At 37.7% G+C, this 124,126-nt stretch overlaps 3 protein-coding genes, 1 long non-coding RNA gene and 1 other non-coding gene across 8 annotated transcripts; 2 read left to right on the top strand and 3 right to left on the bottom strand.

Moving 5' to 3' along the window:
- Positions 1–3,861: 3,861 nt before the first annotated feature.
- Positions 3,862–8,006, bottom strand: LOC134201197 (uncharacterized). Its single transcript, XR_009976403.1, has 3 exons — positions 7,770–8,006; positions 6,634–6,820; positions 3,862–4,085 (listed from the first exon to the last, which is right to left on the bottom strand). It is a non-coding gene; the product is annotated as an uncharacterized LOC134201197 (long non-coding RNA).
- Positions 8,007–18,738: 10,732 nt separating this feature from the next.
- On the top strand, positions 18,739–30,735 carry LOC101746374 (thioredoxin-related transmembrane protein 1). Its single transcript, XM_012688337.3, has 7 exons — positions 18,739–18,944; positions 20,516–20,683; positions 21,163–21,337; positions 22,179–22,280; positions 25,649–25,774; positions 26,944–27,021; positions 28,076–30,735. The coding sequence occupies exons 1-7, from the start codon at positions 18,790–18,792 to the stop codon at positions 28,190–28,192; spliced, it is 921 nt and encodes a 306-aa protein (XP_012543791.1). The 5' UTR covers positions 18,739–18,789; the 3' UTR covers positions 28,193–30,735.
- Positions 30,736–32,088: 1,353 nt separating this feature from the next.
- LOC101746513 (serine/threonine-protein kinase Genghis Khan) lies at positions 32,089–112,585 on the bottom strand. 4 transcript variants are annotated; one of them, XM_062675644.1, is made up of 47 exons: positions 112,440–112,585; positions 110,143–110,349; positions 100,501–100,680; positions 99,099–99,220; positions 96,310–96,396; positions 95,380–95,484; positions 93,787–93,935; positions 93,288–93,381; positions 92,406–92,462; positions 91,848–91,902; positions 88,694–88,824; positions 86,744–86,830; positions 85,464–85,585; positions 84,756–84,909; positions 84,095–84,206; positions 83,537–83,646; positions 82,651–82,782; positions 82,150–82,263; positions 79,146–79,280; positions 78,084–78,194; positions 77,552–77,665; positions 74,537–74,650; positions 73,380–73,484; positions 72,918–73,020; positions 72,211–72,451; positions 71,516–71,634; positions 62,308–62,411; positions 60,896–60,946; positions 60,278–60,412; positions 59,225–59,329; positions 58,543–58,710; positions 56,366–56,460; positions 55,256–55,382; positions 53,576–53,716; positions 52,233–52,440; positions 51,954–52,117; positions 51,070–51,262; positions 49,162–49,353; positions 48,432–48,524; positions 47,139–47,258; positions 44,961–45,060; positions 44,680–44,812; positions 43,899–43,974; positions 43,323–43,395; positions 42,887–42,989; positions 41,904–41,986; positions 32,089–41,306 (listed from the first exon to the last, which is right to left on the bottom strand). In XM_062675644.1, the coding sequence occupies exons 2-46, from the start codon at positions 110,225–110,227 to the stop codon at positions 41,906–41,908; spliced, it is 5,400 nt and encodes a 1,799-aa protein (XP_062531628.1). In that variant the 5' UTR covers positions 110,228–110,349; positions 112,440–112,585; the 3' UTR covers positions 32,089–41,306; positions 41,904–41,905. The 4 variants fall into 4 exon arrangements, with proteins under 4 accessions (XP_062531628.1, XP_062531629.1, XP_037876080.1 ...); XM_062675645.1 differs by lacking the exon at positions 112,440–112,585 and adding an exon at positions 112,229–112,367 and having other exon boundaries at positions 43,899–43,971; XM_038020152.2 differs by lacking the exon at positions 112,440–112,585 and adding an exon at positions 112,229–112,367.
- LOC119630516 (U1 spliceosomal RNA) lies at positions 81,569–81,730 on the bottom strand. Its single transcript, XR_005246266.1, has one exon. It is a non-coding gene; the product is annotated as a U1 spliceosomal RNA (small nuclear RNA).
- Positions 112,586–113,546: 961 nt separating the features above from the next.
- Positions 113,547–120,455, top strand: LOC101741796 (protein lines). The gene is made up of 2 exons (XM_004923700.5): positions 113,547–113,753; positions 113,987–120,455. Exon 2 carries the CDS (start codon positions 114,066–114,068, stop codon positions 116,487–116,489), a length of 2,424 nt encoding a protein of 807 aa, XP_004923757.1. The 5' UTR covers positions 113,547–113,753; positions 113,987–114,065; the 3' UTR covers positions 116,490–120,455.
- The last annotated feature ends 3,671 nt before the right edge of the window (positions 120,456–124,126 follow it).

The raw sequence follows: 124,126 nt of genomic DNA on the forward strand, positions 1-124,126 counted from the left end.
ATTCGAATAAGCGACAGGACGAAATCTATATATATATATATATAAAAATAAATTGCTGTTCGTTAGTCTCGCTAAAACTCGAGAACGGCTGGACCGATTTCGCTAATTTTGGTCTTGAATTATTTTTCGAAGTCCAGAGAAGGTAGATAAATATGAAAATTCTCCGAATTAAATAAAGTTTAGGTCCATTATTTATCGATAGAGGCACTACGAAGTCTGCCGGGTCAGCTAGTTCATAAAATAACAAAAAGTAGTATTATTATATATTATATTACTACGTGAAGCAAAAACTTTGTACCCATAATTACGAAAATTGCGCGGACGGATTAGTATGAAATTTTCCACACATATCTATACTAAATTATTAGAAAGCTGAAGGGTTTATTTGTTTGTTTGTTTGGACGTGCTAATCTCAGGAACTACTGGTCCGATTTGAAATATTCTTACAGTGTTAGATAGCCCATTTATTGAGGAAGGCTTATAGACTATATAACATCACGCTAAAACCAATACAAGCGGAGCACCAATAAAGAATGTTTCAAAATCGGGGTTGTTTTCCCTTTTGAGAGCTTCCGCTGCGTGCGGAATTTCTTGTTTTATGATAAACGCTAAAAATATAATTGAATAAATGTAATTTTTTAGTTTCGATTTTAATACCTTATCGCCTTAAAGCGCTTATCTTAAAGTTTAAAGTATGCGCTTGATTTAAAACGGAAAGTATATACTTTGGCCTTTTATAGACTAATTTTTTTATTATTTAAAAATGTTTAATTTTATAAACTTATAGAATACAATGCATTCCAAGTATAAAACTCATTTTCTTAAAACATTTAGTTAAGCCATTCAATTCCAAAGGTGTGATGAGTTGTAATGTACAAAAAAAAAACTATAAATATAATATCATAATTAAGAATATATTTCGTTTTTATTTCATTCAAAGACGTTCGACCTTTAAAGTTTAAAATTTCATTTCACGAACGATAATAAAACTATAGTTTATTGTTATGTATTTTTACTTGGTAACTCGAGGTATCTTCAATTTTAGTAAATGTCAGCCATGTTTTAAAATAGATTAGCACAGCTTTTTTTTTTTTTTGGTGGCTTCTAAGATAAAGGTACTTATTTTATTATATAAAGAATTAACTTTTTTTATGAATTCAACCTTGCCACTGCTATATTTAGAATGATCTTTTTAAGTTTTATCATTTGCTTGATGTTTCAAAGGATACAAACAGCGGATTTATTGTAGGTATATTAAAAGACTTACATTCATATATCGAGGCGTGATTTAAGTGAAATTTCGGTAAATTTTTCGGACATTTATCTTTGTAACTAAAGGTCCTTTTAATTTGGTACTAGCATCAACAATTCGCTATTTTTAATAATAATAATAAATTTTATTTCAGAATTAAATTCCATATGAAGTGTTAGTAATACAAAATCTTAAAAAAGCAGTACATTTTATTTATTTTATATTGACCATGGCTGGTCTTGAGCCAACATGGACTTCATTCCAGTGCCTCAGTATAGGGCAGCAATAGCAACTCCCTGTCGCGGCCAGGAGGCTGTTCGGGCTGAGCCGGCGCCACGCGGAGGCCACGCGCTTACGAATGATCGCGTGAAAGCCATCTATGTGAGCCTCCGTGAACATCGTCGACGCGCTACAGTACCGAGACAGCCCCATCAGTGCCCTGAAGCCGTTGTTGTATTGGACGCGCAGGGCTCCAAACGCCTTTTGAGTGTACTCAGTCCACAGACTGCAGGTGTAAAAGAACTGACAATATGCCCTAAATAGTGTGTGCTTTTGTGTGTTTTTAAATGAACCTCAATTATGTTTACCACATTCAAATAGCTGAAGCTATTTTTTTTCGGTCTTAATACTTTTTTCCAAATGTTCAACATCAAATGGCTCTCTTGTAAAGTTGCAAAAATGGCGCTTAAACCAAATAGCATAACACCCCTTGATATATAAAAATCGACGTATGTATGTTCCCTGTAGTCTAGTATTTACCTACAGTCGACATTAATGCACCATTTCGACAAAGCGGCACGACACGAGAACCCTCTCATCGTGGCCGCCGGTAACTACATTCCCGATCCTGCGGACAGAATGGAAAGCAGTCGACGTCGCCCTAAACACGTAATTTCGGATCCTCCCGATCCACTAACGGTGCTTTTAAGTACCTCAAGCACCGGTCACAGTCCTCGTCGAACCCGTCGCTTCCGAAGAAGGGCTCGACGAGTAAATTAACCCACAGACACAGCCCACTGAGTTTCTCGCCGGATCTTCTCAGTGGGTCGCATTTCCGATCCGGTGGTAAATTCTGCGAAGGACTGCTCTTGCTAGGGTTCGTGTTAGCAATGTCATCAGGTTTGAGCCCCGTGAGCTCACCTACTAAGGTTACGCTGAAATAGCCTCTCAAAGCTATCAGCAAAGGTAAAAAAAAAAACTCTGTAGTCTCCCAAATGGCTTGACTGATTCCCATGAAACCGGATTAGATTAGTACTAAAACATTATAGATTATAAAAAGAAAAAAGAACTGGGTGTATTAATAGATAGTATACAATAGACATCGTATCATTTTTTTTTTAGTTTTTGTATCCTAGTAACGAGACCTTTAAGCCGAATCTTATATTTTTTTCTTATATTCTGTTTTAATTTGAAAAATTATACGAATTTAATTGTGATTAAGCTGATTAATTTGAAAATTTAATCAATTGTAATGAAACCAAAACGAAACGAGATGAGATGGTACAAAATAAAGTCTCAGCAAAAATATTATGTCGAAAATATTGTATTGTGGTTATTTATTATCTGAGAGATTTTTTTCGGTGTATGTTTTTTTTATTTTATTTTTTATTGGCTTTGTAGGCAGACAAGCATACGGCCCACCTGATGGTGAGTGGTTACCGTCGCCCATGGACTTCAGCAATGCCAGGGGCAGAGCCAAGCCGCTGCCTACCGCTTAATACTCTCCACAAGCCTCTTTTGAAGAAGGATATGTCATAGCGCTCGGGAAACTCCGTGAAGTGGAGCTCATTCCATAACCGGATGGTACGTGGCAAAAAAGACCTCTGGAAACGCACTGTGGATGAACGCAGTGGTTCCAGGTAATATGGATGAACTCTGCTCCGATGGCGGGAGGTGCTATGATAAAAAGGAGATGAGGGGATCATCTCAAGCAATTGTATTAATTTTTTCACACGTTTGTACAGTTTGACCGGCGCTAAGCGGTTAAAACGATTAAGGCACTGTTATTACAAATTTAAAATCGAGAAAACGCTAAATGAACAAAGTAAAATAATTCACGCGATTTCGCTCCTCGCGTTCCCGCCAAAAGTCCTCTTATCACATATACATTTATAAATAAACTAGCCGTAGGTACTCGCACCCTTCGCTGCGCATTTAAAATTAACATTATTATTTATTGGCAATTATTATTAGGGAGTCCAACACTCATATAAATATTAGTCTATCCATTAAGTAGGTACATGTATTTTCTACATGGATACCAAGTTTCAAGTCAATCGGATGCATGGTTCAGTAGTTATAACGGAACATCCGTAAAAACCACTGTAGATTTATATATTAGTATAGATTTAACAATGTTTGTGTGTTTTGAAGTGAAACTTCTTTAGGCGCATGAGGGTAAAATTTTTACAGAACGTCACGCAGGTATGCAACGGAAGTGACATCAAACTACTATTGAAATTAAGTACTTGTCAAATGTCAGTAGTAGTAGTTGTTGTATTTTTCCAACTGGAAAGGCAAATGTATATGTATGTATACCTAATACAGCCTAATATTTTATAATTTTTTTGTGAAAAATGTTAATAGGAATTGAAATGAAATGAAAAGACTTTTGGAACATTAATCAAATACCATGAAATTAAATTAGTCAATTCAATTGGCAAAATATTAGTCATTTACAATTTAGAAATCTAAACATAATGTGACTGTCAACACTGAGGTTTGAGATTGACATTTGACAGACTTTTGGCGGGAACATATCTTCCTTTTTCCCTTCCTCGAAGTCTCGGAAATCTAAAGTTTTAGATTTGTATAAATATAAGAATCCGTTTGACTGGAACACAAAAATGAAAGCTATAGTTGAACTAAACACATTAATGTAACTTTACAAAATAATAAATCTCATCATCTCTATATATAAAAATGAATTGCTGTTCGTCTCTATATTTAAAAATGAATTGCTGTTCGTTAGTCTCGCTAAAACTCGAGAACGGCTGGACCGATTTGGCTAATTTTGGTCTTGAATTATTTGTGGAAGTCCAGAGAAGGCTTAAAAGATAGATAAATATGAAAATGCTCGGAATTAAATAAAAATAACAATTTTCCGGACGGATTCCTTTTGTTTGTTTTAAGTTTATTTTATACAAAAGCTTAGGTATTTTATTTATGGATTGAGGTACTACGAAGTCTGCCGGGTCAGCTAGTATTAAATAAAATTGAAATAAGATTTAAATAACAACGCGCACAGAGTACCAATAAAAAAATATAAAAAAATCTTTAGAACACCCGAGCTTCGCGCATATCCCACGCGATTGGACAAAGCATGAAATAATTTTTGTAATAAAACAAAAAAAAACAACCAAACAGTAATAAAAATTGACGAAAAAAACCTAATCTTTACTCCCTTGAGGATTACGCGACAAATGCATTTCGGGGTTCTGGCCACACCGAACGCATCGAATTTTAAATTTAGAAGACGAAAGAAAAAAAAACAGAGTAAAAAAACGAAATGCCTTCAAAATATTTAATATAATCGAACATCTATGGCTTCGGGTTCCATCTTTATAATCGAACCGCAATATGAAGTATCAGAAAACAGCCATCGAAATGATATGAATGTATTTAAAACTGTCCCACCCTTCAAACCGAAACGCAATACCGCTTCACGGCAGAAATAGGCGGGGTGGTGGTATCTTCCCATGCGGACTCAATAGACGAATTTAATCTTAAACAACCTCACATAAATGCGGTTTTTGTGTACTCGCGATTTGCCAAAAACAATTAATATCTATATGAATGAATTACGTTTTCTTAATTAGGACTAAAAGTAGATGTCAATCGTGTAGGTAGGTACATTAATGTATAAATAAATACATTACCTACTAAAGTAGGCATCGATGCAATAATTTTGTCATAAAAAAAATTAAGATAATCATTAAAAATCAATTCATTTCAAATGACATATTTCACACAAAAACTCATAACAATAACTGATATTAAAAAAAAAAAATTATACGCGCGCTTGACAAAAACCCGTGATTGGACAGATACGAGCTGTCAAAGTGACAGCGCTAGTGCTGCCACCTGTCGCGAGCGAAACGATTCGAATCGATCTATTTTATCGAACATCAATGATTTAGCAAGAATCTTTTTCGACAATGATATTGTGGGACGCACACTTGTTAGGAGACATTGTTAGATTTTTTCATTATATTAAATTTGATAGGCGGCTCAGGTGATTTAATTCGGTTACTGCGGACAACGGTAGAGGCAAATAAATACAAATAAACTACATACCTACGCCAGAATCTAAAATCAGTATTCCAAGACTTTACAATAACATATTATTTATCTAATAGTTATTTCATATTTTATGTAAACGGTATACCTGTACCTATTTTTTTATTGCCAAGATGGGTGGACGAGCTCACAGCCCACCTGGTGTTAAGTGGTTACTGGATAGAAGATAGATAAAGAATATTATTTGAGCGTTATGCGTCGTTAAAGCGAGTAATTGCAACGAATAAGACCAGATTTTTTTGAAAGAAAATTCTTTGATTTTGAACCAAGATAATGCGAGTTCGCACAAGGCCACCATTACGAACCTTATTCACCAGATATGGCTCCAGCCGATTTCTTTCTTTTACACCTAAATTCAAATTTCCACTTCGAGGTGGAAGCTTACATTTAGTAAAAGACGTAAATGAGAATGCGCGGCTAAAACTGAATTCAATTCCGGAAAAAGCCTTTAAAAATGTTTTACTCGTCGTGTTTTAAACGTCGGACATACATAATAGAAATACTAGGAACAAACACAAGCTTGTTGTGCCGATGAGTAGGTTACATAAGATACGAAATTCATTCGGGTGTTTGTCTGTGCGCCTGTACAACAAAATCCCACAAGATGTTCAGAACCTACATATACATAGGTTTAAGAAAACTATTATAGAACATCTGTGCAATAAAGCTTACTATAAAGTCAATGATTATCTAGAAGTTTGCACAAAGTGGGAATGAGTTGCTCGCTCCGGGCATTTCAATATTGTAATAATTGTTACGTTATAATACTCATTGTAAAAATGAATATTTAAAAAAAATCTAATTTTTTTTTTATCTAATATAAATAATAAAAGACATGCCCGCTGAGTTTCTTGCCAGTTCTTCTCAGGACGGAGGCTAGTTCTTGTGAATTGGCGGTAGTTCTTTTGACGTTCAACAAGTATGTACTTTCATTTATGTAGAAATAAAAAAAAATTATTTGATTTCATTTGATTTGATAATGATTGGAGTATTCATTGGTATAGGTGTGTCGTTTCTAAAAGTACCTACATACTTTGAACGTAATATTATAAATGAACATGAAATTTCGATGAATAACTAACATTTTGTGTATTAATAACGTTTTCCCGGTATTTTCTTGACAGAGTAACTACTAGGCTACCGCTTATCCTGAAAAATCATCTCATTCCCACGGGAAAATACAATGAGTATTTTTCCTTAACCACGCGGACGATGCCGCGAGTAACAACTAGTAACAAATTAATAAACTGTATAATCCTTGATGTTTCCCTGAAAAGGTAGGATGTAATTTATCAATTGTTTAAAAAACATACGTAAGTACTTGCCTATAAAACTTAATTTCTAGACGGAGGTAAAGTCGGCCATTTTAGAATATTTTCGGTTTATGGATTGGCGCGCCACGTGTCGTTGAAATGATCAATCAAATAAATAAATAAAATCAATTGAAACTAATTCGTCAACCGGTTGTAATGTTTCAAGACATAAATCATAATAATCGATAATTTTCGTCGAAAACACACGTGATTACTTCCCTACAAAACTTAATTTCTAGACTTACAGTCGGCCTTTTTTTTTATTGCTTAGATTGTTGGACGAGCTCACAGCCCACCTGGTGTTAAGTGGTTACTGGAGCCCATAGACATCCACAACGTAAATGCGCCACCCACCTTGAGATATAAGTTCTAAGGTCTCACGTATAGTTACAACGCCTGCCCCACCCTTCAAACCGAAACGCATTACTGCTTCACTGCAGACATAGGCAGGGTGGTGGTACCCACCCGCGCGGATTCACAAGAGGTCCTACCACCAGTAATTACGCATATTATAATTTTGCGGGTTTCATTTTTATTACACGATGTTATTCCTTCACCGTGGAAATCAATCGTGAACATTTGTTGAGTACGTATTTCATTAGAAAAATTGGTACCCGCCTGAGATTCGAACACCGGTGCATCGCTTCAACACGAATGCACCGAACGTCTTATCTTTTAGGCCACGACGACTTCGAATATTTTTATCGGCCATTTTAGAATATTTTCATTTTATGGACGTCCGCGTCTCGTTGAAATGATCAATCAAATAAATTAATAAAATCAGTTGAAACTATTATAATTCGTTAACCGGTTGTAATGTTTCAAGACATAAAACATGATAATCGATAAATTTCGTTGAAAACCCACTTGACTGCCTCCCTATAAAACTTAATTTCTAGACTTACAGTCGGCCATTTTGGAATATTTTCGTTTTACGTAGGTACGTACTACTGGCACGCCGCGTGTGGTTGAAATGTTATAAAAATCAGTTGAAACTAATCCGCTGACCGGTTATAATGTTTCAAGACATAATAATAATGGGTAATTTTCGTTGAAAAACAACAAACATTTAATGCGTCGGAGTTCCGTGGCTGAGTTTCGAAATGTCAAACGTTCAACGAAATGTGACACGATTGTCAAATTGTTCAGTTTTTTTTGGTTTTTTTTTTTTGTTTCTTTTGACGGACGGATCGTAAGGTGTACAGGATTTATTGATTTATGTGAAAATTATTTTGCAGTTACGATAAAAAAAAAAATTTGTTTTTTTTTATGTTGGATATGTGGTCGCCGTCGTAGAAGTGAGATCGGGCCTGGTCGGTGCCGGCTGACTTAATTACAATGCCCGAGAGCAACGGAGTGAGATTACCTTCTGCGTATCCACCATCTTGCAGAAGAAAGCGGCGGAATGTGAGAGAGAGATCTCTTCTTCCCACCGAGCCCAGGTCAGTGCTAAAGATTTCCTTTGCCCACTTTCCGATAACGGGGGCTTAAGAAGATAACGCATTCGCGCATTTGTAATGTGAAAACCCGGGTACTTCGAATATTCCGTATATGTATATGGTGCCGAGGACTGCTGATCCGGATATCATCATTACTGTTATCAAACTTCACGGGATGATTCTCGACTTCTGAGAGTACATTATCTTGCAGAAGCAGGCGCAGGAAAGTAAGAGAATAAAAGTAATCACTGTCACTGTCACTGTCACATATTTTTGTCTGGGCGTAGGTATTTAGAAATATTGTACTAGATAGAACTATGAACTCACTGCCGACCAGGCGTTAAGTGCTTACTGGAATCCATAAACACAACAAAACGATAAAGCTCTCATCCAATTTCAGACTTGAGGTGGAAGCCTCAACCACACATGCAATCGTGTCATTAAATACATACCTACTTTCAAAATTTTATTAATTTATTATTTTTGTTACTTGTTATTTAATCTCTTTCGTTGTTTCTGTGACCAGTTAACATTACGTGGGACGCGAGCCAGTTTCTTTGCTCGATTACAGAAAAAAAAGTCTATCGAAAACTACAAATTATGGTTACAGTCTTCAAGCGACTCAAAAAACATTTTCGTCCAGTCCCCAATTGTCAAATTAGACAGTGTTCGATATTTAACACTTTGACACTGGCAGCTAATCCATAAACAATTATTTTATTTTAAATTTCTTTTTTTTTTCGTTACGATGTTCTCCGGTGTCATGGCCGCTCAAATATTTAATCCCTTTAAAAACGTTCGCTTATTTAATAACTCGAATCGTATTTCGATGGCCAAGTTTTTAGTTTCTTAAATGCCAATGTGACTATTGTGAGTTGGAAAGTTTATAAGAAGAAAAAAAATATATTAAAAGGATTTCGAAGCGTGTGCTTGTCTGGGTTGATTTCACGGTATATATCTGTCGCAAAGCAATTTCTCCGATTAAAATAGTAATTGGGTCGGCTAGACATAATTCTGAACACATTTAGGTATATTCTTGTATCCTCGAACTATAAAACTTCTTGGCTTTTATAATTAAAAAAAAACACGTATCCACTTTAGGGCTTTAGACGTTACTGCCTATGGGTTCGTTAACTGAATTAGTCTTAATAAAATTAAAGAAAGAAATTAAGAAGAGACACAACAATAGAGAAGCCTTTTTATCTTAAAAACGGTAGCCTACATACAGCACAAGATATTCCACACGTCATTTCGGATCTTCCCGATCCACTTTTTTTTTGCCTTTGTAGTCAGACGACCATACGGCCCACCTGATGGTCTGTGGTTACTGTCGCACTTGGAGTTCAGCAATCCAGGGGCAGATCATTAAGTACTCTCCGCAAGCCTCGTTTGAAGAAGGACATGTCTATGAGAGCACTCAGGAAACTTTTAAAAATTTGTGAGAGCTATGCTGAGTCCCACGGGCTGAGGTACAATGCCAAGAAGAGTGAACTGCTAGTGTTCAAAGCGCAGAACAAAACTTACGAGAACGTACCTCCAATCTGGCTAGCGGGCGCAACGCTTACACAAGTCAAGCGCTTCAAGTACCTCGGTCACTGGGTAACAGAGGATGGTACGGATGACTGTGATATAGATAGGGAGCGTAGGGCGTTGATAGTAAGATGCAATATGCTGGCCCGCAGATTTACTGGTTGCGATAGCTATGTCAAACTTACAATTTTTAAAGCTTATTGCCAGAATTTTTACGCCAGTAGTCTGTGGACCACATACACGCGGAGAGCTTACAATGCCCTACGTGTTCAATATAATAATGCGTTTAGGATGATATTGTCACTGCCGCGCTTTTGTAGTGCATCCACAATGTTTGCGACATCTCACGCCGATGACTTCTTTGCAATAATGCGGAAGAGAAGTGCATCGTTATTGCGTCGAGTTCGTGACAGTGGCAACAGTCTTTTGAAAATCATATCGAGCAAGATCGAGGGACTGCTGATCAATAGCCTTTGCAGTAGGCACTTTTGAAAGGAGAAAAAAAAATAAAAATAAAATGTTATTGTATAAAATGTGTATAATGATAGTTATCTGTTAGATTTTTTTTTAAGTTACTAACATAGATTATAAGTAATTATTAAAAACAAAATGTTATGGTTTTAAAAAAAAACTGAAATAAAGTATTAATAATAATAATAATAATAGCGCTCGGGAAACACCGTGGAGAGGAGGTCATTCCAAAGCCGGATGGTACGTGGCAAAAAAGATATCTGGAAACGCACTGTGGATGAACGCAGTGGCTTCAAGTAGGATGAACTCTACTCCGGTGGCGGGCGGTGCGATGGTAAAAACGGGATGATGGAATCATCTTAAACATCACCTCAGAGCAGTCCCCATGGAATATACGGTGCACTATGCACTAGCGGTGCTTCTAGGTATTGCAAGCATCAGGCACCATTCTCGTACAGCCTGTCAAATGCGACGAAGTGTTTGTCGTGAAAATTAACTCACAGCTTAGACACAGCCCAGTGATTTTCTCGCCGGATCTTCTCAGTGGGTCGCGTTTCCGAGTCGGTGGTAGATTCAGCACAGCACTGCTCTTCCTAGAATTAGGGCTAGTTCGCCTACACGTCCGGGGAAGCTAAGACAGCCCCTTGGGGTTATTAGCATAGGTAAGCAAATAAAAAGCTCATCTTATTTCGCTCAATATCATATAATAATCGACTACAAATGACAAAATATTTATCCAATAATGACATATGTAAAAAAAATAATCGAAACTGGCAACTATGCCAGCTTATGTCGCCAATTGCCATACTTAAAAAAAAAGACAAGATGACTTTCAATATGAGAGAAATATTATTTGAATTCTGAACATCAAAGTTCAATACATATGGAATATTCTAGTATGTTTTGATCGTCCTCAAATAACGCTTAGTACGTTTATTTTATTAGTAGATCTCATCTTCATCCTTGTATTAATCGGCAATCCTCAAATATTATATTAAGCGAAATTTAAATGTTTAATCCAGCCGTAAAAAAACATGGCGTCGCAAACGCATTTTCCAAGTTATAACAAAACGTTTCTCCTTTTTTTTAATACGCTTTTATTAGTTTCAGACGTATGTACCTATGTTAGTATGTATGTAACTGAATCTTTGAACATGATTTTGACCCCTTCAAAACGTCGGATTAACTCGAAATTTGGTATACTTATTAAGGACCGATGACAGTTCAAAATTTAAAAAAAATATGAAAATATTGAACTTGAACTATAAAATGAAAAATAAACGATAGTTTAAAAAAAAACTAAACAAAAATACGCTTTTATAGAAAATCCAACTAAAAAATAGAAAAGAAATTTTAATAAATTTCAATTAAAAATAGTGTAAGAAAAAATGATTTTATTGTAAAAAAAAAAGCGTTGGGGTGCTTGGTACATATCAGTAGTTATAAATATTTTACGAACAAATATGATTAGAAGGATTATTTTGATAATAACCTGAAAAGCATCAAAGCGTTTTTTTTTTTCATTTTTTTAAACTATTATTTATTTTAATTAAAACTAATTTTACGAGTTTAATCTCGCATTTTTTTATGTCAACGTTTTATTGCCGACGCAATTTATACTTTTCGTATGCATATATCTTGCTTCCGCTGCTTTTAGCAATTCTTCGTTGTTCATTGCGTCGATTTTTAATAGTGGGGTGTAGTTTTAACTGTTTAACGGAGCCCATAGACATCTACAACGTAAATGCGCCACCCACCTTGAGATATAAGTTCTAAGGTCTCAGTATAGTTACAACGGCTGCCTCACCCTTCAAACCGAAACGCATACTGCTTCACGGCAGAAATAGGCAGGGTGGTGGTACCTACCCGCGCGGACTCACAAGAGGTCCTACCACTAGTAATTACGCAAATTATAACTTTGCGGGTTTGATTTTTATTACACGATGCTATTCCTTCACCGCGTAAGTCAATCGTGAAGATTTCTTAAGGACGTATTTAATTAGAAAAATTGATACTCGCCTGCGGGATTCGAACACCGGTGCATCGCTCAACACGAATGCACCAGACGTCTTATCCTTTAGGCCACGACGACTTCAAGCAACTATTGTACGTATTCTAACTAAGAAGCTTGAAGTTTCTTCGACTACGCTTTGATTTCTCGATCCAAGTTTTAATGGAATTCGACATACTTGGTTTTAACAAATAAGTTTGAATGCACCTAATTTGAAAACTGTATAAAAAAAATGCATTCATTATTTTTACGGTCGTCTGGTGTAGTGGTAAGTGACATGGTCACTACACAAGGGGGTCGCGGGTTCGAATCCCGCCAAGGGAAGATATTTGTATCATAAATATAAATGTCTTTTCCAGGGTTATGGATGTATATGAAATATATGTATGTGTATAATAGAAATCTTACATTTATATCCGTTATCTGGTACCTGTGACACAAGTTCTTTACGAACTTATCACGGGACCAGTTAACGTGGCGTGATTGTTAATACATATTTATTTATTTATTATTTTTATCCTGTTTAACGGTCTAGAGCGAAGTTATAAAACTATTGTATCGTCATCGGTATTTGATGCGTGCGCGAATCATACAATGAATCGGACGTCTTAAAATCGATGCAAATGACGGTCAAAGATTCTATTATACACAAATTAAAATACTTAAGAAGTGATGAACTCTACTCCTGGAGTTGCGATTGTAAAGTTTGTTGTAAAATAATAAAAATAAATTTTTTCTCCTACCTACGCCGAAAGTTCGGTTTTCCTACCGCTGTACAGGGAAGAAAGTCTAACTTTTCCTCCCGCTGTACAGGGAAGAAAGTCTTAACTTTTCCTCCCGCTGTACAGGGAAGAAAGTCTTAACTTTTCCTCCCGCTGTACAGGGAAGAAAGTCTAACTTTTCCTCCCGCTGTACAGGGAAGAAAGTCTTAACTTTTCCTCCCGCTGTACAGGGAAGAAAGTCTAACTTTTCCTCCCGCTGTACAGGGAAGAAAGTCTAACTTTTCCTCCCGCTGTACAGGGAAGAAAGTCTTAACTTTTCCTCCCGTTGTACAGGGAAGAAAGTCTAACTTTTCCTCCCGCTGTACAGGGAAGAAAGTCTTAACTTTTCCTCCCGCTGTACAGGGAAGAAAGTCTTAACTTTTCCTCCCGCTGTACAGGGAAGAAAGTCTAACTTTTCCTCCCGCTGTACAGGGAAGAAAGTCTTAACTTTTCCTCCCGCTGTACTGGGAAGAAAGTCTAACTTTTCCTCCAGCTGTACAGGGAAGAAAGTGTAAATTTTTCTCCCGCTGTACAGGGAAGAAAGTCTTAACTTTTCCTCCCGCTGTACAGGGAAGAAAGTCTTAACTTTTCCTCCCGCTGTACAGGGAAGAAAGTCTTAACTTTTCCTCCCGCTGTACAGGGAAGAAAGTCTTAACTTTTCCTCCCGCTGTACAGGGAAGAAAGACTAACTTTTCCTCCCGCTGTACAGGGAAGAAAATGTAACTTTTTCTCCCTGGGTACAAGTGCGCGTTAGTGTCTACGTCTGCTCTCACGCACCTAAAATTCTCCGCCATTGTTGTGCTCGGGTAATTTGCAATATTGTGTTTAGTGTAAAAGTGAAATAAACAAAAGGCAATAACATTTAAGAGTGAAGTATTAAACAAAGATGAGTTCACCAGACAGTTCTTATTCAATTAGTAGTAGTTTATTTAAAAAAAAACCAGTTAAATTGTTTTTTATGAGTATGGGGGGGCTCCAACCCCTACCCCCCGCTAGGGCTTCGCCCCTGGTCCCCGGCTCGGTACTCCACGAACTTTCAGCCTGGTAGGAGAAAAAATAGTATGTGCACCGCGGGAAAAAAGTAGGACATCTCATCCCGCATTTTTACTCATTTACACGCGGTAGGAAATGTCCTACTTTTCTCCTTTGGTGCACAATGTACTATTATCATGTTAAAATTTAGACAATTTTAGAATTGCCGAATACCAACACTGCTGGTGGGAAAAATGGCAGTACTGGGGAACGTGATATAATAAAAAAGTATTGTAGATAAGTAGTAAGTAGTCAGATTGTACAAGTGGAGTTACAAATAAAGCAATATAGAATTAAGAGAACTATAAATTGCAATCTGTGTATTTATTTCCTGGCTTTGGAAGCTAAGTCTACACGATCGCAGAAAGAACATGAAGTCTCGGACAATTCCTCCCTCACATGTCCTGGTGAAATTGGAGAGGCCTCCGGGCCACCAGTAATGCCTCAATCATAAAAAAAAAAACAATTCCTCCATGACCCATTTGTAAGTAGCTTCCGTGGTTCGTGGACAGAACCAGCGAAGCCGCTCGCTACATCACAAGCTATTAAAACCTCGTTCCAAAAAAAATATCTAGCAGGATAGTTTATTAGATATATGATATATGAATATTATTAGGTAGGTATATAATTCGTATATACAACTTCGAATCGCATATCTCGTGATAAAAATGATGCCCTCAAACTCTATTAGAAACGCATTCTGCTCCGATGGCGGGAATTTTGATGATAAAAGAGACAATGCGATTAAATCTAACAATTCTCCAGTAATACTCCCCGAGGAATAGTCGATACACAATACACAGCTACACTTTTTCAATAGACTCGAAGGTTAATTTGCCTAAAGAAATCGACGAGATATTAAAAAAAAGTTTTTTCCCGCCACTGTAACAGGTTCTGCACTGCCAGGGTCCAGCAATATCCACAAAACTCACCAGATTGCTAATTTTAGAGTCCGATTGACCTAGCCCAGTCCATATTTCGGAAGGCGAATTTTAAATTCTAAATTTTACGATAGCAAATAATCCCTTTGCCGTTTTGATAGCTACTGTATAAAAAAATATAAAAATTCTTCTGACACACTCACAAAAAGATAACTTGGATGTTATTTTTGCATCATTTCTACTTAGTGTATTTAAAAAAAAACTTCAATCGCGATGTATATCTACATATTATTATAACTAAGGGATTGTATGGAAACCGCTAAGTCATGTACGAAAAAAAACCTCAATGACTGCTACATATAAAACATGCTCCCAAATTCCACAAACGATCGAGATACGAGAATCCCTGTCCACAAACAATGACATTATTTAAAAAAAAAAGTTGAATCTATGCTCCCTGCTCGATATTAGAGAAATTAAAAATAAAATGTTATGCTCCATAGACACGGTGGCGGCGTACCTACCTACTTCAAAACTGAATTTCGAATTTTCAATAGGGCTGTCTGATTTTAGTAATTATAATTCATTGCAGTTGTACATTAGGTTTTTTTAATACTGCATAAATGAGTGAACGAACTAACAATCCACTTACTTATAGGCAAACGAGCCTACGGTCCTGATGGTACCTGATGGTGAGTGGTTACTGACGCCCGTTAACTACTCTCCACAAGCCTCGTTTGAAGAAGGATATGTTATAGCGCTTGGGAAACACCATAGAGGGGAGCATATTCCAAAGCCGGATGGTACGTAGCAAAAAAGATCTCTGGAAACGCACTGTAGATGAACGCAGTAGCTCCAGGTAGTATGGTTGAACTCTACTCCGGTGGCGGTCGGTGCGCTGGTAAGAACGAGATGATGGAATGATCTCAAATAATTCCTCACGTCCGGTGAATCTTGCACAACCCCTCAAGGTTACTAGCATTAGGTACAAAAAAAATCTAGAAGTCGCATCACTAACGCCCCACCTCAAGACTTCAGCTGAAAATCTCAATTATATTCCATAACAATGTCCCTCTTTCTTAATAATTATTACAATTATTAGTGTGGTACAATCAGTACCAGCCCTAATAATAGTCAAGATATTTGACGCATCACGAAAGCGCGCGTAAAATATTTTGATGTTTGACAAGTGTCGCAAAGGATCTGATTGATCTATATCTGAGTTGCATCGTTCATTTGAATCATTTATTGATAATAGGGTTCGACCAATGATCGAAATTCGAACATAATCACCGGGATTTCAAAATGTAGAATCACTGTATGTAAGCATTAGGTATATTATTATCTCCTCATATTATCTAATTATTTTTTTTAAATCTAAAAAGTTTTGTGCTGTGTTCTGCCCACAAAGTCTCTTTTGTAATCGCTTTTATGGAAGGCAATGTCTTAGCGATGACGCCGACGACTTCAAGTGCGAAGATGATCCCAAAATCGAGCTCCGCGTCAATTAGCAATGCAGAAGTAAAATGAGCTGAAGTTGTCATCTTCATCTTGTTAGAAAAGCAAGATTGCTTTTATTGATCATTTCATAGAGATCTAAGGAAGAGTACAATACGTAATTATTATTTTTTATTAATGTTTTTGGTTAATTTTTCTTTTCGTGTTAAAGTAGAACGGTGTTGTTAAATAGCGTGTATAGGAAGGTAGGTGACATGTATTGTTTGTAATAAAAATAAAGCGGAAATAATTTGCGTAATTACTGACAGTTGGACGGCTTGTAGGCCCGCCCGGATACGTATCTCCATTCCGCCTATTTCAACCGCGATGCAGTAATGCGGTTTGAAGGGTGGGGCAGTCAATCTCCCAAAGAACTGAGACTTAGAACTTTTTTTTATTATTGAAGGATTACTGGAAGCCCAGAGGCCTTTCCAGTTTCACCAGGACAGATGAGCGAGCAAAGGCTCAGCCAGGAGAGATGGGATTTGCTAACAGCTGCCCGAGCGCCTCCAAAGGAGACCTAACAACTCAAGAGCAACTGCTTCGCGAATGAATCTGCTACCGAATCGGAATCGTGACCCGCTGAGAAGATCCGGCGAGAAACTCAGCGGGCTGATGCATGAGTTAGGTTGCTCGTCGAACTCTTTGCCTAGTTAGTAGCTACCGGTGTCCATAAGCCTGTCCCTAGCGTTAGAGCTGAAGGCGTCAAAATCTCTGTCGGTCAGTATTTAAAAAAAATAAAAAAATTTAAACGTTATCTATATGTTCCTATTAATGACATTCGACATTGAGTCGGTGTAGTTTCGCAGCGCTGTCGTAAGGCTTCTAGACGCGAGCCGGCTTCGTCTGTCATCGATCCGGGTCAAGAGTTCGAGGCCCTTTGAACCAAGTTAGAGTAGGTGGCTGCCATAAAAATATCACAATATTAATTAAATGTTGAATGAATTTGTAAATAAACAAAAATCGGACTTAAAACATATTATTTTAATACCAATATATGGCCAATAAAGATCTAGGCAGAAAAGTGATACCGTATTTAAAACTTAATTGAAAATATTAGTGACATCTAGTGTCACTCAAACGAAACTATAAATGATTCAAGTGACATCTAGCGATATACTATAAAACGATTAACCAAATTGTAGGTTCAAGAAATCTGTTCACCACGCTATGGCTTGATTACTATTACAATAGATGGCACAAATGCAATCAAATTTTTTTTCCGAACTATCATCAAATACAAACTGTAAAATAAACCAGACGAAGAGGAAAACTGGTGGTAGGACATCTTGTGAGTTCGCACGGATAGGTCCTGGTATCACCACCCCGCCTATTTCAACCGGTTTCGGTTTGAAGGGTGGGGCGGCCGTTGTAACTATACTGAGATCTTAGAACTCGTATCTCAAGGTGGGTAGCGGCATTTACGTTGTAGATGTGTATGGGCTCCGGTAACCACTTAACACGAGATGGGCTGTGAGCTCGTCCACCCATCTATGCAATAAAAAATAAAAAAACATTTTTGAGCATCGTCTTAAGCCAGAATTAAAATAAAGTTTTATTAAAAAAGTAACACTGTTTAGACAAGATTAGAATTTCCTTTCAAGTAGGTCATTGTATTAAAATCCACATAGACACCTATTGATAGAACCTATTGAGTATCTCGCCGGATCTTCTTAGTGAGTCGTGATTCCGATCCGGCACTAGATTCTTCGAAAGACTGCTGTTACTGGGCCCATTGTTAGCAACTCTCTCAGGTTGAGCTCCGTACGTTCATCTACCAGCCAGTGGGTAACTGGAATAGCCCCTTAGGCTATCAGTGAATAGGTAGGGAACAAAAAATAAAATAAAAATGAAGGAAACTCACGAAATACTATCCACTGCAGACATATTTTTTCAAAATATATATTTTCCTTTTAAAGTTGTATTATTTGTATAATTTAAATAAATAAATAAATATAAGTTTTGAGATCCATCCATCCAACTTTCTTTTCAATATATTTATAAATTGAACTTCAGATCTAACGCCGATTGCAATTAGTATCCGATCCACTAACTTAATGTTTGTGTACTCTTTTTATACTGCATGCTTAAAATCGATACTTTTTCGATAAACTACGATGTTTAAATAATTTCAATGAATATCAAGCAATCCTGAATATGAATCAAAGCGATAAACTATAGTGATACAGTAAATGTAGACTAAAAGTAAAATAGCCACAGGTATATTTATGGTGTGGCTGGATAATAAATATTACCGAAAGCTGCCAGCTGGTCGAGCTGGCAACACAATAAACAAATCAAACATGGCGCGCGTTTACGACGCTTCTCGTAGAATTTTGATTTTTTCTTTTTCTTTCATAGTATTATTATGTTCGACAATAGATTTTGCTAGTGCAAACAAAGAACTAAATGAAAACAACTGGAAAGAAATCCTCGAAGGAGAATGGATGCTCGAATTGTAAGTAAAATTTCATACCGGCTTATAACAAAACGTGTCGCATTTTTTTTCCACATTTTTCCACGAAGTAATTACGAAAACAATAAATTACAAGAACGCATTATATTCAGGTGGGATTTAGAACATAATAACTTGATAATGTGATCGTGTAGCTTAATTATTAAAAAGGTTTGTTTTGTATTATTCTGATACATTCGTCCTACAGAAGTTCATTAACCACGTCAAGGCTGAAGGGGTCACGAAAGAACCGTTTCTTAGATCATGATGCATAAGTCTTTTAAAATAGATTTTTATTTAATCTACTAAGAACGACTTTAAGACAGATTAAACTTAAAATTCAATTAAACGGGCTAAAATAACTACAGTATTTTAATTTCTTGAGAACTCAATAAGGACCGTTTTCAAAACGTAGTAAAGTAAAAGAGTAATAAATCCTTCTGTATGGTAAGGATCATTGAAAAAACAGCATAGTATTTAAAAAGTTATTGGATACGACTATTTATTGAGTCTTATGTACTTATCGTGATGTTTTAAGTGCTCACATTTAGAAAATCCGACAGAAAAATCCATGCATCCATACAAATACTCAATAGCATTTAGTAATAGTAATTAATGATTCATTGCTAATAAAATCAAATATGACTCAGCAACTCCTATATTAGAATCTGATACAAAAAACATTGCATCATATCTGTTCTTGCTTTAGTAAAATGATAATGGCAACCCACGCTATTCATGTGCAAAGAAAATGCATTGCATATGTAAACGAGAAAGAATACAAAGATTATTGTAGGAAATAAAAATACCAAACCAATTGCTAACCTCTTTAGAAGTAATGTTGCATGTTAATTCTTAGTGATGTAGTTAGCTACATCACTAAGAATTATACTTACTGCGTGTAAGATAAGACTAGCCTTGAACGTGAATTAGTTTTGTGTGAGCTCATAGCTCAGCTCGTGTTAAGTATTCACTGGAGACTTGACCTCAGAGTGTACATGTTGCCACCGACGTTAATACCTCCATAAGTCTTGTCGGTATAATGGCTGTACTACCCTTCAAAACAGAAGGCATTACCGTTTTGCTGTGGAAATATGTATATATTTTCCCATGTATGCTTATAGGATAGAGTACCAGCAATTACAAAAATGCAAATTTTGTCAAGTCTACTTTTCAATACATAATGTTATGCTTTCATTGTGGAAGTCATCTGTAAACATGTTTTACGTCACACTACTTGATACTAATGCAGTGGATGTCTGATTCTTTACACTACATTAAATTTTGTTACAAGAATTGTTTGCCCACCAAATGCATATTTGTCAAGACTCAAAACTAATTTAATAATGAAATCAGATATTAATAGATATATAACGCATTCCAGTTCATTGTTTCCATAAAGCAATTCCAATTTAAAGTCAGGCTATAAAAGAAACCATGAGCTTCTTTTAAATGTAAACTATAAAATGAGAAATTGATAAAAACTTGCAATATAGAAATAAGTCCGTATAACTATAATCAGAAGCGCTTATATAGCTAATTTGTGTTATTTTAATAAATAATTATCTAAACAGCTACGCCCCATGGTGTCCTGCCTGCAATGCTCTAGCGCCAGCTTGGAAGGAGCTCTCTACACGAGCTGCCAAAAACTCTCTCCCTCTACGTACTGCTGCAGTTGACGTCACTAACTCGCCTGGTCTAAGTGGAAGATTTGTTGTTACCGCACTGCCTACTATTTTCCAGTGAGTAAAAATACAAAAAATCAACAAGGGAAACTACTCTGTGTAACAACAGTACAAATCACTACATAGTATAAAACAAAGTCGCTTTCTCTGTCCCTATATCCCTATATATACTTAAATCTTTAAAACTACGCAACGGATTTTGATGCGGCTTTTTTTAATAGATAAGAGTGATTGAAGAGGAATGTTTATGTGTATAATAACATCCATTAAATAGTGGAGAAATCAATAATAAATTACAGTTTCCGAAGCGAAGCGAGGGCGGGTCGCTAGTAAATATTATAATGAAAAAATGATTAAGTACCATTAATTTCATCGTTAATAAAGCAACATTTTTTTAGAACTTTGGTTAAATGGACATAACAGTAAACAATTAGTTCAAATCACACTTGAAATAAAGTTAAAATTTTCACAAGAATCCCTAATATTATACTTTCAGCCTTAAACTTGAATAATTTGAAATCAAATAAAAATTTCAGTGTGAAAGATGGCGAGTTTCGTCAGTACAAGGGTCCACGTGATGTAGAGTCCATGCTGACCTTTGTCGAGAACAAAAAGTGGAAGCAAACCGATCCCATCCCGGGATGGAAGGCACCTGACTCACTGCAAATGTCCTTGGTTGCTGAGTTCTTCAAGATGAGTCAAGCACTTCGGGTTGGTTATTGCAACTTTTTATTCAACTTTTATTTAATTTTATTTTATTGCTTAGATGGTTGGATGAACTCACAGCCCACCTGGTGTTAAGCGGTTACTGGAGCCCATAGACATCTACAACGTAAATGCGCCACCCACCTTGAGATATAAGTTCTAAGGTCTCAGTATAGTTACAATGGCTGCCCCACCCTTCAAACCGAGACGCTATACTGCTTCACGGCAGAAATAGGTAGGGCGGTGGTACTTATCTGTGCGGACTCACAAGAGGTCCTGCCAACAATAGATTCAAAAAACTTATTATGGCTTATTGATGTTTGTACATTTACGAGATTAACAGAGTATCAATCATAAATGGTTTGTAATTAAATAATCGACCTACTTAAGTGGCAACATAGATTCCATACCGTTTATTATACATTCTTAATTATCTCGAATTTTGTTTATTCAACAATTAATACGGTTTTCATTTGATCTGATAGTATAAGTATGTATTTCTAGTGAAAAATCTGGTTCATATAAGACATTGTCTGTATTTCAAGATAAATTTTGTATAATAATATGCCGTTGCATTTAACCCATATTTCCACTCAAAAGCAAATGCTAGGATAGGTATGTATGTACAGCCATTTTGGATAATAAATCATTGAAATATGCAATTGCATGCAGCAGCTTGATTCTACTCCTGACATTACTTATCTCTGAGCAAAACTCACCATCAGGTATCACGAATATTTGCACAAACTGGTCACATTTAAGCTGTTGTTCTTTCTTTCAATTTGTAATATTTATTACTGTATCAGTGTAGATGTATGTATTATTACATTATTTTATTTGAATTCAGGGAGTCCACAATATGCTTATGGAAGCATACGGCTTACCATCATGGGGTTCATACCTTATATTCGCCATTGCCACAATATTCGTTGGTGCTCTAGTCGGATTGGTAAGTTATAAAAGATGTGTTTAATTTATAAATTAAAACTAATAACCTCCAGGCACATTACACAGTAGTTGCCTTTCTAGATAAACCCTTTCAGCTTTTTTACTTATTATTTTACCGAGCTCACGGCCCACTTGGTGTTAAGTGGTTACCAGAGCCCATAGACATGTACAGCCCACCTTGAGATATGAGTTCTAAGGTGTCACTTTTAATAGTACAACGGCTGCCCCGCCCTTCAAACCGAAATGCATTACTGCTTCATGGCAAAAATAGGCAGGTATGGTACCTATCCTTGTGGTATTCTATTGAAATACACACACATCCAAGTTTCTCATAGTGAATGTCACATGTGCAATATGGTATTGGTGGTTGGTTATGTCTTGTGTCCCACATACCGGATACAGTGGAGCAGTTCTCAAAAAATGGAGACCCATTGTAGTGTTGGATATTCGTAACACAATAACACTAAAAGAATGATAATTCAAAAGCTGAACTTTATTACTATATTGTATACAATGTTAATTTTAAAACAATTGATATGTGAATGGCACATAGCTTCTTGATTATAACTAAACAGACAAACATTAGGCCTTTATTTAATACTAGCTGCCCGCTCCGGCGCCGCTCGAGTATTTAACAAAAATTTCAACGATATCTGAAGTTGTTTTATTTTTTTAAATAAAATAACTCTTATTGCGGCATAACTATAATAGTTAGACATATGCTGTCGCGATACTTTTTGTACAAAATAATGTGTTCTACAAAGTCGTAGTATATTGTTTTCACCACAGTCACCACAATTCTATCATCAATAGTTTTCGCAGGATACGCGATGTAAAGAATATTTTAGGTAATTTTTTTACACCTTGGATTATTGGAGTTTTAGTAAGGATCCCTATTTTTTTTCAAAAAATATTAAAACCTATGTCACTTGGGATTAGTGTCGTTTCCAAATAGTGAAAGAATTTTTCAAATCGATTCAGTAGTTTCAGAGCCTATTCAATACAAACAAACAAACAAATCTTACCTCTTTATAATATTAGTATAGATTACAATATTACTACTTTATGTTATCCCATATAGATCCTCATATATCTACAGTTTAATTCTAGGGTCAGCAGACTAAAGCACATAAGTCAAAAAACTCTACTTTACAGGAATTAAAAAAAACTATTTAGTATCTTATACATTAACAAACTTAATAATGTTTATTTGAATTATATAAGTCTATAACACTAACTTATTATTAAAATTAAATATTTTAAAGTAAATGTGATTATTTAATAATTAGATGACTTAAGTTATAAGGAACACAATAATAGTATGAGTTAAGTGAAAAAGATCAACAATTAAGATATATATTATAATAATATAAGTCATAAATATAAATAACAACTCAATGTTTAATTAAAATTCTTCTTCTTATTCTATTATTCTTCTTCTTCTAAATATCTGGATCAGTATTTCGTAAAGTTTCCAACGTGGGAAGACTTATGTAAAATTCATGGAAAATATCTAGTATTAAAGGGAGCAGCGAAATTAAATCATTTTTTTTCTCGATGAATATGGGTAATGGCTGTATATATATTATATCATCAGTTTGAGAACCCCCAATGGATGATCTCCTTTTCTTAGCAACTGTCTTTATAAAATTGTCACTTTCATCTAACGGTTTCATTAAACATCCTCGGCAGACAGGTTCACCTTTACCATGCACAGTAAAAAAGTATTTTGAAGACATGAAGACATATTCATTCTAAGCTTTTGCTTTTCAGGTTCAATATCTCGTATTCTTTGTTTAGATTTATCTTGAATTTCCATTAAAGACGCCAAGTATGCAGATCTTTTTGCATATGACCCCATTTGCCAATATTCTGTAAATATGGCACGCCTATCAGTTAATGGTATACGTTCTTTACATTTCATTCTGCAAACAGGTAACTCTTTCAAATTCAAAATCATTTATTTCAACTTAGATGTCAGTATAACACACTTATTGAATGTCAAAATATAAATAACAATGTTATCTCTACCACCGGTTCCAAAAAAAGCCACAGTCCTGAGAAGAACCGGCGAAACAAACTCAGCGGGCTTTTTTTTTTGTTTTTTCTCAAAAAAAATTTTTAATTCATAGTGCGATCTGATATGAGTCGTCTATTATCAAAGGCGGCAATCTGACTTTTGGACAATGATTGGTAAATCAGAAAAACGAATTATTGACTTTGTATTCCATTGGCAGTCACAAAACTCTTCGGAACGACATCTTAGATAAATAACAGGTTAACTATTAACCTTTATTTAATGCAGGTTTTGAACCGTATTCTTTGAAGGAGACGATTATATTCAAATAAATCTGTATTGACATATCAATAAAAAATTTTTGTCCAAATGTACAGATTGCCGCCTTTGATAATAGACGACTCATATACATTTTCCTTTTAAAGTTTTGTATGCCTGTCCTAAGTTACGTTTTATTCTTTTTTCTCTTTTTATAGTACGTATACTCCTCTTTTTTGGAGACACATTAGGATTCATTGAAATTTCATCACAAGTACTTGAACTTGATGTGATCGGAAGTCTCGGTAATTCATAACATGGATATCGTACAGAATCATCACTAGAGAAGTCAAGTACAGAATAGTATGTTAAGCTACTGACTTGACCTGATGATGTCGACGGTATAGGATCGTCTACTACTAGGTTCTACTAGAACTCTGTGTTCAAAATCGACTGTTGATTTACATTTTCTAAAAAAGGACAAGACAATTAATTATCTATTTATAATGATATAATATTGATATAATTACGTAATTTGCAAATCATAATTTTGAAGATATGTGAAAATATACCTTCATTGCTTTCCAGATGAGTGGATGACGCCATTTCAACTAATTTCTTGCCTCTTTGAATATTCATCTTAAATAATTAAAATACTTAAGCACTCACACAAAACTAACCAACAAACTGTGCACAATCGACAACATTAGTAAATTAAAACCACTTACCGAAGTATTGTTTACGTTATAAATATTTTTAAGTAACCACTTTCTCTAAAGAAATGTTACATTTTGATGTTCTTTATAACATAAGTCAGACTTCTTACGTTAATAACTTTGTACTTATGGTGTTCCTTAGAACATAAGTCCAGTTATGTTTTTTAGTTCGTTTGACTATATTAGGATTTGATAAGGTCGATACAGAACGCCGCTTGAATACGCCATGAAATACTTGAGTTTGATTTATGTGCTTTAGTCAGATTGTGCGTTGAGCAAAATGTAAACCGATGATGTAATAAAAAATAAATTGAAATTTTTGACTTATGTGCTTTAGTCTGCCGACCCTAGAATTACAATAAAATGAAATTATTACAGATTTTAGTCTGCGTGATTGACTTCCTCCATCCACCTCAGAAAGTCGACAAGAAGTTTATATCGAGATCTGAACTTGAGAAGCTAGCACGTGGCGACAATGATGGCAAGAAATCTGACGATGAGCAGGTGCCTATCTCATTGAACTTCAATATTAGAATTAAAAACTAAAAGGTTGCTGTGAAAAGCAGGAGTCATATCGAGGGATGCGACTGTGATAAGTCTCAAATCAAACTAACATTGTTTTTTTTCCCTACCTATGCTGATAGCCTTGAGAGGCTATATCAGCTTATCCTTGACGTGTAGGTGAGCTCACCGGGCTCAAACCGGGAGTGTTGCTAACATTGGCTCTAGCAAGAGCAATGCTTCACAGAATTACCACTGGATCGGAATCGCAACCCACAGAAGATCCGGCGAGAAACTGAGTGGGCTGAGTCTGTGGGTTAATTTACGGACGGAGATTGGTGCGTGGTGTACCTAAAAGCACCATTAGTGGATCGGGAGGATAGTGGATGGAAACATTGATCATGTGGATGCTTATTAATAGAAGATAATTATTATAAGATAGGCTGCGGTATTATAGTTACTATGAGCACAAGCAACTGATGCAGTTCTGTTGTTCTAAAAATTTTTTATTTTTTTTTATTGCTAGATGAGTGGACGAACTCACAGCCCACCTGGTGTTAAGTGGTTACTGGAGCCCATAGACATTTACGACGTAAATGCGCCACACACCTTGAGATATAAGTTCTAAGGCCTCAGTATAGTTACAACGGCTGCCCCACCCTTCAAACCGAAACGCATTACTGCTTCACGGCAGAAATAGGCAGGGTGGTGGTACATACCTGTGCAGACTCGCAAAAGGTCCTACCACCAAAAAAACCCTGTCTGTGTGTTAATTTACTCACGGAGCCCTTCGTCGCAAGCGATGGGTTCGGCGAAGACGGTGACTAGTGCTTGAGGTACCTAAAAGTACCGTTAATGGATCAGGAGGATCCGTAATGACGCGTTTTGGGCGACGTCGACTGTTTACCATTCGGTCCACAGGATCGGGTATGTAATTCCCTGGGGCCACGACAAGAGGGTTTTCATGTCGTGTCGCCTTTTCAAAGTGGCGCAATGATGCCGACTGTAGATACTTACTGATTGAGTCAAGCTCTAGGTCATCATGGAAATATAATTATTACAAGATTATCTGTGGTATTATTGTTGCAATACAGTTACTATGAGCACAGGCAAGTGTTGCACCCAGTTTTTTTGCCCTAAATCTAAATTAGAACTTATTTGTTTTATTGCAGGAGCTGATCAATGATGACATTCTGGATGACGCTGAAAACTCTCCCAACAGTGACGCTGAGAAGAACTCTCCCAGCGATGTAAGTGTGAGCTTTACAACATTATATATATCGACGCTTGAAAGGCAAACGTGTCTAAGCGACAATGCGTGACCTTTACAGTAGACTAATTTAAAGTTGAAATACCTGAAAAAAATCTGTTTTAACGAATCTAGCTGTAGGATTGAAATGATTTTAATAGACCTAGAAATGTATTTTTTTTGCGCATCGAATATGCCTATCATTTATCCTATTGCCTATCATTTATGTACAAAGCAGTTATCGTCGCTTAGTCTTTTAGTCACTTAGTAGTTTGCCTTTTAAGCGTCGATATATATACACTTTTTTTTCCTACCTATTCTAGTAACCTTGAGGCGTTATTCCGGATTCGCCAAATTAGTAAAATTATATCTTAAATTAATGGGTCATTATTTAAACTTACAAATTTTCAGGTTATAAATGAGACGCTATAAGAAATTCATTTGTTTTTGTAAAATTGCCTGAATTCAAATTCTACTGTGGACTTTACACTGGAATTAAGGAATTAAAAGGTTTTTTTTTGTTCTATAAACATTAGGCATCGTTCAGAGAAATATTATCACATAAAAAAGAATACGTATTTTGAAAAAAAAAAGATATAATGAATCTCAACTCATAACTTGGATGGATAATATTTAGTATTTCAAAACTTTAGAACTTATTATTATTTATTTAAGCAGTGTTGTGCTATGACACTTGTATACTAAAAGTGCCAGTAATATAACAATCTTAGAGAATGAGATAAAATTTATGTATTTAACGTTATCATATTTACCAAGTGTGCACTCGCACATGCTCTGAATACCATGGTTTGAGTGTTATGACATGTCCTTTGGGAAGGTAGGAGCTCGTCCACCAAACTAAGATATAAAAAGGTTGGAATAATTAAATGAATGAAACCAATGAATGAATCTCTTATCTGCTTTGATTCCGTGATTGTTTAAATTTTACACAAACATAAAAAAAAAGTGCCTTTCAATGATTTTCAAACTTGGCTTACTATCCCAATCATATTGTTTCGTTTCATTGATTCTAAAATAATCATAATGGCTTACAGACTTCTGAAGATGATAACGAGAAAACATCCGAAGCGGCCGGAGACAGTAAGCCAGTGGACAAGGACTCCAGCGACAAACCAGAGGCTCGGAAACGCAGACCAAGGAAGGCTGACTGAAGTAACGCCGCACCACCAGAGAGCGACTTACAAACACTTATTAACTAGCTGCTTGCGGTTCCATATCTAATATCTTACTTGCAATTTAATAGTTGCGAGGCTTATGAATAATATAATAATAGGCAGTTTATATCGACGCTTGAAAGGCAAACGTGACTAAAAAAAGAGAGTATTAAGCAGTAGGCAGCGGCTTGGCTCTGCTCCTGGCACTGCTGAAGTCCATGGGCGACGGTAACCACTTACCATCAGGTGGGCCGTACGCTCGTCTGCCTACAAAGGTAATAAAAAAAAAGCGACAATGCGTGAACTTTACAGTAGACTAATTTAAAGTTGAAATTAATTTATAATATACCTGAGAAATACCTGAAAAAAATTCTATTTTAACGAATCTAGCTGTAGGATTGAAATGATTTTAATAGACCTAAAAATATATTTTTTTTTGCGCATCGAATATGGTTATTGCCTATCATTTATGTATAAAGCAGTTATTGTCACTTAGTCACGTTTGCCTTTCAAGCGTCGATATATAACTGATTTTTCTTTGTAATAATATATAAATGTTTGAAAGTAAAAGAACTCTAAAAGATATGACAAATTTGTTAGACTAAATTATGTATACATGATGCGGCAAGAAAAATGAGTTTTCTGTTTGAAAAAAAAACACCAAAATACAAAAATTACAATTGCTTTAGTATTATTCATTAATCTCGTTCGAAATAGCCTTTTGTATTGAGGATGAATTACTCATTTAATAGATTTTAAATCGACAATTGTAATTTTTTAGCATCTCACGGAATATAATGAAATTAAAAAAATAATTGTAGGTTGGTTATCGTTAAAAAAATAATATTTAATGAGAATTTAATTTGACATACGCGTCTGTTGTGTTTTGGGGAAGAGCTAAATTTTTTAATTGGAAATAAATGAGTTGTGATTAATTAAACATTCTTTAAAAACAAACTTGTGTTTGTTCATTTTATACACAATAAAAGGGGTCAACCGACTATGACATTGCCGTTGGCATGTTTGTTTTGCCTTAACACTGCATTTAATTTTGTCTCGCGCACCGTGTGTTGTGTGTTATATTAGACTTGTATGTAAATGATATTGTTTTAAAATTGAGATTTTTAATTATTAAAAAAATATAAAATTTTCTTGTATCCTTTGTTTTATTTGAGTCGTCTATTATCAAAGGTGGCAATCTGTGTATTTGGACAAAAAAATGTTATTGATATGTCAATACAGATTGATTTGAATATAATCGTCTCCTTCAAAGAATACGGTTCAAAACCTGCATTAAATAAAGGTTAATACTTAACCTGTTATTTATCTAAGATGTCGTTCAGAAGAGTTTTGTGACTGCCAATGGAATACAAAGTCAATAATTCGTTTTTCTGATTTACCAATAATTGTCCAAAAGTCACATTGCCGACTTTGATAATAGTCTACTCATTTGTAATAAATAGTAATTGTATATTATTATGTTTATTATGATGAAATTTTAAATCACAGTTCGGTTTATACAGTAAGACTTTAATATTAATACAAGAAATCAAAATTTGTATCTTCTCATCTATTCTTACTAATACTCTCTAAAGATTAATGCTGTTGACTACTTAAAGAATAAATGATTTTCTCTGTTTAACCAAATCAAAACCTATATAATAATTCACTAGATCGCGTTATCTGATGTGTTCACAAATTGCATTCCTGTTACTATTGTATCGCCATGTTTTAGTTTATTCGCTGAGTGAACTTTAGGTGTTGTAACACTGAGACATGCGGACTATATAGAAATTAAATTATAGCAATAGTTGTATTCGTTATAATCTTGCATTTACTTACAATAATTTTTTATATAATTTCTTCACGATTTAATGCTTTTGTGGGTATTGTGTGATTGAGTAATTTCGATAAGTAAATAGAGGGATTGTATTTGTTTATAAAAAAAATATAGTTATCTTTGAAGACGGCTTACGGACGATAGTTTTACGTGACGTCATCAGCAGAACTATTCAATCTACTAGCTCTGACGTCACGCGAGAACAGAGATAAATGTGTCACAAGCCGACGCTTGGGCTGATCGTGCCTCTCGCTTGCACGCTCAGACTCAGGCGGAACGTGACACTTTTTCGTGCGTGCAGCCGATGTTCGATTTTTTTTCTCAATATTTGAAAATATAAGTATATATATATATATATATGTAACTGTTACGAATTTGGAAGTCTGAAGGAAGGCAACACGAAAAAACGGAATATTTCATTAATCATATTATTATGATCTTGTAACTCTGATTCATTTCAGATTCATTTCACATTATCTAAATGACAGTTTTATATCTTCGAATATTGTTCGATACTTCATGTACATATTTCTAAGTTCAGGCCATATTTTTCACGGATTTCGGACGATTTCTGAAATATTTTGTTTTTGGTGTTGTTATGGGAAGCGGCCGAGGGGTGGCGTGTTCGCAAAGACTTAAATATTAATATAGTGTTGCGTTTATATTCCTATTGTGACTCGCTGAATAAATAGTATTTGTATGATTGTGTTTTATTTAATACACCAAAGTGTGTTTGAGATGTTTGCATGTAAATGAAAAGATCAGGGTAGTAAATCTATACTAATATATAAATCTACAGTGGTTTTTACGGATGTTCCGTTACAACTACTGAACCGTGCATCCGATTGACTTGGAACTTGGTATCCATGTAGAAAATACATGTACTTAATGGATAGGCTAATGTTTACATGAGTCTTAGACTCCCTACATCAGTTGCGGGTGAGAAATAATAATGATAATTTTAAATGCCCAGCGAAGCGGATGGGTACAGCTAGTTCTTTATATAAATAGAGAATTAATTTCCTTTGAGACCTTGACTGAATACAACTGGACAATCTAGTGTTAAACTATTGTTTCTAAAGCAAAAACAGCTGATAAGAATATTGTTCATTCATAAATCCGCTACCCTACATGAAAGGTAAACGGTTGTCTCCTAGATCAGTGATGGGCAACCCATGGCCCAAGCGCTCCACGAGGATCTTTGACTCCTCGGCTGCGACTCTTCCGCAAAGTGTTCAGTTCAGGCACGGAATATTGCTTATTATCTAGCTTTGTGATAGAAGAGTTAACTTATTGAAGTGAAACTTCTTTAGAATCGTGATTTCAAACTCGATGAAACGAAAAAATAAGTCCATAGAGACACAAACACATAAGTGTATAGGATTCAGCCGGCGAGAGAATGAGATAGAACACATTAAACGTTCTCGGTCTCCTCTTTGTGCGACTCTTCGTAGCATCCCCACTATCGTCTACTAAACATTGTCCATATGTATGCTCCTGTGTACTGGGATAGTGAGTATATGTATATCTTATTTATAAGTTTCACCTCTACCGTGTGTGACTTGCACACACATACACACACTTTTTTATTTTAAACAAGGCTATAAAAATATATTTTAGAAAAAATTGCTCTGAATAAATTTCAATGATGTTTTTAAGTATGTTTGACTCTTTTCGTTGACAAGGTTGTCAACCATTGACCCCGCCCAATTTTAATGTTATATTGGGTGTATTAAAAAAAAAAAAAACTTTTATAATTATAAATAAATAAATAAATATTTACTAACAATCACGCCACGTTAACTGGTCCCGTGATAAGTTCGTAAAGAACTTGTGTTACAGGAACCAGATAACGGAAATAAATGTAAGATTTTTATTATACACATACATATATTTAATATACATCCATAACCCTGGAAAAGACATTTATATTTATCATACAAATATCTTCCCTTGGCGGGATTCGAACCCGCGACCCCCTTGTGTAGTGACTATGTCACTTACCACTACACCAGACGGCCGTTAATAATAATCATAAAAAAGAAAACAGACAGTCCTTCAAATGTTTCTTTATTTAGAGAATATATTTACATAATAATTAAGTATCGCGATATTTTCACATGATAATCTGATTAAAAGTATACAATAATTTAAGATTTACATTTCAAACAATACGATTATTATATCTTTATTATAAGGAAGATCATTGTTTATAGCGGTGTTATCGATAAATAGCTATGCATTATAATATATTTTCACTAACTTTAGTAGAAGCGGTATTCGTCATTTTAACTAAAACAGATTACCTCAAAACGCAATCAGCTTGCAATAATTGGAATCTGTAGTTCGATAATCTTAAAACAACATCAATTAACTTTAATATCAAACATGTTACTTTTCTTTATTATATAAAAACTTCAGAGGTGTCAAGGGACACCCGGATGGAACGAAGTTCCTTTCGATTAATTAATGAAGGAATTGTATTATTTTTTTTAAGTTATAATAATAAATTACGGCATCATGAAGAAGAAAAAAACAATACTATGAACTAAATTACTATTGTTGAAACGCTATCTCGAGAAACTGTACTCATTACGCGGACCAATCGGATACGAGCAATGTCACGCGATAAGCGCCTACACGTTGATTGGTCAGAATGACGGATCTAAAAAGTGTCGTGACAACTTTTCGTAAGAATTTTTTCCGTCTAGCCCCTTTTCACAACGCGCGATAAGGAACTTCGTTCCAATAATATGAAATCAAAATAAATTATTCGTATTGGTATATTTCTAAATAAAATAGTGCAAGTCATCAGATCCTATAGGATGTATCCGACATCATAGTTTATGAATGTTCCTTTATAAATATTATACAGGGTGTTCAATATCTATAGATACAGGGTGTATACTTTTATAAAGGATAAGGTCTCAAACACCACGGAACAGAATATAATGATAAAAAAAAATGAGTTAAAATTTTAAATAAGGCTTAGTAAATACATATATATATATTTTACTAATTGTTTTGACTTATTATTTATTTATTAAGAAAACGCATTGCCGTTTTTAAGCGATGCAAAGCAGTGATACAAATAAATAACAGAGTTACTAGCGACGTGAGCTTGGAAGCACATTTTCGATAAGACGGACAAAGGCTTTCGATATTCAACAAGTAATTATTACAGACAACACCTACTAAACCGTTTGTAAGAATAATTGACATCAGAGAAATAAAATCGTGTCTCAAATCAAATATCTCTATATATTACTAGCTGACCCGGCAAACATTGTTTTGCCATATATAAGATTTCTAGGAAATTTCTAGTGTAGAAAAAAAAACTAACTTATTGTAAGTGTGTAAGGATGTGGTAAATGAGTGAAAGAGGTATGTAGTGCTGTGAACGATGAGGGAATATATAATAAAAATAACAAAACCTCATTCAACCACATAATACCTCATTATAACAAAAAAAAATGTCCAAATAAAAAAAAATGTTAGGGGTGGACAACCCTAATCACTTAGGGGTATGAAAAATAGATAGTAGCCGATTCTCAGGCTTACTGAATATGCATAAAAAATTTCATGAGAATCGGTCAAGCGGTTTCGGAGGAGTATGGGAACGAACATTGTGACACGAGAATTTTATATATTAGATTAAGTGAAGCAAAAACTTTTTACACCTTTTTACGAAAATTGCGTAGACGCAATATCATATAATTTCCCACGCTTTTAGTGAATATAGAGAATGAGAAGGAGTACAGAATGATAATATTTTTGTTTATTACGCATCAAACATACATTAAATAAATAAATAAATAAAACATTACACAACCTACCATGTATTTGACACACACACACGCATATATACTCTTTATTTATTGTCATTTATTTATTTATGTTATTTAAAGTCTGTGGTCAAATTGAGCATAGATTAATATTGTTTGTCTTTAATATTATTTGTCTGTGGTGTAGTCTTGGTGAAATATGTGATTAAAAGAAATAATAATAGTGTTTGACAATAGAACCATAATAATATTCAAACTTATAATTTAAATGAATTATAGTCGAATTTAGATCACTGAAGGATTAGTATATATAATGATATGGGACAATTCAGAATGAATAAACAATAAAAGACTTCATTTCCTTTTCTGTGTTATAAATAAGAAATAAACATTTAAATATATATATATTTTTTTTAAATAATCTTTTATACAATATTATTATGCTATACAAAACTGAACTCTCTTTTTACTGAATGACACAGGTGAGTGATTAGGACTAAGAAAAATCTTTTTTTAAAACTAAAGTTTTTTAAAGGTTTTTCTTAAACTTTAAATGGCTCTGTTGTAAAGTCTCAAAAATGTCACTTAAACCAAAGAGCCTTTCACAACACGATATATTAATAAATGAGAACCGATTATATTTTGGAATGTTAGCATCATGAACATCCGACCTTGTTCCTCTGATGTCAAGTCACGGAAAAAATAATTATTTGTATAAATAATGGAATAAATAATTGATTCAATCGAAAATATAGCGCTTATGCCTTATACATTTTCTCATAACATTATGAGTATTGTCAAAAACCATTGGTTACAACGAAAGCGAATACATACTATATAAAATATAATATAAATATTATTATATACTTATTTCAATTATTTTTCTTACAAAACGCCAAATTTTATACAAATTTATAGCAAAATCTACATTTTCAATTAAATAAACGGGCCGTTTTAAAATTGACCGAAAGTAAAATTAAATGGGAAACGCAGTGTTATGTAAATTATTCGTTGGCGCCCGTGGACATCAACAATTTCATTACTTCGATATTTCATATAGCAGGTTTTGCTTTAAGCAGTCAATTTTAAAACTTCCCGTATGATCACAATTATTAATACAACACTAATCATCAATTATTATATATCCGTATTTTTCAAAGCCAAAATTCAAGATTCTTTGAATCGCGATTAAAAAACTTCTAGTCTTATAGATCGACCCTCGGCATTGCCATGTCGATCGGCGGTGACCACTCACCAGCATCTGAGCTAACACATCTTGTACATATTATACATATTCATCTATATGTATATATATATTAATTTAAATTCATGAATAATTTCTGATTATATATTGCGCAATCTTAACAAATTGATTCTTGTCTATAAATTGACAATATTTTGGATTTATAATTATGTACTGTAGGCGCGCGAGTTCATGTCCATCCTGAGGAATGCGGTAGTGCTGTGATCTAGTTAATTATGGTAATGTCGATAATAACTACCGATTTAGTCAACAGCTGTCAATTTGGTTTAACGTAACTAAGGTAATTTTGCAATTTATGAAATAAAATGAATGTGATAAGTAATTACTTGTTTATTTGTAATAGAGAAAAATATTTTTTTAATTCCAATTCAATCACTATCAAATGAAAAGACAACCGACAGATCAGAGTCGGAATCAGTATGTATCTTTTTTCAGTAGGTTTTTTTTTCTATCTGAACTTGTTGGAAGCGGAATAGTCATGGTTAAACATAATAGCGTTAGCGTAAATTTTCGATAACACTCGACGTCAGACGAATGCGGGGAGGCGGGCGGGGGCGGGGCGAGCTGTACCCCGCGCGTCGCCTCTGGCCCGATGGACATGAACTCGCGCGCATGCAGTACATATGTATGTACAAATTTAAAATAATATAGATATCAAGGGGTAAAATTTCGTTTATTAACGCGATATTTATCTTTGTAATTAAAGGTGCGTTTTATTTGTTATTAGTATCAACAGTTCGATCATTTTTAATTGAACTTAGTGAGTAGTCGCGGATAGAATAATGACTGCGATCGCTCAATATGGCGGCAGCTAACACGAGATATTTGACAGTTTTAGATGCCTGAATCGCGCTAACGACATTTACAAGACAAGCTTACATATATACGAGATCCGAATAACCCTCAGTTTAGACCACTGAGTTTCTCGCTGGATCTTCTCAGTGGGTCGCGTTTCCGACCCAGCGGTAGATTTTGCGAAGCACTGCTCTTGCTAGGACCAGTGTTAGCTAATTCTCTCAGGTTGAGCCCGTGAGCTCACCTACTCATCAAGGAGAAGCTGAAATAGCCTCTCAAGGCTATCAGTATAGGTAAGAAAAAAAAAAACATTCAGATCTTCGGTCTACCGAGCAATACCAGTCGCTTGATGGGAGATCTTCCATCTGTTGTTAAACTCCCAAATAAATATTAACCGTAAAAGTAATTTAGTTTTTAATTCAATTATTTTCTTCTGTAATAGTTCATTAGTGGTAGACCAGACAAGGTCGTGAGTCAAGTCCCGTTACTTTTGTTTCCATGAGCACCGGTGACCCCTTCTGATCTGCCGTTAGGGTTCAAATAAAAGAACAACATTGAATAACAATTCTTGAAATTGGTGGGTTCGTATGGGGAGCACGATTACCTTATTTACTTTAAGAGATATATTTATTTATACTGTGATATTAAATTATTTAATAAATACGAAAATCGTGGACATTTTTTATTCTTAATTAGATAGTGGATTTTAAATGTGATTATTCAAAGTAAAAGAACAATAATAACATAGAATGGGCGCTTTCAAACGTTACACACAGAAGTGATACTTCTTCGACGATACAAAGCCTTGTGTTCCTTGTCTTAAAACTTTCATCGCAGAGAAGATTAACTTCTGAAGAAAAAAAAATTATTACCATTCGCTCTCACACGCGCGCTCTTTCACTAATCTCATTACAGATCTTTGGATAGTAAATTTTCATTATTACAAACCGTAAATACGTATAATTATATACACATATATATATGTAATACGTACAAATTATAATCACGCAATAAAACATCTTAACTTGAACAACTATTTAGTTATTCAAGACTAACTTATATAATACTATATGTATTTATATATTATTTTTTGTTTGAATGAATGGAGTGTGCAGTTTTTTTTTTTAAATTACGCTATATATTTTCAGAGTTGATTGATGAGTAAATTATTGATCGGTATATGAGGTGGGACAAAACTCAAACGGGCCCCACCTATAATAAATTTGAGTTAACTTTTACGCTATCGAGAACGTTAAAAAAAACTCGCACTAAGCACACTGTTGTCGATTCGAACAATTTTAAAGGAAATCCAGTTTTTTGCGACAAACTGCAACGATCTTTTCATTCAAACAAAAAAATAAATAATCGGAAATTAATTTACAATTTCACTAAACACTTTCAAAATTAAATTGCTTAAAAACTAAAAATAGTAATAATATTATTATCATTATTATTAAAATAAGCGACAATCGCGATAATACGTTACGGCTATTGTATAAAAATAATAATAAACAAAAAAAGACTAGATTGTTAATATTAACAATTACAAAAAAAAAAAAAATTCGAACACATTCTTACATATAAGAATATCGATTTTCCCATTACGTATTGTTGTTTTATCGATTCTTCGATATTTCGATTGAACAGATTAAGATATATATAAAGCGATAGTTGTTGTCATAAGCAAAACATTGAATACTTAATTCATTAATGTGACGATTAATTTGGTAAAATGTTTGTCGGTCACGATTATTAAGGTTATAATTATCGATTTTTATTTATATACAAAAAAAAATTAAAATATATATTTTTGAATCGATTAAGTTAGCGATCACATCGTTGCCTGTAACAAAACGATTCAAAGCACGTTTTTAATTCATTTTTAAATCGACTAATTACAAAGTTGTTTTAGGAATGGCAGTGTCAATTTTCAGTTCGAATTGAGAGTCTAATGAATTGTCATGGACAAAAGTTAGTTATCGATAATTCACACGAATCGCACGGGACATTTTAGTTTGTAAATTTTTAAGCACAAGGTATTCACTATAAAGCGCCCTCTAGCGGAACTTTTGGACACACAAAGTTATTGACTAATAACACACCCGCCACGATGTTAGGTAGCAGCTCCTCTCTATTTTAAGCGGAAGAAGTGTTCTCGCTTAATCGACACAATAGTGAAGTGCCACGTACGTAAGTATCGATATACAATAATCCCCTCTATAACACGGCTGATTGGTACCGCGTTATACGAAACGCGTTGTAGGACTATCCTCATATAACAAGTTTGTATGACCCCTATATAACGCGTTATGTACAAATATAAAATATATACAAATACAAAACATTAAAACCAATGTTTACCAATGTGAACCTAATAATTTATTTTAATTTAATTTTATAATAACACAATGTGCAAAGGTACGCGAAATTAAATTGTGAACTGTACAAATCATTATAAATTTCAAAGTATGTACAGAAATATAACGTATGAAATCACCGCGTTATATGGCGGAATATCCGTGTTATACGAGAGAGTGAAATAGCGTAATATGAAAACGCGTTGTAAGAGTACCGTGTTATAAGGGGAATAGCTGTAATCGATAGTGAAGCTACGCCGTGCACTGAAGGAACAGTTCCAATTTCAAATAATCCAGGACTAAGGACCTGACTACATCACGGCGTCACCCGCAGTAACGATCTAAGTCTGACCTGGTGGAATAGCCCTTCCACAATTCATCTGAATAGAGATTAATGGATCCTGAAAAGTCCGCATGCGACTTGTCAATATCAATTTAGATAATTTAAGTAATGAGGATGTTTATTGATGACTCGTGCGACTCGAGTGAAATAAATAGCATACAATAAGGCAGGTCACACACCGGGCACGCCTTTGTATTGTGCCGAGATTTAAAAAAAAACAATATAATTTTTCTTCGTCGAACCATAATTCATCGCAAATCGATTATACGTTTTTTTGTCTCGTTAATTACACACATATGGGAGAATGACATCGGTGGCGCCGGTGTGCCATCAGCCTTACAGCGTCGCGGTGGAGATCTGGGCCAGCGACTGACTTACTGTTCAGTCTTTGTACATACATTACATATATATATATATATATATATATCGCAACGAAACACGTCGTCGTGCGACCGGACCTTAAACAACACGAACAGACCCTTAAATAAACGTTACATTAATTACGCATTACTTAACAAATATCATATTTACTTTGTTGTTGTTGTTGTTGTAATAAGTCTTTAATTACTATATTTTGTATTATAGCTTCGATATTATCATATTTTTATTATTCTTATTATTATCTACATTATAAAAAACACACACATGTGAAACATTGTTTGTTTTTGTTTGTTTTTTTTTTAAATACTAATTGACCTAAAAGCCACATCCGATTCATACTTGAAACTGAGTTTACATTCTTTGATTCACGGCCGATAGCTCCAAGACTTTTTAGCCTAATTTATAAGAAGAAACATATCAAAACACACATATATATTTATTACAAAAATGAATGTCTGCATATTGGAAATGTTCCATTGAGTATACTTAACTGAAAGATCTTCGTACATGTGAGCGTTCGTGAACACTTCAATCACACACGCTTGGTAGATAATGTAATATGTGAATACTGCATGAGACTAATATATATTTTTTATTGCTTAGATGGGTGAACGAGCTCACAGCCCACCTGGTGTTAAGTGGTTACTGGAGCCCATAGACATCTACAACGTAAATACGCCACCCACCTTGAGATATAAGTTCTAAGGTATAGTTACAACGGCTGCCCCACCCTTCAAACCGAAACGCATTACTGCTTCACGGCAGAAATAGGCGGGGCGGTGGTACCGACCCGTGCGGACTCAAAAGAGGTCCTACCACCAGTAAATATAGAGATATAATTTAATTTTTTGATCAAATTGAGATTCATTCTTCAAGATCCACCACACAAAGACGGGTACGGTCAGAAGAACAAGTCAGAATAAAAACTTTGGTGTAGTACAGAGGTCGACCGGGATCGCGCCTCCTTGTTATGTACATTCTGCCACTAAGCAACATCGACTAACACAAATCAGTAAAATAAAAAAAACTCCACGTATGTGTTCAAATAAAGTAAACTCAGTTTCCGAATTAAACATTATTTATACCTCCTAACCTACTATTGTTTTATTGGAAGGTTTTTTTGTACATTATAGATAATCTTTTTTTAAATAAATAAATTATACAGCAAACATGCTTGTTTTTTTTTAAATCATATATTATATGTAGGAACCAAACATTTGTAATGTATAAATTTTTTTCAAATGTATCTATCATACGTCACAAGTACGGTCTGCAGAATAATAAAGTTTTTAATATCAATCGATATACTTAGTAACGTTGACAAAACAAAATCAAAAACATTTTTCTACACGCCTTCTTATTGTATCATAATGTTATGGTGCTGATAAATATTTGCAAGAGATTGAACCCAGTATCAAGATCTATTCAATGGTAGAGTCAAACATACACTCGCTTTTTTATATATGTCGACGGATGTAAGACTATTTGGTTTAAGGGACATTTTTGCAATTTTACCAGAGAGCCATTTAAAGTTTGAAAATTTGGAAAAAATAATCATAACAAAAAAACTTCTTCAGCAATTTCTTAGTAAGCTTAATTGAAGCTCAATTAAAAACATCGAACTGTTGATGCTAATACCAAATAAAAAGCATCTTTAATTACAAAGATAAATGTCGCTTAAACCAAAATATCATTTCACCCTTCGATATATTATTGTATTGTTGATGAATTTATATTGTTAATCGAATTTTAATTGGAGCTTAATAAACATAAAAAGAATGAAAATCATCTAAGGTTCTTTAAGCGACTTTTGTTCGCAAAAATTAAATTTATTATATTGGGCTATACATATACAGAACCAACAAAAATAATAATTATAGTTCGACCAAAAATACAACCGACTTCGACAAACTCAAAAGAGAACATAGTCAATGTATTCAATTAAAAATGCATTATTAAGTATTATAACTCAGAAACCACTGATCAGATCTTGATACAATAAAAAAAACACATAAAAAGCATAATTTCAAAATCATTTCACATAGAAAAAAGTCTTAATGTGACAACATATTTAAAAAAAAAATCATTCGAATTGAGAATCTCCTTTTTTTTTTTGAAGTCGGTAAATCTATTATTAAAGTTTCTGGAGGCGGTTTTTAACTTTATGAGATTCGGTGATTTTTGAGAGACCCTTGTAGCGTCCTCCTCTGCTGAGTATCCAAACGTCTCAAGTCCATTCCCGCCTGTAGCCTCTCGCACGACAACATAAGAGCTATTTTAGCGCGACCTCAACAAAAGCAAGCGTAGAGACTGGACATGTCAATGTTCCAAGCGGTCAGTTGGCTTCTGGAATATACAAAAAAAAAACCTTTTTTTTATTGCCTGCCCACCACAGCCCACCTGGTGTAAGTGGTTACTGGAGCCCATGGACATCTACAACGTAAATGCGCCACCCACCTTGAGATATAAGTTCTAAGGTCTCAGTATAGTTAAAACAGGTTCAAACCGAAACGCATTACTGCTTCACGGCAGAAATAGGCAGGGTGGTGGTACCTACCCGCGCGGACTCACAATAGGTCCTACCAGGGTGGGGCAGCCGTTGTAATTATATTGAGACCTTAGAACTTATATCTCAAGGTGGGTGGCGCATTTACGTTGTAGATGTCTATGGGCTCCAGTAACCACTTAACCCCAGGTGGGCTGTGAGCTCGTCCACCCACCTAGGCAATAAAAATAAAATAAAATAAAAACACACGCAAGTACCCTGTCTTTAAAACTTAATTTCTAGACTTACAGTCGGCCATTTTAGAATATATTATTCGTTTTATGTAGGTACGTACTACTGGCGTACTGGCAGTAAGTGACAGTTACTTCAGAGCGCCGCGTAGGGCATCGGTGACCTACACTACAAAGAGTTAAGGTCTAATTTCGTTCGAGCCTCACCATCAGGGGTCCGCGGGGTGGGGGGGCGAGGCGCCGCAGCTGCTGTCCCCCGACGGGGCGCCCTCCCCCAGCTCCGCCCCCACCTGTAACACCCCCTCACAGCATTACACGGGAACACTCTCTAGATGCCACCCAGAGGTGACGCAGACTACTAGCCGGGTATGATAAATATCTCTATATATATATAAATACGTGAAGCAAAATTTTTGTACAGTATGAAATTTTCCACACTTATAGAGAATATAGAGAGGCAGGGCAGAATGTTAATATTTTTTTTAAATTATGGATAAAAAAAAATTTAAATCAATGAAAAAAAACATTACATACACTACCATGTATTTCACACAACACACACATATATACTCTTTGTTTATTGTCCATTGTCAAACTTTTGTTATGGGTTAAAGTCTGTTGTGGGTCAAATTGAGAATTAAGTTAATAATGTTTGTCTTTAATATTATTTGTCTATAGTGTAGTCTTGGCGAAATCTGTGATTAGAAGTGTAATAGTCTTTGACAATAGAACCATAATAATGTTCAAACTTATAATTTTAATTAATTATAGACGAATTTCGACTGAAGGACTACTAGTTATATTTAATCAAGTATATTATTATAATTTTATAACTACAATAAATAAAATTGTAAATGTGAAAGTTTGTCTATTATGGGAGTCCAAAAACAAATTTGTACATGGTTTCTGGAGGAAACTCCCAAGAGAATTTACGTGGGAGCGTGAACCGTCGATAGATCGACTCTCTATTAATGCGTATAAAGTGCGGAGCATCGGAATACCGACTATTGTGCAATTTGATTGTAGATATCGACCTGTACGGAGGTGTCTTTGGGCACCCAAACGTATAACGTTTTTAATCAGTTAAACAATAACCATTTAAAATTATTTTGGTGTGAATTTAGCCTTGATTTTTGTATTTTTTTTTAAGTATTAGTAGCTATGATCCTTATGTGATTCCCAAGTAGTACCTTGAGCACGTCGTGCAGGGAGCTCATGCTGCCCAGACTCAGCGGCGTTATGGACCTCTCCAGGAGGAGTGAGCCACTCCCCTGCGAACCTCCCCCTATGGACCTGAGAACATAATATTGTTGTTTAATTAAACATTATTACAGTTACTGGTGGTAGGACCTATTGTGAGTTCGGACAAGTAGGTACCACCGCCCCGCTTATTTCTGTCGTGAAGCAGTAATGCGTTTCGGTTTGAAGGGTGGGGTAGCCGTTAGAACTTATATCTCAAGGTGGGTGGCGCATTTACGTTGTAGATGTCTATGGGCTCCATTAACCACTTAACACCAGGTGGGCTGTGAGCTCGTCCACCCATCTAAGCAATAAAAAAAAATTAAAAAAGATGAAGTCAAAGTCTCAATATGGCTGCTTTGAGCTGTCCAATGTCAGTGTCCATACCTCTCCATGGGCCGGTGGTGCGACAGGACCGGCGAGGGGGGCGCGTCCTTCGTGCGAGCCGCCCGCCACGAACCTGTCGGTATTGTAACATTACACATGCGAAGCTACATCGTGACACGTCGATAAGCGAAAAGCGACACGAGGTTATCAGAGATACTGTCAATGGCAGTGACATGGACACTCGCGACATGTCATATGCGAGTAGTATACCAGATCATCAAAGAACTAAACCATCGAATATGATTTTTCAGGTTTAAATGTGTAATAATGGTGGTTTATTAACTGTTTAATATCTGTGAAGTGTACAAGTGTGGGAAACAAAGCCGCTGGACGTAACTTCACAGGGTCCCCAAAAACTCCACTGAAAAAATCTCAGTAAATGACCACCATTTTACTGAAATTGTATTTCATGCCATATCATCCTCATCTCATTCCATTTCACTTCATAAAAATAAAAATATAAATTATAAAATAAGATATGGTTAAAGGTCTTAGTTACCAGGTCATAAAATCCCTTAAATAATTATCTAATATTTATGTAAATACAGTCCAAATTTCAAGGACATTTAGGCTTACCGTTATAGGAGCCGGTGCCGTGCGATATCGTCAGCGGAGACGTCCGCTTACTGCTCTCCCTGCTGCTGTAGGCCTGCTGGAGTAAATACAAGAACATTATGTTTTGGTACACCCTTTAGCGTACTTATTGAAGGTAAAAAAATAATAATGAAGCGCGTACAACTTGCTGCACGTGTGAGAAGTTAAACTTCTTTTGCGGTGTGTAGTGTGTAGTGATTAGTGTTAGTAGTGATTTTCTTCATTTTCATTCTTAAATCAAATTTCTCTTGTATTATGGAATGTCTGTGTATAAGAGAAACGATCTCTTCACCTTTTATAAAATTTTAAATTGTATATAAAAAAAAAATTTTTGCTATAAATTTTTATTTTTTTTATTTTAATTTTTTATTTTATTTTGTATATTACATTTAAAAAAAAATGTAAAATTTAAATTTAAAATAAAGTTTTTTTTATTCCTTGGTTAATAACAAAATATAATATAGTTACGTACGTTACTGCTATCTACAGGTGCAATGAGAAACTAATAACAAGCCATCTAGTGGCCGACGCCCGTAAACAGAATGTGTATAAGAGAAACGACCTAGCTCGCTTTCCCTCTCCCCACGGTCGAGCGGTTCGCGAGACGCTCTATCTACTTCCCACTCTCGCTCTTCCTAAAACTTTTCTCTTTAGACGTAACGAATCTGTTGCGAGTTAACTCGAGTTACTCTCAACATGCTTACAGAAGTTTAACTTCGAAAACGTGGGACACGTGGGGTCGGTGTGCGGTGTGTATGTGTACCTGTTCGTCTGCAGTCTCCAATGTGGTGGGCAGGTCGAGCAGCCTCTGTGAGCGGATGCCGTCGCCGGGCCCCATGTGGGACACGTGGGAGAAGTTCGTTGGGGCTGAGATCAGGCGGGAACGTCGCTCCGCACTGCGAAATAATAATGTTATTGTGTTGATGATAGATAATCAGGTAACACTGGACAGGGTTAGCTTCATCGACCCACAAATATCAACATCAATTCACTCTATATTTCCACGAACAAAAAAGGGTGTTTAAAATAAAATAGCAGACTTACAGTCGAGTGTGCGCGTCTAGCGCGTGCTGCGACTGATCTCTCACAGCTAGTCGCCTGGTGCCGGTTCGCGACGATAACAAGTCCGCATTCAGGGGACCCTCTGCGGAATAAAAATCGATTATTCTATCGATGATAATGATGATATTAATTTATCCCTAATGGGAAAGGCAAAGGACTTTAGTCCATACAGCCAGGTCTTGTTGTTGGTAATAATTGGAGAATTTTGGTAGTTTTCAAGGCCGAAGCCATATCTTGTCTTATTATTGTTGTCATGTCCTATTATTCTCGGTCATAAGGCCTAAGCCACTTCTTCGATTTTTTGAATTGGTTGAAGTCAAATCCATAAGCATGGTTATACTATCGGCACGCTATGATGGCCGTATTGACATTTTTTATTTTATTTTTTTATTGCTTAGATGTGTGGACGAGCTCACAGCCCACCTGGTGTTAAGTGGTTACTGGAGCCCATAGACATCTACAACGTAAATGCGCCACTCACTTTGAGATATAAGTTCTAAGGTCTCAAGTATAGTTACAACGGCTGCCCCACCTTTCAAACCGAAACGCATTACTGCTTCACGGCAGAAATAGGCGGGGCGGTGGTGGACTCACAAGAGGTCCTACCACCAGTAATTACGCAAATTATAATTTTCCGGGTTTGATTTTTATTGCACGATGTTATTCCTTCACCGTGGAAGTCAATCGTGAACATTTGCTGAGTACGTATTTCATTAGAAAAATTGGTACCCGCCTGCGGGATTCGAACACCAGTGCATCGCTCGATACGAATGCACCGGACGTCTTATCCTTTAGGCCACGACGACTTATAACATATTACAATAGTAACGCGAAATGTCAATTTAATTCTCGAAAAAAATATATAATGAAATCTGTAAGTTTTTATTGCAAGTAGTACTTGATTAAAAAGGTTTAATAAAACAAAAATATAAACGCTATTTCAACGATCTGAATATTGGAAATGAAAATGAATCAATCAATCAACTTCAAGTCGAAACTGCTTGTGTTTTGCATAGAGCATTGTCGCGAGTTTGCCGGAGGCAGTAGTTGTGTGGCTAGCGATCCTATAATAATATGACGATCGATAATTTTTTTTTTTTTTTTTTTTCAATTACAAAATCAGACGCTGAGTTGTGTGGTAAATAAGTACACCAATTATAATTTTATAACCAAAAAATTTTTTACGTAGGACCCTAATTAATACATATAGTTTAGAAATCAAAGTAATAAATAAATTTTGTGTCATAAAATAATACATTCGATAAATTTTATGATCGACTGCACGTCACTATTGACAATAAAGAACAGCAATTTGCTCCTTCAAACATAATTACTATTAATACGATACTTCATGAGTGGACAAACGTCTAAACGACCATCGTAGCGTGGCGGTAGTGTAGTCATACATTGCGCGCTACGTTCAACATTTCTGTTCCATCATTAACAGTCTATTTTAGTCCACTGTTGGACATAGGCCGTTCTATTCCATCCTGGGCCTGGGTGTCCCAGGCTACTGTTACGCAAGTAAGAGTAACGCCATCTATCGCCAAATAGTCGAACGAATATCGAAGGATCTAGTAGCACCTAGAACGCTCGAGAAGTACAACGCCATCTATTGTCACAAAGCGGAACCACAATACTCGAAATGTATGGAACATTCTAGATAATTCTAGGGATGTGGTATCGGCTATAAAAGTGTTCCAGATATTGCACGCAGTCAGTTACTACTCGCAGCGAAACAGCGAACGGATCATCTGAAGCGAAGCGGAAGAAGTGAATTGAGAATTTTAAAGTGTTTGTGAGTGTTTTAAGTGCTCTAAGTGTTGAATACAGTGTTAACTTGTACTTCGGCAGAATTTTTATTTATCCAGAACACCAGCGCGTTTTTTTTAATTGTGGTTGCTGGAGCCCATAGACATCTACAGCGTAAATGCGCCACCCACTTTGAGATATAAGTTCTAAGGTCTCAGCATAGTTACAACGGCTGCCACAACCTTCAAACCGAAATGCATTACTGCTTCACGGCAGAGACTCACAAAAGGTACTACCACCAGAACACTACATTCACCGCGGCTTCCACTCTTCATCTGCCCGGACGGTTATCGGTTCTTCACCAGATACGACTGACCTGTTATTCACATTACATTACATTACACTCACGGCTCATGAGCGGCTTCAGGTAGACGATGTAGGGGGCGGCGTCCCCAGAGAAGGGGAAGCCGTTGTTGCCGCCGCCCACGCAGATCAGCCAGCCAGACGTGTCCAGGGGTCGGGCGTTGGCTGGAACACGAGACAAGAACTAGTGAGGACCAGTGAACACTGAGCCCTAGCGGACTGAGGACTAATATCGAATGATGCGAATGTATCAGTGCTCGGATCCCTAAGACATGTACCAATTTTTAAATAGCTCCACCCCGTGGACCACTACGGTCCCCCCCCGCTCCAAAATAAACACTTGGACTTCGTTCACAGATTCAAACAATAACAATAACTAGAGGTCCCGTAGTAGTCGAAATTCGACTATAATTAATTGGAATTGTAAGTTTGTACACTATTATTATTGTATTTTATACTTCTATAATCACAAATTTCGCCAAGACTACACTATAAAAAATATTAACAAAGACGAATAATATTTAATCTATTCTCAATTTGACAACAGACGCCAAGAACAAAAGTTTGACAATAAATAGTATGCATGCGTGTGTGCGTCAAATACATGGTATGTAGTATGTGTAATGTTTTCTTTATTGATTTAATGTATCTTTTATGCATTATTTTAAAAAAATATTAGCATTGTGCACTGCTTCTCTATATTCTCTATAAGTGTGGGAAATTTCATACTCCTCCGTCCGCGCAATTTTCGTAAAAAGGGATACAAAGTTTTTGCTTCACGTATTAATATATAGATAATTATCAGTTGAATACATTTTGAAATATTCCATTCAACTGATACTTACTTCGAACCGACCATTATTATTATTGTTATTATTTAGTCCGCAAGTGAGCCACGGTACAATCGTTTAAGTACCGACAGTCATAACGGTCTGTTAATGCCTTCAGGATGCTGTTAGGGCTGACCCGGACCCGGCCAATCAGGGATGTGCACCAGGTCGTATAGAAACAATCGACTCGTGCGTCGGCGAACGTTCCCGACGCGCTACAGAACCGAGGCAGCCCCGACAGCACCCTGAACGCATCGTTGTATTGGACGCGTAAGGCGATTATGGGAACAAACCCCCAACCCCCCCCCCCCCTTTATAAATAACACAGTTATGTTTTTTTTATTTATTAATTAAATAAATATTTACTAACAATCACGCCACGTTAACTGGTCCCGTGATAAGTTCGTAAAGAACTTGTGTTACAGGAACCAGATAACGGAAATAAATGTAAGATTTTTATTAAACACATACATACATATATTTAATAGACATAATGAACTCTACTTACGTATGTTGATCGTCTGCACCCATTCGCTCGTTTCGATGTCGTATATATCGATGTGTGTTTGCGTGAATATGAGGAGGTGCGACTCGTTTATAGCTGGAACACAAAATATTTACATGTCCGTTAATAAATTCCGCTTTAAAAATTAATGGAAGAGACGAGAGACCTGTGGTTTGCGTGAAATACGATATGTGTAAGAGGGGAGTGAGCGAAGATATGGTATATGATCGAGGAGTAAGGAAGGGAAAAGACTGGGAGAAGGGCAGGAGAATTGCTACTTGTACAGTCATCATGCATAACTGCATGGACGCAGTTTTAATTTATGATGTGTGTGTACGGCCCGACGGCCTACCTGGTGTTAAGTGGTAACCGGAGCCCACAGACATCTGCAACCTAAATGCGTCACCCACCTTGAGACATAAGTTCTAAGGTCTCTTCTTAGTATTAGTAAGTTACAACGGCTACCCAGGGATGCGCTACCCACCTTGAAATATAATTTCTAGTCTCTTCTAAGTATAGTTACAACGGCTACCCACGGCAGAAATGGGCGGGGTACCAGCAATTACGCAATTTAAATTTTTATGTTACATATGTATATATTTAAATGTATTTATGTATTTTTATCAGTCTCTGGTACCCATAACATAAGAAATACTAAATTGGGACCGTGCGTGATTTGTTCTCAGTTGCTAGTCGCGGTGAGGGGGCCGAGGGGGGTTGGGGGGTGCGGTACCGTGGTGCGTGGGGTGCGCCGTGTACATGAGCTCGGCGTCGCGCGCGCGGTGTCCGTGCCGGTCCACGTACAGCGCGAGCGTGTTGAACACGAGCAGCGTGTCCCCGGAGCCGCCCACCGCCGCGCAGCACAGCGGCCGCGCGCCAGAGTGTGACAGGAACAGATTCACCTGGTTGTCCGGATGCACCAGACCTGCAAGACGATAACCGACATCATTATTGAAACGAAGTTCCTTATCGCGCGTCGCGAAACGGGAGCTAGACGCAAAAAATTAAGACTGTAGTGCAACGTTCGGGGAATCGGGGTAAATTACCCCAAATGGGGTAAAATGAAATTTTGGGGGGTAAAAAAATGACACTTTTGTGAGTAAAAAGTATATATTGAAGTAAAACTTCTTTAAAATCGTTGTGATTTCAAACTCGATGAAACGAAATGAAAAGAAACAATAATATTTTTTTTTCAAAATTATCATGTGGTGAACGCGAGATGTCAAGTTGTGCGATTTGTTTTATTTTGTCTATTTAGTGTTTCTTCAGATTTAAATGTGTAATAACGGTGGTTTATTAACTGTTTAGTATCTGTGAAAGTGCACAAATGTGGGAAAATGAAACAAAAGCCGCTGGACGTAACATCTCGAGATCCTCCAAAAAGTTTACTGAAAAAATCTCAGTAAACGATCACCATTTTACTGAAATTATATTTCATCCCATATCATCTCATCTCATTTCATTTAATTTCATCCCAGTTGATTAATGTCTCAAATTAATCATCTTCATTTCATTTCACTTCATATTATCATCTTCCATAAAAATATCCCATATTGTATTATCTCATCTTATTGAATTTCATGCCATGTTTTATATTAATCAACTTCATTTCATTTCATAATATCAAATTTCATAAATTAAAAAAAAGATATAAAGGATTAGGCATAAAGATAGTATGATACCTTTGCCTTTCCATTTGGAAAAATAAAACTACTACTGTCTCTTTCTATATATCGATGTGCAATATTTATTGCCTGGTACTATACATAATTTTATATTTTTAATTAGAATTACGATTCTCTATAAACTTGGAAAGAGAACAGAATTAAACCTGATTGGATCTCGTCTCGAAGAATTGACAAATATATGCGTTTTTTTTCACTTATTTATATAGAATGTATTTTGTGCGTTGTTTTCGTAAACTATAATGCATCATTATTGGAACGAAGTGCCTTATCATGCATGGTTTCTTCTTCACCATCGTCATGAACAAGTGTGTTTGAGTTTTATAGTGGAGTGAACCGGTTTTTTAAAAATATAGAAAAAACCGGTTTTTATAAAAATCGATAAACACCGATTTTTATTCAGGAGACCGATTACGATCCCAAAATAAATTTTCGACCGTTTGATATATGTGCGTAACCAGTAAGTGTTGGTGTATAATTTAGGGATGATCGATATTCATCGATGATAAATAAACATCGATGTTTAGCAGAAAAACATCGATGTTTTGGTTTCGATAGCATCGATACATCGATATTATGAGAATAAAATATTGAATTATCGAAACGTCCATATATCTTTTAGGGCCATCTAACGGTGGATGTACTTTTTAGCTAGCGAGTCCAACTATTTTAAACTAAATGACACTGATTGACGTAATCGAAGTAAGACGTACTACATAAACACAATATGAAATTAAGAAAATGTTAATTGTGAAGTGTGATGTCGGAGTCAAGTTTAGTAATAAGTAAAACGTAAATTCTAATTAATATAAAAGTATAATAAATGAAATAGTTTTATTTCCCACCAAAAACATCGATTTTTTGCAATCGATGTTTACCGTACATCGATACATTTAAATCGAGGTTTTCCTAATATCGATCATCCCTAGTGTGAGTGAGGTAGGGTGTGCACTGACTGCGCGCGGGCTGGTCGGCGTCGCGGCGCGGGTGCGGCAGCGCGTGGCTGGCGAACCCGCCGCGGTACCCCAGCACGAGGCGCGCGGCCGACAGCTGCACGCAGTACACGGCGGACGGCGCCCGCAGCTCCGCGATGCGCACGCAGCGCGCCGCCGTGCGCGTTATCTCGTACACGTTCACGATGTACGCGTTCTGGAACACGTTTATTTATTTATTTCATTGCTTAGTTTCGGTTCGAAGGGCGGGGCAGCCGTTCTAACTATATTTTTTTTTTTTGTGATTGAAAGATTACTGGTGGCCCGGAGGCCTTTCCAGCTTCACCAGGACAGGTGGGCGAGCAAAGGCTCAGCCTAAAGCAAAGGCTCAGCCTCTGAGACCTTAGAACTTATATCTCAAGGTGGGTGATGCATTTACGTCGTAGATGTCTATGGGCTCCAATAACCACTTAACATCAGATGGGCTGTGAGTTCGTCCACCCATCTAAGCAATAAAAATAAAAAAGTGATCTCAACAGAACTATTGTTTTCATTATACTAATCGTGTTATAATTTGACAATCGGGAATATCGGTAATTAATTAAATAAGGCAACACCGAGCCAATTTTCTAGCTCGTCGTTTTAGCGCGAGCTCTATAGTGTTCCGCAAGTTTCTCACAATTACAATATCGAACTTTTAGCACAAATGATTTGTAACGATCACATCTTTGCACTTATCTTTGTATAATGACGTCACAGATAACATAAATAAACACATACAGATATGGTCCATCCGTTATGAGCCTAGCTATTGCTCACACGTTGATAATTTGCGAGTTATTACCGATTTTAATATAACGGTATTTCGTCACACAAAAATAAAATGGAGCGCGGAAATCGACAGATACCTGTTTCTTGCAAAGAACGGCGAACCCGCACGCGCCGGCTCTGGTCGCGCCGGCTGCCAGTGTCAGCGCGCCCTTGGTCTCGGGGAGTTTGACACTGTCCACGTCAGCCTCCAGCGCGCGAATGGGGACCAGCCGCACGTGACGACCGCGACCGGAAATTGTAACTGGAAACGAAAGATGTATTTTAGTATTCGTTGCACTAGGCCCTCTGTACTTGCCGATTCAATAAGTTTAGCACAGCGGGTTATTGCTCGAGCAGCACGTGTAGACGCGACCCACCCAGCAGCTGCTCGTTGGGCACGTAGACCACGGAGTGCACGTGCGCCGGCCCCCGCTTGGGCACGAGCTCGCCCCGCTCCAGGTCCAGCAGCACGAGCCCCGCCTCCCCGCCCACGCACAGCCGCGTGCGCTCCAGGATGCAGGCGCACAGCGCGCCCCGCAGCGCCGCGCCCGCGCCGCTGTCCGCCACCGTGCACGCGCTGTACACCTGCACCGATAACACTCTTAGAACTGTCATACTTTGGACATATCGCCAGAAAGAGAGCTGACAATCTGGAAAAACTGCTGGTAACAGGCAAGGTATGCGGGAGAAGGCACAGAAACAGAAATCCAATGCGCTGGTCGGACCAAATACGCTCCACTCTCAATACCTCAGCCCACGTTGCTATCCACACAGCCGAGGATAGGCAGGAATGGCGCAGGATAATGCAGGAGAAAGTTATTAGAGGAGGCCACGACCCTCAGCACTGAGGATTATCGACGCAAGGAGGAGGAGGACACGACGCGACTTTTTTTTTTCTACATAAGCTGAGAGCCTTGAGAGGCTATTTCAGCGTAACCTTAACTAGTAGGTGAGCTCACGGGGCTCTAACCTGACGACGTTGCTAACACTGGCCCTAGCAAGGGCCGTGCTTCGCAGAATCTACCACCAGATCGGAAACGCGACCCACTGAGAAGATCCTGCGAGAAACTCAGTGGTCTGTCTCTGTGGGTTAATTTACTCGTCGAGCCCTTCGTCGCAAGCGACGGGTTCGATAAGAACGATGACCGGTGCTTGAGGTACCTAAAAGCATCGTTAGTGGATCGGGAGGATCCGAAATGACGTGAAACTCAGCTGGGGACTTTAATGGTAGGTAGCACCTTGGCTCTGACCCTGACATTGCTGACCTCCTTGAGTGACGGTAACCGCCTACCTTCAGGTGGGCCGTGTGATCGTGTGTAAACAAAGGCAACAAAAAAAAACTTTGACAGTACAGAAAAGTCACTTAAAAAGCCGGTATTAAATACAGACATTCATTTGAAAATTTACTTTTAAATACATCAAGATTGACTATTCATGACAGACAATGAAACAACTCTGCCGGGGGGGCGGTCCCCGAACGCCACATATAGTCAACAACTCTGCCAGGGGGCTGTTCCCTCAGCGCCACATATACTCTACAGCTCTGCCGGGGAGGCCGCCCCCCAGCGCCACATATAAACAACAGCTCTACCAGGGGTCGGTCCCCCAGGCCCCACATATAGTCAACAGCTCTGACAGGGGGCGGTCCCCGCTACGCCACGTATAGTCTACAGTTCTGCCAGGGGGGCGGTCCCCCCTAACCCACATATAGTGAACTAACACATTTGTCGGGCAGGTTGTTCCGCTTCAGTATCCGGTGCAGCTCGCTGAGCGCGACCACCCACTTCGTCTTCTCGGAGTCGGACTCTGCCAGCATGAGCGTGTGCGAGCGCTTGCCCCCCTCGATCTGTGACGTCGATATCTGTAAATAGTGAACAATTTAAATTGAGCTCCCTGTCGGGCTGGTAGCCGTGACCTTCATTGCAGAACCGGGTCACGGTTCGAATACATTCGTTGCAGTATCCCTATGAAATATAATTGTTTTTAAATTTATTCGTACTTCGAACATCTATTAAAATGTACGTTTGTATTTATTTATTTATTATTTATTTGTATTTTTTTAATGGTGGTAGGACCTCTTGTGAGTCACGTTTTAGATGTCTATGGGCTCCAGTAACCACTTAACACTAGGTGAGCTGTCTGAACAACTTCCACCCACAAAAGCAATAAAAAAAAAAATAGGGGCCTCGAGTAACGGTTCATCTTAAGCTCTTTCTAGTGAAACGCGAACTTGATACGTACTCACGGAGGATCTCCACGACGAAGGCATGATAATATCGTGTAATAATAATCAAGACCACTAATGTGTATGCTTTCGCTGAGGGACCGGCGCCTCGAGCAGATATTTAGACTCGAACAGCGGGACAATGGTGTGGCAATGGATGGCCACTGCGCCCCTGCCATTGCGGTCCCTGAACAACGGTCACCACCTACCCTTCCTCGAACCGGAAGCTGCTTATGAAGGCAATTGTTTCAAATTCAATTTGAAAACCGAAATCAAAAGGATTTTTCTCGAACCTTCCACGATGAACCTATCAATAATTAATTACTTTTTTTTTTAATTACGAGTACCTGGTAACTTTCCCTTATAACTAAAGAACGTATGGGATGGGATTATTTTAAAACTCAAAACTCAATCTTTACTTAATTTAACAAGTTTTATTTTAGTACTTTCTACGATTGACGGGAGTCACATACGTAATTTGAAGGGAGTTTCTAGTTCGAATGAAAACAACTGTTTTGTCCCAGTGTTGCGTTTAATACTACCTTATCATTACAAATTACATGACTTCTATGTACTACACTACAATTAAAGTGACAAGAAAATAGACTGTAGAACAATAAACCAGAGAACAACTAGCAAAACTAGTTTAGAATGCGTTATTACCAGTGGTCGGAGGAGGTAGATTGATTTTATATACTTGCGTCAAGATATTATAATATGGACATGCCATTTATCCATAATGAGAATTTTTTTAATTTGACAAAACTTATTTTTAATCCTCATCTGATACAATTTCTATATTTATGAGATAAAGTAACAAAAAGCCCTGTCTAAGTTTTGTCTCATACTGACAAGCGTCATTTCTAATTCAACAGAAAGGGACAAAATACGGTGTAACTATTCCAAGGTGTTTTTGTATTAAATTAAATACTGATTTCTTTCACCATTAGCTAGCACTGGTAGCGTAGATTAATATTATTATAACGTTTTTCACCTTAAGCCGATATTCATGCTAATTTCAAAATTCTGGAACAAATATCATAATAAATATGAAGTTCCAGTATTTTGGAGGCATATCCATATTATCCAATACGTTTGACGTCAACGATCTTAAATCAATCTACCTACTCCGACCTCTAGTTATTACCCTTCGAAATCGCTAAAATAAACACTCACCCTAAATATACAGGGTATGTCCCGTTTGCTGGCGTGTATGACGTCAGAATCCTTGACTGACGTCACGCTGAATTCAGGGTCCCTCATGTCGAGGACCTGGCTCACGCAGACCGACGGGAGAGCGTTCCTGTACGGAGGCACACAACGACACTGAATACAATTGAACCGACGTAACTAACACAAGCCTGACATGCAATTTCCGACTTTACGGTATACGTATGAAAGTATATTTTTCTTTGTCTCCACCTTATCCCACTAGGTGGGGTTGGCACAGCGAATTTTTCTATTCCATTCTATCAGCCGTCACCTCAACACTCACTCCTCTCTCTCTCTCATATCGTCATTCACACACTCCATCCATGTCTTCTTCGGTCGACCTCTTCCCCCTCTACCTTGCACTACCATTTCCATACATCTCCTAGTCACATGCGTCTCCTCTCTACGCGTCACGTATTTGTCCTACCGCCAGTAATTACGCAAATTATAATTTTGCGGGTTTGATTTTTATTACACGATGTTATTCCTTCGCCGTGGAAGTCAATCGTGAACATTGGTTGAGTACGTATTTCATTATAAAAATTGGTACCCGCCTGCGGGATTCGAACACCGGTGCATCGCTCAACACGAATGCACCGGACGTCTTATCCTTTAGGCCGCGACGAATTCATTTTTACGACTACTTTAACCCTTCCTCTGATATACTCATTCCTTATCTTGTCCATTCTTGTCACTTCACACATCCATCTCAACATTCGCATCTCTGCCGCGTGCACTCCTCTTTCATGCTTTACTTTCGTCGCCCAACATTCAGATCCATACAGCACGACAGTTTTTTTTTTTTTTTTATTGCTTAGATGTGTGGACGAGCTCAAATTGATCTAATGATCTAATGATTGTTTTATAAATTTCCCCTTTTAGGAAATTTACTGTTAGGACCTCTTGTGAGTCCGCACGGGTAGGTACCACCACCCTGCCTATTTCTGCCGTGAAGCAGTAATGCGTTTCGGTTTGAAGGGTGGGGCAGCCGTTGTAACTATATCGAGACCTTAGAAGTTTTAAAATATTTTTTTTGAAAATACGTATCAAATTGCAATGGGTATAAAAACTCACCGATCTTGTGATATGTCGTACAGGAACAATTTGAAATCACATACAACTACGAATTGCCGCATCCAACCTTTCTTCACTCCCCCCGGCTTCGGAACCTGGTAATGAAAAAAAACATTTGAATTTAAAATACATAACTATTTTGTAAGATTTGTTCTAGGTCAGAGGAAATCGGTCTTAGTAATCTAAGTACAGCTTCACTAGCGATAGAAGGGTTTGCGAACCCGCCTGGGTAGGTACCGCCATCCGGCCTGCTTTAGCTGCGAAGCGTATTCGAAAATATACTTGTTTCATGAACACGGGTTTTTTTATAATTTATAGATCTGTAATTTTTAACAAACATGAAGTTTTAATATATATCAAATGCTAATTTAGAAATAATAAAAAAAAACTTTATTAATTTATTGATTCTCTTTTAGCGTTACCACTGAGTGCTTCTAGCACAGAGATTTATTTTACAAGTATAAGAATTGTATATTATTTAACACTCTCCTTGATCGATTTTGGCCGCGGCCACCACTACAACATAGACCTATATAGTAGGGACACGACATATTGTTCTATACGTACAATTGCTTATATAAATAGCACCCATTTCGAAGGCATATACGTAAACATATATCTATCTCGTTCTTACTCAGCACTTTAACTCGCAGGAAAACAATATAACAGTATTTCAGTGCGTACATAAAATGAAACATGAATATACGTAAATATCTCCGTCTCCGTCCAATGAGGCCGAAAATCCGCCATGTTTAGCGCGCCAAATGTCATTGTCACGTCAGTTCGGCCGTCTGTTTTGGGTTGTACATTATTTATTGACTTTGATATCGATTTAATATGATTGATTATATAAAATTTCATAATTTATCATGCTTAAAACATACAAAAATAATAATTAAAACGTATTTTATAGGATCTCAAGAAAGTCGATGCCCTAAAACTATTATCTATATGTATTTAAATTCATTAGGGAGCCCTCATCCGAAAAATCCATTTTTCGGTCGGAATCTATTGAACATGACACTAATCATAAATACCACTTTAAAATATGTCATCAAAACATATTTAGACATTCTGTTTAGATATTTCGGGAAAAAGGCTACCAACAAAATCTCTTCGGAACTATTTAAATAAAATAGTTTTATTCCGCAGTGAGTAAAACACTATTGTAAATTCGTTAAATATTTAATAATTAAGTGATTTTAGAGAGGAAGTCACAAGGAATGACGTTTTTAATAATGAATAAATGTTCTGTAGGTGTTTTTTTTTTCACGCGGTCCCTTGATAAGTTTAAAATTTGAATCACTCTCAAGCGAAAGTGATTCAAAAGGTGCGGCGCACCTTCCTTGGGGTGCGCTGCGGTAGTGTGTTACGGACTTTAGAGTCAGCAAAACAATTAAAATAGATTGTAATAGTCTAAGAAAAACACGTACTCAAAATACGATAACATTTAGCATGCTAGAAATGGGCAGATGGCACTGTACTACGCCATATCTTTATGTTTTGCGACAAACGACAATTTTATAAAATCAGTGTAGCAACTTTTAAAAATCATCATATCGTTTACTTGGCAAATTCGAAGGACGAACTTGTCTTAGATTTCACCCATCTAAATCATATCATATTTGCACATAACAATATACCTACTTACTTCCCATTAAAGTATAAATTCTACAAATAAATAATACTCAACAATATTTAAAATAAAATGAGCCAAGAACGTTTATCGATAAAACCTGATAACATTGAAATCTTTTGTACAGCACTAAAACCGCCATGTTTTGTGGCCAGATGACGTCACAGTGGCACGAACTTTTGGTTGACGTTTCATTTCCATAGGTTTCCTACTTCAGTGCACTACAATTGCATTTCTAACTGTCACGGTGTGCTCATGTGAGACTAATTTTTTTAAGGATTTTTATGACTTGGTAACTAAGACCTTTAAGTAAAGTCTTATATTGATTGTAATGAAAACTATTTTATATGAAAAATGATATTATGAAATGAAATGAAGTTGATTAATATGAAACATGGCATGAAATGAAATGAGACGAAATGAAATGAAATAACATGGGATGAAATATAATCTCCGTAAAATGGTGGTCATTTGCTGAGATTTTTTTGGAGGATCCTGAGAAGTTACGATAGCGAGTTCCAATGTGGCGGTGGTGGTGTACCTTGACGTATCCCTCGTAGGCGGTCCCCTGTCCCCGCGCGGGGTCGATGCCGAGCGGGCGGCGCGCGCGCGCGGGCGGCGGGCAGCGCGCACACAGCAGCGCGCAGCACGCCGCGTGCACGCCCACGCCGCAGCGCTCGCACACCACGCCCTGCCGCGTCAGCCCGATCTGTCCCCCGCCGGCAACCACACTCATGTCACGCACGGCAAGCAGACGCCGTCCTCCACATAATCATACAACTAGACCAGCCTTTCCCAAAGTGGGTGGTAACGCCCCCTTGTGGGCGCTGTAAGCCTGAAGCGGAGCGGTAAGAGATTCCGAAAAAAAATGGGGGCGTTGTGTAGAGGCTTGGGAGGCGATTTGTAATTTCATCTAGGAAGACTCTTGGACACCGAGTGAGCTCTTGCTATAGTGGTTTTTAAGTAGGTGAAAAGATGGGGACGCTAAAAAATAATTTATTCTCAAAGTGGGCAGTAAACAAAATAAGTTTGGGAACCCTTGAACTAGAAGAGCTTTGCTCGGTTTTTTTTAAAATGATAAATTGTGTTTTTTAGAAGTTATATTTAAATACGATTTGAGCCCAGTGAGCTTACGTTAGGGTGAAACTGATATAGCCTCTCAAGGCAATCAGCATAGGTAAAAAAATTAGTTCCGATAGTTGGTTCTTCGCATGAGAACTCACCATCAACGACGTGCAGTGATTACATTTGGTGGGGCTGCTGAACGTTCTCACGAGGAACTGGTGAACCTTCTCCTTGCCGGGGAGGGCTGGCCCGGCCGAAGGGTCCTGGGGACGAAACATTCGACATTTACAATACAGATGTCCGTCACTAGACCTATCCTTCCTCTATCAACATTGAAATAAGAAACGATTGAAGGATTCGCCAGTGAGATTAGATTTAGATTAGTAGTAGAGATTAGATTAGATTTAGATGAGATTTTTTAACTTTTCGATCGCGTAAAAGTTAACTAAAATGTGTATGCAGTTGGAACAGCGCCCCTAGTGGCAAACGTACGCAAACGATCCAACTCCATACAAATTTGAGTTAACTTTTACGCTATCGAGAACGTTCAAAAACTCGCACTAAGCACACACCGAGAATGAGCAGCAGCGTTTTTTTTTATTTCTTTGATGAGTGGACGAGCTCACAACCCACTTGGTCAACGGAGCCCATAGACATCTTTTTTTTTTTTTTTTGCTTAGATGAGTGGACGAGCTCACAGCCCACCTGATGTTAAGTGGTTACTGGAGTCCATAGACATTTACAACGTAAATGCGCCACCCACCTTGAGATATAAGTTCTGAGGTCTCAATTATAGTTACAACGGCTGCCCCACCCTTCAAACCGAAACGCATTACTGCTTCACGGCAGAAATAGGCAGGGCGGTGGTACCTACCCGTGCGGACTCACAAGAGGTCCTACCACCAGTAATCTAAGTATTTTATAAGCGCACTGTGATCGCTACCCGGCGCTGACTAGTGGAAGGGCGTGTTGTAAGTCCACACGGGCAAGTTCCTCCCTCCTGCCCATTTCTACCACAAAGCAGTTATGGGTTCCGGTTTGAAGAGTGGGGTCGGTCGTTGCGCTAATCAACGTAGAACTCGACCTCACGTGTCGAGGTGGGTGGTTCATTCACCGTCTCATGTCTATGGGCTCCGGTAGCCAGGTGCACGATGACCTCAATCACGTGACTACGAATTTAAAAAAATTGTCAAACAAAAATGTACACTAACACATTGACTAACGGTCGACATCTCGCTGGGCGAGCTCTTCGTGGACGCCGGCGAGGAGGCTCTCGGACCTTCCATTTCATCTTGAGACTCAACGGAGCCACTCAATACTCCCGACTGCTGAGATCCGTACATTAGCTGCAACAAAACTTTCATGTCAAGTCATGAAAAAAAAAACAACTAAAAAAGTTGTAAGACTCATGTATGTATGTATGTAATTATACCCAAATCTATATATATAAATGAATTGCTGTTAGTTAGTCTCGCTAAAAATCGAGAATGGCTGGACCGATTCGGCTAATTTTGGTGTTAAATTATTTGTGGAAGTTCAGAGAAGGTTTAAAAGATAGATATATATATGAAAATACTCAGAATTAAATAAAAATAGCAGTTTGGTTTTTCCTTTGATGTGTCCCCCGTCGGACGGATTCCTTTGGTTTGTTTTAAGTTTATTTTATACAAAATTTTAGGTCTTTTATTTATCGATTGAGGCACTAAAAAGTCTGCCGGGTCAACTAGTTACCAATTATTATATTTATATTTTCTTAAAAATAAGATTTACCATCAAAAACAGAGGAAGCAAAAAAAGAAACAAAAAATGCAAACATTAAATTAATATACCTTTGCGTTACAAAAATGTTGTGCATTCCTGTAACGGGCCTGCAACGACATCTGTGCGAGAAATGAGAAACGTGTAAAGCAAAATAAAAAAATTAATTAAATAAATAAAAAAGAAGCAATGTATTACTATGAACTCGGTTATTATGGTGATGAGACGGTAAGATTGTGAAATAAGACCAGATAAGACAATTAGATGGCGCTGGGTTGCTTAGTAAATCTACGCAGCATTGGCATCGGACGCGAGGCCGCAATGAATTGCAAACTTATGACGTAAATTACTAAACAAAACTAATGCTTGTCGTTTTAGAACATGTTTCTCGAGCCGGCAGTGTATCGTGAGAGTAGCCGAATATGCCCCTTTTTCTTTCTTCCTACCTATTCTAGTAACCTCTAGAGGTCATAGTAGATTCTCAGAACGAGTAGGCCAACTCACGAGACTCTATGCTGACGACGTTGCTAACAATAGCCCTAGCAAGAGCAGTGCTTCGCAGAATCTACCACCGGATCTGAAACGCGACCCACTGAGAAGATCCGGCGAAAAATCACTAGGCTATGACGGCCGCACGTCACATTTTTATCTACATATATTCCATTGAGTGCAGTGAAAAGAAAAAGTTAGAAAAAAATTTTTTTTTTTATCGTGATTTTTTAATTACTATATTTTTATTGTATTGCAAAGTTTGACAAGAGATTCAAGACTGTTAATGTCGGTTTTCATAAAGGCATTAATGAGTTTTTCAACAGGCTCATCTCACGATTTAAAACGTTCCTAACGTGTTATCTGGCCAAATTTCCACTAAATCCTTCAATCACCGATTAGTCACAAAAATAATAATTGACAAAATACATTGAATTTAATTTTACAAGAGGGTATTTTCCAATGTCGTCTAAACATACATTCCTTAACAAAGTTTCTATGACGCAATGTTATAACAGTATTAATTTTTTTTTAGTTCAAAATAATTTAGTATTGGTCTTCTGTATACGTCAGTTAAAGACATAAATAAAAAGACTACTGTTACGGTTTTAATTCACGTTAATTATAAATACAAAATGATTTTGAATTGAAAATATGTACTGACATTTTCCAGACAGATTTAGGTTTTAAATATTTTTCAATAAGAATCGTCCTCAGAAATCAGACGATACCCTTTAATTTGATGCTGTAATAATACCTTGCGATTGAAATTTTAAATAATTAAAAAATTATAACATAAATTATAAACTCAAGTTATTTTTCTGTTAGTTAGTTAGCAAAATGAAATGACAAAGATCTTACGCTATATTACATTACACAAAAAAAACTTTAAAAAATAAACCAAAATGTTTAAATAAAAATGTACAGTCGCGAACAAAACTCTTAACCAAATATTTACATTAATATGTTTACAATACATACAGTGATAGCGTACCTTTTGTTCGTTGATAGCCGCAACGTTGTCGTAGTGCCTCTCCGCGGGACCCTCCTTCAGGAACTGATCAAGATAGCTCATCTGTGACGATGGACGATCCAAGACTGGAAACGGTACACATCATTGAGCATTTTGCGCACACAGTATGTAAATTAATCACATTAACACGTTCACTGTCATGTAGGTCACCGATGCCCTACGCGGCGCTCTGAAGTGATTACGTCGATTTCTGTTACTAAGCTTTTTTTTATTGCTTAGATGGCTGGACGAGCTCACAGCCCACCTGGTGTTAAGTGGTTACTGGAGCCCATAGACATCTACAAAGTAAATGTTCTAAGATCTCAGTATAGTTACAACGGCTGCCCTATCCTTCAAACCGAAACGCATTACTGCTTCACGGCAGAAATAGGCAGGGTGGTGGTACCTACCCGTGCGGACTCACAAGAGATCTTACCACAAGTAAGCGTCTGGATTGTCTAACTTTGCCTTTTTTGTTTGTTAACGTTTTAGCCTTTTAGGTTTCTTAGAAATACGATTCATTCGCAGTATCTACGGATGCGTCTATGCCAGAGTCTATTAGATATTCCGGCGCCTTAATAAGAAGGACCATTAACAAGATCAATTCTAAGGGAGCTAAACATCCGAAAAAGGCTCTCTTCCATATATGATGGGAACGTGTTATGAGTTTCTTCGGACACATCATGCGGTCTCCCAGACATGAATTAGAGAAGCCCATAATTGCGGGCCGCATAGAGGACAAGCGCGCCGTGGGCAGAACACCAGCCAGATGGTCAGATCTAGTAAGAGAAGCACTTGGTGGTAGTCTGTACCATGGGGTCCATGCCACCCGTGGTCGAACACAGTAGAGGAACGTCACATGTGGTCGCGATCCTCAGCAATGAGGGAAGAGAGAAATCGATATAATTACTTCAGTGTGCCGCGTAGGACACCGGTGACCTACATGATAGTCAACGTGTTAATCACATCTTTCGAATTTAAGTGACGCACGAATTTCGTTCATTACGATCCTTTATAATTATTTTTACTCTAAAACCGTCGAATATAAATATTACATGTAACAAGTATTTACTTTTATAAATGCTTTTATCTCCTTAAGTAAACATAGAGTAATATGTAAACATATGATTGTGATTCTGATTATATTACAAACTATCGCAAGTTTCAGCGCCACTTGATTCTAAAAGATGCAATACGTTTTGAGGTTTTGTTATCCAATATATATATATACATATATAAATATGTGTATATATACATAGAAAAAAATATTTAAATAGAAGACAAAAAATAAACACATAAAACCAATCCCAACCGAAACCGACATCACAAGTTTTAATACTTATAAAAAAAATAAACACAAAATACATTTTTATTATTATTAATATGGTATTGTAATGTCGCGTGCAAAAATGTAAATTATTGACTAGTCGAGTTATTTATTTTGTATTGCAGTCTTAACTTACAAAAAAAAAAACAGAAAAAATAATAACTGTAAATGTTTTAAACGTATTTCTATTGAACCACTTTTGCACCCGACGACACTTATGACGTTTTAGTCAATTTAAAAAAAAAACCAGGACTATAGACATGCACAATGGACGGGACACTGTACAGATGAAGCCCTCTATGAGTCAACACAAACAACTTATCTCAAATTTGGTGAAGATTGTTAAATGATTCATAAATCATTTTAATCATTATCTATTTTTTTCCTACCTATGCTGATAGCCCTGAAAGACTATATCAGCTTTTCCTTGACGTGTAGGTGAGCTCACGGGGCTCAAGCCTGACGACGTTGCTAACACGAACCCTAGCAAGAGCAGTGCTTCGCAGAATCTACCACCGGATCGGAAACGCGACCCACTGAGAAGCCTTTTTTTGAGAACTAAGGTCATTCACCCTTTGAAATCTGAATGTAAATATCATTATTACAACTTCCAAAACGGTTGTCTGTGCCGACTCGATCTAAGGATGTACAAAAAAATAATTAAAGATAATTTACAAAAAAAAAAAAATTAAAACAAGATTAGTCAAAATACCTAGGGCATATACAAACAAGTGTTAAAGGAAAAAAAAAAACAATCGCTCAGCGCGTTATGTCGCATCGTGACCGAAAATGTGATTACGAATCGATCTTAATCGAAGGCATCATCGATTTTAAAATCGATTAACCCGTTTGTTTTGTTCACGATTACGCGACAAGCACAAGCAAAAGCGAAGCTGTTTTCGGCAATGAAAAAGAAAAATGCCTTTTAGATCCGAATTCAGAGAACTTCATCGCCGCTTGACTATTTAAAAACACAATCGATAATTTTCAACTTCACTTAAACACAAATCAATTAAGTGAAAACATTAAAATACTGAACATCTCAAGCTCATTTAAATCTATTTTTTTTGTTAACAGTACCCAAATAGCTTATTATGTACTGTTAACGAAACAGTAATTTCCAAATTGAAATATTTCAAACTTCAATTAAAAATAACAAGTCAAGTTCCGGTACGACGATGAGGCAATTTCAAATTTAAAAAAAAAAAACATCGACAATTTCCCTTTTACACTTGCTCGTATTTACAATGGAGTGATTGATTACACAAAGAAACTAATTTACTACGTAGCACATGGACAAAGAAAAACTTACACCTTAAGAAAATTAATCGAAACAAAATCTGTTGGCTCCATCAGAGTACACTCGAGAACAAAAAAATTGTACAGTCGCCGAAAAAACACTATTCCAATCAGTTCACGTACTAACTAACACGAAATAGGTACAACAATTTGTTGAGCGCACACGCTTACCGCCTCTCGATCCTTCATAGTACTGTGACAGAAAATTAACTTGAAATGTCAACAACAACATTACTATTAACCCTTCAGGGCGTAACTGGAATAGCCTCTTAGGTTGCCAGCGAATAAGTAGTGAAAAAAAAACATTACTTGAACTATACGTGAACGATTTCGAATCCGAATCTGTGTGCTTAGTGAGAGTTTTGTAACGTTCTCGATCGCGTAAAAGTTAACTCAAATCTGTATGGAGTTGGAACGTTTGCCTACGTTTGCCGCTAGGGGCGCTGTACCAACTCTATACAAACTTTAGTTAACTTTTAAGCTATCGAAAACGTTAAAAAACTCGCACTAAACACACTGAAGTCTAGACAAAGTTTACACGATTAAGTCTGACTGTGTGTTGTGACTTTCATTAAATGATCAAATTTGATCATCATGACTCAAACCAAGTATTTTATTAGTCACTTTTTTTTGCTCTTTTGGTATACCAACAGACAATGTTTCTATAGTAGAAGTGAATAATTAACCAAAAACACAATCACAATGACCACTACTGGGTAGAGGGCGCTAGTTTCGTTTAAAACTAAAAACATAACGAACCGTTCTCTTCTTTGGCGCTCCAGTACGATTTCGCCGATCCTTGTCTCGCTGCGTGCGCACAACTATTTACTTAATACGTATTACGTTTAGAGTTGAAATTTCAACGAACAGAATGGTAGGATAATATTTTCTGCCCTGTCCCTAGGTATTAAATTAAATCTTAATCCAAATAAGGGGCAAACAAATCTATACTAATATATAAAACTACAGTGGTTTTTACGGCGTGACTAGGCTCGATAAAATCCGTAACGAGTACGTGCGTGGAAGTCTAGGTGTACGGGACATCGCCGACAAGATGCAGGAGAGTAGGCTGAGACGGTATGGTCACGTGAAAAGGAAGCCACCTGACTACGTCGGAAATTTGGCGCTACTGCTCGACCTCCCCGGTCGGAGACCCAGAGGCAGACCCAAGACAAGGTGGAGGGACGTAGTGCTGAAGGACAAGAGAGAATGCAATGTTGCTGACGAGGATGTCGAAGACAGAGCGAAGTGGAGGAGTAAAGTCAGGAAAGCTGACCCCACCACCATGTGGGATAAATAGCTGGGAAGAGAGAGAGAGAGAGTGGTTTTTACGGATGTTCCGTTATAACTACTGAACCGTGCATCCGATTGACTTGAAACTTGGTATCCATGTAGAAAATACATGTACTTAATGGATAGGCTAATATTTATTAGAGTGTTGGACTCCCTACACCAGTTGCAGGGGCGTTAATGATGAGAATCTTTGTGGGGGGTGAGAAATAATAATGTTAATTTTAAATGCCCAGCGAAGCGGACGGGTACAGCTAGTAGCTAAATATAGTTAGACGAATGAGGTTGGATATCACGTAAACAGATTATTGAGAAACAAGATAGGCAGTATGATATTAATCAAAGTTTAAGTAAGCTTTTAGCTTTTGTCAACTATCTCACAACGTATTGCGACGTGTGTTCCAATGAATATATCGAGGAGCGAAATACTATTTGTTTTAAGCAACATTTATCTTTGTGATTAAAACTGCGTTTTATTTGGTACTAGCTGACTCGGCAGACTTTGTAGTGCCTCAATCGAAAGACCTAAACTTTTGTATAAAATAAACTTAATAAAAGGAAAAACAAAATTGTTATTTTTGTTTAATTCCGAGCATTTTCATATTTATCTACCTTTTAAACCTTCTCTGGACTTCCATAAATAATTCAAGTTGAAAAATTAGCCAACTCGGTCCAGTCGTTCTCGAGTTTTAGCGAAACTAACGAACAGCAATTCATTTATATATTTTATATTAGCATCAACAGTCCGATGTTTTTAATTGAACTTCATTCAATCAAATTTACTCCATTCAAATAATCAGTTATTTGTTGAAGAAGTTTTTTTTGTTATTATATATTTTTTTCTAATTTTAAACTTTAAATGGCTCTCCTGTACAAGCTGCTAAAATGTCGCTTAAACCAAATAGCCTTTCATCCCTCAATATCATCCTATACAAACATATCGTCTTTTCGCATTAAAAGTGTACAATTTTCAAAAATATTCAATTGAGTTAATATGCGAAAACATATGGTATCACAAGTATTTTTCTCATAGATACTGTTAAAAGAGCGTAGTTTAGACGATATATCAAAGAAATTACACCTAAGCGAACAGGGCAGAGAACTTAGAAAAAACAGTCTTCATACAAAAATGGATATTCACACTTGAAATTCATTAGAAATTAAAGTAAAATAAAATAATAAAAAAACAATTTAAAACTTCTTTTTTTAATAACTTATGTACGTACATAATAACATGTGTACAAAGTTCATTACTAGACGAAAAAATAATAATAATCAAAATCCGTATACAGGATGTATTCTGATGAAGCATGTAAGTATTATTGGATGTTTTTAATATCACCACCATGAAATTTTGGCGTGATATATCATATACATATGTTATATGATATAAAGAAAATTATACATAATATATTATAATATATATAAAAAAATTTAAAGCACTCATCAATCCACCCTGTATACAATAACTATGCATGTATGCAATGATTAAAAAACAATAATATTTAAATGCACTGTATATGAGGAACAAAAAAGTTTTTATAAAATAAATTTAAAACGCAAAATAAATGTATAACAAATCGAATAAAGCATAGTTTATGTTTTAGAAATTTTAAGGCCAATCAGTAAGTCGATTTTTGTATCGAATGTTGCATCGTTAATTTTAAAGGCTTAACGAAAGGGCATCGGTAGAGTAAGAGGTAGACCTAAGAACAAAATGGAATCAATGGATGGATTGCGTCAAAACGATATGTGTATGAGGGGAGTGAGCAAAGAAACGGTATATGACAGAGGAGTATAGAAGGAAAAAACATATTGCACCCACCCCAGGTGACTGGGAGAAGGGCAGGAGAATTAAGCGACATCGATAGTGGGATAAAAAATATCGATAACAAAAAACTTATGTCTAACAATAGACTTATATTCGTTTATAAAGAAATTGCGTTACACAAGGTATATTGCCACTGATCATATCCATCACATTGGCTAGATTACTGATTCTAGGGGGTCTTGGGAGCCCGCGTGGGTATTCAGTCACCCACCATCCTGCCTATTTCTACAGTGTAGCAATAACACGGTTCGGTTTGAATCGTGGTGCAGCCTTTGTACTACAAAAACAGACTTCTACTTAGAGATCTATAATCAATAGGCCACCCACAACATACCCATTTCAATCAAGCCTTCTCTATAATACTTCTTTTAGTAATGATAATTTCAAGTACCTACATTATCGTAAAAATAATGAGCTAAAATTTCTCAAGACTCTGGAACGTGTCAAACGTAATGGTTCATGTAACTTAATTGGCCTTGAAATGTAAAAAACAAAAGCACTGAGATTCTAACATATTCTATTAAATTAAAAGAGAAATAAAATGAATTCCTTACGAACTAAGCAAAATAAAAAAAAAAAACAGCGAACCTGCATTGTGATTTAATAATATCAATTTAATTTTATTTATAACACTTGTGTGCGTGATTGTACGGAGTACCGCCACAAATAAAATACATTCCGATATCAATCGAAATCAATAAAATTGTACAAAATCATTTCAAATTAGCTATTATTATGTTTCTTTTTTATATTTAGTAAAATATACAATAAACTTTGGTATTCATATAGGAAGCATACGAGAAATTTGAAATGATGGTAAAAACACCCAAAACTGAGTAGGCGTCAAAATTTGCATTGCAACATCGACTTCGATCACACAAACACACACACACACATTTTATCATCAAAACCATAAGATCAGATAATATCGCTTATCTCATAATATGAGTACTGCTTATGATTCTTTTTCGAACAGGAGAAGCAAATACCTACATACAATCTAAAGATTTTGTCAAATACATTATATGTGTATGATGAGTCCAAGAACAGCTTACGTGTCTATGGAAACACCTAAGATCCTAAAATGAAAATTTGACGTGCGCGAATTTCGAAAACATTTTCTACAAATAGCAGCTCACGGTTGAATTTCGTTCTACAATATTACATCGGACATATGACCTTATGCTTCTGATGTGTTACAACAGTGGTACAAGAGCAATTGATTCGTTCACTGGGGGACTAGTTCGAACTATTGAGGTCGTACAAATATAGCATACTTTGAGGCGAGTTCGGACTGTACATGGGGAGCTTAGCTCTGAAGGCAGCTGTGTCTGTCTTTATTTAGCAAGTAGTTATTTCAAGTTAGATTTATGTACGTCATAATTGAGGGCGTCAGCACAAAAGTGGCTTATGCTTAAGACAGTTAGGATGGAGATAGTGAAGTTTGAATTTACTTTGACACTGCTTCGTAGGCATAAACAATACGCGCAAAAATAATGTTACTGGAGCCCATAGACATCTACAACGTAAATGCGCCACCCACCTTGAGATATAAGTTCTAAGGTCTCAGTATAGTTACAACGGCTGCTTCACGGCAGAAAAGAGGCAGGGTGGTGGTACCTACCCGTGCGGACTCAGAAGAGGTCCTACCACCAGTAAAAGAACCACCAGTTTACAAAGCCTTCTGTTACCTATGGGTGAAACTAGGGATAGGCTGGTTTTGCATCGAAAAAATATTATGTTTAATAAATTGCAATAAATAAGCACCACAATGAAAAATTGTGGGTTAGGCCACTTTTTCGCTGACCGCCTCAAACATCTATCTCACGTTTTTGTTGAGCGGGCCGCGCGTGTGAGTAGCACAGCTATATATCGCACATACGTGGCACACGTGAGTATTGCTCTAATACAATTCTGTTCTCAAACTTTTTTATAGCGGAATTGACATTTCATTTGAAAACATTAATTACAAAATCTCTAGCAGATTTCTTCGTGATTTCACTTTTTTTTTCTTTCTTTTATAATAGTCGCAATAAATTACAATAATTGAAAAATATAATTAAAAAAAACGATTAGATCTTTCGATTGATTCAAATTAATATTTAATAAAACTTCAATAAAAAAAAAAAGCGTACAACATATAAAAATAGCTATTCGAATCTTTGGCGTTTTTTTTTCATTTCTTTTTCAGACTAGAAAACCGTTACATAGACTAGACAGCGTTCCGACGAAATTAAAGACAGTGAAAGACGGAGAAAGAAGATATAAAAGGTAAAGATTTGACATAAAGAATAAAATATCGAACGACACACACAAAAAAAAAAAAGAATATCGTCATAATACATATTCCCTAATACAAGGGATAACAACCAATTTTTATATACAACAGTACAATTGAGATTTTAAATTGATTTAAGAAAAAAAAAATACTAGATTATTATCATATCGTTAATAATATCGGTCGTATCAATCGTATATCTGATGGTAAACCAAAATGGCCACGCCCCATATACATGACGTCACTCCCAAAAACAATGGTATGTACGGCCTCAGCCAAGTCCGAACTGAATGGGAAACGAAAAAAAAAAGACACAATGCAGGAACGTCAATCGAACAAAATAGAACGTTTTTCAAAAATAAATGCCACAGATAATACATTCACGTTTACAAAAGAAGCGCGGGCGGCGGTCGGATCGTTTCTCAAAATGGCCGCCGCCGCGAATTTCACAATCACAGTAATTCATATATTTTTTTAAGCCAATTCCATATCATAGATATACAGATTTTTTAATCCGTAAACATATATTTTTTATCAACATAGCCAATATACAAATAAGTTTAGAACCACAGATAAAATTTTATTTTGAATTGTTTTTTTTTTTAGAGTCCATAAACAAACGCCATTACACATTTCAGTTTTCGCATTTCGAACGTCGTTATTTTCGTTTTTTTCGACGCGGACGACGTTGGACTTTGTGTCGGGAGCCCAAGAATCCATTTTGACGTGATTTTTGTTTGTTTGTTTTGTTTTTTTTTTGTTTTGTCGTCGTTAACGTGACGATATAACGCAACGGTAACGCGTGTTTGGATGGGATTGTGCGGTAACATGTAAGGAAAACAAAAAGAAATGGTGCACTAAATATACATTATCCACTTACAGATACGTGTCAAATAAGCAAACGGTGTATTTTTATAATATAATAAAAACTTTTGGTGGTGCAAACATGAGATCCCGTCTGTGAGGTATAAGCTATTATGAAGACTTACTTGCTATGCCATATTGGTAACCTCGAATTTTAATAAAAAAGAAAAACTTTATAATATAAGCTAATGAGCCAAGATGAGACACGGGGCTGGAGTCAGCGTCGGTTGACCGCAGCGGCCGAGGGGGCCCAGCGGGGGGCTCGACGGGGGGCGTAGGGGGGACACGTGCGAGTACTCACAGGAGTTGCCAGCGGCGTGCGGGGCGTCGAGTCTGGCCTGGAGGTCCCGCGTGTGCTGCTCCTTACGCTTCAAATCGTGCGCCAGCGAGTCTAGGCGCTGACGGGTCTCCAGTAACTCCCTGTTGTGACAAACTTATTGTTAACGTCTGTTCTATAGCTGGTGAAATCGCGAATCCCGCCTCATCTAGATCTAAGATAGGTTTTAGTCGTCGTGGCCTAAAGGATAAGACGTCCGGTGCATTCGTGTTGAAGCGATGCACCAGTGTTCGAATCCCGCAGGCGGGTACCAATTTTTCTAATGAAATACGTACTCAACAAATATTCACGATTGACTTCCACGGTGACGGAATAACATCGTGTAAAAAAAATCAAACCCACAAAATTATAATTGCGTAGGACATCTTGTGAGTCCGCACGGGTGGGTACCACCATCCTGCCTATTTGTGCCGTGAAGCAGTAATGCGTTTCCGTTTGAAGAGTGGGACAGCCGTTGTCCCGTCCGGCCGTCTGGTGAAGCGCACCACCACCCGAAGTGATGACCACGACCACTCTGCCAAGAGTGCATATGACTGAGACGAAGAATGGGCTCCAGTTACCACTTAATACCAGATGAGCTGTGAGCTCGTCCAGCCATCTAAGCAATAAATAAAAAAAGTCCCGCCTCATCTTGATCTAGAATAGGTTTACAGGTTTACCTCTGGCTGGCTAGTAACTCCGCCCGGGTTCGACTGAGCTCTTCACTGACGACCTGCTTGGCTTGTATCTCAGAGTGCAATGAGGACTGCAGCGTGAGTATCTCCATCTTGTCGAGTTTCTGCGAGCGGCGGTTCCTCCAGCCGCCCCCTGCTTGGGATCCCACGGGGCCCCCCCCCGGCACCCCCACGGGCCCCCCCACGGCGGGGGACGGGGGGCCGGGCGACGAACGGGATACACTCGCTGCGGTAACAAATCTCGTTAGGTTATCTAAACGCAACAACTGTTTCAACGCTGATCGAAATTCGCGTGACTTGAACGATTGGGTTACATTACAGCATCACAGTTCAAAACATTCCAATGACGTATTGAAATCTTCCTTGTAGATCTTTCGTCTTAACTTAAAACGAAGTCTCTAACTTAGAAATGATCCGGTCACTCGTCGAACCCAGCGCTTACGACCAAGGACTCGACGAGCGAATTAACCAACACAGACACAGCCCACTGAGTTTCTCGCCGGGTCTTCTCGGTGGGTCGCGTTTCCGATCCGGTGGTAGATTCTGCGAAGCACGGCTCTTGCCAGGGCCAGTGTTAGCAACACTCCGGTTTGAGCCTCGCGAGCTCACCTACACGTTAGGGCGAAGCTGAAATGGCCTCTCAGGGCTGTCAGCATAGGTAGAGAAAAATAAAATCATTTCTTTTAACTCACCGTGCTTGAGGAAGTCTAGTTCTTCGGTCATTTTAGTGGCGAGCGCCTGGAGGTACCCCCGGGCCTCCTTCTCGTCGGCCACCCACCGGATGATGTCCGCTATCTGGGGGACACAAGACCGGGACACATGAAACGACATCAACACATGTTTTTATAGCTGGTAGAACAGCCTTAGGATTGTCGATAAGAAAAAAAATTGAAAACAGTTTATCGATAAAAAAAAAAGACGAATTTTTAAGACGTGAAACGAATTTAAGCCTTGAGCGTTGTGAATATGGTTCAATTTCGAACAGCGGAGATTCTAATTACATAGTTGGACCAACAAGGGGTGTCACGAATGCTCCCAGACAGAATCGTACATTTGTCTCGAAGCAGTCTTGCGGCCCGACTTGAATGGAACATCGGCTACACAACACAATTGAATATCGGACCTCAATTAGCCCCCGTGAGCAGTGAGGGTACCTGTGTCTCCCAGTGCTGCATGGTGTCCCTCTTGGCCCGCAGCTCGTCCAGCTCCAGCTCCATCTGGCGACGCTCCGCCTGCCAGCGCCGACCGTTCTCCGCCATCTGAAATGGAGTTAAGAGATCTGAACTAGGAATTTATATTATTTACTAATAGTCGCCCGGTAATCGAAATTCGACTATAATTAATTGAAATTAAAAGTTTGTACACTATTACGATCCTATTTTCAAAGACTATTATACTTCTATAATCACAAATTTAGCCAATACTATACACTATAGAAAAATATTAATAATAAAGACAATAATATTTAATGTATTCTCAATTTGACCACAGACTTTAACCCATAACAAAAGTTTGACAATGGACAATAAACAAAGAGTATATATGTGTGTGTTGTGTCAAATACATGGTAGTGTGTGTAATGTTTTTTTTATTGATTTAATGTATTTTTAGGCGTAATTTAAAAAAATATTAACATTCTGCACTCCTTCTTTATATTTCTCTATAAGTGTGGGAAATTTTATACTCTTCCGTCCGCGCAATTTTCGTAAAAAGGGATACAACGTTTTTGCTTCACCTATTAATAGATAGTGAGTATGAGTTATTGGTGGTAGGACCTCTTGTGAGTCCGCGCGGGTAGGTACCACCACCCTGCTTATTTCTGCCGTGAAGCAGTAATGCGTTCCGGTTTGAAGGGTGGGGCAGCCGTTGTAACTATACTGAGACCTTAGAACTTATATCTGAAGGTGGGTGGCGCATTTACATTGTAGACGTCTATGGGCTTCGGTAACCACTTAACACCAGGTGGGCTGTGAGCTCGTCCATCCATATAAGCAATAAAAAAAATCGGACCAGACACGTTCCACGTTGCTATCCACAAGGCCGAGGATAGGCAGGAGAGGCGCAGCATAATCCAGGAGAAAGTTGTTTGAAGGGGCCACGATCCTCAGCATTGAGGATTATCGTCGCATGGAGGAGGAAGATATGAGTTCGCCTTGTAACAAACTTCAGACAAAGCTAACGCGTGTCGGAACACCAACCGACGTTCATTTTAACAAACTCTACCTTCGGATCTTAAAAAAAGCCACTACATATCTGAAGATCTGAAGGAATATTCTCTGCAAAGTACAAGGGCCAGCGGGTCGCGACTTACTGCGTCCAGGTCCTTGGCCAGCTTCCTGTTCTCGTTGATCAGCATCTGCCTGTCCTCGGAGTCGCTCAGCTGCTCCATACGACGATTCTCCAACTTCTCCTTCGAGGTCTGCAGCTGGAGATTTGTAACAAACTCGATTTTTACCCTCGACTCAAATCATACTGTATTGCATCATGTTATACATTTATCTTTGGCTTATATGAAAAATCCTAACAACTTGGAAAATCTAATAGTTGTAGGTCATATGGAAGGGGGGAAAAGTCGAGGAAGATCGCCAACCAGGTGGACGGACATTGTCAAGGAGGCCACAAACACCAGCGTCCCGGGCGCCATTAAGCAGGCCGAATGCAGGCAGCATTGGAGGAAGCTGGTGCAAAAACTGGACCAAGGGGGTCACGACCCTCAGTAATGAGGAAACGACGAAGTATTTGAATGTGTACGCTAAAATATTTATATTCATTATATTTAAGGTAATCTTTTCTTCCTAACTATTTGCTGATATGTATTCTAGGCTATTCCAGTTACACCCTGACCGCTAGATAAGCTTACGGGCTCAACCTGACGACATTGCTAACACTGGCCCTAGCAAGAGCAGTGCTTCGCAGGATCTACCGCGGATCGGAAACGCGACCCACTGAGAAGATCCGGCGAGAAACTCAGTGGGCTGTGTCTGTAGACTAGTTCGAAAGTTCGACGAGGGCGACCCGTGCTTGAAGAACCTAAAAGCGCCGGGGGATCTCATAAGTTTAGGGCAGGGGTTCCCAAACTTATTTTGTCTATTGCCCACTTTGAGAATAAATTATATTTTAGCGCCCTCGTTTTTTCACCTATTAAAAAATCACTATAGCGAGAGCTCGGTCGGTGTCTAAGAGTCCTCCTAGATTAAATTACAAATCGCCTTCCAAGCCTCTACACAACACCCCTATTTGGGTCTCTAACCGCTCCCCTTTATGCCTGCACTTTGGGAAAGGCTGGTTTAGGGCAATGAAAAATGTCTGACCCCTTCGCCTAGTTAGAGCCGGTTGCGCTACGACAGTCGAAGGTAGAGTGCGCTACGAAAGTTGACGGTGGAGTGCGCTACGAAAGTTGATGGTGGAGTGCGCTAAGTCAGTAGGCGGTGGAGTGCACTACGACAGTAGGCGGTGGAGTGCGCTACGACAGTTGGCGGTGGAGTGCGCTACGACAGTTGGCGGTGGAGTGCGCTACGACAGTTGGCGGTGGAGTGCGCTACGACAGTTGGCGGTGGAGTGCGCTACGACAGTTGGCGATGGAGTGCGCTACGACAGTTGGCGGTGGAGTGCGCTACGACAGTTGGCGGTGGAGTGCGCTACGACAGTAGGCGGTGGAGTGCGCTACGACAGTAGGCGGTGGAGTGCGCTACGACAGTTGGCGGTGGAGTGCGCTACGACAGTTGGCGGTGGAGTGCGCTACGACAGTTGGCGGTGGAGTGCGCTACGACAGTAGGCGGTGGAGTGCGCTACGACAGTAGGCGGTGGAGTGCGCTACGACAGTAGGCGGTGGAGTGCGCTACGACAGTTGGCGGTGGAGTGCGCTACGACAGTTGGCGGTGGAGTGCGCTACGACAGTTGGCGGTGGAGTGCGCTACGACAGTAGGCGGTGGAGTGCGCTACGACAGTAGGCGGTGGAGTGCGCTACGACAGTTGGCGGTGGAGTGCGCTACGACAGTTGGCGGTGGAGTGCGCTACGACAGTTGGCGGTGGAGTGCGCTACGTCAGTAGGCGGTGGAGTGCGCTACGACAGTTGGCGGTGGAGTGCGCTACGACAGTTGGCGGTGGAGTGCGCTACGACAGTTGGCGATGGAGTGCGCTACGACAGTTGGCGGTGGAGTGCGCTACGACAGTAGGCGGTGGAGTGCGCTACGACAGTTGGCGGTGGAGTGCGCTACGACAGTTGGCGGTGGAGTGCGCTACGACAGTTGGCGGTGGAGTGCGCTACGACAGTAGGCGGTGGAGTGCGCTACGACAGTTGGCGGTGGAGTGCGCTACGTCAGTAGGCGGTGGAGTGCGCTACGACAGTTGGCGATGGAGTGCGCTACGACAGTTCGCGGTGGAGTGCGCTACGACAGTTGGCGGTGGAGTGCGCTACGACAGTTGGCGGTGGAGTGCGCTACGACAGTTGGCGGTGGAGTGCGCTACGTCAGTAGGCGGTGGAGTGCGCTACGACAGTTGGCGGTGGAGTGCGCTACGTCAGTAGGCGGTGGAGTGCGCTACGTCAGTAGGCGGTGGAGTGCGCTACGACAGTTGGCGGTGGAGTGCGCTACGACAGTTGGCGGTGGAGTGCGCTACGACAGTTGGCGGTGGAGTGCGCTACGACAGTTGGCGGTGGAGTGCGCTACGTCAGTAGGCGGTGGAGTGCGCTACGACAGTTGGCGGTGGAGTGCGCTACGACAGTAGGCGGTGGAGTGCGCTACGACAGTAGGCGGTGGAGTGCGCTACGACAGTTGGCGGTGGAGTGCGCTACGTCAGTAGGCGGTGGAGTGCGCTACGACAGTTGGCGGTGGAGTGCGCTACGACAGTTGGCGGTGGAGTGCGCTACGACAGTAGGCGGTGGAGTGCGCTACGACAGTTGGCGGTGGAGTGCGCTACGTCAGTAGGCGGTGGAGTGCGCTACGACAGTTGGCGGTGGAGTGCGCTACGACAGTTGGCGATGGAGTGCGCTACGACAGTTGGCGGTGGAGTGCGCTACGACAGTTGGCGGTGGAGTGCGCTACGACAGTTGGCGGTGGAGTGCGCTACGTCAGTAGGCGGTGGAGTGCGCTACGTCAGTAGGCGGTGGAGTGCGCTACGACAGTTGGCGGTGGAGTGCGCTACGACAGTTGGCGGTGGAGTGCGCTACGACAGTTGGCGGTGGAGTGCGCTACGACAGTAGGCGGTGGAGTGCGCTACGACAGTTGGCGGTGGAGTGCGCTACGACAGTTGGCGGTGGAGTGCGCTACGACAGTTGGCGGTGGAGTGCGCTACGACAGTGGGCGGTGGAGTGCGCTACGACAGCTACCTCGCGGGTGAGCACGGTGCGCAGCGCGTCCCCCTCGTGCAGCTGCTCGGTGAGCGCGGCCAGCTCAGCGCCGAAGCGGGCCTGCTGCTGCGACAGCGACTCCTTGTACTGCACCTGCCCAACGACGTCTTATATAGTGCAGTCTCAGGGGATTTCAAGCAGCGGCTTGGATGTGCCCCTGACATTATTCATGTCCACGAGCGACGGTTAATACTTCTCATTAAATTGGCTATATGCTCGTTTACCTACATAAACTAACAAGACTATTGAACAAGATGATCTATAAGGCATTTTTTTTTGCCTTTTTAGGCAGACGAGCATACGGCTCACCTGACGGTAAGTGGTCACCGTCGCTCATGGACGTCAGCAATGCCAGGGCGGAGCCAAGCCGCTGCCTACCATTAAATTGTCCATGAATGTGTATGTAAGCGCGTGTGTACGTAGGTGCGTACGTAGATGCGTGTGCGCACGCACATACTTGCGCGGGAACGTGCGTGCGTGCTCAAGAATGTGTATGTGTGTGTGTAGGTACCTCCAGAGCCTCGACCTCGGCCTGCAGGCGCGCCACGTCGGCGGTCGAGCCCGTCCCTCCCGCGGCGTCCGCGCGCTGTCCGCGGAGGGACTCCTCCCGCAGCTTACGTTCCTGCGGAATTAAGGACTAGTTCAAGGACAGTGCTCGCGTCTTCACAGTTATATACAAGCTGCGAATATACTGGAAATTTATTTAGGACCACCCGCAATACCTCAAATATTATTAAAATAGACAGTACTACAAAACCCAAACAATTATCCATCATCATACTGTACAGAACAAATTGTCGAACCTCTAACGGCTTATAAGAAATTAAAAGTTATTTTATACTAAATTTTAACCCAAGATCGAATGCATTAGATCCAATACTCAAAAACGAAAAAAAAAAAACGATTTCAATTTAAGGCGCGGCCATTAAAGGCCTTGACAATAACTTAGAATAAAGCCTCACTCATTTTTTTCAAATATCATAAAAGGAATAAACGAGGTTATTACTTAAACAAATCGAAGCTTTTGGGTATCAGTGATTATGATCGAATTTCGATCATCATCAGATGATCTTTTTTTTTTGGTTTGGTAGACGAGCTTACAGCCCACCTGGTGTTAAGTGGTTACTGGAGCCCATAGACATCTACAACGCAAATGCTGTCACCCACCTTGAGACATAAGTTCTAAGGTCTCAGGTATAGTTACAACGGCTGCCCCACCCTTCAAACCGAAACGCATTACTGCTTCACGGCAGAAATAGGCAGGGTGGTAGTGGTACCTACCCGTACGGACTCACAAAACGCCCTACCACCAGTAATTACGCAAATTATAATTTTTGCGAGTTTGATTTTTATTACACGATGTTATTCCTTCACCGTGGAAATCAATCGTGAACATTTGTTAAGTGCGTGTATTTCATTAGAAAAATTGGTACCCGCCTGCGGGATTCGAACACCGGTGCATCGCTCAACACGAATGCACCGGACGTCTTATCCATTAGGCCACGACGTGTCCCACTTTCCTTGGTCTTTTAAACTAGTGATGCTGATGAAAGCGCCACTATAATCCAATTACCTTGGTGGCTTCAGCGATGGCCGTGTCCAGCCTCGCCTCCAGCTCCCGCCGCCCCTTGTCCGCCCTCCTGATGTCCTGGCGCAGCGCGTCGATCTTCTGCATAGCCACTTCCAACTCTTCTTCTTTATCGCGGACCTTGAAATTTACGACGAGAACGGAATCTCATTCACACAGTTCTGGCGATAAGGCAAATTGTATTATAAAAAAACTGAGACTTAGAAATCATGTCTCAAAAACAAATTGGCATTACATTAAATTATTTTTATATCTTAGATGGGTGGACGAGCTTACAGCCCACCTGATATTAAGTGGTTACTGGAGCCCATAGAAATCTACAACGTAAACGCGCCACCAACCTTGAGATATAAGTTCTAAGATCTCAAGTATAGTTAAAATTTATTTATTTATTTTTCGGGCCGGGGGCCGAACCTCCTACGAGGTCCCCGCGCCCAGGGGGCGCGCGGGGTATGTGAGACTCAACGATCTGCAAGTGTTGAGAGCAGATCGCGGGCCCAAGGATTTTAGGGCCCACCCACTAAACGACTCCCCTGCACTCTTACACCCGACGTCCGATCTCCGTCCGGGGTCAAAACCCGGTCAGAGTAGGGGGGTTCCCGCGGTCAACACTACAACCAGACACGCGGCGCCACCCCGAGGACGCCCGACCGTTGGGTCGTCGAGGCGATAGTCGACGACCGACGACGTCGGTCTCCGCGGTACGGCGGCCCTGCCAAGCCGCCCAGGCGATGCCGCTGGTGTTCCGGGATACCCCGCTGGGCCAGAACCAGCCTGCCGGGTCGGAACGCGATACACCGCCGACCGGGTTGCTCTTCTACAGTATGTTTGGCGACGACAGCGACGACGAAAATGCGGACCGCATCGCAGTCCGCAGCCGCCGACGCGTCGTCCCGTCCTCTTGGTGCCAGCGCGCTAGAGTGACGGTACCGTACGTCGTCCATGAGCGTCAGCAATGCCAGGGGCAGAGCCAAGGCGCTACCTACTTATGCTGACTATGGATTCCAGTAACCACTTAACACCAGGCCGTGAGCTCATCCAGCCATTAAAAAAACACTCCGTGCTATCCTTAGATTACACAGTAAATTTGATAGGTCCCACCACCAGGTATTTCTGCAATGAATCAGTCACGCGTTCCAGTTCAGGGGCTATAATACCACTAACGTCACACAACACCATTGAGATTAAAGCCTTCGTCAAACAGAACGCGTACTTAGCGCGCTTCAGAGCGCTAAACTAACGCCGCGCTATGACGCCGGGACGCGTTGTACAACTAACATACCTATAGTAGCCTACCTATAGCGCTATGAGCGCTATAGCGCTGGCGCTCTGTTTGACAGTATGTTACCATAGTAGTACAACACATCTCGGCGTCAGTTTAGCGCTCTGACGCGCGCTAATTACGCGTTCTGTTTGACGAATACTTAAATCTATTTTTATCAGAAACCATTTAACATCAAGTACGTAATAGGTTGGAGAAAAAGTCTGCGCATTATAGGACGTATGAACTTGTAATAAAATCTCTTTATTATAAGATCACAGAATGCCCCAAATCGGAATTATGTAGCTTCAAGGTAAATGAATCCTGATATCATGGGTTAGCTTGACTAACTTAAATTTTATTTTTACCGTATTAGCTAATAATATGTTAGCGTATATATTATATTATGTATATCACTAATCATAATATGTATATGTAATATTTGCAAGTATTTGGCACTATGTGGGTCTTGGGCTAGTTCACAGAGTTCGATGTTTTTAAATAAACTTCAATTAAGTTTACTCCATTTAAATAACTAAGAAGTTTGTTATGTATGTTATTTGTTTTTGCCCAAATTTTAAACTTTAAATGGCCCGACTGTGAAATTGGAAAAATGCCGCTTAAACCAAATACATAGACTTTCCTCGATAATATTTCAAACTGTTACGAATTAATCTTATTGTACGAGAAAAGCCAGATGAAGTGAGACTGCATTAGGTCGGTTTTTTTTCCTACCTATGCTGATAGCATTGAGAGGCTATTTCAGCTTCAACCTAACGTGTAGGTGACCTCTCGGACCTCAATGCGGAGTGTTGCTAACACTAGCCCTAGCAGAAGCAGTGCTTCGCAGAATCTACCACCGGATCGGAAACGAGACCCACTGAGAAGATCCGGCGAGAAACTCAGTGAGCTGTGTCTGTGGGCTAAATTTACTCGTCGAGCCCTTCGACGTCAGCGACGGGTTCGACGACTAGTGCTTGAGGTAACCTAACACACCGTTAGTGAATCGGGAGGATCCGTGATGACATGTAGTTCAGTGCTTGATATAATCTACCAGCGGATCGGAAACGCGATCCGATTAAAAGATCTGGCTAGCAACTGAGAGTGAGCTATGGTGATTTTAACACTTTAAATTAATTATTAAAGGGGGGGACAGCGCGTACGCAGTCCCCACTACCAAAAATTACGCGTCCGAGTTACTCGCATTAGGAGTAATCGCAAGGGTCAACCGTTCCGCAGTGCAATGGAACAGCCTCGCCCTGGGGGAACCGCCTAATTGATCACGGTATCCCCTACGCCAGGTAAGTATGATTTCTTTTCGTAATTTTGAGCTTATGTATTTCACCATGTTACATCTCGTCAGCGCGATTCAGAAAGTGATGGAAAAAGTATCGGTGGCATCTAGTGGTGCGAATTGGAACTAAACGGAAATTTTTGTTCGACGGTTATATAAAGTCTGACGTGCGTGGTTCTGATTTGTCAATAGATGGCTCTGTTATCAATATATACTCAACCTTGCAACATAATATGAAATTTGTACCTCATTTCGCAATTTTTATAATAATATTCTTGTTTATTTTGCATTTACGGAATGAATGTTCATCATGAATACTTGTATGCGTATCGTGGTCAAGGGATAATAAATACACATAGGGAAATTTAGTGATCGGTAAAACAGTAATACCCGTGGAATATATATTTTGTTTATATTAAGACAATTTTGATTACCTGCCGCGACAATTTCTGCTTCTGCTGTCTTAACTCGGATAGTCTCTCGGTGACCTCATTATATTCGGCCATGGCGAGCTTGCGTTGTGATATAGCATCCTTCAATTCCTTATCCTATTAAGAATACGATACAGATTCAATAAAACCGACAAAAAAGTTTAATTTTTTTTATTGCATGTTTGGTTAGACGAGCTCACAGCCCACCTGGTGTTAAGTGGTTAATGGAGCCCATAGACATCTACAACGTAAATGCGCCATTCACCTTGAGACATGAGTTTTAAGGTCTCAGTATAGTTACAACGGCAGAAATAGGCAGGGTGGTGGTACCTACCCGCGAGGACTAACAAGAGGCCCTAAGCCTAGCCACCAATTTTTAAACACATTGGAAACGATTTTTCCTTGCGCGGCTTTTGAATAACTATAGAGAGAGATAGAAGAATTACTGAACAACAAAGACTTCCAGTTGGCCAGACTGGCCAGTTTAATTAAACACTTTCTCACCTGAAGTTTCAATTTTTCCATAGAGTCAGTCCGCTCTTTGAAGAGCTCCTCCTTCTCGGCGGTCAGAGATTGAACGATCAATTCCATTTCTCTCAAACGAACCGCCATATCCTGGGGCGTTGACGGAATATCCTGTCAATTGCAAGGAAGATCACATTAGCGAGTGACAGTGCGGTCATTATTTTGTATTTACTTGCATATTTTTATATTTATTTGTATTTAATCGTATGTAAGTCTATCTTAATATTTTATTTATTTTTCACATGTGTATATAAGTGTATATTTTTATGTAAATTTATTAAGATATATCACCCCGACTATTCTTTGTTTTATTAGCTTACTCTGTGCATATGATGTTAAATAAAGTGTTATATTATTATTATTTTATTGCGGTCATTATTAACGAGTGGCATACAATGCTCTCCGAGTGCAATATAATAATGCTTTCAGGATGTTGTTGGGGCTCCCGCGGTACTGTAGCGCATCAGGTATGTTTGCGGACGCACACGCGGATGACTTTTCATCAATCATTCGCTTTTCATGAATTTTCATTTTATTTCATCAATTATCCGCAAACCGACAGCCTCACTGAATCGTAGGGTTCGGGCGAGTACCAACAATATCCTGATGGTTTTAGGTAATAAGCCCGAATGTGCTGTTTTGAGACACTGGGTTCATATACGTACCCATGCGCCTGGTGCCTCAAAGCAACGCAGATTTATGACTTAATAGTTTAAATGTTTTAATAATTTTGCTAAGTTTAATTTTAATCACGTAGTTCTAGGTATTACTCTACTTACAACATATGGATTTAAGATAGTCTAGATTAAATGTTTTATTTATTTATTATCCCGGTAGGAAGCAGGAGACTGCGTTACTACCGTACCTGCCCGACCGCTGAGACCGCGACCTGCTCGTAACAACGCAACTGCGCCTCGAGATCAGCGTTCCTCTTGGACAGCGTCGCCAGTTCCTCCTTCAGCGTGATAAGTTCGTCTGTAAGTAGAGCATGCTTGTGCTAATTTCTTTACCAGTGTAATGCGTTCGTCAATCGGCCTATACTGGTAATAGATACCATAAGTCTATTTCTGTTATGAAATCATCATCATCAGTCCACAGACGTCCACTGCTGGAACATAAACCACTCCCAAGCTTCGCTACAATGATCGGTCCTGCACAACCTTACTGTCACAAAATGGTAATATATGACTTTACCTTGATAGAGGCCTTGATGTCTCAAGGTATGTGACGAAATATACCTTATGGTGTCTCTGGGTTGCGGTGACCCCTTTACGCTAGATGAGGTGTTAGCTCGTTCACCTATCTACGTAATGAAATTAAAAGAGCATATGTCTTCGTATTGCCAGTGGCACAGTTGAAGTGTTGCTGAGCGGGGGCTCTATAGGGCGCGGGGGGTTGGGGAGGGTTGCGTGACGTCACTGACCGCTGGCGGGGTCGTCGCCCCCGGCCCGCAGCTCGGCTATGGTCTGCGCCAACAGCGCGTTTTCCCTTTCGAGCGCTTTGACGGCGGCGCGGTCCCCGGCGTTGGACGGCGCCTGCAACAGAGCGTGGGTGTCAGTACAGAAATGTATCGAATTTCTTCATTAGATTCTCACACATCTGGACAGTACGAAAAATAAATATATAAATCACACATTTTCTCTCCGATTTGAATTTGGAATTATCTATATATTAATACGTGAAGCAAAAACTTTATATGCTTTTTTAAGAAAATTGCGCGGACGGAGGGGTATGAAATTTTCCACACTTATAGAGAATATAGAGAAGAAGTGCACAATGCTAATATATTTTTTTAAATAATGCATAAAAGATACATTAAATCAATAAAGAAAACATTACACACACTACATACCATGTATTTGACGCACACACGCATGCATACTATTTATTTAATGTCAAACTTTTGTTCTTGTCGTCTGTGGTCAAATTGAGAATAGATTAAATATTGTTTGTCTTTATTAATATTTTTCTATAGTGTAGTTTTGACGAAATCTGTGATTATATTATATAAGTACATTAATATTTGACAATAGAACCATAATAATGTTTAAACATAAAATTTCGAATGATTAAAGTCGAATTACCTGGCTGGTGGCGTTCTTGGCGGGGCTGAGTGGGCGGGCGGGCGCGCCCAGGTCGCTGAGCGCGGAGCCGCCCGTGTACGTGAAGCCCACGAAGGGCAGGTGCACGCCGGAGAACGCGGCGCTGGCGCGGGGCGGCGGCACCGCCTCCGACAACCTAGCAACAACAACGCAGCTGTCTATTGGGCATCTGGCAATATCTCACCATCATTTTCATAATAATACTGTTACAAGTGAAACCTTAAAACTCATGCATTTACGTTGTAGATGTCTATGGGCTCCGGTAACCTCTCAACACCGGGTAGGCCGTGAGCTGGGTCCACCTACTTAAGCAATAAATAAATAAAAAACAGTGCGCTTAGTGCGAGTTTTTTAACGTTCTCGATAGCGTAAAAGTTAACCCAATTTTGTATGAACAGCGCCCCTAGCGGCAAACGTGCGCAAACGATCCCATTCCATACAAATATGAGTTAGCTTTTACGCTATCGAGAAAGTCAAAAAACTCGCACTAAGCACACAGCTCATAAAAGGCGCCAGCTATCAAGTGTTCGATAAAATTTTACTTATCCATAACAATTTCTTGAGTCCTACCTAGTACAAAACTGTAAGGTCCCATAAACATGACGTGAGGTTATTGAAATTAACACATTACCCACGTCACAACAGTAGGGTTTCCCGCGAACCCCTAGCGGTCCCCCGGACGACCCTCACCTGACGTCAGTGTCGTCCACGTCGAAGTTGGAGGTGTCCGTGGGGCTGGACACGTCCGGCACGAAGGGGGCCTGCACCTCGCGCACCGTCTCCCACTCCACGCCGCCGAACCAGGGGTGGCTCTGCACCGGAAACCGAACATACATATTCCTATACATGAGCGAGGCAAGTGGAACAATCAGAGGTGTCGCTTGGGAGCCGGTTCCTCGCGTGCTCTGTCTCCGCATCAGCAGCCTCGGAGGGTGCCACCTCCCCGCCCTCCATATCGGGACGCGTGACCACTTCAACGTATGATTCAATAATGAATATGCCGTGGATTAACGAAATAAGTAATTTATAACATAAGTAATTATACATTGTTTTGATTATTATTTGAAACTAGTTCAGTAACAATTTTGATGAGTTTCGATTTTTGTATTACGTCAAAGTCATTCGTGAGCATACCAGCTATTTTGAAATATTTATAAGGTGATTTAGTCCGATGAGTATTATAGTTTTATATTGTTCAAATTCAAATTCAAAATCATTAATTTCAACTTAGATGTCAGCATAACACACTTGTTGAATGTCAAAATATAAATAACAATGTTAACTCTACCACCGGTTAAAAAAAAAAGTCACAGTCCTGAGAAGAACCGGCGAAACAAACTCAGCGGGCTTTTTTTTTTTCTCAAATATTTTAATTTTTTTTAATGAGTAAAAATATTTACAATAGACGAAGTTGATGTACAAAATAATACGTGGGTATTGTGTTGCTTTTGTAACTTAAATTTTTAAATTTCTCTTCTCTGTTCACTTTTTACCTATATGTGATTTTAATTGTGGAAACATATTTAGTTATTGTTTTAGCTATTTTTTTACATAATATTATATGTTTATATTGTACTGTTTGTTTCTCAAATAAATAAATAAATACCAGGTACGTATTAGGTTAGAACAGCGGTCGGGGAACCAGAGTAAATTACCCAAATGGGGTAAAATGACATTTTGGGGGGTAAAAATGAAACTTTTGTGAGTAAAAAGTACATATTGAAGTGAAACTTCTTTAAAATCGTTAAATTTTTACTGATTGTTTTCTTTTCAAAATAATCATTGGGGTTTTAATATGAAAGATGCTAAAAAGAAGCGATTTCGTTTTTTTTTTGTTCCTCGCCATGGGGTAATATCAACTTACACAACAATATTTTGGGGTAATAAAATTAAAAAGTTCCCAGACTGCTGGGTTACAACAACTGGTCCCAGCCCGCGGGATGTGATCATAGCTGGATGCGAGCGCTTACCTTAAAGTCTTGGAGTCCGTTCTTGCCGAGTCTGTTCTCCGACCCGCAGATCAACCTTCGAATGAGATCCTGGGCTTCTTCAGACACCTGAAGGCGGTAAGTAGATTTGATTATAGATTTTTATAGATTTGATAGATAGATTTTTTACGGCCGTCTATTGTAGTGGTAAGTGACATGGTCACTACACAAGGGGGTCGCGGGTTCGAATTCCGCCAAGGGAAGATATTTGTATGATAAATTTAAAAAAATGTCTTTTCCAGGGTTATGGATGTATATTATATATATATATATATATGTATGTGTATAATAAAAATCTTATATTTATTTCTGTTATCTGGTACCTGTAACACAAGTTCTTTACGAACTTATCACGGGACCAGTTAACGTGGCGTGATGGCTAGTAAAATATTTATTTATTTATACTATATTATCGATCAAAAAACAAAACTCATATAAAAAGAAATGTTGCAGAAATACTCCATTAATTTGTTTAGTAATTGGTACCAGCCGTATTTGAACAAGCAATGTAAAGTGTACAAAAAACGTGCCGAGGTCGTGTCTTTAAAGCTACTAATTGTACCCGCCAATCTTTTCGTATCCATTACGGATTAATAATGTGGATTTATTTAAAAAACTGCATATATTTGGATGAAAGAACTTTTTTTGTGTACTATATTATACTTTATTATGCAGTCAAAATCTGTTATAACGACATCGAAGGGACTGCTCATATTCAGTCGTAAAAACCGATAGTCGCAACAACCGGTGATGTTTAATGTGTATCGTGCAAGTACAAACAAATCGATAGGGAATTATTGAAAAATATATTTGCATAATACGCGATTTTTCTTCAATATTAATTACTTTTTTTTTTCTTTGCGAAATTTTGAAAGTTTCACGAATAACTCCACAAAGTTTTGGTGCGTCTTGTGTATAGATAAGTAACAAACTAACTGAAGAGATATGAAGAAGTGGGCTTTGACTACCGCATGCACGTGTTTTGTTTCTAAGAATTAGAAAAGACCCTACACTAAACTAAATCCTATTGTTTTCTTTCCTGATTTTAATAGCCATTGAAGACAAAGGTGGATATACCTATTCAAATTGTTTACAATACAGTTTAGCCGGTCGTTCTAACAGATCTAATTCTCCGAAATATTATTTATTTATTTATAACTTCTTATACTATAAAGTATAAAGGCGGACTTAATGCCATAGGCATTCTCTAACAGTCTACCTTAGGGGAGTGCAGAGATGAAGCTTGGTAGGTGTAGTGTCAAGGTGATATTATTGAAACATAATAATATGTGTATATATAACATACATAATATTTATAGATACAAATACTCGTACTTAAATAAATACATATACATAAATATATAGATATACATAAATATATACATATACGTATCATAAATATATACATATAAAAACATACATAAACAAATATTATCAATTAGATGATTAGATATTATCAATATTAGTTAAATGTGGTCGTTTTATGAGGTATGTCGTTATTACCAATGTCGTAGAAAGCAATATTTTTAATAAGGCGGTCATATGGCATTCAGCCGGGACCTTTGTTCTAGGTTGTTATAACCGGCATGTTGTATTAAACGATGTCGCAGTAAACGGTTTTGACTGTATATATATTATGTGAGGTGGGTAATATCTATTTTATATAATAAATATGCCACCATATGGACATGCGTAGTCTAGTGAAAGAGTTCGTTTTTTTATTGTTTAGATGGGTCGACGAGCTCACAGCCCACTTGGCGTTAAGTGCTTACCAGAGCCCATAGACAACTACAACGCAAATACGCTACCCACCTTGAGATATAAGTTCTAAGGTCTCAGTATAGTTACAACGGCAGATATAGGCGGGGTGGTGGTGCCTACCCGCGCATGCATAATGTTACTTATCGCTACAGAGTGAGTGGAGTGTCGGACCTGTGCGGCGTGGTCGTCGGGCGGCGGACACTGGAAGGACCTGGAGTGGTTCATGATCTTGCCGTAGGTCTCCACCAGCGACTCCGCGTAGAACGGGGTCTCGCCGAACAGCATCTCGTACATGCACACTCCTGGAACGTACATCAGCAGGGTGAGCCGACGACACACTCATCACTAGAGGTCAGAGTGGGTAGATTGATTTAAGGTCGTTGACGTCAAACGTAGAGGATAATATGGATATGCCTCCAAAATACCGGAACTTCATATTTATTGTGATATCGTCTTCTCGCATTAAAACTGTATAATCTCAAAACTTACTAATTTTACAGGAGAGTGTTTTACATGTGATATTTTTAATACATATTAATCATCTTTGCAACATTAATTTTTTACCAGTTACATTATCTGTCTTTTACATTATGATAAAATTATGTATTAATTTTGTTAATAGTAGTCAAAATATATTTTGCAAACTAAAAAAAAAACTAAAAAACTAAACTACGCTCTTTTGACAGTATTTATGAAAAGAATACTGGTGATACCAAATGATTCCGCATATTAACTCAATTTCGAATATTTTAGGAAATTGTACACTTTTAATGCGAAAAGACGATATTTGTTTCGGAATTTTTAAATTAGCAAGAATCAGGTGGGCTGTGAGCTCGTCCATCCATATAAGCAATAAAAAAAAAAAAAAAAAAAAAAACTGTGTTTAAGATAAAAAAACGTATTAATTATATTAATCTACGCTACCAGTGCTAGCTAATGGTGAAATAAATTAGTATTTTATTTTATACAAAAACACCTTGGACTAGTTACACTGTATTTTGTCCCTTTCTGTTGAATTAGAAATGACGCTTGTCAGTATGAGACAAAACTTAGATAGGGTTTTTTATTACTTTATCTCATAAATATAGAAATTGTATCCGATGAAGATGAAAAATATATTTTTTCAATTTAAAAAACATATCTTTGTGGATATAATGGCATGTCCATATTATATCTTGACGCAAGTATATAAAATCAATCTACCTACTCCGACCACTGCTCATAACATAGTTTTAATACCAGTTCTCGGCAATCAAAGTTATAAGTCCCCTTTTTTATTATAGTGGGCAATCCTAACCCCCCCCCCCCCCGCAGTGTTCACCGATGCTTGGGAGGAATCGCATAATGCCCTTGGGGTATTCTGCGACTTATCTAAAGCTTTTGATTGTGTTGAGCATAATACATTGTTGAGGAAATTACACCATTATGGTATTAGGGGCGTTTCATTATAACTTATTAAATCTTATTTGTCCGGAAGAATCCAAAAGGTAGACGTTAAAGGAAAGAGATCTTCCGGTGTCTTACTTAATATGGGTGTTCCTCAGGGTTCCATATTGGGTCCCTTCTTATTTCTTGTGTATATCAATGATTTACCAAAGTTTATTGAAACCCGTCACGAGGTCGTATTATTCGCTGATGATACATCCTTATTGTTTAAAATTAAACGACAATTGGAAGATTATGACGATGTGAATGATGCTATCTCGCGCGTGGTACATTGGTTTAGTGTTAATAATCTGTTATTAAATAACAAAAAAACAAAATGTATAAAATTTACCACACCTAATGTTAGACAAGTAGACACTAATATCATTGTAAGTGGAGAGACACTGGAGCTTGTTGATTCGACAGTTTTTCTTGGTATAACAGTTGATTCCAGGCTGCAGTGGGGTCCTCACATATGCAAGTTAGCGAATAGACTTAGTTCTGCAGCGTTTGCGGTAAAAAAAATACGAACGTATACTGATGAAGATACGGCACGTCTAGTTTATTTCAGTTATTTTCATAGTGTTATGTCCTATGGCATTTTGCTATGGGGCAATGCTGCCGATGTCGAAACGATTTTCATCCTGCAGAAGAGGGCTATTCGTGCTATTTATAATATGCACCCGAGGGAATCCTTGAGGGACAAGTTTAAGGAAATCAAAATTCTAACTTTAGCGTCCCAATACATTTTTGAAAATTTATTGTACGTGCGTAAAAACATTGTAGAATTCCCCAGAGTCTACGATTTGCATAATGTGAACACTAGGAACAAACATAGGCTTGCGTTGCCGGCGGCTCGAATTAAGAAAATAAGCAACTCTTTCAGGGGGCTGGGTGTACAACTTTTCAACAAGATCCCACAAAACGTTCAACTACTACCTGTTCATAGATTTAAGAAAACTGTCAAGGAACGTTTGTGCAACAAGGCATATTATAAAGTTAAGGATTTTTTACTAGATGGCACTACGTGGGAATGAGGCGTTCGCTCCTGGCCTTTTCATTTTTCATTATTATTATTATTTATTTGATTTGTATTTTTTTGACTTGTTTTTTGTATACTGTAAATATGTTTTCTTGTTTAAAAAAAAAAAGAAGAAAATAGTTGAGAAAATACAAAAAAAAAAAAAACCCGCTGTGTTTGTTTCGCCGGTTCTTCTCAGGACTGTGGCTTTTTTGGAACCGGTGGTAGAGTTAACATTTTCATTTACATTTTGACATTCAACAAGTGTGTTTTTGATGACATCCAAGTTGAAATAAATGATTTTGAATTTAAATTTGAATTTGCTCACTGACGCCAGCGAGGTCAGCACTACTGCCGCCGTATTGACACCACTATCCTTCTAAGTCGGTGGTGGATGTCATTATCAATTGTTTCCACTGCTCGCCGCGAGATGGCCCTGACTATCCATAGGCGTGAGTATAACATTAAGTGCACGCTCACACATGTGTGTGTGAAATTTTTTATTTACCAATTTGGTGGGTAGTCACTCTTATTGACTCATTTCGTGTAGGTCTGCTCGTAGGGGACCTTATCGCGAGCCCCATGTGTCCACTGCGGGTTCGTCGGTTCATCTTTTACCATATTTAAAGGTCCCGGTGGGGCAATGCCGTCGGCCGCGTACCGGAGACGGCCAGAGACCTCCCGTTGGAATCACCATGTTTTTTTTTATTGCCCTTGCAGGCAGACGAGCATACGGCCCACCTGATGGTGAGTGGTCACCGTCGCCCATGGACTTCAGCAATGCCAGGAACAGAACCAGGCTGCTGCCTGTCTCTACTGTTTCATTTTATTGAATTAACCATAGGTTCCGACTCTGAATCCTGCTGCGCTCTCACTCACCCAAGGACCACCAGTCGCACTCCGGGCCGTACCTGCCCTGCCCATCCTCCATGGCCTGCAACAGGACACACAATACATCATGAGCCTCTCGGTCTCAACAATCCGCCTATTCCTGCCGCGATGCAGTAGTAGTCATACCTGATACTGGTGGTAGGACGTCTAGTGAATTCGCACAAGTAGGTAACACCGCCTTGCCTATTTCTACCGTGAAGCAGTAATGCGTTTCGGTTTGAAGCTGTTGTAACTATACTGTAACCTTAGAACTTATATCTCAAGGTGGGTGGCGCATTTTCGTTGTAGATGTCTATGTCCACCCATTTCTACCGTGAAGCAGTAATATATAAGCAGTCAGCGTACCGTAAAACAGATTTACAACTCACATCTGAAGGTGATTGGCGACATTTACGTTGTAGATGTCCATGGGCTCCAGTAACCACGTACTACCTTCGTAGGCCGTAAACTTAACCACGCAGCTAAGCAATAGTTCTCTAAGTCTACTACAAAAATTGACATGTTTTTTTTTCTTAATGTATTTATTTATAATTGCTGTATACGCACTCTTAATATTTCCGGTGAAATGTAATCCGGCGTGCCGACAGCCACGTTGCTTTGTACCTGGAAAATTTATATCGAACATAAATTATTTCATTATTACTAACATAGATTATAAGTAATACCTACTGTTATTACTACTAGTACTAGTACTAATAATAGTAGGTATTACTAACAAAATGTATGGTTTCCTTACTGAAATAAGCATTTAATAATAATTATTAATAATAATTAAAAAAAAATTTTTTTTAATACTTTTAAAAAAAAAATTATCTTATAAGATTTTAAATAAATATAAATAGATAATAATAAATACATTTCTAGTTGGTTACATTATACAGGGTGTGCTCTCTCAGTGCAGAGACACAGCGGATACTTTTATTTTCAACTGTAATCTTCTTTAGCAGCGACGTGATTTGAAACTCTATGGAAAAGACATCCACCCAACGTATACACACTTACAAGTTTTACCTCGCGAGAGACATCTATAATATAAGCATAACAAAAAGGTACTGAAACTTTCAATGCGGTTGTTTTGTTTTTTGGTACCATACCTCTTCGAAAGAGTCCAAAATAAGTTTATCTCTCAGTGAATTTCCAGGCGTGAACTATTCTGGCGTTATGTGCCGGAATAAAACATTAAGAAACTTTTAATTCACGCATCCGAGCAATAGCTTAAATATAATGTTTCAGGGTAGTTGCCGAAATTCATGATGTGATGTCTATGAGCTCCTGTAACCACTTAACACCGGGTGGGCCGCGAGATCGTTTTCCTGTCTATACCAAACAGTTTCAACCAATGGGTGCATGTAATGTATCTAGCTATACCACAACAAGATGTGGTCCGGTGTCACTAGTCTAACAGCCCAAGTCTAATAAAGTCGGTACCTTCCCATCATCGCCGAGCCTCAGACAGGATCCGAAGTCCGCCAGCCTGATGTGACCGCTTGCATCCAACAGAACGTTGTCCGGCTTGATATCTCTGCAAAAAGAAAAAATATTTCTAATTCAAACTTTTTTATTTATTGCTTAGATGTGTGGACGAGCTCACGGCCCACCTGGTGTTAAGTGGTTACTGGAGCCCATAGACATCTACAACGTAAATGCGCCACACACCTTGAGATATAAGTTCTAAGGTCTCAGTATAGTTACAACGGCTACCGCCACCCTTCGAACCGAAACGCATTACTGCTTCACGGCAGAAATAGGCAGGGCGGTGGTACCTACCCGTGCGGACTCACAAGAGGTACTACCACCAGTAATTACGCAAATTATAATTTTGCAGGTTTCATTTTTATTACACGATGTTATTCCTTCACTGTGGAAGTCAATCGTGAACATTTGTTGAGTACGTATTTCATCGTATAAGTGGGTAGTAGTAACTCACCTGTGCACGTATCGCAGCTCGTGCACGCTCTGGATGGCCAGCACCATCTCGGCGATGTAGAACTTGGCCATGTCCTCCGGCAGCCGGTCCTCGAACTTGGACAGCAACGTGAGCAGGTCCCCGCCGCAGTAGTAGTCCATCACGAGGTACTGAAAGTCGAAACGCGTGACCTCTGTGCGACCCCATAGCTTTTTTTTTTGAAGTGAAACTTCTTTAGAACCGTTGTGATGTGATTTCAAACGCGATGAAACGAAATGAAATGAAACGAAAAAAAATAAGTGTGCCGCGATTGGCTTGCCGAAGCGGCTCCGAGCGGCGCCGACAAATCACGAAGCGCTCCACACGGTCTCGCGTCCCCGACTAGTTCAGTGTGTTTTTGACGTCCGTGCACACTGTCATGGCTCTCGGAGCGCCCTCAGATACTTCTATTTCTATTTAGTCTGTTATCAACAGATGTCGCTGCACGTAAATTCAACAATTCCTGAATCGCGGTACGAGATGTTACAAAGTTGATAGACATTCTTTCCATTGCATTGCAAAGTGGTTAACCCTTGCGATTTTTTTTTATGGGTCTTACTTCTACCGTGTGTGACTTGCAGACACACACGTTTTGTATTCATGATTGAAAGATTACTGGTGACCCGGAGGCCTTTCCAGCTTCACCAGGACAGGTGGGCGAGGAAAGGCTCAGCCAGGACGGGTGAGATTTGCTAACAGATGCCCGAGAGCCTCCGAAGGAGATCTAACAACTCAAGAGCAACTGCTTCGCGAATGAATCTACCACCGGATCGAAATCGCGACCCACTGAGAAGATCCGGCGAGAAACTCAGCGGGCTGATGCACGGGTTAGGTTGCACGTCGACCTCTTTGTCGAGTTCGACGAGTAACGTTACCAGGGTTCCTCAGCCTGCTCCTAGTGTTAGAGCTGAAGGTATCTAATGTAAGAGTTATTGGATCTGATGGATCTGTAAGGACGAAGCTGGTCCCCCAGCCCCCCTGATATCTCACATCGTAAATAATCAGGGAAATGTAATTTAAAACTCTTGAACTGGTGAAATTTCTTCTTCTTCTTATCAGCCTACAGACGTCTACTGCTGAACATAGACCTCCCCCAGTATTGTCTACAAATTTAAATGCTTTTATTATCTGATACTGTTCAGAATATTAGTTCCAGGCTATAAAATTATTGGTATTGTAATCGGCCACGACGCGTGATTTAGTGTTCAATATTTAATATGGTACTTCTAAAATTCGGTGACGATGATGTTGAAGATTTCCGTGAGATAGGCAATAATAAATATATCTATATATCTGCCAGTACCAGTCCCATGCCTGGATAAGAAAAGAGGAGGGTTGAGTTGGATTTCGACCTTTCCACCGTAATACAGTCAACGCCGAATATCTGGAGGTGGTTAATCAACCGGACTCAAATAAGGCTTCAGCGGCCTCGAAGAACTAAATCTCTTCCAAAAGCACTGCCCTGGAAGGGCGCGGGACCCCACCATGTGTATTTTCCCAAGAAAGCCTCATGAGGCTACGACCCTCAGCATGAGGATTATCGGCACAAGGAGGAGGATATATATATATGTTTACCAGATTGTGTTCATCTTGGAAAGCGTAGTGTAGATTCGTGATCCATCTCCTGTCGCCGAAAACTAAGACGTCTCTTTCTTCTTGAAAACACGCCGTTTCCGCCCTCTGTAATAACACACGATAAGATCATTATCATCACGTAAGATACTAGCTGTACCCGTCCGCTTCGCTGGGCATTTAAAATTAACATTATTATTTCTCACCCCCACAGAGATTCTCATCATTAACGCCCCCGCAACTGGTGTAGGGAGTCCAACACTCATATAAATATTAGCCTATCCGTTAAGTACGTGTATTTTCTACATGGATACCAAGTTTCAAGCTAATCGGATGCATAGTTCAGTAGTTATAACAGAACATCCGTCAAAACCACTGTAGATTTATATATTAGTATAGAAGTATAGATAGGAAGGGTATGCCTACAGACGCCCCTGCCGACGCAATATGCGCAGAACAATGAGCAATAGACGGAGACGTGTGTCTTAGGATAGATGTCACTTGAGGATTGCGGACTGAGGATCTTCTCAGTGGGTCGCGATTCCGATCCGGTAGTAGATTTAGCGAAGCACTGCTCTTGCTTATTTTTTATAACGTATACGGATGGACGAGCTCACAGCTCACCTGGTGTTAGTGGTTACCGGAGCCCATAGGCATCTGCAACGTAGATGCCGCCACCCACCCTGAGATATGAGCTTTAAGGTCTCAGTATAGTTACAACAGCTGCCCCACCCTTCAAACCCAAACGCATTACTGCTTCACGGCAGAAATAGGTGAGGTGGTGGTACCTACCCCATGCGGACTCACAAGACCCTACCAGCAGTAAATTCCGATACTATTATTCAAAATGTTAAATTTTCGATTAGCCTAATATCGATAGCCGACCTTATGTCCTTAACATAAAGGTGTTTTGTGTGCGACCGTGTCACGTACCTTCAACATCTCCCATTTGTTTAATATCTTCATGGCGTACACCCTGTCGCCGGCCGCGGCGGCGCCGGGAGCACCACCGTCTCCACCCTTATACAATGAAAAACAAAACTTAAATCCACTAGAAATAGAGTGTATTATCGGTTGACACAGGTGTATATATCATACATCATACATATTTACCACAATCCTGTGTATAAGAAGTTCCAGCGTGCTTAGTGCGAGTTTTTTAACGTTCTCGATAGCGCAAAAGTTAACTCAAATTTGTATGGATTTGGAACAGCGCCCCTAGCGGCAAACGTAGGCGAACGTTTCAACTCCATACAAATTTGAGTTAACTTTTACGCTATCGAGAACGTTAAAAAACTCGCACTAAGCACATAGATTAAAGAACTAGATTAGCGTTATACCATTAAAGCTTCTTTCACTCCCCCCAACTAGGTGACCTTAAATATTTTCATGTCCCAAGTCATGAGACCACAAATATATATCGAGAGATGAAAGAAAGGCTATTTGGTTTAAGCACCATTATTGTAAATTTACGGGAGAGAGTCATTTAAAGTTTAAAATTTGTAAAAAAAATCATAACAAAAAAAAACATGTAAACATAATTGAAGTTCAATTAAAAACATCGAACTGTTGATGCTAATACTAAATAAAGCGCACCTTTACGTACAAAGACTAAGCGTAATAAGCGAAATATCTTTTAAACCATAGCCTTTCATCACTGAATATGAAAAAAAAACCGAACCATTGGTTTCTCTGCACTAGTCGCGAATTAATTAAACGAGCAAAATCGAAAATAAGACAATTAAGCATTTCCTCCAAGCACCGCGATTATATATAATAACTAGCTGTCCCGGCAAACTTTGTGTTGCCTTAAATAAGATTTCTAAGAAAATTCTACTGTAGAAAAAAAAACCTCATTTAACCACATAATACCTCATTATAAACAAAAAAAATATATCAAAAAAAAAAAAAAAAAAAAATGTTTGGGGTGGACAACCCTTTTCACTTAGGGGTATGAAAAATAGATAGTAGCTGATTCTCAGACCTACTGAACATACTATTGATACACAAATAAAACCAAAAAAAATGGCTGAAAAATGTATAGTATTGTATAGCTCTCAAATATATTAAGTGTATAATCTATGATGTATAGTAAGACAGGAGACTTTTAGGCGGGAACGCGAGGAGTGAAGTTGTGTGATTTGTTTTATTTTGTCTATTTAGTGTTTCTTCGGGGTTAAATGTGTAATAATGGTGGTTTATTAACTGTCTATTATCTGTGAAAGTGCACAAATGTGGGAAAATGAAACAAAGCCGCTGGACGTAACTTTGCGGGATCTTCCAAAAAGTCCACGGAAAAAATCTTAGTAAATGACCACCATTTTACTAAGATTATATTTCATCCCATATCATCTCAATTCATTTTATTTAATTTCAACCCAGTTGATTAGTGTCTCAAATTAATCATCTTCATTTCATTTCACTCCATAATATCATTTTTCATAAAAATATGAATAATATATAAATTAAAATAAGACATGACTTAAAGGTCTCAGTTACCAGGTCATAAAATCTCTTAAAAAGAAAAAGTAAGACAGGAGACCGGCTTCGTCCTCATCCCTACTACGTGATGTTTGCTGGATGAGTGGTGACTCCTGGCGGGGATAGCTGATCGATTGATAGTTGATCAGTAGTCGATCGGCGAGGGCGGGAGATCAAATTCAATTTAAAAAAAATCATTATTAAAGGAACTTGAAATTATAAACTCTGAATAAGAATTTATCGTACTACAATTATAATATTTGATTGCCATCTTGCAACCTCATTGCGGATCTGTGCATAGAATAAAAAAAATATTAATCAGGATGGAAAAATAGGGGTTGATCGTATAAGAGTGAAAATTGAGAGTAATATGTTTTTTTTTATTTTAAGTCATGACAAAACAATATAAAAACTTGCAAAAAAAATTAAAGTTTATAATTAACAAATAAAAATAGGGGTTGATCATAGAGGGATGAAAAATTTAGAGTATCATCAGTTTTTATTTTATTCATGACAAAATAAAAATAAAAATGAAAATCTTGCCAAAAAAATTAAAGTGTATAATTAAGAAATAAAAAATAGGGGTTGATCGTAGAGGGGTGAAAATTTCAGAGTAATATGAATTTTTTTATTCTACGTCATGACAAAATAAAAACAAAATTCTCGCAAAAAATTTTAAAGTTTGTAATTAGCAAATAAAAAATAAGGGTTGATCGTAGAAGGGTGAAAATTGAGGATTGTATGTATTTTTGTATGTTGTATCATAAAAAAATAGAAATAAAAAAATTTGTCTAAAAAAAAAAAAAAAAATTTAGGGTTGCACTACCCCTAACATTTAGGGGGATGAAAAATAGATGTTGGCCGATTCTCATAGATACCGGATAAGCACAAAAAATTTCATCAAAATCGGTCAAGCCGTTTCGGAGGAGTATGGCAACGAAAACTGTGACACGAGAATTTTATATATTAGATGAAGACATAAATCAACTTGTTTTTAACGGATTTTATGACCTGGTAACTAAGACCTTTAGGTCAGGGCTTATTTTAATTTATATTCTTATTTTTATGAAAAATGATAATATGAAGTGAAATGAAATGAGATGAGACACATAAATCAACGTAAGTTGTAATATTTTAATGTAATTTTTACTACATTGCGTAGTGTGTTTCGCAAAGTTCCTCTTTGTACCACACGAAGCGGAAATAGTTTTGGTCGTCAACGACTTGTGACCAGGGCCCACCTGTATGAACGACGCTCGCACCACGCACACCTCACCGAAGGCGCCGCGCCCTATGACCTTCACCAGCTCGAAGTCGTCCCTTGACAATCGCAGACGTTTTAAAGCAGTCGCCACCGGTTTCACTGTAATTAGAACAAAAATATCATCTCTAACGCTATCAACGATCAATAGGTTCCCAGTCGTGAATGAACCGGATCTTACAAATATTTCTCAGTGGGTCGCGATTCCGATCCGGTAGTAGATTCAGCGAAGCACTGCTCTTACTAGGACTAGTGTTAGCAAATTCTCTCAGGTGGAACCCTTGAGCTCACCTACCCGTCCGGGCGTAGCTGAAATAGCCTCTTAGGCGAATAGGTAAAGAGAAAAAACTACAAATTTCACACACACCAAAATGAATTGCGAACGAACGCGCAATGTATCACAAAATAACCACGAACGGGTGAGCAGTACAACCTATTCAATATTGTTATTAACTGATGCTCAGGAAAACAGATTTTTTCTCCCCGAAATACTAATTTAAAATTAAATTTAATTATCATGACAATTAAGGTAGAATTCACTATGACAATTTATTTATTCGCTTTCTTGAAGTTATCCGACTTAGTTTTTTCTGTCACTTTACTTCATATAAAACTCTTGTCATCTATGTTACGCTTATATTTCGACAATGCCTAAAACTTTTCCAGAACATTCAAGGGATTTTCAGTTGTTTACTTTTCCGTTTTATGCTATTTGACTGCAGATGGTGTTACCAGTACACCGCATAACGCCATGATATTTGAGGTTGAGGCGCATCCTCTAGAGCTCAGAAGGTAGAGACTCATAGAGACGACTGATGGACCCATCAGTAAGCAGATGAAGATTACATTACTATTTGGAAATAAAAAGCGATCTAAGATAATATCTTTGTTTTTTTTAAAGGGATTTTATGACCTGGTAACTAAGACCTTTAGGTCATATCTTATTTTAATGTAGATTCTTATTTTTATAATGATAATATGGAGTGAAATGAAATTAAGATGATTAATTTGAGACATTAATCAACTGGGATGAAATTAAATGAAATGAGATGAGATGATCAGTAAAATGGTGAACATTTACTGAGACCTTTTAAGTGGACTTTTTGGAGGATCCCGAGAAGTTACCTTCAGCGGCTTTGTTTCATTTTCCCATATTTGTGCACTTTCACAGATATCAAACAGTTAATAAACCACCGTTATAACACATTTAAACCTGAAGAAACACTAAATAGACAAAATAAAACAAATCACACAACTTCACTCTTCGCGTTTCAGCCAAAAAGTCATCGGATAAAACTTAAAGTTACGAAAATTTAGAGAGAACACTATTAAATATAGAATTAACAATTCAAATTCATAAGGGAATAGTTGTTTGTCCTCACCATAGTGGATAAAATCGGCTACTGCCTTTTCTCTTCTGAGGGAACTGTTACAGCATTCGTCGTACAACACCAAGAGGACGTCCAGCAGGGTCTCGACGCTTAACGTGTGAGCTCTCGGACCTTGGAGACGACGGGACGTGAACATGGACTCGATCTGCTTAAGACGCTTTATACCTACCACTGAAATAAGAAAAAAAAAATGTTTTTTTTTAAATTATCCAGCAACAACATAACAATATATCTTCAGTGATCTCTATATCGTCAGTATAGCTTCAAATCAGTTCTCAATAATGTTTTTTTTATTTTTATTGTAGTGTTTTGAATGGTTTGGGTGGGTAATTGTGTGTTGAAACGAAAATACTGTGTTTTTGTGGAAATTGTGTAAAATAGGAAAAAATTACGGCACCATTATTTATATGATTTATTCTAACAACTGATTGTACCTACCAGCTGGACAAGTGTTATCCTTACAATTAATTACTTCTACACACTTCACTGCTCTGTTACTATGAATCCACTTGAATCTTCACTGGCTGAGATGTCAGAGCTGTTTAATGCACGTATGGCGAAGTTCGAAGCCCAGCTCAACAAGTCTCCAGAACTATCAACCACATCATCAAGTTTGGCATTGGAATTTTCGTCATTTCGGGCATTCATTACTGAGGCACTTAATAACTTGCAACAGCAGGTGGAGATGCTCGCGCGCATGCAGGATAATACAGAGACTCGCAGCCGTAGAAAAATGTTGATCATTCACGGAGTAGCTGAGACTAAGGGTGAGCAAATTGAACAGGTATTGTCTAATTTCATAGGCAGTCATCTTGCTTTGGCCGAGTTCTCCTCAGCTGATATTAGAAGATGTCACCGTATGAATAAATTGTCAACATCCGAAGGCTCTCGTCCCATACTGATAAAATTCCAAACGTATAAAATGCGCAGTCAAGTTTGGTTTTCTAAAACAAAACTAAAGGGTACCGGCTTTACTATTTCGGAGTTTCTGACGAAAGCGCGGCACGACATTTTCATGGCTGCACGGAGTAGATTCGGCATGAAGAAGGTCTGGACCAAGGATGGCTGTGTCTACATTTTGGGAGCGGATGGCATCAAACATCGCGTCGTTACACATCGAGATCTTAATCATCTTCAAAAGAACACATCGGAGGCAGTCCCTGAGGTTGATGCTCATAAGCGTGCTGTTACAAAACCGGCTGTGGTAAAGGCAAAGCGCGCTGCTGCTAGAAAGTGATAGTGATAATCTTGCTTTTTGTTTGTTTCCTTTCTTGTGTATAACAGGATTAACAGGTGACAAAGTGAAATTAACTTTCCTTATAGACTTTTTAATTATTATTTTTTATGATTTTTTTACATTTTATCGTTAATTTTGTTTATAATTTATAATATTAATAATGTAGTATTAATTTCAAACTACCTGTTTTTTAGCTTATAAGTACCTAGCCTTTTGTCGGTAGGTACATTTAATTTTAAATTTAAATATTTGAGTGACAGTGACAGTGCATGATATTGACAATTTTTTAACTGTCAACTTTCAAGTGGCAAAAGGATCTTCGTCTATACAGCTAAATTACACGTATTAAGTTTAAAGCGAAGCTTAATAAAGAAAACGTCGAGATGAATTTAACTATACTGTAATCTTTTCACTGCTACTCATGCTTCTGATTTGTATTTCTTTAATTTTAGTTTCTTTTATTTATTTATTTTGTTTTCTTTTTTTCTTTTTCTTTTGCTTTGTATTTACTATTTAATGTTTTCATTTTCTAATAAGATTATACTACCTAATTGCTACGTATATTTTATATAGGTATTCTATTTTGCTACTTTGATTTTCTTTTATTTTGTTATTTTGTTTGTCTTTTGGCTTGTTTTGTCTCTATTATAGTTAAATTAATTTTCATAGACACTTTCCCAGTTGGTGGGTATTATTAATTTGTATATATATTCATAACCGTATTGATATTTTGATATTGTGTATAATATATAAATATATATACTTTCTCTACTTATATGCTCAACTCAACAGATACAAGTGAATCTGAAACTTTTTATTCAGCAAACAGCGACAACAGCGATATTAGTGTGCCTTCTTTAGCAGAAACATTGTCTTCACGGTTCTCTGGTGTTCCTAGGAATTTTAATGTCGTTCATATCAATGCCCAGAGTATTCCGGCTCATTTCCCTGACATGCTGGCAAGTTTTGATTCTAAGAATATCCATGCTATACTTGTGTCAGAATCTTGGCTTAAGCCATGTCTTCCGTCTACATCTTATACCATTCCTGGTTTTCAACTTTTTAGGAACGACCGTATTACTGGTGGCGGTGGTGGCGTTGCCATTTATATCCGTTCATATTTTAATTGTACAGTTGTTAATGTATCGGCACAGCCTACACCGCCATGTGCGGGCGAGCACTTATTTCTTGAAATAGAACTTCAACACACGAAGATGCTACTTGGTGTTTATTATTGTCCTTCGTCAAGTATAGATTTTTTTACTTCTTTTGAAACTTTACTAGAAAACATAATGCCTTCATATACTCATACCATTATCATGGGTGACTTTAACACATGCCTCCTTAAAAATAATTCTCGCAGTACTTTATTTCACTCGATGATCGAATCGGTAAATTTAACTATTCTACCGTTGAACTCGACACATCATTTTCCAAACTGTGCTCCTTCACTTCTTGATCTTATTTTCGTTACTTCTCTTGATTACGTGGCTGACCATGGACAATGTTCAGCTGACGCTTTCTCATATCATGATCTCATTTTCGTCTCATACAAAGTACGACCTCCTAAGGCTAAGTCAAAAATTCTTCTGCTGCGCAGTTTTAACGGTATGGATATTGAAAGTCTTCGAGAAGATGCAGGCAGCATTGACTGGACTGCTTTGACGTGTTCTACCTCAATCAATGAGAAAGTTGATCAGTTCAATGCAAAATTAACTGGTCTATATGACAAGCACGCACCATGTCGACCAGTAAGAATAAAACATTTGCCAGCGCCGTGGCTTACTAATGAAATTAAAAGTATCTTAATCAAGAAGGCGGCTGCTAAATTAAAATATAAGAAAAAACCTACCCTCGAAAATGGCACAAATTATCACCGCATCCGTAATCACTGCAACAGGGTGTGTAGGGATGCACAACGCCAACATATCCATAGTGCTGTCGAAAATGGAGATCCAGCTAAAGTCTGGAAATTTCTTAGATCACTGGGGATTGGAAAATCACAACATAACACTCATTTATCTCATTCGAGTATTGATTTATTAAATCAACATTTCTGTGCGTCGTCCGATTTTGATGGGACAACTAAATCAAAAACATTAAATCATATTTCATCTCTTCCAGTCCCAAATTGCTCTCCATTTGTTTTTAATCACCTAACGGCTTGTGATGTTAAGCGGAGCATATTATCTATAACTTCCAATGCAGTTGGAAGTGACTGTGTCGCCCGTAATATGATCCTTCCTATCCTGGACCAAATCCTTCCCGTTATCTGTCATATCCTCAATCACTCATTATCTAGCGGCATCTTTCCAAAGGCTTGGAAAGAAGCACAAATTACACCACTGCCAAAAAAGTCGAATCCTATATCCTTTTCAGAATACCGTCCAATTTCCATTTTACCGTTCCTTTCAAAGGTTTTAGAACGCTTGATTCACAACCAGCTCAATGAGTTTCTTACAAGGAATCAGCTTTTAAACCCTTACCAATCCGGCTTTCGTCCTGGTCATAGCACAGTCACAGCCCTGGTGAATATTACGGATGCCATCAGACTTGGCATGGAGAGTGGGAAACTGACGGTGTTGGCATTGCTGGATTTCAGTAATGCATTTGGCACCGTTGATTTCGACATACTTCTAGCCATCCTTAGCTCCATTAACATATCTCCGACCGTGGTTGATTGGTTTCGAAGTTACCTGTCTGGTCGCCGACAGCGTATTCACTGTGAGAATGCCTATTCTTCATGGTGTGAAACGCACGTAGGTGTACCGCAGGGTGGCGTTTTATCCCCTTTACTTTTTTCAATTTTTATAAATTCTATTTCTATACAACTTACTTCTTCCTACCACCTGTATGCAGATGATCTACAGATCTATACACAAACTTCTTTGTCAGAACTGACCAACGCGATGAAGACGCTGAATAATGACTTATCAATATTATCCCGTTGGAGTAATTCGCATGGATTGAGGGTGAACCCGTCGAAGACACAGGTCATTGTTGTCGGCAGTTCAAGATTGTGCTCGAAAGTGAAATGGTCGCAGCTTCCGGCTATTTTATTTGATGGCGTACCAATTCCTATCAGCGATACTGTGAAAAATTTAGGAATCTTAATTGATAAAAACCTTTCATGGAACGCTCAGATAAAAGAGGTTAGCCGGAAGGTGTTTGCAACAGCTGGATCTTTGAGACGGTTACGAAATTTTCTTCCAACTGCCACTAAAACTGCGCTTGCACAATCTCTCCTTCTTCCAATTCTTGACTACGCCGATGCCAGCTATACTGATTTAACTGAAACACAACTTGATAAACTTGAGCGGCTACAAAATTTCTGCATAAGATTCATATTTGGTTTACGGAAATATGATCATGTATCTGAATTTCGCACTAAACTCAAGTGGTTACCAATTCGCCTTCGCCGCAATACTCATGTCCTTTCATTACTATACTGTACTCTCTTTAATCCCCATGCCCCCATATATCTCAAAGAACGTTTCGAGTTCCTACGTGATACGCATAATTTTTCCCTGAGATCATCGGATAGCCTGAGACTGAAAATGCCGGCGCATTCATCATCATTCTTTGACCATTCATTCACCGTCCAGGCGGTTCGATTGTGGAATGCTCTGCCGGATGCAGTGAGAAGTGCTCAAACTTTAAACTGTTTTAAAAGAATGGTAAAGGAACACTACTTATCTTCTTAGTGCTGTTTGTTTGCATCATCATTTATTATTTCCATACTGTTGATGTATTATGTGTATGTAAGTATATTAGTATGTATTGTATGTAAGTATGTATATTGGTATATAATAATAAGTATATATTTCATATTATATGTAAACGGTATATATTTTGTTTATTGTATGTATATATTTTCTATAATGTATTATCTATAGTACACCGCAACATACCTGCCATATTTTTTTATATTTTCCAGAATTTCTATAAATTATACGGTTGTCTGGAAGAGATCGCTTTTAGCGATAAGACCGCCTATTGTACAAATTTATCTGTTTTTTGATTGTTTTTGAATGTAAATTGTGTTTTGGTGTGCAATAAAGTGTATTCTCTCTCTCTCTCTCTCTCTCTCTGTTTTATGTACTCACTGACAGTGCCGCGCGACTTAACCTGCCTTAAATTTTTCAATTCAGAAATAATTATCCGTAAACTACCATTCGTTTTGTAAATAGAATTGAACTTGGATAAAAAAAAAGTTAACATAGAGGAGCTTTAAAAACAACGAATTCAAAAAATGTTCTCTTCGATCTTTTGCTTCTCATGACGCATAGTATTTAATTTAGCTTAGCTTTGGCTTAGCAAATTAATATTTACTATTTTAACTAACAAAAAGTATGTAAATCTATAAAAAAAAAATATTGCTTAGCTTGGTAAACGAGCTCACAGCCCACCTGGTGTTAAGTGGTTACTGGAGCCCATAGACATCTGCAACGCACCCACCCACCCACCTTGAGATATAAAAGTTCTAAGGTTTCAATAATAGTTACATGTAGATCTATAACAAGTAGTGTTGTGTTCCTCAAAGTTTTGCAACAACTGGCTTGGAATAGTTAACTTATTATGGTCCGGTCGAGGTTTTATTTTTTCCCTACTTATTCACTGGTAGCCTAAGAAGCTATTCTAGCTTCTCGCGGACGGGTTAGGTGAGCTCACGGGCTCAATCTGAGAGAATTTGCTCACACTGACCTAGCAATTATCAAGTAATCTACACTTATAAATCTACAGTGGTTTTTACGGATGTTCTGTTATAACTACTGAACCATGCATCCGATTGACTTGAAACTTGGTATCCGTGTAGAAAATACATGTACTCAATGGATAGGCTAATATTTATATGAGTATTGGACTCCCTAATAATAATGACAATAAATAATAATGTTAATTTTAAATGCCCAGCGAAGCGGGCCAGTACGGCTAGTAATATTATATTTTTACGATTATGTATGTGACCAAATTAGGATTAGCTATGTAGAAATCGGGCTACCTTATTTATATATGTGTATATGCTTAATTGATTACAATAACATTTGAAGAACATGGTGGTGTTTGTTTGTTAATTAAGGTAAATGATTTTCCTTGATGTTAGTTTAGTTATTTATTAATTAAAACATTTATCATATCATAACAATATGTATTATGTATATTTTTTAATTCAAAATATGTAATAATAATAACAGAACAAATCAAACACGGTCTGATCTCAAATTAGAATTCTTTGGTTATGGGTACCAGACTGACATACATAATTATCTAAGCAGGTTTAAATATATACATCTACTAGCTGACCCGGCAGACTTCGTAGTGCCTAAATCGATAACTAAAAGACCTAAACTTTTTTATAAAATAAACTTAAAACCAACAAAAGGAATTCGTCCGATGGGGGACACATCAAAGGAAAAACAAAAGTGATCTTTTTATTTAATTTCGAGCATTTTCATATTTATCTACCTTTTAAACCTTCTCTGGACTTCCACAAGTAATTCAAGACCAAAATTAGTCAAATCGGTCCAGCCATTCTCGAGTTTTAGCGAAACTACTAACTAAACGAACAGCAATTCATTTTTATAAATATAGATAGATTAAGCACCCAGACAAAGAGCAAACAAACATGTTTATCACAAAAATGTTTGTCCGATGTGGGAATCGATCCTACGACCCTAGGCGCAACAGTCAGAAACGCTAACTACTGTCACAGAGTCAGTCCAATGAATATTGCTTTTCTACCCAGTACTTCTATCCAGAAGGGTAGGGTAGCCATACTATAATACTGTTGAGGCTTCATGTCTAAAGGCAGTAAACTATTTCCCACAAACGCCAATAACTGACATTAGGACTCTCGAGCTCATCTACTCATCCATCAGTTCTCTTCTTCTTAGGCATTGGGTTTCCGAAAATAGCTACCTTGATACAAGTACCCCGAGGCGTTAAGACACTTTTTTGTGCACCGAATTCCACCATCAACATCTTGAGACATGAGGTCGAAACATCACTATACGATAACGGCTCTCTCCCTATAATCGGAGCTCATGATTGGTTCGCGGCAGAAATAGGCTAAATAGCGTTCGTTGCCTGTCCTACGAAGCCACATTACTTTAAACGACTTCACTTTTCGTCTTCAACTCTTTAAAAGATTTTTTTTTAAATCTCATGCTATATGTTCGCGTTTATTTATTCTCATTTGATTAACCACTGAGTTTCTCGGATATTCTCAGTGGGTCACGTTTCCGATCCGGTGGTAGATTCTGCGGAGCACTGCTCTTGCTAAATTTTCTTTATTGCTTAGATGGGTGGACGAGCTCACAGCCCACCTGGTGGCAGGTAACTGGAGCCCATACACATCTACAACGTAAATGCGCCACCCACCTTTAAATATAAGTTCTAAGGTCTCAGTATAGTTACAACGGCTGCCCCGCCCTTCAAACCGAAACGCATTACTGTTTCACGGCAGAAATAGGCAGGGAGGTGGTACCTACCCGTGCGGACTCACAAGAGGCCCTACCACCAGCAAAAATGTCGCCAGTTAAGGGCCACATATACGGAATGATCGATAGTGTATCAGAAACGACAGATCGTACAGATGGATCGTTCCGTATATGGCGTGCTTTAGATTCAGGCGTCTGTTAAATATTTCGCGCTCTACGAAGCGTACCCGCCTACGTACTCTATAATAATAGCAACATAGGGTTGTGCCATAATTGAGGGGCTTAAACGACAAAGGGAAGATCTTCCAACGAGCGGGTGATATTGCTCGGTAGACCGACGGTCCGAATGTTGTTGTTCGGGACTTGTATATATGCGAGCTCATCTTGAAAATGTCGTAAGCGAGATTCAGACATCTGTCAAATATCTTGTGTTCTGTGATAGCCTCCGCCACAATAATAACATTATTAAACCAACATTAAACGAACTTTGCTATATAAGGTGTTGTGCAGTGAATCAGTACTAGCAAATGTTAATTAAAATTCAAACTATTTTCCAAACACATTGTACTCGACGGTGTTGTACGTTTTTCTGTTGTACGAACGCTTTATTAAATACTAACGTTAAATTTTTGGCACGCTTTTATTAGCTTGACCCGTATCTATCTATATACTGATATATCTATCTATATATTTTCTACTGGTGGTAGGACCTCTTGTGAGTCCGCACGGGTAGGTACCACCAACCCGCCTATTTCTGTCGTGAAGCAGTAATGCGTTTCGTTTTGAAGGGTGGGGCAGCCGTTGTAACTATATTTGAGACCTTAGAACTTATATCTCAAGTTGGGTGGCGCATTTACGTTGTGGATGTCTATGGACTCCAGTAACCACTTAATACCAGGTGATCCGTCCGCCCATGTAAGCAATAAAAAATATATATATAAAGGACAATTTCAACGTCATTTCCACAGGTTCTGAGATGTCCGATTGCCTTGAAAACTTGCATGAGTATCAATAAAGGCCCGTTGATGATATAAAAATAAATTTAGTATGTACTCTGACTGAATATGCAGAGCAGGTTCTACAGGAATACAATTACTTTTTTAACTATTGTAGACATCAAGAAATTATATTTAAAGTTTTACATATTACACATGTATCAACAATACCATGGCAGCAAATCTTATTATGACAATAGTATCGAATATAATTAACAGTAGGCACAGAGTAGATATACTTTCATCTCTAACACACTCACTCACTTTTCTTATGTGCAAGCATATCGGAAGTAGCATTACTAACAAAATTTATATATTTTTCACTGTTCTTTTTGTAGAAAAGAAAATACTTTTATTCATATTTGTACTTGTTTTCTGTTCTTCATTTTGTAAATGCAATAAACAAATCATTACTTTGATCATTGTCCACGATATTGTGCCAAACTACATAGCAAAATTTTTCTATTCTTATTAGAACTTGATACAAATTGAACAGACTTCTTGAAGTCTATTAAAAGTAAATTGAAAGAATTTGTTACATAGAACTAATAGTCAAGCTAATAAACATATGATAAAAATGAACTAAGCATCACTACTAATTTCAAGACCAATCAAACCTCTCCTGTGCCCATAAAAACGTTGATGCTGTTAACGGATTGCTAACTGAGATCACTTATTAACACAATGTATAAAAAAAAACTTAATTAAACATAAATATGTTGCAAGAATAAGATGTACCAGGTTAAAACCTGCAATTTCATTTAAGAGCTACTGCTTTGATATATTTATTATCATAGAGGTACAAGCTGTGAATCACTTGACTTATCACAAATGTAGACTTTTCAGACCTTCGTAAAGATAAAACTGTATTGAAGGGTAAATCTTATTCTATTTATATTTTAAATAAAAATTTTGTTCACTGAGAATTATCAACTTATGCATATTAATACAAATATCTTACCAGAGGAATTATTGGTGGGGACCAAATCCCTGTCAGGGGACGAGTCTTCCTCTTCGGACATGTTACCATTCACTGTGTCCAACATATACTATCAAAACACACTCATTTCATACACAACACAATATTCTATGAGATTAAATTTTCTAATGCACTTTCATTGGGCCCCATCCATGATTCCTATCATTTTTTCTTCATTAAGATCTGCACCTACAACAAAATATATTTTTTTAATTATGTTTAAATAACAAAATAGACAAAATACTATGTTTTTAGTTTTATTATTTATTATTACATAGAAATATGTGTTTTATAACTAAGCACTTATTCTTAATATTTAAAAATTAAATAAAATTACATTCAAATGGTATTATATGAGTCGACTATTATCAAAGTCGGCAATGTGACTTTTGGACAATTATTGGTAAATCAGAAAAACGAATTATTGACTTTGTATTCCATTGTCAGTCACAAAACTCTTCTGAACGACATCTTAGATAAATAACAGGTTAAGTATTAACCTTTATTTAATGCTGGTTTTGAACTGTATTCTTTGACGGAGACGATTATATTCAAAGCAATATGTATTGACATTTCAATAACATTTTTTTGTCCAAATGCACAGATTGCCACCTTTGATAACAGACGACTCATATGATACCTACAAAGAATTAACTCAGTTATGAGCAAACATGTCCAAACTATCATACTTTAACTAAGCAATGATGAAATGTGTGCAGGGAAGATCATCCACAATATCAACATCCAGAGACTCGAGATAACCTCATTTAAATATTAACTCAACCACAATAAAACACAAAATTTAAAAAAGGCAGTCAGTAGTAAAATAAAATAATACAAATACCTTCTATATTTAGCAAGAAATTAAGCTTACTATGCTTTCTGTCCATAGATTGATATTCAAAACTGTTCAAAACTAATATGGTAGTAAGGACAAAATTAAAATAACACTTTAGTCATTTAGTCATATGTAACTATGAAAACCAAAATAATATAATGAAACTTAATGAATAATAAAAAAAAAACATTATTCTCAATTGCTACAGTTGCATAAAACATGTACTTGGGCAGTATTAACATTGCCATCATTTAGTAGGAATGTCATCATAAAATAAATAAGATTATTTGTTATATTACTATCAGTCATGTGGCATATGAATGGTTTTAGCAGTTTGAATCTTTCATAAATATTCAGAGGAGAATGACCGTAGAATTAGTAGAAAATTATTACATTAAGGACATTTTAATAACATAGTGTTCATTTTATTTTGAATATAAATTATTTAGAGAATTATGTGCGTGAATTTTCTTTTAATCTTGTCTAAATACACTACTTCAAAAGAGGCTTTTTCAGCTTACTTATGCACCACGGGAATACACCTTGCAACTTATTCTTATGAACTTTACTAAGAATTTCGTCTAATTTAAAAAAATATTAATGTATGAAGACCAATGAATTACCATTTCATTATATCTATCATATGAATGAAAACATTGTTAAGGTTAATGACCTTTTTAAAATGCTTTGTTAATTAATATTTGAGTAATTATTAACACCAATTACACAAATTGTGTACATTAATGAAATCGGGGCGTAGTTACTGCATAAACGTAATTAATCTATGCAGTCCTATGACAAAACTTAGGTGTGATGTCAAATGTTGTCGATTTTCGCCATTGTTTAACGAATTCAAAAGCGACAATAGCTTTCTATCCGCTCTTTGCAAGGTTGCGGGTGTCACTCGACACTATTTCACCATTGAAGTCACTATATTGGATATTTAATCGACATTTTATATTTATTAAGACTATAGGGTAACCCTTTGACGTACTGATATAATATCCGCATCGTAGCTATAAATAATCTTTTAAATATACATGCACGCAGCTAAAACACTGTATTCTTGTTGCTTTTAAGACTAGATTGTATTTTTAAAACACTAGGAACCGAACATAATATCACTGCAATCTTAACCTATATTTTTCAATCGATTGGTATCCACAAACACTTGATTAATGATAAATATCACAGAAATTATACAATGTACTTAATGCACTGTATATTCACCTGAATATCACGTGTCGTTTGTTCGGTTTAAAACACTGGTTAATGTTTCATTTTACTAAATTTATTTTTTGACTCTTTCCAAGCAGACATTTTACAAAGACACTATCAGTGTTACCACACTAAAGCGAATGGTAAAATATTTGATAGTAGAAGTGAACACAATTTTATCTTGGGTAAAGCTGAATAAAATGAAATAACAAAATGTACCTACTTTCAGTTTTTCGATATATGTGTGAATGCGGTTACTCGAGTCCGTTTGTTCACATTAATCCAGCAAGCTTTATTGCATAGCTTTACTAGACCAATTTTTAACAGTTGATTTTGTATTGTGTATAAAATGACAATGTCAAAAAGTGCGGTAACTGCGTTGACTTGTGTTTATTTGAAATCTTGATCCGTGGGGATTGACAGCATGAAATATATTTTTAATGGGTTTGCCATTTAGCTGCTTTTTTATTTTAAAGTTACAATTATTAAATAAAATTACAATTATAAATATAATATTTTAAATGAAATGAAAATAATAAAAATACGAATGAAAATCTCGTCTTCTTTTATAGGTATTTATAGGGTTTTTGGTTCGTACTTTATTAAACCTAGACCAGTTAAATTAGCCTCTAGTTTATCATACTAACCATTTCACCCATTGCACAGGAACAAGGCTTGCAACTGATTAATTCAAGTGTGTTTTTCACGTTCCAGTCTGTACACTACCCTATAATATTACACTCTGCATGCAAAATGGTGTATCGAGTCAAGGCATCTGATTTAACGTAATTTTTCAGACCAGCTCGCGCCCAGCTGATTTTAAGTAGTTACCGGAGCTAACAGACACTATAGTACCTGCATCCACTTTGTAAAATAGAATCGATCGAAGTCTCAATTTGTTAGAATAGTCACTATTCTACTATTATACCGAATTTCTTGATTACCTGAATATTTGGCCGAAATAGAGGGTAAAGATCTACAACAAAAGTATCTTATTGTATATCTTATTATCTCTTTAGTATCTAGTGTGTTGTTTGTAGATATTAAAAAATTCTCAAAGTTTGAGACGAATACAATGAATTTAAAAATACAGGTTTTAGAGCTCTGGCTACTGTTTGCTAAATTCAGAAGTCATCAGACTGGCAACGACCCTCATGGCCGGATGTATTGGTTGGGAACAATCAAAATAAGTCTTAATTAATACAAGCATCTAAAATAATTAAAATTCGTAATTAAATATATTTTAAAAAAACTTATTAATTTTTATTTTTGAGTGCAACTATCAAATAAATGGTAACAAAATTAAATTTACGAAAAATTCCAATGTAAAAAGGATTGTCATTGACAGAGCGTCATTGTACGTAATGGAGTCGATGTTCTGTACATGTAATTGTTATTGAAAATATAAAATTTAACAACGAAATATCACATAAAACTGTGTATTGCAGTGATTTTCTGGATTGCAGTGAATGTTTGCTAACATTTTATGGATGCTTTTAAGCGATCCAAGTGCTCGAACAACCTCCTTTCGACCGTGGTATGTGTGACATCAAAATATTTTGGAAAGTTAATACAAAATCGTGTCTAATTGTTTAATGATGCCATTACTTATAAAAATAGTTGCTCGTTTTTCTTAAAATTGCTGAATAAGTTCGTTCAATTTAATGCAGAACATTGTAAGGCCCAATAAATCCCAAACGCTTTGTCGAGCGCGTAATTGAGTAGCTACACGGAAAGGTCATGCATTCATTTCCATCTTTTTATTTACAGAATAATGATTGTCACGAAATAAAACCTACAGGGCTAAGCGCGCTTCTTATTCTAAAGATTTGAATTTGAAAAAGTATTCATGGTTTTGAGAGGGCAGCTGTGCAATCCTCATACAAATGAAGCTATGGCTTCTGATCAACCCGTCAAGAAGAAACAGAGAATCGACGCTCCTGATATTGACGAAGGCAGTGACCGATCCGCCGAGGATGTCCTGACCGACATCTTCGAAAGCGAAACACCCGCCGAAACCTCTGAAGAATTCCCAACAAGGAATGGAGAGTCCCCAGACAGTGGTACTGTTAGTGAAGATGCTGTCGACTGTTCTAGCATATTGAGGCTCCAGAGTGATTCTGGTGTGGAAATCTTACCGTCGTGTTCAAATACAAACTCACAGTGGAATTCTGAAAATGACAAATTACTATCTGAACTGAGGTTACTCCAAAATAACCTAATCGGGCAGTGTTTATGTCAATTTGATGAAAATATTGTTACACAACTATTTGATCGACAATTGAATATTTCAACATGGCCTTTGACGTCTTCCCTGACTTATCTCTCAACTATGCAGCTGATGTTCGACATATATCTCAAACAAAATGGTACAGGAACAATATGTTCAAAAGTAATGCAAGCATGTGACTTACTAGTACGTAATAGACATGATTGGATAACTGAGGTTGTTGAATTAGCCGACCACAAAAGTAAATACATCACATTCATAGCCAGTAGAGTATTAGCTACATTTTTGATAGTATCAAAAGACACAGTAGATGAAAACTGGTTACAACAGATAGCTGAAAATATTTATTTATTTGATAGAATCAACAGAATTACAGTACAAAAGATAAATTTTACTCTAGATATAATTAAAAGGATAGTGGAGTGGAAAGATGTTGAACAGCATCCTTTGGAAGACAGTAACTACATTAACACACCAAGTAATACTTATGTTCAAGAAGACAATCCATTTAGAAGTAATATAGGCTATTCTAATAGTACAGAAGGCCCATCAAGTTCACATAACAATTTACACAATGAATTTTCAAATTTACACACCAATAGCACTCCGTCGACATCAAATGAACAGGCGGAGAAGCCCGTAATCTTTAAACTACAAGAACCAGTATTAAAATTAGACTCTAATGAGGAAAGGCAGGAGATGGAGCATTCTCCTGAAACACCAGCTGAAAGAATAGAAAGAGTCAATGAGCATGGTTGTGTGACTGTCATGCTGACAGATTCTGAATCTTTTGACACTTCACACATAAAGTGTTTAACGATAAAAACCTTGGAGCACCACTGGCCGATTCTTGTGAAAAACATGAAACTTTTACTACTAAGGTACCTGAATTTAGCTAATGCTGAAAATTGTATATTAACATTTTTTTCTTTATGGGAGAACATCATAAGTGTTAAAGCGAATCTCTCGATAATCGATACAAAACCATTTTATGCAGACCTTCAGAGCTTTGTTGATTTACTAAGGAATACAATGTTGCCGAGTTTAATATACACACATTTGTTAAGTTTATTCAATGAGGTTCTATGTTATGGTTCGACATTAGCTTTACAAGATATTTTACCCGAAGAAATATGCAGCTTAGCTCACTCAATAGTGAGATTTGTTAAAGATTTTAGGTTATTAAATAATGTAAGAGTACAAAATAGTAGGAGTGGTTTTGGCTTTTTAGGGCACGACTGTAGGGTTGTAACGGACTATTCCTTAGGGCCTGAAGTATTACCCTTATCATCCTCGATACAGTTAGTAGACCAGAGTTACGGAGATGATGATATTGATCAACAATCACAGTCAGAGGTAGACAAGACTATGTTGCAAAGAATGTCTTTGCTCGTGCTCAAATCTATAGCTGTCACAGTCAAAGAGATGAGATGTGATTCGTCAGACAGTTCAATAGATTCATCAGACTACAATGCTATACAAGACATGCAGATTGTAGAGAGGTCAATACGGGATGTATTGAAGAAATTAGATGTTTTTATACGGAATAGTTTAGATTTCCATCCAGAAACACCATTCACAAAAATGTTAATACATTTGTTTAGTGAGCAAGACGATTATCTAATAGAATCAATGGTTTGTACTTTGGATATTACAGTTGGCATCGTCTATAGGAATTCCGTGTATCCAGACTTAATACCTATGTTGAATCCGATTTCATCGTTCATAGAATTTCTTAAGGTTGTTTCGCACGACAGTGATGTTCTGTTGGATTATTTGGTAAGTAATGAGACATGTTTTCTGCTATACTTACTAAGGTTTCTTAAATATGTAAGAAGGAACTGGCCTAAGTTTCTTGATACGTGCCAGCAGACTGATGCGGGAGGCACGAGAGGCCTAGACGACACAATGAGAGTCTTAATACGATTACGTTTACAAATAAGTCGATTAGTATCAAAATCACTCTTCCCATACAACATAAGTCCTGTTCTGAGATTGTTGGAGGTTTCTGAAAGCTTGTATGAAGGTAACGAATTTAGCTGAATATTGATTTTCATCATTAAAATTAACCCACACAATATACTGTGTGGGCTAGGAAGGTGTCCCCTTTAAAATTACAAAGACTGCTATCTTTATTTTTACATTCCAAAATTCCTTACTCTAAATGGTACTTTGTGCTAATTCATTTAATTTATATTAGACTTTAGGAATGTATTATTTGTAATGATAGATGTAGATTATAAAATTATGGATGTATAATAATCGTCTTCCGTTTTTGAATGGCTTTTAAATTGTGTACAGTGTGTTCATAAATGAAAATTGATGTTTTTCTAATGATTATTTTTATACAATATATTTTCTATGAGAAACTCAATGTGCCTTATTTTAATAAATGAAAGGTGCTCTACGGGATAGGAACAATTATATAAACATTGCACAAATATATATATATAAGATACAATTTTTTTTGTAACCATAATTTAGCATAATATTATTATGATATAATTTAGTATTGATTTATTTGTTAGTGTTAATTTATTTTAATTTCGGTTGTATTATATAAAGTTAAGTTTTTTTGCGTAAATGGGTCTGTGAAAGTTTTCTATTTTTAAACTAAATAATGATCAGTGCCGCGCTTTTGTGTGTAAATATTTGCCATCAATTACCATTTTATATTATGTAACTGTAATAATAATAATCAGTATTAATACAATATCCTATTTATGTTGAGAAATAATTTTGTATTTTTTTTTTCGTGAAGTTCAATGCTATTTGCTTTGTAAACTTAGAATGTCTGATTGATAAAACCGATGTAACGAAAGCTGATTAGAAAGTGTTGGCAAGGCACACAAAGGGCCTGCACTGGTAGGTACCATAAGGTTATCTAACTATGCCTCAACTTCCCCTCCAGGTCTGGTTTCCGGTGACCACTTGGCACAAGGTGGTGAGAGCTAGTTTGATTGTCTAATGCAGAGGCTCCCACACTTAATTTGTCTACTACCCACTTTGAGAATAAATTATTTTATAGCGCCCCCACTTATTCACCTACTTAAAAACCACTATAGCGAGAGCTCAGTCAGTGTCTAAGAGTCCTCCTAGATGAAATTATAAATCGCCTTCCAAGCCTCTACACGAAACCCCTATTATTTTTTCTGGGTCTCCTACCGCCCCCCCCCTTTAGGCCTACTGCGCCTACAAGGGGGCGTTATCGCTCACTTTGAGAAAAGCTGATCTAATGAAATACAAATATTCGACATTAAGCTGTATTATAATTTGTTTTATAGCGTAAAGTCCACATTCTGTACCATTAGAAATTCTTTAGCCTTAATCATATTAATTATCATGTTAACCTTTTTTTTTAAGTTTACAAAGCAACAAAGAACTTTTTCAACGCGTACGTTATTCTTGTATTTGTAGCTTTAAGTTATCTAAAACAATTTTTAGTGTCATTTTGTGTTTGAACAAAAAAAATACATTGGGGATTAAAATTATACAAATATTTTCACTTCCAAATTTATGTAAGGGATTTGATGTCATGCAATTGCTTTCAACTCGTAAACGGTTGTCGAGGTTGGGTTTTTAAGTCTCTGTAGGTCTTTTAAAGGCGATTGGATCGATTCGAAGATTGGTACGACCGATAGTTCTACTCCCGATGTTCCAGTTTGTAGGCTGCGACTAAGACTATGGATTATAATTGAGATATCGATCTACTCTCGATAGGCAGAGGCCTGGCTCTGCCCCTGGCATTGCTAAGGTCCATGGGCGACGGTAACCACTCACCATCAGGTGGACCGTATGCTCGTCTGCCTACAAGGCAAAATTAAAATAAATAGTCGCGAAGGAATTCATACCATTAATGTCACACAAAACAGCAGATAAACGTTATAAGAGCCGAGGCCGTCTCGATTCTAGTATAAAAAAAAAAAACGATGCTTCCGGACGAAAAATAGAATGAATAATGTTGAAAGCAAAATGACACTAAACCATTAAATCTTAAGGTTGAATACAATCGCGACAGACTGTTAATTAAGACGTAATAATTGTTGAGAAGAAAATAATAATAATAATTTAAAAAAAGAAAACATGTTATCTCCATCCGTATTTTAATATTAAACGTTAGTGTGTAATCACGTCCCTAAGGTCGGATGTTTAAATTATTGAGATACATTTGTTTTGACATGGTAAAAAATATATTTTTAATTTCTTACATATTTCAAGAGACAAGGCCGGAACTGAAATGTTCAAATACTAAATTAATTTAGCAAATAACAAAATAGATATTTAGTTACAGTTTTAAGCAACTATCAACTTTGTTTTCATAGCACGAAAGGTTATTCTGGTTCTCTATTTGATTTAAACATTCAACTTTAATGCATTCGATTTTATTTTTCTTTGTATTGTATCTTTTTTTTTAACATGCTTATGAATCTCAGAATTAATGTTTGATAAAATTTTAACTATGATTGTAGCCGGCCAATGAAATCCAACCTTAAATCTATTCAGAAATAGAAAGACTGATTTGACGTACATTTTGCACAATTACGTCACCTATCGAAAGTTATTCCTATTCATCTAAGGAATTTAAAATTCGCGCCACGGAAAAGAAATGGCACCACCTTCATTCAATTAAAAAAGAACCTTAAAACGCTCATACCTCACTAGCCGGTTTTAATTATATCTTCAATTCGTTTTCTTCTTCTCATTCGTTAGGTACCTCATTACATTTAGTACCCTTATTCAGGATCGTAAACTTCTGTAGTCTCCTCAGCATTACTCTTTACCTATTCCTATCCGTTGCTTGGCGAAGAGCTTCGTTGACCGGTATTTCTTCAACACCCGTAGTATATTTCTCATCGAATATTGGTTATACTAAAAACTACATCTGTTTACCATTTAAACACATTAAATTTCGATTTCCCGACTATATTAATGATAGCTAAATTATATTAAACAATATTACTGGTGGTAGGACCTCTGCTCTCTCTGACCTCTGGTGAGTCCGCGCGGGTAGGTACCACCGCCCTGCCTATTTCTGCCGTGAAGCAGTAATGCGTTTCGGTTTGAAGGGTGGGAAAGCCCTTGTAACTATACTGAGACCTTAGAACTTATATAAGATGTCTATGGGCTCCAGTAACCACTTAATACCAGGTGGGCTGTGAGCTCGTCCACCATCTATACAATAAAAAAAAGTAGTTACGTTCTAATTAAAACTAATAATTGTTTTATTCAATTCTAGAATATTTTTTTTATAAAAACGAAAGACGGTAGTTAGCAGAATATTGAAATGACGGCATAGAAATTTTGCGACTATTTATGTGAACAGATGGTTAATCGATGTCGTTTTCATTAAGGCCAATGAGTTCAGATAAAAATAAAACTTTAATCAGGTTTCCCGCGGCTTATATGCTCCTTGCTAGGTATCGATATAATAATATTTAAATAGTTCTATTTATAATCCACAGTGGACTAGGCTTAAATATTACTGTTTTCATAACGCATCATTAGAGATATGTCTCAAGGAAATTTGACATCCGTCCGTGTGGCTCTGACACGAAATGCGGTAGCGTCGTCAAAACAGTTGATCTTGCCAATAGAATTTAGAAACTAAGCCTTTTAATACACTGATTTTTCGAAACACATTATGACCCTTAATTAATCGAATATTAATTGAAAATAATGAAAACAAAGAAACATTTTTTAAAATTTCCTTGATAATAAACATTTTTTAGGTAAAATCTTTTTTAACTTGTTATTTAATGTTAATTTTCTATTCATATTCGATTGATTTTGGTGAGACTTTTCAATTATGAATTTACAAGTGATAAAACTGGTTTGAAATCAAAATCAATTGTGTTGGGTACTTGTAAATTCATAGTGACATTGAATAGGCTACAGATGACAGAAATTACGAAATTATTTATGTAAGTTCTTGTCGTAAGTGAAAACTTGTTTTCGTTAAGTAAAATTAATTTAACGATAATAAATAAAATGAAATATTTTTGTACGTGACGCATGGGTCTTGGTGTTTTATTGTTAACTTGTATAGATCTCTTTGGAGGTTAAGATGTATACGTTAATCCAATGTATCCAATCAGAGGAAGTGTGAAAGTAGCCGCGGTAAGCAACAAATTAAGGAGCGGACGGTTAGCGTGGTATGGACATGTGATGCGTAGAGAGAAGATGCATGTGACTAGGAGATGTATGGAAATGGTAGTGCAAGGTAGAGGGGGAAGAGGTCGACCGGAGAAGACATGGATGGAGTGTGTGAATGACGATATGAGAGAGAGAGAGAGAGGAGTGAGTGTTGAGATGACTGCTGATAGAAGAGAAAAATTAGCTGTGCCGACCTAGTGGGATAAGGTGGAGAAAAAAAAAGAAGAATGTATCAGTATTTTACCTCACTTCTCTCAAAACGGACGACCGCGTTCACGTTCTGTCTATGGCTTCTGGTAATAGACAGAAACTTCTACTTAAAAATGTATTAAAAGATGCGCTTAAACCTTATATATCGCTATGACGTGTTCTTCTTCAAATGAGGCTTGTGGAAAGTATTAAGCGGTAGGCAGCGCCTTAGCTCTGCCCCTGGCATTGCTGAAGTCCATGGTAACCACTCACCATCAGGTGGGCCGTATGCTCGTCTGCCTACAAGGGCAATAAAAATAATAAATAAAAATATATATTTGCTTTTTTGAATGTCGGGTAATGTTAAGTTAACGAAAAAGGCAACTCCTTCAAGAGAGATGAGAATCATGATACTAATTTCGTATTAAAACCGTTTCCACTGAAAATGTGAAAATTCTACCGTCATCACATCGGAAGAAATTTCACCTGAGAAATAGAAAATGTCCCGTTTGGGCTGTAGAAATTTTTAACCTTAGCAAAAGAAAACACGAAACATATTAACGACTTATCATGTATTTTTACAACGTTCTCTACTGTTTTGAACATTCAAAATAAAATAAAAAACAGTTCCTCATATTTTTACTACTCAGACGTTTGTGAGTGTTCAATAAAGACGGCCATTACCTGTGAGGGTATCCGCATAACCCGATGAATGACACACGAGGACGTTGACCTCACGTGTCAGCTGATATTCGATTGTGTTATCAAAGCTCTCGATGTTAGGATCTCGATTTTTTAATTTTTTATTGCTTCGATAGGTGAGCGAGCTCACAGCCCACCCGGTGTTAAGCGATTACTGGAGCCCATAGACATCTTCTACAACGTAAATTCGCCACCCACCTCGAGATATAAGTTCAAAAGGTCTCAAGTATTGTTACAACGGCTGCCCTACCCTTCATTCCGAAACGCATTACTGCTTCACGGCTGAAATAGGCAGGGTGGTGGTATCTACCCCTGCGGACTCACAAGAGGTCCTACTACCAGTAATGTCATAATGTATATAATCCTCATCAGTGGAAAAACTATTTAGCATAGGTCTAACCGGTGTATGCTCCAAGCTTCGTGTCTAATCTGCAGAGCACGATACCATTGCCAAATCCGGCGGTCAGTACGCGCCTTTTAATTTCACACACACAGGGATGAAGATGTAATGATTTTTACGAAAATAATTTCGAAAACGAAACTATTAAGGTATCTCCGGATGGTGTCCCGATATCTTTATTAATCAGAAAATAGCTCTTGACTTTCACATGCATTGCTGGGTCTCAAACACCCTACTGCAAATAGTAAGAGCGGAGCAAAAAAAAATACAACGGCAACATTAATGAGGGTATTTGAAAAAAAAAACAGGTTTTTTTCTTATTGTCACTCCATTTTAAACGTCAATTTTGTGTCTCACATTCACATTATTTGTTTAGACAAATGGAACTTATGAGTAGACAATAAAACTTATATATATTAAATGGGTCAGCGTAAATGTGAGTATGCATTTTTTTATGATGTCGTGTCCTGTCTGCTTAGTGCGAGTTTTTTAACGTTCTCGATAGCGTAAAAGTTAAGCCAATTTTGTATGCATTTGGAACAGCGCCCCTAGCGGCAAACGTACGCAAACGATCCCATTCCATATTAATTTGAGTTAACTTTTACGCTATCGAGAACGTTAAAAAACTCGCACTAAGCACACTGATCTATGTCAGACGGGCACTGCACAGGTTGAAAATCTGACCAGCAACAATAATTTACATTCGAGATATAAACGATAATAGAACAACAATTACACGTTAAAACTGATATGAACTAGGGCTTAAATTAATTTAAAAAAAAAACCTTACATTAATTCAAAACACATGGTCTTACGAAAACATTGAACTTTTAAAGATCAAACATTAAAAAAAAAACACGTTGTATGACTATTAAATATTTTGTAACAATTATTTCTCATAATAATATGGATTCGAAAATCCAACAGATTAAAAACAGGAGTTCTATTTTTGTTTCCATTACGCTCTAGCTGCAAGCCTCGCTGTGGCGATGTTTATGGCCAAGTCGAGACAAGTCAACCTGTGTGCTTAGAGCGATTTCTTTAACGTTCTCGATAGCGTAAAAGTTAACTCAAATTCGTATGGAGCTGGAACGTTTGCCGTTGGGCGCTGTTCCAATGGCATAAAAATTTGAGTTAACTTTTACGCTATAGAGAGGGTTAAAAACTCACACTAAGCACACTGGTGACTAAAGTCACTTGTGGTTATCTTTAGTGTCACAGATAAGCCAATAATCTTATGACATATGAACTCTAAGGCTCATAATATTAATCATGCTTTAAACTATAGAATAACAAAACTTAGTTCAAATTTGATCCATAGATTAAACTTCTTTCGTAATATCAAAACGAAAACAAACTCAGTTTAGCTAATCTGAGATGACGTTTTGACGTGTGGCAACATTTTGCGTTTCATGCAATGTTTCCAATCTTTTATCAGGTCTCAAACTGAAATTTATATATGACTATTTTACTGTATTTGACGGCCGAATTGTGTTTTTTTTTTATATATTAAAATTTTTAACTGTATGTTGAAGAAAAATAACGCGCTCTCATTTTATCTAACTCAGAAACGAATTGTTAGCAAGTATGGTGAGGCAATACATTGCAGCAAAGGCAAGCAAAAAGCTGATGTTGTAAATAATCAGATAAAGGAGTAAACTTGGTCCAAACTAGCCAAAGAATTCAACAGTTTGTTTGGTTTGACTTACTTGAGCCTTGCACAATGCATCTTTGGACATTAATTTATAAATATCTTTATTGACTGAGTTTGACACAAAACAAAAGCTGTTGATTTCGGGCGGCCATTTTGAAAAAGAAAACCGTTTAAACCTTATCTCATGGGTTGGTCGCTTCCTCGTGTCGATTTAAATTTCAAAGAAGAGTTTAACTATGGTTGATATTGCAAGTTGATCTTTGATAACCGTTTGAAGCCTTGTTCGGACTAGGCGAGTATTTTAGTCGAGTACCGAGTAATTTAGTAGCTAAATGTTTCTGAGCACCAAAAATGTAGTCGAGTAAGTTAGTAAATAATTTAGTCAAGTCAATCCATTTTGTTCTATTTTTGCGGGCGAGTAGCGAGTAGTTTAGCCACTAAATTACTCGGTACTCGACTAAAATACTCGCCTAGTCCGAACAAGACCTTAGCCTTCGATTTTAGTTTAAGCTACGCTTGATATTACGGGCCTCTGAGTAATTAATAATTCATTTTAAACTATGAAACGTGTCTTTTTCATTA

Source organism: Bombyx mori, chromosome 24 (assembly GCF_030269925.1).
Source record: "Bombyx mori chromosome 24, ASM3026992v2".
NCBI classification, from domain to species: Eukaryota; Metazoa; Arthropoda; class Insecta; order Lepidoptera; family Bombycidae; genus Bombyx; species Bombyx mori.

What these genes read in the sequence shown, in the direction of transcription:
- LOC101746374 (XM_012688337.3), top strand. Translation starts at nt 18,790, where the DNA reads ATGGCGCGCGTTTACGACGCTTCTCGTAGAATTTTGATTTTTTCTTTT. An exon ending in GCACTGCCTACTATTTTCCA is followed by an intron (nt 20,684 to 21,162) that starts GTGAGTAAAAAT and finishes TAAAAATTTCAG; the next exon opens with TGTGAAAGATGGCGAGTTTC. An exon ending in AGAAATCTGACGATGAGCAG is followed by an intron (nt 25,775 to 26,943) that starts GTGCCTATCTCA and finishes GTTTTATTGCAG; the next exon opens with GAGCTGATCAATGATGACAT.
- LOC101746513 (XM_062675644.1), bottom strand. Translation starts at nt 110,227, where the DNA reads ATGTTGGACACAGTGAATGGTAACATGTCCGAAGAGGAAGACTCGTCC. An exon ending in TGGAGACTGCAGACGAACAG is followed by an intron (nt 43,975 to 44,679) that starts GTACACATACAC and finishes TATTTACTCCAG; the next exon opens with CAGGCCTACAGCAGCAGGGA. An exon ending in CCCTGCACGACGTGCTCAAG is followed by an intron (nt 41,987 to 42,886) that starts GTACTACTTGGG and finishes GGGGTGTTACAG; the next exon opens with GTGGGGGCGGAGCTGGGGGA.
- LOC101741796 (XM_004923700.5), top strand. Translation starts at nt 114,066, where the DNA reads ATGGTTTTGAGAGGGCAGCTGTGCAATCCTCATACAAATGAAGCTATG.